General features: G+C 41.7%; 1 protein-coding gene across 1 annotated transcript; it reads left to right on the plus strand.

The window, feature by feature from the left end:
* Positions 1-39,734: 39,734 nt before the first annotated feature.
* xylt1 (xylosyltransferase I) lies at positions 39,735-119,231 on the plus strand. Its single transcript, XM_069530304.1, has 11 exons — positions 39,735-40,110; positions 81,015-81,603; positions 88,760-88,932; positions 89,545-89,747; positions 95,394-95,474; positions 96,991-97,207; positions 97,669-97,845; positions 101,238-101,503; positions 107,081-107,279; positions 113,172-113,505; positions 117,368-119,231. Exons 1-11 carry the CDS (start codon positions 39,829-39,831, stop codon positions 117,688-117,690), a joined length of 2,844 nt encoding a protein of 947 aa, XP_069386405.1. The 5' UTR covers positions 39,735-39,828; the 3' UTR covers positions 117,691-119,231.
* The last annotated feature ends 19,211 nt before the right edge of the window (positions 119,232-138,442 follow it).

Raw genomic sequence — 138,442 nt, forward strand, 5'->3', positions numbered from 1 at the left:
GATTCAGTCGAGATGCAGGACCACACACTAGGTATTTAAACAAAATTTGTGATTCCAGAGACTCAGGCAAGCGTGACTTCAGAATAAAAAACATGGAGGCGGACTGCCATAACAAGCAGCTATTCTGTTTGATTCAAGTTTGTTGTCATCTTCTACTGTCCAGTAAACACTTATGAGCACTTTTAAAAACACTTTTATGAGAATTAGAAAAGAAGATTAATACCACTCTCATGTTTGTTCACTTAGCTTGGCATATAAAACTGGAAATGGAGAAAAACTATAGCCTGCCTATCCAAATGTAACAGTCATTTCCCCCTCTAAAACCCATTAATTGACACAATATGATACTATTTGGTAAAATAAACAAAAGTATAAGAATCACAAGTGTTCATTTTATGTTAGAATCAAGGGCATTCATTTACAATGGAAACAATAAAAATAGCATATCTTACCATCTAAGACACCCTCTGGATCAACATACTGTATGAATCCATAATCTGCACCAAAAATGAAACATTTGTTCCAACGCCAACAGAGTGTTCTACCACATTTCACTAATGCTGTTCAGTTCTTTGTTAACAAGAATAACAGGACTGAAAACATAATGTTTTGTACTTCCTTTCAAGGATTAACAGATAAAGATAAATAAATAAACTAAAGTATTATAACTTAATGCACTGTAAGATTATGCAGGCTGAATACCAACAAAAAGGATAATACAAGTATTAGACAGGATTTAGAAATGTATAATATATACTGTGTATACTGTGTGTATATATATATATATATATCCCAGGCAATGGTTGCCATGTGACATATAAAAGGAGAGAGGAAGGAAGCAAGAAGGAAGAGGGGGAGGAGGAGGAAGAGGACAGGAAGAATGGATTGGGATGGAAAAGAAAGAAGCCAATGTAGTGATCTTTCATCCTAATCCTGTTACTGTTGAATAATTTAAGTATCTCCTTGCAGACATTAATTTCCTATCATCTACTTTGCCACTAATTCACTGGGAAAATTAATGAGGATTGACATGGCCACTCTTTCTTGTGCAGTGAAAGCCAACATGGAGCTGTTGATAAGCGGGACGTGGCGCAGGCAGGAACAATGGGCAGCTGGTTATAGTCTAATCGTTTATTTTACATTTCATCCCAGCTTTCATTAGCTTCCAAGAAAAAGAGGGCATGAAAATATATGAAATAATTAATTAATTAGCTACAGTAATAATAATTATCTGACTTATCAAAGTGCTACAGATATACCGCATTTCCATTTAAAAGAAAAAGTACATTTACTTTAAAGTGAATTAAACGCATACCATCATCTTCAGTGTGCATTATCTTTGAAAGGTCACCTCTACGCAGTATAGTAGATATGTCAAGGACGAAGCCATGCAACTGATGGGCAATCTGTTTCAAAGATTGATAGCTCACTGCTGCTATCAATGATACGCCCATATGCCTCTTAGCATTCTCTAGATCTTCATTGTTTTCCTTCAAGGGCATCAGGGGTACAAAACACCATATAAGATGACTTTTCTGAAAACTAAACGTAGAGATGCAGGAGAAATAAAGTGAGGATAACCCCCCCCCCCACACACACACACACACACACACACACACACACAGCTGTCAACAATACAACAGGTTTGAAATACAGTGTTGTAACATCGCACGGCTCTTAGAGCCTGTCATTTTGAGGCTGCCAGGAGAGGAACATCCCTGGGAAGAGTGGGGGGTGCAGCTTCAAAGATCTGTCATGTTCCAGGCCGACTTTAATGGCTGAGCGTGAGAATGGAGCTGTGGTGACATTCACGTCATAGAAATCTGAAGGAGTTTAAAAAAATATAAACAGCTAAGGGTTTCAATGTGCTGAATACTTATTTTTTGTTTTTCTGTGAATGAAAAGTCACCCGAGCCTTTCATATTTTCTTTTTCCAGTGGGAGACATCTTTTTCAGTCAGTTGAACGGAGACAGTTTCAGGGACTCTCTCTTGTAATTTCACTCTCCTAAGTAATTCAAATCCTTCAGAGTGACAAAAAATATCTCTGCAAGATATGAAGTCAACAATACTCTTGCCACTCGTGATAGTAATTTAATTGAAATGTCAGTCGAGAGACAAGGACTTCAAATCTGCAGAATCTGTTTTTTGTCTCCTCGCTGGCTGCACTTCTCTTCTCTTCGCACTGCTCTGAGTTACAACTTCATCTTTCAGTAATAGCTGAGGACAAGGGGTGAGCCATGCATCAGGTGACGCACTCAATGCCGCACTCATTTGACCCATCACCCCAACAATGGAAGCTGACCCTGAACTGCTCCTCCAATTAATCACCTAACCTTTCCTTCACGGCACCAGCTGCCCTCTCCTGCCCACTCCTCTCCAACCTTCCCTCATATCTGAGTTGACCCAAGGCGGCCAAAAAAGCCTCCACTGCTTCCCCTGCCTACGAGGGTCGGAGACAGGCGTCCACCATTCCGCATGACTGCCAGTATAAATCTGACGGAAGTAATTACCCATCACCCTCTCGGGGCCATGAGCAGGTTTCCCGCCCCCTCTTCAGCTTCAACGCAGTTCAACCTTATTATACTCATCTGGGAGGAGAACTGCGGTGCATGAGCAGGAAGAGTCGTATTTAGAGTTAATTGCCTCTGGCGGGTGAGGACATCAGTTCCACCGTGTGCCCAGGCAGATGGCTCACTGGAGGCAGGTTCAATCAACTAATTGTAGAGTTCTGATAGGGCTTCAGGGAGGTGTTGACCTAGGGGTGAGATTGAGGGACTTGAGACAGACTGAGTGGCCAAAGGTCTGCGCAGACCACTATTTATTTAGCATGCTACCAAATTATCTGTACATGTTACCAGAAGACTTGCAGCCACAAATCCCTCACAGATTGTGAACATTCCAATGCAGAATGTGTTGGTTTTTGGTCTAACTACAAAGAGCAAAACACCTCTGCGACACACACATACTACAGATAGGTGCATAAACGCATGCACATATAAAGCAAGGTCCTGCTCAAGCACATGTCCTTGCAGTTGCCTTGAGCTGTGGCCTTTATTGCTGAGGGAATTTGGGGAGATGTAAATAAAGTTGTAGGCTGACATGAAATCACTCTGCTGGCAAAAACAAAACGTAAGAGAGCCAATACGGAAAGAGGGAAAACAAAGAGAAGCCAGAGGTGATAAACGGGGAAAAATCTACCCCCACAGCTGTGAGACACTTTATACCAACACATAAACACACACTGTATGTGAATAATAAGATATATATGTTACCATTTCCATTTAAGATTGTCGTGTGAGGTCATATTAATGCACAGCTTATCCACTGACTTCAAATGAAATGTCTATATAAAGATAACTGTACGAACGAGAGCAGAATCAGACGTTTGCACAAGACAGAAAAAAGAGTGTTAGCAAGAGATGGAGAGGAGTGAGGTGAGATGGATGGAGCGTACTTCAGAGAGCGGAGGGAGAGTGATGACAGGTCAGGTGTGCCCATGGGGCTTGTGTCAGTGAATAATCTTCAAATTATTGTTGAGTCATTTAAATAAAATGGATCACTCAGCAGGTACAATGTCACTACAAGAATATTCTACTCTCATCTGCCTTTTCAACTGTTTTTTTAAACAAAACCTTTTCTTAACATGTCCTCAAACTCACACTCAGTCTATTGGTGCACACACTTTTAAAGAATCTTTTATTTAAACAGTCTCAAGACATTTCTTACACCTTGATATACTGAACATATTTCTTCTATGATATCAGCATGTCAACAAACAGACTTTGGTAGGAAAAAGGCTTAAAGGTTTGAAAAGCAAAGCTAATACTGTTTACCCAAGTAAAGCATAAAGCTTCACTATCATCTCCTCTTAAAATTGTGTTAGACTATTTTGGACCATTAAATTGCCAAAATGCAAATAATGTTTCATGCTGAGTTACAAGGAAAGGCAGACAATCCTTTAAAAACAATGATTTGGTGATTTGCAGTTTTAAAACAAAAAAGTCCAGACGTCCAACTGGGCTGTTAGGTTCAATGACTTGAAGGGGGGGGTTAATGTCTATATTTTTAGTTTTGAAATGTACTCATTAAAATGTGTAACTGACAGAAGTAAGAAGTCTAGACACATATCCACCTGCAAATCACCACATTGCTACTGGAACACAGAACTGAATACATTTCAAACTCCATAACCCTCAATTCCATTTCATTTGTACAGCACCACATCACGACTTATATTATCTCAAGGCAATTTACATAGCAAGGTCGGGACCTGACAATATTATAGGGAATGGAGAGAAAAGAGGGAGAGAAGAGAGACCAGGACCAGTTGTGTAACTGTTGAACACCAACTTAACACTTTACTGAGAAAATCATTTATAATCCCAAATATAATTTAAATATTATTGGCGCAATTCATGCTCGTATGGCTTTTTCCTCCAGCTGGAGAAATTGTCGAACCAGAAGAATTTGGAGAACAAGTATAATATAATAAAACAGATTTACAGAAAAATTTAACGCCACATCTACATGAGTTGACGCTCCCTCCTGCGTGTAGCAACCAAGACTACCATGTCAAATGTAGGTGACATACTGAAATGTTTACTACTTCGACCAGCTGGAAGTTAGTCTCATCTTATTTTCTAATAATATCAAATAAATAATTAAACCAAACGTATTGGAAACATTTATCAGTGTGAGAAGAACTATACTAAAATGACTGAGACATTCTTTGAGAAAAAATAGTCTGACATGTATTTTGACTTTTTAGTTTGGTCCATATATCCCATCCACTTACACGGAGGAGGTAAGGTTCATCTATCATGTGACACTTTTTCTGAAGAACATAAACGGCATCAGGTTTAACTGCCAGTGGTGAATGCAACTGACTAATTGCAACCTCTGCTGACCCTGATGTTTTTGCAGCAGTCGTTGTGCAATTAGGCTCTGGCTTAGGCAAATCCACATTTATACTTGGCCAGTGAACGTTAATGGTTTTCAGACATGTTGTCATGGATGGAGATGATTTCTCATATGGAGCTAAAACACTGGCCTGGACAGAAATTGTTTTCATTTCAAATGTTTAAAAATTCAAATTAGTCTTAGTGATCCGCTGACATGAACACAGTGTCAGTCTAAATGGATAAATTGAGCAAAATGGGATATTTAATGGCAGTTCATTATCTGACAGTTATTAGCTTCCTCTGATTATTATGACATTTGAATGTTTACCATGGAAGTAGTGAAACTCAGTGAATGACTTTTAAATCTGTTTTCTCTCATGTTTCATTACTTCCAACAATATTACTCATAGGTTACGACGCGATTCCAAATCATCAAACGAGAAAAACCTTTATGGTTGTTTGAGCATGATGCTGACCAGAGCAGTCGGAAGCAGGATGTCGCGGATGGGTTCATCATGTGGTTGTGGTTGCTGCTTTAAAGTAACCATCAACTGCACTAGTGTTTTGGAGACACAGTTTTTAATTGGGTTGCTGCAGCTGTGAAGGAGCATTTTCCCTTTGCTGATGCTGGGATAAACTTTTTAAGTGTTCTTGCAGACTTTTTTTTTATGTCAACACATTCAAAGAAATCATAAAAAATGATGTGTGGAACAGGCACTGGGGGCAACATTGCTTGAGGAAAGTCCTTTTGTTTACTGTGATGTTGATCAGACATCAGTTTAGATGAAACATGTAATGCCTCCAAGCAGCTGGCAGCTCTGCCTCTTTCTGATAGGGTATCAGTCATAAAACGTGATGGTCCCCCATTCCTCACTCAGACACTCACTCAGATTCCTCATACCCCTCAACCCCCCCTCACCCAGCATTCGATCCACTTTGGACCTCTCTATTCGTCACGTGTGAGTTGTTGTGCCTTCAACTCACCTTGGCAAAAACATAAGAGCTAAAAAGAGCCCGACATGAGTGAAACCTCACCTTGACTTTGATGAGTCACTACAGGAGCAAAACAGCAATGAGCTGCTGTGGCTGAGCCAGACAAACAGCAAGTGAGAGTTTGAGGGATGAGTTGAGGTGGTGTTATACTCATCAGGCACAATGACAGCCCTGGTGGATTGGATTTGTCTCCTTATTTCTTTTTTTCTTTTTCCAAGCCACTACTCATTCCGCCCGTGCTGCCACTGAGCTGCAGTAGATGGAGAAAACAGGTGTCGTTTCAGTGGGTTATTGAATTGTTTTTTTGTTCTTTCATTTTAGCGCAAATGAATTCAGTTCATATTTGAGTGCAACGCTTATGGCTCAAGCTGCACCATGAATGTGTCAAATGAAGTGTGTTACACAAGCTCCTTGGAGAACTCTGTGTGTGTGTGTGTGTGTGTGCGTGTGTGTGTGTGTGACTTAACATGGTCTCTGTGTGTTTCCACATATGTGGATGTGTATGTGTATGGACGCTGATGTGCATTAGTAAGCAAGCAATAGGGATCCAAAGTGCTTTCGCAGAGGTGAGAGTACTGAAAGTTGGGTTGCCACAGCAACCATGATGGTGACTATAAATCACGTTAATGGTGCCTCTCATTGTGCCTCCATCTTGATCAAATTCAGGTGCTGGAAAAATGAAGAGGCCCTGCTCGGATTGCAGCATAAGCTGTCAGCCAGAAAACAAATAATTACGGCAAGAGTCAGTGACAAGTTGGTTTCATGTGTTTTTTCAGACAATTCTGTAAAATCTGTCTTTACATACTGGACATCAGTGCAGATTAAGAGGGGAGCCATTAGATAGGACAGTGAATGAGTTTCATAACAAGTTGCAAATTTGCTGAATCAGAGTATGCATGAGATTTTGTCCTGATATTGTTCTGAGACTCAAGGGGAGAAGTGCTTATAACACAAAGACAAATTATATCAAATATATTTAAAAATGTTATGAATGTATTTTACGTTCATGATAAATGAGACTGTGAGTAGCCAGGTAGAATAACCGGTGAAAAACACAAATACAACAATATATGAACAAGCACTGTAACATGTCACTTGCCTAAATATTAGAAATTACGTCAGCATTCCTCTTTCAGAACCCCCAAAACGAAATATAATAATGTTAAACCTGCATTGATAGATCATTTTCAATTTATCCCTCTATTTTTTGGGGTGGAGTTGCAATAGCAGCAAGCTAAGTAGGGTACTCCTGCTGTCCACCTCCTTAGCAATGTTACTCAGGGATCCCGAGGTGTTCCCAGTCCAGATGGGATATGTGATCCTTCTAGCGATTTCCTGGTTTACCCCGAGGACTCCTTCCACATGAATGTGGCAAGAAAAGCTTTACAGGAAGGTACCCAGGAGGCATCCTTATCACATTCCTGAACCACCTTAACTGGCTGCTTTTGATGTGAAGGAGCTCCCTATTCACCAAAACGGTCGAGTACTAAGTTTTAATTATTGCTGACGACACACCAATCACTCTGATGCTCCATCTTCCACTCATAAAGAAGACCCAGAAATACTTAAAATGCCTTGCAGGCTGCACTTCTCCCCCAATCTGGAGAATGCAATCCACAGTTTTCTGGGATAGAGCCATGGCCACAGAGTTGGAAGTGCTGACTCTCATCCCAGCTGCTTAACTCAGATGTAAACCAGTCCAGGTCATTCACGCTGAAGATCACAGTCTGATGAAACCAGTAGAACCATCTGCGAAAAGCAGAGAAGCAAAAATGAGGTGACTAGGAAGGAGCCAAACTAAGAGTGACCATATTGAATCAACACCAACTGAGCTGCACCAAATGCAAATGGGAAATCGAATCACGCTCTTGGAGCCAGATTTGGGGGACGCCTGCCAGTGATTGCCTTGTACTCATTTCTGACTCCTGGGGTTGAGCCTACCACCGTCAGGGAAGGGCATTGGGCTGGGGTGCTTTGTAGCCTGGTGGCATTTAAAGGAAAGAACTTGTGTGTTTTGACTCCTGGTATCACAGACTGGTTCTCTGGACGTCGACTGGCTGGATCCAGATACAACACATATCAGTTTAGTGGATATGGCAAACATGATTGCAAAATTAGCATTCATTTGGCACCGTATTGGTGTCCTCAGCTAAACAGATGAAAACGATGATGGTGAGTTTGGGTTTTATCTGGTTTATCACTCAAAGCAACACCTTCCATATTACAATTAGCCATTTCTTTTTCAAATGTTTATAAGAAATCCATGATCGGTGCAGCTTTAAAGATCTTTCTCCAAAGTCAAAGCACAAATCCTTTTCCATCACTGTCAATTGCTTACCGTTCAGTGGCTGTGGCCTTTGAGTTTAGAGGGGGAGTGGGTTAAAATGAAATTGTCAATTTGAAGCCAGACGAAAAGCCAAAGAAGCATTTGTTCACCTCTACCTCATCCTTCACAATGCTCCGCAGCTGTCTCCACAGAGACAGCAATAAAATCTTCTAAAATACAATCCTCCACACAGCACATCCTGTGTACTACTGCAGTTCACTGTAAAACATCCGACTCTGAATCAGTAAATTGTGCTTTAGGTGGAAATTCTAAGGCAATGTACAGTTAATCTTTAATATGATCAGTAGATATGTTGTATATACTGTATTTTATCTGTATCATTTTTCTGCTGCTGCAGTAATAACTAAATTCCCCCTTGGAGATCAATAGAGTTCATCTCATCTCCTTTCTTTACCTCCTTTCTTTAACTAGACAGGAGTAAAAATGTCGGCTACAAACAATAATGAGGCCCCCATCTTAGCCAATCAGCCACAAATACAGAGCCTTATTTTTTCCCTGTAATTTTTAGTACCTTCTTTCAAAATGTAATTTGTTATGTCTGAGATAGCATCAGCTCATACCGTTTGCAGCCTACTTGGGATAATAAGTATAATTTTGAAAACACCACAACAGTGGTGAGAGGGACAATTTCTTTGAAACAATCTAATCACGGCTGTCTCAAAAAACTAGAAGCAAACACACAGAGAAACAATTCTTTACAGTAGAAAAAGATTTTCATGTATTTGTTGTATGCTGAGCAGTAATTCAGGTGAGACAGGTCAACCACACTGTTGATGTGTTTGTTGTTATTTCCTGTTTTATCCTGAAATATCTGCCATGGCTGGCTCTGATTCGGTTTTCTGAACAATTATCATCGCTGGTGCTCTGCCGGTGACTCTGTTTGAGTAAACACAGGAGGCCTCAGCGAATTATCTCCTTGACTGGGATAAGGATCAGTGACTGTAAAGTGCCCTGTATTCCCAGGGCCTTCATTTTCTCAGAGATATTAGCGCCCTTCCCGGTGAATTGTTTACATACACAGAGCCATGTACCATGATCTCCCTCTGACATGAAGAGGGCAGCCGCACCGAGGCGTGACCGGGGTGGAGGGCATGAATCAAGATCACCATAAACAGAATTAAAAAGAATAAATACTTGGCTATCATAGAGGCCGAGTGATTTATTTTACGCTTTAACAGCACTGGTTGAACAACAGCCCCTGAGAAATCAATATGTAATTATAGACATCCTACCCAGGGCCGTTCCTCTCCTGGCCTCCACCTCACACCGCCTGCCACGCTCCAACACCACCCGCCTCAAAACAAATGTCAGAACAGCAATCGGGCCAACATAAAAACAAGAACAAGAAGTAGAAGACTCGTATACTAGTGTTTACTCTATATACGAGCACAGTAAAGTTTGGTTGCAGCTTTGCATTGGTTTTTCCTTTTTTCCTTTTATTAAACTTTATACACAATTCAATTTTTTATGTGTAGCACCATGTTGATGGTAGAAAAAAAAACTCTCAAAAAGTTGATAAAGTAAGGAACATATACAGAGGCGAGGGAAAAGGGAAAAAACAAAAAGGAGAAAGAAAACACATTTGTTATCGGTCACACGCTGAACTTTCTCACACAATCATACACAATCATAGGTACTGCGTGTAAACGTCACACTATATATAAAGATGGACGATGCCTCTCCACTTCCTCTGACTCCAGAAATGAAGCCAAAACATCTTGCTCATTTGGAGCCAGGGTCTGCGCAGAAGTGATCCAAGAATTAATCCACACTATCGAGGGCCTGTTGATGCACTTGCTCAACCAATCCAGTCAGGCTAAGCACTCAATCGTGTTTTTATAGCATCAAATTACCAAACTTGCATTTGAACATTCATCAGCGTGATAATAACTACCTAAAATGACAGAAACCATATTTGTTGTGGACTTTTTAATTTGGTCCATGTCCCATCTACCAACATGGAGGAGGCAAGGTTTATGACCTATACTGCAACTAGACACCAGATGGCAATCGAGACACTTATTGTTACTGATTTTGACAAATAAAGTCAAATGTTGTCTAATAATAACTATTTTAATTATTCCTTATACCCATTCGTTCTGCTTCATTCCTTCCGTGGCTTTTGAGTGGTCAATGATATAGCAGGTTTTTTCGAGACATGTTTTTGGATATCTGCAGAAATGTACTTTTAATCATATAATCTATCTAGTGCACTTTACAGTGAGTTCAGCATTTTGTAGTGGTGTCCGTATGTTAAGTAAGTTTTTTATACCCTATAAAGTACACCATAATAAGTAGTGCACAACCGATGGTCACTAACTGAGCAATATATACCATCATGCATTGCACTCGTGGTAGAGAGACGAGTGAGTGAGAGAAGCAGGAACAGAACGACCTGTTGTTTAAATAAATAGAAGCAGAGCAGCACATCACAGCACAAAGAGCGGCAAACAAGTTTATTTATTATCCTTCAACAGGATTTTACCCTAAAGTATTAATACTTAGTGCAAAATAAACATATAAAATTTACTTTTCCACTAATAACACCATTACCAGCACAGAGAAATTCACTGAGGAGTGTCCGAAAGCGATTGTTTTATATTCCCGAGGAGCTCACTATGTAGTGCTCTGTATATTCACTATACAGTGACGTAGGGAGTAATGAATGAATGGGCGACTTCAGATACAGCATCTGACACATTGATCAACATCTGTACAGTTCTGCAGTCAGGTCACTCCCAGTTGAATCAATGAGGTAACCAGTCAATCCATGCCCACACTCAAGCTATTGCCAAACCCTTATCTGGCCCAGTCAGTTTAACACTGACCCCCAGCACAGGTAACAGGAGGCACAGTAATCCATCTCTCCCAGCTCAGACAGACTCATCCCATTTCATCCCATCTATCTCCCCCCTCTCTGTCTCTCTCAGCCTCACCCATTCACTTACTCAAACATGATTTCTCTCCTTCAGTCTCTCTCCTCCATGTCTTGCACAGTTTCATTCTCCCATTACTTTTTGCTGTATTCTACTGCTGCAGCATTTCTCTCTGTATCCCGATCCCCGCTCTCACTCTCTGTGGGTGCCTCTTGGTCTAGCCACGGGAGGGGGAGCTCTGGTCAAATTGACACACACATCATTCCCTGTCAATATCTGCTCTCAATAAGGGCTGAAATGATTGGGAATCTGAGCTGTTTTGATTTGTCTCCACCTCTTTCTGCCTCGGGCTCCAGCATTTGATTACAAAGAGCTTTGGTCGTGTTGCACAAGAATGTCTGAAAATATCTCCACTAAGTCATTTAATACAACAAACCTGTCAGATTATTGCAGAGGAACCAGTGTTGGTTACAGATTGAGACGCACAATGTTATCAGAGCTGTAGGAAATGAATGTTGGAAGCACAGAGGGTGTTGCAGTTGTGGTAACAATTAGCTGATGTTATAAAAGCAAAAGACATCCTAACTAAACACGGTTTCTTTTGCTGAATCTGTGGAGAAACACAGCTCAGTGGATGACTTATGTAGTGAATGTGAACATCAACACTTCTCCAGTGTGAGAAAACCCCTGATAAGTGAGCTCTGAAGTCATCAAAAAGATATTTTCGCACAGCTGGAAAGCTGACCTCGAGGCTGCTGGGAATTTTTCCTACAAGTGTCGGTTTCAAAATAATTTTTGACCTTATGATACAACCATGTCTCATAGAGATTGTTTGCTGCAACCATCATGCAAATAGTGTTTTGTAGGAAATGTAATTACTAGCTGGATTATGTTTTTAAACGGATGAAGCACTCCATTCATGAACCAGTAACAGAACGGCCTGAAGGTAGGAGGGGTGAATACTGTCACAACAGAGACTGTGGTTTATATACACAGTCTTTGTGACACAAGCCCTAGGTTAAGTTAAGGGAAAGATTGTGTTTTTATTAAACCTAAATATACTGTCTGAAATCACTGGGAACTTTCTCTATATTTGACCAGACCGTGGTCTGTAGAGAGGGTCTTTTATTTGTTTACATTACCTGAAGGCCACTGTAGGTTCTCACATTGAAGGGGAGCTGTGAGGCGAGGGGGACTCAGGTTGTAGCAATCTGTAACCTCACTGCTAGATAGATAGAGTTCATTCCAGAATTCTGGATGAATTTAATCAGAAATAAAAGCAGCTTGAACAATAGTAACGATTAATTATAATTAATTTATAGTGTGATTTCATTGTTTTATTTAATTTTTTAAAACTTTTTTTGAAATGTGTAAAGGCATTGGTAACATTCAGATGTCACTAATTATTATGGTGTCATTTAGACTGTAGGTGGCATGCTGGAGACTCAGTAATCGTCACTTAGTGTAATCTGGACATGGACTCAGAGCTGGTAGTCTGAGCTCACTAACCATATGAAGCTGCAGTCAGACTCTCTTTGTCTTTGCGGTAATAGACAGGGAGTCATGGAGCTTTCAGAGTCACCACAAGTACATAAATGGTCCTTAGTAGGAGATACTGTGTGGGTGGCATTTTGTGAGAACCCCCTTAAATTCTGTCATCAGCTCTGAACAGATTTCAACAACACCGTGGTGACAAACCAACTCGAAATAATTTAATGTTGGGGCCCTTCAAGCCCCTTCTGCCTTGGGCCCTCAATGGCCCATGAAATGCCCCTAGTGGGTGTTGTACATATGACAACCAATTTAGCCAGAAACCCTCCAGTAGGTGGCAGCGTCAGTACAAGCTGTTTATCGAGGTTAACTTTACTGTTTATCAGGCCTAAACATCTTGTTATTCTGTGTATACAGCACTGTTAAACGTGGGCCATGTTTCCTGCCGCATGCAGAGGAATAGTTCTTGTTTCTCGTTGAAGTACAAACTAGGTCTCTGACTCTTGCCTATGAGTCACAACCAAAGAGGGAATAGAGAATTTAGCTGAACATTCAATTCCGAGCAGACACATCTAAGCTTTACTTTGTGCTGAAAAATAACTTTTTACACACAATATATGTTTTATTGGAAAAATAGCAGACGTTCTGTGATAAAGTGTATGTTGCATGTATTTCCTCTTTAAGGCAGGACCCAGCTTGGCCTCACGTTTGTTATGAAACCTTATTGCTGTAGCTGGATAAGTTGCCCACCACAGTGACTAGATCACACCTAAAGGGGTGTGTCGCAGAGCAATGTTCGATCCTTTTCTTAGAGCTGTCCACAAAAATTGAGTGAAAACCCTCAATACACTGCCAGATACCTTTTGGAGAATTTTGATACTCACTGTTATTTTCACTGACTATTGAGAATTTCAAAACACATCCATTCCATTTTAGATGGAAGCAAAAATATGACAAGAGCACCATGAAAAGAAACCATTTGTTATATCTTTAAATTCTTAAGACCAGAGCGAAAAATATTAAACTGAATCTAGCGGGTAAGGTGAAAGACACGGTGTAAAAAGAAAGTTTGGGACGAGGGGAGACCTTGTTATAAGTGTATCCAGAATTCTTCAGCTCGCTGTCATACAGGATGTCTGACGATAGGGCTATGATACGCTGAATTGATCAGGAATTAAAGGGGGAACGATAGAAATTGAGTGCAGAGAGAAGCGAGACAAGGATGTGAACAAGAGCAAACAAAGAAACAGAGAGGCAGGAAGGAAGAGTGAAGGCCATATCGCCACTAGGCATTGGCATTTAAGATTCATTATGGGCAGCCGCTCCTGTCTCAGCAGGGAAAAACTCAGCCGTCACTCTGATATATGATAGCAGTGTTTCCCCCTAAATTCTGACGGCCCACGGTAATTTGGTATTTAGTAAGTGATGTTTATCTATCCTCTTTCCTCTTTCTCCCCTCCACTCTCCGTAATAGCTGCAGAGTGACAGTCTGGTTGGATTTAAAGAGCTACTGTAAATAAGTGAGAATAAAGTCTCTGTGGATATGTTTGAGAGAAAAACGACAGCGAACCATCGCCTCACTGTTATTTGATCTGAAGTGACATCAGGTCCCAACATCAGGTGAATTACACCATGGCTTCTTGGGACCCAAGAGAACATCTACGACAGACTGGACAATTATTCTGCTGGTTTGGTGCGTGGTCGGACAGGTATGATTTGATCAATCTATGACGCTAGAGCAACACCAGTGTGGGGAAGGTCAGAGTCAGTGAATGTCTCACAGGTGTAGTTAAGTCTCTATTTCAAACTCGTGGGCTTTGAGAATCATCTGAAATCAGGTTAGGGCAGTATTTCTCATAACCATGTATTTATATTGATTGGCTGACCATTTTTCAAAATCCAGACTGGGAGGTTTCAACAAGTTACACTTAAAGACCTTTAAGTCCTACTTGCAGAATTCTTCAAAATTCCCTTATTAAAGATAAGATGAATCAGAATCAGAATCCTTTATCGTCAATGTTCAACATTGTCACCAGCATTAAAACAGGAAAAAATCTAAATGTACTTTTTTATTTTTTATTTTTTTACTACAGACAGAGACAGAAGGTATATGAAGTGTTTCCCACATCGAGCCGAGTGAACTGAAATACGTTCAGGGTGTTAGTACTTAGTTATCAGTCCCATGTTGGTCAGTCTGCTATCTGTATTGTTGAGATACAACACAATGAGACATTACAAATTCTGCAAGACTAAACATTTTGCTTATTTAAAGTGCAACTGAAGTAGCATTTAATGAGCGTAACATAATTAGGCCCTACCTGACCATTTCTAAGAGAGAGAGACATTTTTAAATTAGCTTTTTTTTGAGAAACGACTTGAATGTCATTTGAAAATAATCAAAAGCAAGCCTCACATGCTGCTTCTCACCTTTACATGTGTAATTGTTGGGTAAATGAAATATGAAATATGGTTTGGTTTTTTTAGACACAGAACTTTGACTCTGGGTGTGACTTTGATGTGTGCAAATAATGAGTCACCAGTTTTCCTGCCATCAAGATTGCAATCTTGTCCTAATGTGTTGTTTTGCAGTCAGAACAGTCGATAATCTGAATCTTGATTGCCTGCTATCATCATGTGTGCCCCGATTGCAGTGGCATTATGCCCAACAGGGGGGGAATAGTTTGGTAATCGCTGGGTTAAGGAATTACCACAGTGACATTAGCGCTGGATTGGCTTGATATGCTACAGAGGAAAAGTTGTTTACGATGTAGAACTGAAAACCCAAAGTGGAGAATTTCACTGTCATTTTAATCATTATAGCTAAGATTGCAGGCAGTTTTTTTCTTTCGGGCTTCATGACAATCAGTGCATTCACCTTCATAACGTGATCATGAATACATGTTATTAACATGACAAGTACATGTGTGAGTGTACAGCTGAGATTTACATACATTCACTTGATATGCAAGGACACAGGACAAAGAGTATCTGCAGAGTCATACTATCTAAAAGCACCCCTGTGTCCACTAGAGGCGGATTTGCAAAAATGCCTCATATCAGCAGCTGTATTCTTTGCTTTGGGCTATGTGACATAGATATGAAGGAAACTCCAGTTTTCCTCCATGCAGGCTGTTTTCAGTCACCCCTGAGCCAAGACGCATAGCTCGCAGCCCAGCATGGCAAATCTCTGCTGGTTGCCTTGCTTTTTCTCATCATCATTCCTCACCTGGGGAGCTGATCCAGCCGTGGTTGCATATGTGACAAGAGGCTAAGAGAGAGAGAGGGAGAGAGAGAAAGAGGGAAAGAGGGAGATGAAACTTTCATGAGGCACAGGGCTGGTGTGGGTAGCCACAATGAAAATGCAAAGATTGAACTTTTCTCCAGGACTGAGGGTGGGGTGATGAGAGTAAAGGCAGCCTGGAGCTGTGTGGGCGAGGGAAAAAACAGAGGCAGTGGAGGGGCTGGGGGAGTCGGGGAGTAAAGATAGCCCCTGGATGTGAGGAGGGACGAAGAATAAAGAATTTACTTTGGGGATTCTAATCATACTCTTCCTCTCTTTTCACCCACCCCCTTGGATTGTTTACCCCCTTCAATCTCCTTCTGTATTTATTGCACATCAGCTTCATTTTTCATTTATTTCTTCCACTATCTTATGTGAACCTCCCACTCTATTATATTCTATTTCCACCAAAGCTGCATTATCCTCCCGGATGTGGTGGGCGTAGGAATGAGAACTGTGACCACAGCCTGGAGGAGGCATCAGGAGACCTGGCTGGGAGGTGGCAGATGTCTGGGTGGCACCTCAAAGGAAGTCTCTAATGTCTTCCAGTCCTCTATCATATCTGTATACACACACGCACACAAACACACACGCACACACGCACACACACACACACACACACACACACACACACACACACACACACACACACACACACACACACACACACACTGAGCACTGGCTCCATGGTTCTCCCTCTTCGCATCATCTTGTCTCCCTCTTCCTGGAAATGTGTGGTGCCGTGTTATGATCGATGGGTTGCGTTCAGAGACGGAGCAGCCCCCACTGTTTGTTTGTCTCTGTTACACATGGCTGCAGAATGACAGCTGGAACCAGTGCATGTTTTTGAGTCTGTCTGGCAAGAAAAGTAAGACTGCTTTGGTGAAACTCCATCTTTTATTTCTGGCCATCACAGGCCTCAGATTTGAATACCCTTTGGTACAACATGTTCACTACGGGCACTTGAGGAATCTTGAATATAATATCCTGCTGCTGTGATCTGTCTTGTCGTGGCTTGATTATGCAGCAAACAAATCAGAGCAGGAGATGAGTATTGAACATGTTTAAGGATATGAATTGTTTAATTTATACATACTATATTCACTTCTGTGCATTGTACCTTTACCTGTGTGATTTCTAATTTGTGATGTGTCTGTTTGTATGTGCATGTACTGCCAAGTCATAAAAATGTATTAATCAGCAACCAGACACACATGCAGAGAGATGTGTTTCCAACTCAGGAAATGAGAAGGGTCTTACCTGACTTCATCTGACAATAAATTCCGTTTTTACAGCCCAAAAAATGTAATCCAAGTGTTTCCTCATGACTGACGATGAGTCACTGATTCACTAGTCACTATTATCTTGGCATGGTGCATTGACAAAACTAATCTTATAACAACATTTCCAGTGTAATTGAGTTCCAGAGGCAGTATTGTCCCATGGCAGGGTGATCAAAACGGATATCATACCAGTGACATTTGTGTCACTGGCAAAAAATGGAACAAAGTAGAATCAGAATCACAAATTGTCATGTTTTACTATTAACCAGGACCAAATCTGAAGCTCTGAAGCTTCAGTAGAACAGTGATGAACCACCTCAGTCAACTTGTTTCAATTATGAAACAACAATGCTAGGACTATCATGAGGAGTTTTGCACCTTGAAATGATTTTGAAAAAGCAAAAATAAAAAAAACAATAAAAACTCCATCAGGCAAATGCAGAACAAAAAGATGTACAGCATCCTCGTGTGGTCTCCACTACCACCCGTACCCATGGAGACATCAAACGATTCCTCCCCACAGCAGGGAACATTTTGAAGCTGGTTAAAATTATATAGCTGCAGCTTAGATTTATAATCATATCATCATCCTCATGAAACACACACACACACACACACATACACACACACAAATACACAAATACACACACAAATGCTGACTGGCAAGCTGGCTTCACACTGCTTCCATACATCCTTCTGACAGATCATGTATCAACAGTGCAGCTCTCCACCTAGACGTCCTGTATTGTTGTCTCCTAATGGAGCTCTCCATGAGAGATACTGATACTACAATATGGTGAATTATTAACAATATCTATAATAAACATAAATATATTCATGTATAATACTGTGCATGCAGTGCACACATACAGTATTCACATGTTTACTGCATTAGATACATGTACATTGATAATGCATACTTGTGAATAAAACATGTATTTCATATATTCACATATGCATGTGTAAATGAGCATGTTGCATCTACATGAGAACAGATGAACCAGCACAAATATAATATTCTCACTCTAATATAGATACACAGGAGTGGAGAGAAATTATTGTTGATCATTATCACTGCATGACTTAATGCTCAGCTTGCACACTAATATAAAAATATGAAATATGAAAAATTACGACACGAAAAGGATGCGCTTTAGTGCCAGTACATAAATGTAATATTGTTAATATGCACACACACACACACAGTATGTGAATAAAAAATACTGGCCTTTTCCTCCCTTTACCTTCGCCTGTATATGCAAATAAATCCCTTGTCCCTCGAGACCCTCACACATGAATACTTACACAGGTAGCAGAGTTGCCTGGGGTTTACTGCGCTCCTTTCCTCTTAACCTTGATGTTCTCTTCAATTCCCACACATCTGTTTAACACGTGTAGCCCTGAGCTTTCACTTCCACCTGAAAAAGAGAAGAGAGGGAAGAGAAGAACTGGGGGAACAGGTGTCTCCACAGACTCTGCTTGGCATTCAGAAACACAAAACTTCCATTCCTCGTGCCCGGCATCCCTTAAAGCCTCACCAGGCCATCACCAAGATGAAACAGAGCAGGACTCCTCAGACATATTCACTCATAGATTCTCTCTAAAAACAGAATCCCTGATCAATTATGGTCATTAAGTAGCAATCGATAATTGTTTGGTTTTGTTTGATTTTTTTGTGTTGCAAAACTTGTATTTGGTTGCAGGTGGGAGGTTAAAAAGTATTTTCATTACTCCTTGTCAGTAACAGCCAGTGGTAGGAGGTGTTGTTTTTGAGTTGTCCGTCCGTCCCATTGTTGTGAAAAGGATATCTCAAGAACGCCTTGAGGAAAGTTCTTCAATTTTTTTTACAAACATTGAATTGGATTTCTTTAAATTCATTAAAGCCCTTCAGATGGACTCAAAGATGAACTTTATTTGCCTCATGAGCACATTGTCTTAAGACAACTTGACAGAATCCTTTCAAATTTGGCACAAACTTTTCTCAAAACAGGTTGAATATGTTATCTCAAGTCTGCCTTTTTGGAATTTCCTCAAATTTTGACCAGTTGTCACTTGGACCTCAAAGATGAACTGATTAGATTTCAGTGGTCAAAGGTCACAGTCACCTCGTATGAGTTTGGGGAATGGAATGTTGACTAAAACTGCACTGGTTAACGGAGGCATACATTCTAGTTCAAAATTATTACAGACATAATCCAGATTCTTAAAGAGCAGAAGAGACTTATTGTCTCAGTCTGTTATCCATCGTGATTTTTCTTTTCACTATTTTCCCTTTTTCTTATTAGTTGTCACTCCCTGATTCTGGCATGTTAAGTAACCAAATTGTGCCTTCAGAAGCAAGCAATGGCAAACATATCTATGTCACTGAGAAGAGTGAGGGCCAGACTGTAATATCTTTGGCTACAGGAAGACAAATAGAGGGAATCTCTGCCACAGTGTGTGTGTGTGTGTGTGTGTGTGTGTGTGTGTGTGTGTGTGTGTGTGTGTGTGTGTGTGTGTGTGTGTGTGTGTGTGTGTGTGTGTGTGTTGCTAGGGGCAGAAAATCAAAGAGAAGAGAAAACAATACAGGCTATTCTCTCCATTCTCTCCCTTGGTGGTTCTCAGCAGAGATGCATTGCCCCTCTCTCAATATTTTCTTCCTTATTTTTTTTTTCCACCTTCTATATTGTCTCCAGTTTTTTCCCTATTTAACATGAACCTTTCTCCATCACTGTCTGTTCGCCCCCCACCCTCAGACCCCCTGGAGAAAACAACTGAAGCTGTCACTGCTCACTCAGGGGTCTGCAGCATGTTAAAGAATGCTGCTTGTGCCTGTAACTTAAAACGATGCCTTAAGTGACAGAAATTAATACTGGCATGCCCCCAGCACACACACACACACACACACACACACACACACACACACACACACACACACACACACACACACACCTTCTTCATTTAGATCATCCACAGTCAAGTCATGCTCCTCTTGTAACAACACATTCAGGGATAGATGTTCCTCCTCTCCCACTTCACCCCAACTCCCAGCTCATATAAACTGTGCTTGTCACCTTGTAAAACAGGCTCGATTGTTCTCTGTTTCCTGTCTGACTTTGACTGAGTCCTCACTCCATCATTCTCCCACTCCATCAACGTGATGTGACTTTCAAAAGAAGATGGAGGGATTGGGTGGGGGGGGGGAGGGTTGTCCTCGTGGACAAACTAGTTCGTACAGATCCTGTCCACCCATTTGTGGCTTCCATTAGCCCGGCCCCTGCAGCCTCACTGGTTTCACACTACATTTGCCCTCGTTCACTTTAACACTCCATTGGGTCTCAAAAAGAAAGGGGCGGGTTACAATTGCATTTTGAGTGATGTTTGTGTCTTTACCTTGCTTCAAAGTCAGCGACAACAACAACAACAACTTAGCAACACATGCTCAGCCTTGCTTAAAAGTCACAGCTGGCAGACTGAGGCTTTCAGGAGTTACTTTGACCTAAAATTTGAATTCCCCCTCGTTTTTGGTGCAAAGACATTTAGAGTATAATGACATTGAGAAGATCTGTCCATTTCTCATGAGACTATAAATCCTTTTGGGACATATTTACGGGAACAGCATCCAAGATTAAATTAAATGTGCACCTTTTATATACACAAGAAACCTTCATATCAAGGAAAGAGAAAAACTGAAAAAAACGTAATATGACTTCTTCAATTTCAGTTCAACTCCAAACAAGTTCATGTGAAAATGTTTGGTGTTAGATAGTGAATGAACGAATCATAACTCCTCTTTTTTTTACAGAAATGTCTGTCTCGCTATATATATATACAGTATAGATACTGTATATATACTGTATCTATACTGTATATGGGGAGAGTTTCCCAACAGTTGTTATCAGCAGTGACATGTGGCTGGTTTTCACCTGTGTGTGTCAGTGTGTGTGTGTGTGTGTCATCATTGCAAATTGTGTTCCTGGAGACACCTAATGCAGTGTATGTGTATGTCTGTGTGACTGTGTGTGGACTGTCATCACAATAGTGCCCAATCAAGCAAGATACAGTCAACAACTTGAGCTGGTGTATGAGTACTCATGTTATACTGTTGTAATGACTACAGTACTTGTATTACTATAATGTAATACTGTATTAATTAGTACTGAGTCAACATGTTGCTTGTGTTTGTGCCCCCTACATGCTGCATTATATGTTCATTACATCATGCTTCTAAAGGGACTTCCTTTTGGCCTGACGTGATGCACAACATTTTAATGAGTATGTCATGCAGCCTCCGCAACAGTTGCATAAACACAGCTGCTGCTTGTTTATGTTCATAAAGTCTTGCAAGTGCCAATTGTTCCTCAGTTGCTGATAATAAAATTACGCCCTTGATTTCTACTCCAAACTGCTGCAGAGCGCTGACCAGAAATAGATTGCTGTTTGTCACATTAATGAGGGAGTCTTTGCCAAGGCGAGAGATGCTCAGCTGAACTGACTCATCAAATAACCATATTCCAACCCAAAACACAGCTTTGGTTCAACTTGTCAAAGAGTCAACAATCATTTTCTTCTCTTTGTTTGCTTTATTGCCAAATTGTGGGGACTGGCGTTGTGTGGCGCAATGGTGGCCTGGTACTCACTTTTGATACAGTCCATCTCCAAGTGCTCATATTGTGTCTGCGTACATGTGCTACTCTGCAACATGCATATGCAAACGCATGTGTGTGAGCTTCTACTGTTTGAGCGAAGCTTTGCTGTGCTTTAAATGCTAATCTGCTCAGACAACGGCACCAACCGTGTCCAGCGGCTATGGGCTAAGGACAGAAGGACCTTGACAGCGATGAATGTGTGTGAGTGTAAGGATGCCTCCACTGATGCTGACTGGTCAGGCTCTCTCACCGCGTGACTGTCAAGACGATTTTGATTGCGCCTGTAGCGTAGTATTAGACAAATAAAGCTTGGGGGAGGAGACAACGGACTGAAGTCTAGACAACTGAAACACAGTGGGGATTTCTGCAGCGACTGGAGGTAGATAGACTATTGTCACTGTGCATCAATACATAAAGACATTTCATTTGGCAGCAGTCCACTTATCACCATATATGCATATACCTACTAAAATAGGATAAAGAGACTTAATTTAATGAATTTATTTTTTTTAACAATAGTACAATGAAGTAGAGACAATAATAAAAAATTACACATTGTTAGCAGCAGCATCAAAGTTTTACCTGAAAAGACTCATATAAAATGAAATACAGGCAAGCTTAATTGAGTGACAGGACGCAGAACAAGATAGCAGTATGACAGCAGTACAGAGATAGTAGAGGTGGAGATAAAAGAGGGAGGGAGACGGGGTAAAAGAGAGAGATAAGAGCTGGCCGCCAGTGGTGACTCTGGAGGGAGTCTGGGATTGTTGGCGGTTGAACAGCACGTCAAGCAGCTGGTCAGTCTGCGCTATTTGCTATCTTGGCCTTAAAGCACTGCTGAGATGAAAGCATCCTCAATCCCAAACACTTATACACGAACAGGACACACAAACACACATACACACACACACACACACTCCTCCATATGCCATCCTCTGCACATAACAGACCTCTTGCTGGCACCATGCCACCTGGATATCAGATGAACTAAACTCGTCCTTCTTCCTCAGCTGTGTAACACAGAGAGGGGGAAAAGTCAGAAAGTGAAACAGAACAAAAACAAGTGCAAACACATTTGTGGGGTCAGCCCAATAATAGCAGTCCACATGGTGCAAAAATCATATGCATCAACTATAATAGCTCTCATTCATCACAATGCTCATGGAGGATGATCAGCCTCATGCATACAGTGCTCCCTACCAAAGACATATTGCTCGTTGTCAGCGTGAGGGGCACTTCATAGATTACATTCATCACTGACCTCATCAAAAGCACGCAGAAAACAAATTGGCTGAAAATGTACAATGTTTGTCATTGGTTGACATGTGGCCTATTTTCTCCCCTTTCCGGTCGCTCCCTAATTCGAGGCATTGACGCCGCAGGCCACCGCACAATGCAAAGAAATGTTAGGGCGCTTCTGCGCTGAGAGCGCGCACTGACTTGTATCCAGACAAACAAATCAATAAGCAGTCCACTCTGTTCCATTATCGGGCGGAAAAGTTAACCAGCAGCACCAACAGCGAGAGTACAACAGCCGCTGAGAGTCATGAGGAGGAGGAACAAAACAATATGAATTCCCAATTCATTTGAGAGCAAACACTTACTCTGGCATCTTATTGATTGAGCACAAGTTGGCTGAAAACTATGAGTGTTTTAATGCTGAATTCAGCAACTGCACTGCCACCGGTGCCTCTCCCAAAGTATCAGATGTGGCATTAAAGTCTGACCTTAATCTGAAGTTCACTCCAGACTTCAGATGGAACTTTGAAAATGAATGTGATATTTCTCTCCTGTGTTAACTAAAAGCATCATCTTTCTCCAAGGTTGTACTTACTGTATCTTTCAAGATGCGAGTTGTGCCTTGGGTCCATCTGTTGAGTATTTTGTGTTTTGCGTTAATCATGGAATGAATCCAGACTTTATGAGATTGTTTCCCTACAGAAAGGTAGAATAAGTGCTGGCCATTTCAAGCAGTAAGTGGTACTGAAGTTTCTTACTAATCATTGTAAGAAAAAACCTCACAGTTTGAATAAAGCTTGTGATCCAAGTGTGTAATAGGCTGCAGTTTGTGTTGTCGCAACCTCTGTAGCAGAGGTCATTGCTAATCAGCCAAACCAGCAGGGGAACATAATCTCTCTCACCTACGCAGCTGAAAGTTTGGCTGCTCTGAGGACGTCTGGCATATATTTCCCAGGCTCTGTATCCCTCATTACCTGCCTCCTTTGCCTCCCCCTCCTCTTCTTTCCTTTTTTATAAACACAGTCTCCTACTTTTCTCACATCATAGCTGGTGTTACTATTTTTACCAGTCTAACAAGGTTGCTTGGTCACTGAGGACTGTGGGGAGTGGCGAAGGAGAGAAATGTTCACTGAGATCGAAGATGCAGACACACTACTTCTGTTACGCCTGCCCGCAGAGCAAAGGGCCCTGGGGCTGAAAGTGGAGCCCCCCCGAGATGGGGAGAGATGGGAGTAAAAGAAGACGGAGCAGGTGCAAGAGCTGCTGCTGCTGCTGCAGTCCAGGCGATGGTTAGACAAACTCTTAACCTTGAAGACAGATTAAAAGAATCAGCCTGGAGCTGAGCGAATGTGAAAAAGAAAATCAGGGTTTAAATCAGGGTTGTATGGTGCCTTTTGGGGAGGAAAAGTTAAACCTTTGAAAAGTTAAAGGAAAAAAGACTTTGATGTATCTGCTGAATAAAGAGGAACTATGCAGTACCCTGTTTGAACAAGTCCTACCCTTTCACCATATTAACCTAATGTTAAGTATCAGTTGATCTAATGATTCTTTGGATTTGCGTCTCTCTGGGAATTTTTAGATACTTTTTTACCTGCCGACAAAGCCATCCTAACTGTTTCCCCTTTGATTCCAGGCTTTTTGCAAAGCTATAGCTCCTGGCTCCAGCTTCCTAATCATACATATAATATAATAGTGGTATTAGTATTTCTTATCTACCTTTCTGTAAGAAAGCAGTTATGTGTATGTCAGAAACCTTAAACTATACATTTAAAGATGCTATTTGTTTGCTTTTGCGACACACCAATATTATCAGTAAAAGCTGTTTACTTACCAATCAAGGACAAACATTGTGAGTTCAGCATCAAACTTGATTCCATGAATCAAGTAACAGTGAAGATAAATATGGTTTTGCTTCTTTTTCTTTCATTTCTTTGTTTCTATTGAAATTAGTATATTAACCAGCTAGCTCGGCCCAGTTGGTGCTAATGTTATTTATGAAAAGATTTCGCCACTGAGCTCTCTTCTGCTCAGTGGGTGTATTATTTTAGCCTCGTGCCCTTTGTATGCAACAATGGCTGAAGGTCTTGGAAAGAAATCATGTTTAGCGGCAAAGAAAACTTTTAAATAGCCCAAAGTTTCCTTTACATCCATCCAGTGCAACCTTACTCCAGTGCTGGAACCATGACTAATTGACATTGGGTTAAGGTGATTTGATCAAATCACCATGCAATGAGTGAAAACAGTATTTAAACTAAAACATTAGAGCTCTAAATAGATTTTGACAAAAAGCCCCTCGACAGTCATATAAGTAAAATTAGCTGATAAGAAAACCCAATTGAAATCATATTTTAATTGTGCCATATCCCTGACACACTTAATTAACTTACCAACAGACACACACTAGGCCTGGTGCTGTACCGATCTTGTTCTGTGACCATTTCTTTTTGTTGCGTAAAATTTGGAGTTTTCCTGTATTTATGTCCACTCTAAGCAAACAGTGTATATTGCTTCTACAGTGGTTGGACGGGAGGGAGTTTAACAGTGTGAGAAAATACTTTTGTTGCTTAGAGTTAGATGAGAACATTGACACCACCATCATCTATCAATTATAAATTTGAAGCAGCCAATTAGTCTAGTATGAGCATCAGTGGGAAACAGCTCGCCTTGCATTGAGTCAATAAAATCCATCTAACAGCACATTCAAGGCTCATTAATTAAATCACTTTATATCTTCTTTAATCTGCGCAAAACACTGTGTTAAAATGAGCCATGTCATTTTATGTAGGGTTATATTTCCTGACCAGGTGTCCAAAAATGTCAAATGCCGTTATGATATTTTGATACTCCGCCTTAGTGATATTGACTATATAGACAATGATTTTCACAGCCATGAGACTGAGAAAGAAATTTCTTAATTGCATGTAAAGTATCCACAGCGTATGGTGAAGATTTCCTATCCGTGCTGTGCACAGCTGGGTTCTGAAAGGTCCAGGACATATGAAACCCAATATCTTCCTATTTACATAGAGGCCACACTCAGTCCATTTGATCTAATCCACTGGCTTCCATGTCATATGAATAACTAATGCTCAGAGGAGAAGAGCAAACGTCAATGCACAAAAAGTCCTTTTCTGTCTGTCAGACATGGAGACCCATTCAAACCTATTTAACTGTGCTTTACATTATGTCCCATCAGCAAAAAATAGGACGATCTGGATCTGGCAAGGATAAATTATTCAGTGCTTTAATGAAGGTGCACAGGGCTAAATTTGCTCTGTTGTAACTGGTGCCTCCCTGGAAGAGGAAGTTCACTGAGTGATTCAGGACACACGGAATAGCCGTAAGGTCATAGAATATCAATATTAATAGATGTAAAGCTACAGAGAGCCGTACTAGTCCCCAAAGGTTAATGCTACTGACAGTTTACATGACACGACATCCATACACTCTGGTTTAGGCAGATTGGATTTAAAGGTGGCCTTTTTCTGTTTTATTCCATCACTGTGACATCCAGGGACTATGACTAATTGCATCCCCAGTGGACAACATGAGCATTAAAAGACAAAAGTGCATAGTCCACATTTTTATCAGCATGCTAGAAGCAAGGCTGTGGCTAGGATGACCATGTCGGACAGATAGTCCACCACTTTTGTCCAGACTGAAATATCTCAGCAGTAATGTGACATATTGTAGTGACATTCAAAGTTACCGGAGAATGTGCCTCATTGATTTTTGTGATCTCAAACAATACCCTTAGTGCCACCAATAGTATTGTTGCTGTTTTGTAAAATACTGTTACCACTTTTGGATGCACTGCCTTCATAGTTCATACAGGTATTCAAGGTCCTTACGCCATGAATTGTAATACCTTTGGTGATCTTTTCATTTTGCAACAACAGGCACAATTTGCACATGGATGCAAATATCTTGATCCAATTAATGTAAAAAAAAAAAAAAAAAAAAGCAATAAAGTACTGTGGCATTAAGTTTTGACCAGGTCACTTTCCACTGCCTCATGATAGCAAAGCACCAAAACGCACTTGACAAGTTAATTTGCTATTTAAACAAAGTGTTTAAATGTATGTCCGAAATTAGTGTTGAACCATTTTAAACCAATTGTAGAATTAAGCCCTTTCAACTCATTTTAACTCTGAACAGACGAGTAATAAAGCAATATAACAAAAACAATGGGTGATGGTTGACATGTTGGGAGACCACCAAGCGATTTCTGTGAAACTATCAGGTCCAAGTTGCTGCTGCCGACACTAAAAACACCCCAAGCTGCTCTTTAAAGTGCTTGCTGTTCCACTACGGCAAGAAATAGGAGAAAAAACAAATCAATTATCAGAACAAAAGAAAAATGTGACTCACTTTGAAAATATGTCAGTTTTGCTCAGATCTGCCCCACATTCATCCATCCACTATTTTAAAAGGGCACTATTGATTACTGTTAACAAAGTGTTGATTTCATCAGCATTTAATCTATCTATACTGTATAAGTGTTATAGATATATACTTTTAAAAGGCATTGTTCAAGTCCCATCCATTGAGCATTTCCAAAGGATAATACCAGTGTAATTTCACTTGCTTCCTGTCGGCCTTATTGCATGACAAGTCTAAATCCATGGATGTATTCACAGTCAGACCTCATTACATTTTGTGAAATGAGCACAGATTACATATGATTATGTTGCTCCACTGCTAATTAAATCATGTGAATAGAAAGTGAGCAAGAAACGCCCTTTTCTCTTGCAGGCCATGGTTCTAATTCTTCCCCATTTCATTTTAAAAAAAACACTTCTTTGTGTTTGATATTTATGTGCATTGGCAAGATGCTGCTGTAAATGATATGTCATTTTAAATTACACTTATAGTACTTTGTTGTTTAATCAAGCCACTGAACATTTAGTGGAACTCTAAATTTTAAAAGTAGCTTATTTCTGCAGAGATTGTATCTGCTAACATTTTTTGTGCAAATTTGTGCCCTGATTTTGAATGAGGTTTTGTTTTGCCTCTTTACTGCAACTCTGACAGTGTGACATGACGTCAAACGGGGAAACAGATATGGATAAAAAAAATGAGGAAAAGAGAAAAACAGCACAAACCTTTCTGCTCCCAAGGTGTTATTTATTAACTGTATGATTATTCCATAAAACAGAAATACACATTGACATTTTGCATTTTTGCAGGTATATTTTTTTTTTAACCACAGGCATCTATGACTCTGAGGAGGTAAGATGAACCTGCAGTGGAGCAGACAGCAGTACATATCTTCTGAACACAGCAAATACACTGGTGGGTTGAAGGCATCAATAGGAAACCACCCAAATTAGACTGTGCTGTTTCTTTACTGTGCAGTACACCAGATATAACTCTCGGCATCCGAGCAAGTCAACAAGAAATTTCACCCGACTAAAAAAATGTCTTTCTGCTGGCAAGAGTACACAATCTGCCACTTTTGTTGCCTAGCAACAAAAATTGTTATGGATCTGTAAAAGTGATGAGCTGACCTTCTACTAACTTGACAGTGGTCTTTGAAGAGGACACTGGGATCCAGGCCAGCTGCTATGGTATTTAGATTACCTTCACAAAGGCACATGAAAAATATGAAACTCTGTCCAATTTCAAACAACAGAAAAAATCTCTCCGCTCTGATGTGCAAATATGTTTCTGCGTCTTTTGATGGTTTTCCTCTTTACAGAACATGTGGTGTTAATGCACTGTCTTGTAGAAATGTTTTTCTCAGCTGTCTTATTTTTCCTTATCCGGTTGCCCTTCTGAAGCCATGGTTTGCACTGGATGGTTTGTTTTCCCTGGTGGTGATTCCAGCTTTGTACCTGATAAGAAATGCTGAGTTCCTCCAGGATAAGCTGTCTGATGTGAGAAAAGCTTGGTATCCTGGAATACATCCCTTTCCTCAGGAAACATGCTCACAGTCATACACATGTGCACATGTGCCAGTGGAATCTGACAACCAGCTTCCCGCCCCATGGGATAAGGTAACTGACTTGAGATCAACAGGCTCAGCTATTAAATGAGCCAATGACTGTCACTTGTGGGCTAAATGGAACTGTCACAACGTGTCTGCAAGAGATGGGGATATTGTGGACCTCTCGGTAAGTTTGCAGTGACCTTTCTGAGTCCTGGCTGTTGTGGTATGTGCTCTGCTTCACTGAACAGTGATAATTACTAATCTTAGTTGGTCTAGGTGTCAACACCTCCCCTTATTGGCTGCTTGCTCAGCCCCCCTAAGTTACTGTTGTTATGCATTTTATTATTTCAGTTTTGGCAAATGTATCCACATAAACTAACTAAATATCTGTAGCCGAAGACTGAGGCTTTTGTAAGCTGAAATGACACCTGCTAGTATATCAATCTCTCCATCCAATATCTAAACCGCTTATGCTTTAGAGGGGCACTGGAGCCAATCTCAGCTGACATTGGGTGGAAGGTCGGGTAAACTACAGGTTGCCAACATATTGCAGGACTGACATATAAGGCAAACAACAATTCATACTCCAACAATTTAGAGTCTGCATGACTTTGGACTGTGGAAGGAAGTACCCGCAGAAACCCACGCAGACACAGGGAGAACACGAAAGACAAAAAAAGGACCCGGAACTCTCTTGCTGTGTTAACCACTGCACGACTGCCTGCTACTATATGCTAATGCTAAATTTTCATGACTTGGTTTAAAAACTCTTTATCTAGCTGGTATCTTTGTTTTAACACAAGAACCCAGTCAAATTGTCTGAAGATGGACGAATACATCTCCAAATCCAAAAATTAATGAATGACAGTACAAGATAGCTCATATTTGGGGGCCACCATCTTGCACTGGTGATATCAGAAGCTAGGATCCGCACAGTAGTGATGGATGGATATGATGTGGAGTAAGCCAAGATATCGAGGCAGAATGTGCTTGACCAATCGTGATCAATCACATATAAAGTGTATCAAATAAATAATTAAAACCAGGCTTTTTTTTATAAACATGTACACAAACATCAAGAAGTACTACATAATATAACTGTAACCATCTTTGAGGAAATTTTAATGTGTACTATGACTTTTTACTTTGGCCCATGTCCCATTCGCTAACACGGATGGGGCAGGGGTTTATGACTTATACTATCAAATCTAGTAATACTAATATTTACTATTATATTTTTTACCTTACTAATATTTGGCTCCACTTTTAGGTGAGCTGTCATATCATCCATCTTTATATAGATTCTTAAAATATAAATGAGTTTGACCAACATAACACAATCTGGCAAGTCAAACATAAATATTAAGACATAGCTACTCACACTGATCTAAACTCCAATATAGAACTGACTTGAAAATACAGTAATGCTGTAATAAGCCAGTTTATCACGCATGCTAATGAGATGAATGACGGTTTACTTCATCCTCAAACTTTTGCTCTCCTGCCTTTGGATTTGAGAGGTTTAAAACTCATGAGATCGTCTTAGTGTCCACTGCACATTCTTTTGATGAGGTAAAATCATATACGGTTGCTTAACTGTGATTGGGCAATCACTGTCCAGGGGAGGGGCTCAGATCCAGCTGCTAATTGAAAAAGAACCAACATAACTGTTTTAAATTGTGACATTTTCAATTGTGACAGAGGGAGTACAGATTAGTTAGTGCCCGCGGTTGTCTTATAAATATATATACAAACTTTTTAGCAGCTCTTTACAGTAACATGAAAAAGTCAACAAATGGTTCTTCCCTTTCCTGCACGTACAGTAGAATCTGCCGTGCACAAACCCTGCTACAGTCTCGTTGATCGCAGTGGGAGAAAAAAGGCTCCCTCTGGTCTCCTGGGGCATCGCTGTCAAGGACACCTGTCTGCTGCTGTGTTTCTCTGTGTTCCGCTGCACTCCAGTCAGCACGCTGCCAGATTATATAAAACACTGAATGCATGAGAGTGTCCTACAGCAGGATGCCTAAGGCTTCACCAGTCATGCTGTGCAGCGCCCACCCGAGTTTTTCTCCCTCCTGTCCCAGACTCACTCCACCAGCTGGCTGCTCATCTGTCTCCTGCTCTCCTCCTCCCTGTCTCCCTGTTATGTGAACGTCAGAAGACTACAGGGTGTGTGAGGACGGGATGCATGCTTGCTTATCTCCCAGCGAGTTACTCTGGTCAGTCGATGTGTGTATGTGTGTTTGTGTGTGTGTCTGTCTCTCTGAGTGACAAAGAGGTCGGTTATAATTAAAATCAGCATTTGTTGCTGCAGGGAATGGTAACCATCGTCTTGGCGACAGTCGGCCCACTCGGTCCCCTAAGCAACAGAGCTCCAGCTAATGAGAGGGGAAGACATGGCTCTGCTGAGAAAGGAGCATGAGCTGTTCTCTCTCTCATTTTATTTTTCCTTTTCTCTGTCTTTTAATCTCTTTAGATTGTGCTCATAAATGCTTTTGTTTTTCTGCTCCCAGTCTTCCCCACTCATCTATCTCTCTTTGTGCTCTTTACTAATTTAGCAGACCTATAGGCACACTTGCCATGCTTTGGTTATGTTTTCTATTTTCTCTCCCATTTTCCAACTTCACACCGTCTTTCCAATTACATCTATTTTTGTCCTTTAACCGTTCTTCATCTCACTCTTCTTTAATTTTGCTCTCATCTATGGCAGTGAGTGCATCTCCTCCTCCCCGGATTCCTCTCTTCCTCTTTCTCGTCTCTGTCATGATTAACAACTTTATACTTATTCTATTTGCACCCTCTCGCTCCTCTCCTCTCCCTCATTCTTAACTGAGATGCTCAAAGATTTTTGGACAGTATGTGAGCACATAAAAACATTTTGAAATTCAACACAACGTTTATCTGGCTCTGGTCTGCAGCCTTATCTCTGTGGCATTGGCAGTTTGCCTGCAGAAATACCACCAAGTTCATCATTTCTGCTGCAATTCAAATGCTAAAATACTTTGAGGGAGCTATATGATGAGAATACCGATTAAACACTTGATCGTGGATGACAGAATACTTAAGCGGCTCTTCTTTGTGACAAGTGCTGCAATCCGACAGCATTATGTTCCTCCCTACCTAGATGGATGACGGCCTGCAGTTTAGATGTACAAAATACTGCTCCTCATTGTGCCGAAGTTTCGATGTACGTGTTCAATTGCTACTTTGTTCCAGCTCTGTGCCACGACAGAGGTGGACAGGGGTAACCGTAACAAACCGTTGGGCTGAAAATGAACATCTATTGTAAGAGAACCACATACAATCCTGAAAATGGCAGGAATGTCTAATTGCCTTGTCGATTCAAGAACCACAAGGTCAGCAGCTGGCTCTCTGAGAGAACTATCTTCCTGTGGCTCCTTTAGAGTTGTTATTTTGGGCTTTGCATAATATGCTTTGTCTGCGTGTCAGTCGAGGCATTCCTGAAGATGAAAACCACAGTGTGGTGCTCAAAATAATAACTTCTTTTTTTGGGTTTCAGCAGCCATGCAGTGTGTAAATTCACCTCCCTATCCCAGGCTTCACAGATGCAAAACTTGTCTGGTGTTTAAAATTAGCATCTAGCAATTTTCTTGTTTTCCTCCCTCAATTATCTCATGTTGCCCTTCATTCAACATCCAACCAACTATCAATTTGTCATGAAGCGGCAGCTTTTGTCTGTGTCAGGTCTACAGTCTTATTTATTCACCTCAGTGGTTTGTTGCTCTGAAACAAAGACAGAAAGACCAACATGACTTTGACCGTGAATAGCTTTCATGAGTGTCCTCAACATTATTAAATAAAGTGTTCTTACATTCTCTTTCTTTAGTATTTAATAACATCCTGAGCGCCAAAGCTTTCTGAGCCTTGGTTTGATAGAAGCAGGGAACTGAGGTCGCCAAGGTTGAAAATAAGTGAAGTAAAGAAAGAATTGTGACAAAGGAAATGTTAACTTTTATTCTGGAGTAAATTCAGACCTGTTAAAACTTTATGGGGCCATTAATTTTTCATTATTATTTGGAGTGTATAGTATTATGTTTTTATCTCAATCTGCATGTCTGTAAAATAATTTACAAATGTGTATTTAGAATCTTTGCATAAGGAATCAGATGGTTACCGGTAAACAAAATCTGTAAATATGCGATTTGTACATGTGTAGACAAATCTGCAAATGTATTTGTGGATCTGTGAATGATTAGACAGTTTTTAAGTAAGTAGTGTTTCACTCCAAGAGCTGTAAATACAGACAAGTCATCAGGTACATCTCAGACAGGTCTTGTCTATTGGCTGCTGAGATTTTTGCTGACATGGCAGATCTGCAAATGCGTGTGTGGAGTTGTCTGCATCCACAATGTTCTAACCCTAACTCTGAGCTGAGGTATGAAAAGCAAAGCGGCCGTCTAAAAGATAATTTCACTTAACGATGGACATTGTTTTTTTACAAATCTGATTATGAACACAGATTCTAAATGCATATTTGCTGTATACACATCTGCAAATCTCAGCACACATTTGCAGATTATCTTACATGTTTTGTAAATCTGACTACTACACACCCACACATATAAACATTTACACGACTCTCCACACACACATAGACAAATATTGCTGCAATATTGTAGCCCCATAAAACAAAGACTTGCTAATACTAGTTCATCCCATGTGCAGCCTTAAGTAGCCCAAAGCTCAATCAGTTATTCAGCAGCACAGAGTAAACATGATAAATGCTTGGAGTAGGCAGTTTCCTCTTTCATTCACCAGTACACTGAATGTGTTGTGACTGTCCCCTGTGTGTCGGATCTTGGTAAATGGAAAACAATCCCTGCACCGTACAGCTGCTTTAAAAGCTGCAGTTCTCATTTGAATATACAGCCAATGAAGCTGTAACCTCAGTATCAAACAGAGTTGTCTGTTTTCAAGGATTAGGTGAACCAATGTTACAGCTTTAACATCAGCAGGCTCAAACCTTTTACAACAATGGCTCTTGTTTGTCACTGTGACACACTTGTCACTCAGAGTAGGGAGGATGGTCAGGCTTCCTCATCAGATTCTGGAGTAGTGTGTCTACTCTTTAAAGCTGCACTAATCAATATTTTTATGCCAGAGGCTTGATGTTTTCCGGTTGTCCGACATTTGTCCGTGCATACATCTGTCCATCCCATTCTTCTGAGCACAATCTCTCATGATTGAGATGCCTTGAGGGAATTTCTTGAAATTTCACTTCACTTTGACTCAGCCTGGAATTGATTATGATTTGGTCAAAGGTTAAAAGGGTCAAAAAACCTCACTAAACATGTTGCTGACCATAACTCAGGTATTCAAACTAGAATGGCATTCGGTGGAGCGCATATCTCCTCCAAGACCCAACAGTCCCCAAAATTCAAACATCACACTATGAGTCCACTACACTGGATTTTCTTTCATCAAGATCTGCATTATTCTCTGGGATATTTGATGATGATTTTAAATCAAATTAAGCCCTATCTCACATAATTAAAAACGTAAAGGAAAATTCCTGGATTCGCCCATTCGTCCAGATCTGCCAACTAACAATAAAATACTCGATTGATTTAATACCTTCAGAGTCATTCTTACATACACATACATGTATGAATGTATGCATGTGTGAATGTTTGCTACCAAAATTTGCCAAACTTCTTTTTTGATCCAGGCATGTGTCAAAGTTCAGCATTGAAGTTTTTAATAAGGGATATATGAATACCAAATATAGTTAAATTAAGAGCAATTCTATTGTTCTCCAGTATCTACTGTCCTGAAGTGTAGCTAAAAGTAACTTTAGCAGAAGCTGCAGAGTTTCTTAAATTCTGAGTCACACATCAGTGCAGTTGTCAGCCTGGCATGGGCCGCAGCCTCCTCTCCGGGTGGGCTTTTGTTTTGTGGGTCACAATGTTTACAAGTAAATTATAGTCTTTAGTGCATGAAATTTGCATGATTTTACATTTTTTTCAAATTAAGAAACCGATATACATAATCATTTCTAAATGTTGAAACTTGTTCTCAGTCTCTACATTATTTACCCAAAGAACTGCCAGTGTAAAACAGATGTTTGGGAAATGTGTGAGGATCTAAGGTTGAGAAAAGATAGAGGCTCTGACTGAATATCATCACCTGTGGTCTTTATATAATACATATTCAAAGCTGTCTTTAGAGCTGCATATATCTATCTATAATTATTCTTTATGAACTGTGTTCCAACAGTCCGGAGTTACTTGCAGATTTGTGATATAATATTTAAGCCAAAGAAAGGAATTCTTTAAGCTTACATAATGTTGGCTTGAATGACACACATATGTACACAGATAAAAACTAGAATAATTTGGTTTGTGCTCCTGCATGCCAACCAATACCATTTCAGTGTACATAAATGGAATTTTTCAGACTCATGACCTTTGGCCACTGAAATCTAATCATTGAGTCCACGTGCCAACTGACCAAAGTCTAAAGACATTTCCTGAAATCAGACTTGAAATATCATGTTCAAGAGGCTAAAAACATGTTGTTCAGGCTATAAGGAACTTGACATTTGACACTAACCACCCAAATCATTTAATCCATGGGTCTAAGTGAATAAATGCCAAATTCAAAATGATTCTCTTTATCTTAAAGGTACAGTGTGTAGAATTTTGTGATATCTAGTGTTGAAATTGCATGTTTCAGCTGAACACCCCTCACCTCACCCTCCCCTCTCAAAAGTGAAAAAGAAACTGTAACAGCCTTCTTTGTCATAAAAACTCAAAAGGTGTTTAGTCTGTTCAGTCTGGACTAGTTAGATGAAACGAACTAGTGAAAACATCATGAGGATTATTCTACATTAAATTCCTGCAAATAGTTCCCTTTCACCTAATTCTTACAAACTGGACCTTTAATATAACAATCTCATAAGGCAAAAAGGGCTGTGTAGGCTCACAGTGACCTTGACCTTTAACCAGAAAAATATAATTAGGTCATCCTTGAGTCTAAGTGAATATTTCTGCCAGATGGGTGTTCCGGATATATTACCAAAATCTAATCAGTTCATATTTCAATCCATGTGAACGTTTGTACCAGATTGAAGAAATCCCCCCAAGGTGTTCCTGAGATGTTGCAGTCATAAGACCAAAAACAGGACTTGAAAGTTCACATTGTCCTTTGTGCACCAAATTCTAATCACTCCATCTGTGAGTCCAAATTAATATTTTTATAAAATCTGAAGAAATTCCATCAAGGTGTTCCTCAGATATCATGTTCAAGACAACGAGACGGATGGTTGGACATCCCACAGCTACTGGCCGTGTCCAGTGCGCCAGCAGAGTATAATGATTATTGGCAGTTTGATTAGCAGTGAAAAAAGAGAACATGCACACTCATTTTGGCAGGACTCCCACTGTTCACATTTGAAAACGTTCTTATTTAACTAATTTAATTAATATGAATATCATTTCAAATGGATAATTCTGTCAGCATGAATATTCTCATGCCCAAATACCTCATTATACAGTTCAAGCTCTTTGATAGCTCAGTACATTGAAGCATATGTACCACTGAGTGATGAGTGGTCTTTTGGAGATGTGCACTCCACCATGATAAACAGTATGATGCAGCCTGGATGTGGCCATGACGCATAACCTTTTTAAGGCCCATGATTTGCTGATTCAATGTTTGAGGCAGACCATTCTGGGTAGACATCATATTAGTCCTAATTTTACAACTCTCTGGAGTCACTGGCCTTTGTGCTTAAGTCACAGATTACATTTTCTGTATATAAAGAAGATTTTTTACAAATAGAAGTATAAGATTATTCTTATGGAGTATTTTTCATTAATTTAATGAAAGGGCCATGGTCTTTGGTTGGCACCATGAATGCATCCTGCTAACACGCACCAAGCAAAATTACCTTTGTAAGTGTCGGTGCAGTATTGGGCTGTGTATCTGCCAGAGGAGTTTTTCTGTCTATGTTACTGGTGGTGTTGGCACGTATGCTCAGGAAGCTTATTTAACAAGCATCTCTGAATCACTCCATAGAACTGAGCTGAAAGTTTGATTGAACTAAAAATATTCCCAGCTCAGAGTTGGACTTGACAGTTGTTTATGAAGCTTCATACACAGTGTCTCAGGAAATGGCAGACAGTATCTTGTGAGTCAGAGTGATATCATCATTTTAACACATACTGTGTTTTTTCTTCGTAATTACCATACACAGTCAGGACTAACAATCAGATCTACATATTGTACATAGACACGGTGCTGGATTTCTTTTCTGTGGTTCTGCCTATGCCTATGAGTAATTAATGTGAAAGTGCACCGTGGATTCATTACAAGGTGTATCCTCCGCACTACAGAAAGGATTTTATGTGAGCTGTTCAGTGACAAATCCAAGGAGACCACCAGTTTGAGAAGCATCTTTTTAAATCATGTTAAGAGGCAGAGAAATGATTGAATAGGAATAGTGCTGATGGAGCTCCAAGGTGCAATAAACCCAATCACAGCTGTGAGGGAGCCAAAAATATCACTGCTGTAGATCTCACCAACAATTCAATGCAAAACTGCAGGATTGAGTTTTCTGTGGAGCAAAAATAGAATTATGTGTTCAGTGTTTGTTTTTGAAAAGAAGTCATGATACAATCAGTCATTTTAAAGACGTTTTATATATGTTTATACATATGTCCCTCTTGTCTTGATTCTGTCTCTTACAATTAGATCTTGATCTGAAATAGACTAATCAAGTAAACATTACATAGGTATTGCTTAGTTATTGTTGAGCATTTTTGCCACCTGATGGAACAACATTGCTTTTTTAACAGAGGACTTTTTGTCATGTGCAATGACTCTTCTGTGTGTTAATCATAGTGGCTCTCTGTCACACTGCCATGACTTACTGGGACACTTGAACAACTATGGTTTTCATACAATGACAAAAAGTCTGCAGTGAAAGGGCTTATTGAAGGAGATATTAAATATTGATTGCAGCCCTTGTATCCTATGGAGGTTGTGGCTCCAGTTAGAACCTTAAATCCATAGCAGTCAGGTATTTTCTTTATAAATAAATGAAGTAAATGGTTTTAATTTCCGGGGCCTATACTGAACAGTGTCCCTCTCTGATTGATTAGACTGATTTTAGATTTTTGATAAATGATTAGTCTGAGCAACAGGGTGGCATTTTGGGGAAATATGAAAAAAGTCAATCAGATGACGAACTCACATTTTGGCAATTATCGGCCATGTCTTTGGGCAAATCACTTAATTCTTACCAGATCTGCTGCACAGCTGTAACATACCTCCTGGAAAGCAGAGAATATTTATTTTTAATTTACCTCTTGGATTCCAGCTGGGATCTAGCAAGTGGGGTGTAAATGGAGGTAATGTTTCCAAAAACTTATGGAGGAGAAGACAGAAATTCCACAGGGATGCATAGTTTAAAGGGGGCCTGAGGAAATAAAATATCGGGGGACCCAGAGTTCCTGTAGCTACACCCCTGTACGGACCAGTTAATTGTCTGTCAAGAAGCCCTAGAGGCCCAGTGATAGTCTGTAATAGTAATATTGTAACAGGGACAGATCCAGGGGTAGAGGGGGGTGGCACAGGCTCCAGCTGTATTCTGATTGGCCCCTGCAGTGCCCCTGTCCTGTCCTTTTTTTAAATAAACTAGTGATTTACTACCAATTCTACATAAATAATAAATAAAGGACAATTTATTCAGAATTCTTTTTTCTAAGCTTTTTTGGAGTACACAATGTGCTTCACAAAGCCTTAATTTTAATTGCTCAAAGCTATAGATCCACATTATGTTTTCATTTGAAAATGCTTTAACTCTGTTACAGATACCGCTGGCGTCCACTCTACTTCTCACTTTTAAAGCCACTTAAACTGAAAGGTTTGAAAATGCTGCTGACCCTGTTTTAATTTGAAAACTCCAAAGCTGCGTTTCAGACAGGACAGGCAGAAACGGAGATGTTTGGAAACTATGATGTAGACACAACCACTTGCAGATTGGATCTATTCGTCATGAAATAACATTCGCTGATACGTTGGGCTCCTATCACACGACCCTCTTAGGGAAGAAAACAACCAACATTAGCTGCCAGTGTAATACACAGTGAGGATAATCAATCTCAAGCGTTGCTGACCCTGTTGTCTTTGCTTACAGCTGTTGTACAGTTTAATTCTGCATTTTACAGTGATAGAACTATTTACACGAGTAGAACACAAGCTGTTATTCAAGCAATCTGTGACAATTCTGCAACTAAAAACCAAATGCCCAGTGCACATGAGTGGTCAGATGACATGCGTCTGCAGGCGTGTTAGTATGGACGGGGATAAGAACTGATCATCAGTATGAAAACACTGTTTTCAAATGAAATGGTAGTAGTATGAATGTAGTCTTAACTGAGCATCTTACTGAATCACTAATTGTACATAGATGTTGCACATGTAATTGGCCCCTCTGTGTGGTTTGTGGCCCCTTATTCAGAAAAATCCTAGATCCGTCACTGTAGCGACATGGAACATGCCAGCATGTTCACGTGTTGGAGTCACGATTAGAATATCTTTAAAGATGAACATTCAGACCAGCGTGAGTGTCATTCTCTCACACAGAGAGGGGACATCGTGTCTGTCTCTGAACACCCTCTCACCCAGCTTCACCACACGGTGGCGCTGTGCCTCTCCTTCCCCACGCTTCTCCTCGCCTCCGCCGCCATAAAGCTCAGTCTCCCTCCCTCCTGCTCTTCCTCCTCCTCCTCCTCCTCCTCCTCCTCCCTCTACTTCCACCGCTTCCTCCCGTCGCGCTGCGCACAGCCACAGACGGGTCCTCCAGCTCCGTGCAGCCCCGGTACGAAGAAGATGGTCGGCGGCTTGTGCGCTCGCAGGTTGGCCCGCCGGTCGCGGTCCGCGCTGATCGCAGCCCTCACGGTGCTGCTGGTGCAGACGCTGATCGTGTGGAACTTCAGCAGCCTCGACTCTGGCGAGGACGGAGGCTCCAGCGTGCGGGAGAAGAGGGACCGGGTCGCGGGCAACAAAGCCGCGGGCAGCGACTATTTCCAGCAGCGGGTCCAGCAGCGGCAGCAGCAGCATCTTCCTCCTGCGCCGCCAGGGAGGGGGGCGTCTCGCCACATACAGCAGCCGGTAAGACAGACCGAGCCTCTGCCGATGTGATCATGTCATGTAGAAATAAAAGATTGTGTTCATCATCGCCGGGGATGGAGCCCGGAGCGGTCGGCACTGGCAGGCGGGTCAAAACATTCCCAGTTGCGCTTTTTGGGAGACGAGCACACGGCCTCCGCTCTGAATGAACGAGTGCTCGGTTGTTGTCAGCCTCGCAGGGTCATGATAGCATGTGTGAGGAGGCGGACGAGCCCCCTCATTCCCCCACTGATGATGCTGAGGAGACGGGCATCCTCAGCTGAACGCTCGCTGGGGACAGGAGCCACATTTCGCCGCGGGTTATGAGCGCACCTCAGCCCGGACTCCAGCTTCAAAATTCCAAGGCTTAAAATGAAATGTTAAGTCAGCGTGTAGTTCACTCCAGGACAGCACGGCACGGCAAATCCCCTTCATGAGATAGTAGCTGTGGAGGTGTGTGGATAGTCTGAGTCTCTGACTGGGGCAGTAGCTTCTACCTGTCACGGTCTATTTGGTGTTTAAAGTCAAACACAGGAGCTGCACGGCTCAGCAGCTCTGTGAGAGCAAGGCCAAACTGAAACATAATCTCATTTGCAGGGGTTGCTTTTGATGAGTGCTCAAAGATTAGGGTCGTCTGTTCTTTGTGGAAATGCAAACAGTTTTATTGGTAGTGGCAACATAAAACACAAAAGGTCAAGATAGATATGATTGCGGAGCCAGAGCACACATGCACCCCTGCATAATGAACATCTTGCACACAGAATGAATAAATTAAATTACACATAGCCTGTGGAGCTGTGTCCATTCTCAAGCGGAGCAGCTAATGCACAGTGGAAATTTGAAAAAAATAGCTTCCCCCCAAATCTCAAATGTTTATTTGCAGACTCCGCTGACTGACTGCTCCCTGCGCCCTGGAGGCTTACTCACCGAGAAGGTTTTTGTATTTGTACGGTGCTTCTGCGGAGCATGTGATTAATATCCCCCACCTGATGTCTGAAATTAAATTCCCCCAAAATTGATCGAATGATCTCTCAAGCAGTCAGGCCACCCCGCAAAATGAAAAAGAAAGAAATTGGACGCATTTACTCCTGGCAAGCTTTCTGCATTTTTTCCCTTCATAGAGCTGCCAGCCATTCAAGTATAGCCCATACTCCTCTTCAGCCACCATGCAACCAGCAGATAACCGGCTGCGATGTAGTGTGATACACTGTGGCCTCCGCAGACAGTCACTCACTCTGAGCCCTGCACTGTATCATCTGTCTCCTCCGCAGATTTTACAGTGACTCACTCACTTCATCTGCTAGGACCCACTCGTCCCACCTGCCGGCATCTCCACAGCACAAAGTCACAGCAAGGACGGGCTAGATTTGTGCCATTTGTTCTGTACTTTGACAGACGGACAATCCCTCAATGAAATATCAGTGTAATATCCCTGGAAATGGTCCTGCAGGGACTGAAGACTGTGAGGTTTGTTAGTGAGTTTGCATTAGAGCCCTTTAGGATATCAGTAGTTCTCCTTGTGAGGAATATTTGTAATTTTACTAGAAGAACTCATAAAGCATAAAGGACACAACAGCAGCTGTGGAACGGTTGTGTCACAACCTGCTCACGCTGCGTCAACATCCATTTGTGCAAATGTGTGGTGCTATTAAAGCACACAGTGGATCTGCACCCTTGAGCTTTTAAAGAAGGGCTTTCCTCCCCACAGGCCCAAAGCACTTCACACTGCCTGTATATGCCAGTCAGTCCACCGGCCTGTCAGTCAGTCCACCCGCTCTCTCTCTCCAGTTCTGTGGGCCCCCCCCCCAACTCTTAACATTCAACTAGTCGCCCTCAGCCACATTCATTCCCTCAACTGGTTAATCACTGCATTTTCATTCTTTCTCCCCTTGTGGGTGGTGTGTGTGTATGTTTGTGTGGCTTGGCATGGCAGAGTGGTCCAGCCTGAGGGTGACGCATAAGCGCCAACTGATTCTATATACGAGGCACCACGCCTGACAGAGAGGAGCTCGGCACTTCCAGAATAGAATGAACCAGAAGCTACAGTGTGACAATAGCTGCGTCTCTACATGATAACTTGTGTTGGACGGAAACGTTATGCACAGCCCAGGATGTGTCATCCTAGCAGGCAGGAGCTGCGGTCGTCATTAGTGGTTGTCTCCTGTTGCGTCTTTTGAGGAAATAGTGATGCCGAGCGTGGATGTTTTTGTTTTTGTCATCCAACAGCCACCACAGCTTGTTGTTCACATCTCAGTACACTATCTATAGTGTCTGTAATCACATGAAGAACATGAAGTTAGCTGTGAGTTACAACCTGTTGCAGATGCCGTGTCAAACAAAATTCCTACTTATTAATTAGTCTGTCTTGTTTTGCCTGACATTACATGGTCTTTAAATAATAATTAATAAGTGCTTATTAAGGTGGCCCTGGAAATGGATGAGAAAAACTGCTAATGTGCTGAAATGAAGTTATACCTTCAGCAGGAGACTGAGTTAAAGCTTTAAAAGGCATCTGACTCCGAGCTTCACATCTGGTCGTCAGCATTTTCTTTCCATCTGCCACGGTAGTCATATACTGTCATGATCCCCATGTGCCCAGCGGGTGTCCGACTCACACGTGTTGTAAAGAGTTTTCCTGTTAGTCATGGTAATACATGTAACATTACCTCTGATGTCCACTTTTCCAGTGTTTTCCTAAACGGTTTCCTACGGCGTAGACGACATTTCAAATGGTCTGAAAATGCACGTTCACCTCAGGTTTTTTTTCTGCATTCCACAGCATGACGATAATACTTATACTACATGACAAGCTTAACCACAAAATATCATACATCATCTCATTATAAAAACACCGTCACTGAAGTAATTTTCCCACAGTGGTACACTTGGCTCAGGTCTAATTTATACAAAGAAATATGAGCCAGCGGATATTTTACTTCAATAGTTTGTGAGTATTCAAATATTTTGTTCCTCTTTTCTGTGAGAGGAAATTACAGTGCAGCATGTAAAAAAAAATCTCAGATTCTTGTCCTGTCGGCGGTGTGGGGCTGACCATATTTAGTATGATATTAATTATCTCATGTTATTTAAAGAAAATACTTCTTGTTTTCACATAGTTGGTAACTTTTGTTGCAAAGTCTGTTTTTTTGGAACTTGACAAGGAAAAGCAGAATCTTTTGAAAGACTGTCAGAATTAACACTAAAGGGCTTGAAAAGGATTTGGAAAACACTCATGATACTTGCATGCGACCATATAACAATGCGCTTCACATGTGCTTTTCATTTGGGAGCTTCATCGGAATCCGTCGCTGCTACCAGCCTGTTCTCCAACCACCAGCACAACCACAACATGATTCATCCCACTTTGTCCATGATCACAGTGCTGACTCACACACGCACACACACACACACACACACACACACACACACTAAAACTCACACAAACATCCAACATTATGTCCCTATGTAGATGCAGAGAAGCAGCTACACGCTGACACACCCACGTACACTTACATATTTATAGCAACACATACAGTCACATATACACAATGTAAAAGTAGTTTTTAGGAATAGCCAGACAGTGTAGTGCCATGACACAGACAAGGGGGCATGTATATACATGACACAGCTCCATGGCTGCAAGGTCTCTGAGTGTATGAGTGTGAGTGTGTAATTAGGTCTATGTGTGTAGCATCTTATTTACATATTTATTCCGCTGAGTTGAATGTGTCTTCTCCCACGTCCTCGGATAAACTAAAGCTGTGGTCAGCAACTGGGTCAAACCGCAGGTCAAAATCGTCGCCACATCATTTTGTCGATTTGAACATTTTGATTTCACCATATCGGACTGACTTCATGTCACAACATTTATAGAATCACTTCCTCTTCAGCAAATCTTCAAAGTTAATGCAAAACATTCATTTTGTTGTAGCAATGCTTTATTTTGAGCAGAATTACAGATCTTTTATTTTTAAAAGTTTTGAACTTGACTGTGTTGATTGATTGATTGTACCAAACCTCTGAAATAGCTTAGATGCAATGTAGAAAAAAAAAAAAAACAGAAGTTAACTAAATTCTCAAACTTACATATAAACCATATACATGAACAGCAATATTACAAATTAAGTATAATTTTATGAAAAACATTGACTATAAAAATCCTGATTGTAGATTAGGTATGGATGAATTTAAAGCTTTCTAATTTCACCCTGCACCATTGACTATTTATAAAAAGCTCTGCACACAACGTCTATTATAAAGAGTAATTAAAAGTGAAGTCTGTTGTAGAACCAAGGACATTGCCAGAGCTTATATTACAGAGGTGGATCACAGAATGATGCTATTTTGTGGTGTGGTATTTTTTTGGTGTAACTTTTTGTACACTACTTTTCTCATATTTAATTTCCTGAAAATCTTTTCATTCCGTTTGCAACAGATTGGCCCTTCTCACCTTTCCCATGCTCTTCTCTCATGTAGCAGGTTCCTGTGCCACTCACTGTCAGCGCTTTTGTATTGTAAGCAAGCCACTCCAGCAGTGGTAATTTGTTGTAAAATTGCCACTCCCTGAAAGTAAATCACATCGTGAGTGTGAGCTTTTTTGCTTTAAACAGACGTTTGAACATACATAATTACAGTCCAGAGACACCCAGGAGATGCGCTACTGTGTGATTTAAAATTTCAAATGTCCCGATCATTACGCCAATAAAGTGTTACTCTGTAAAACCTGTAATGAGGGAAAAGTAAAGTACAGCCTGCATATCAGTCCGTCCATCTGTCGTTACCATTTCACGTACGGCGAGCTTCTTTTTCAAGTGCTGCTAGTCTCTGAGAGAGTTGGAAACATATTCACATCTGAGGGAAGAAGTACGCACCTCAGACTTGAAAGAGATGCATCGAAAAAACCCAAGACACTTTGATGTTGGAGGGTAATTTGTATACATGACACCATCTGTCTCGAAAACCTGCAATGGAGAAAACCCCCCAAAACATTTCATTATTGTGGTAATGCAGTGTGCTGCTAAAACCCTGTCATGATGTTTCACAAAGCTAATCCCACTCATATGCAAAATATCTGTGTCAGTGTGGAATCCAAAAACTTCAGACTGTGTGTAGTTTGCAGACTGAAAGTTTGGGTATCCATAGCAGCGCAAACATCACGCGTCCCTGCTGAACGCTCCTTCGAGAGCAGGTGCGAGATGTACTGCCGGCCTCTTCAGTGCGGTATCCATGTCGTCTGTTTGCAGCAGAGGCCCCAACCCTTTCTCTGTCTCTTTGCTGACTGTGTGTAAAGGAGGAATATCTATTTGACAGGTGTCATGATGTTAGAAATACTACACGCACACACACACACACACACACACACACACTAGTGTCTCTATGATTCCAGAGGACATTGACTCACAAAGATTTCCTGGAGACTCCAATCTTAATCATAGTTAATACTTTAACCTTAGCCTAAACATATCCTTAACCTAAACATAACCTCAACCTAAACCTAACCTTAAGCTAAACTTAAACCTAGACCTAACTTTAAAATTCATCTTCACCTTAAAATTCATTGATGTACATTATGGGGACTTGCTCGTTGCCCCCATAAAGAAGACCCCATAATGTGATTGTGTGAACAGATCCCCACAACATGAGTATTACCTGCACCACACACACACACACACACACACACAGAGGTTTGCGCATCTGTCTCTTACTAGGATTTTGCATTGACATCAATTGTAGATAGCCATAAACAAACATCTTATATCTCAACAGGTCATGCAGATGTAGGGTCTGAAATTTGATTCAAAGAACTCTTCTTCTACCAAATCTGATGTTTTTAGCCACGGATGCAATTTAATCAGCCTCCAAAAGAAGCTAATGAGCCTCAGCAGAGGAGGCTTCAATGAGACTGGAATCTACACTCATTCAACAGCCACATGTTTTAATTTAAGCATTTCAAATAGTGAATAGCCCTGATGGAGGAGAAAGTAATTTTCTCTCAAAGATGCAGCATCTCAAATGTGACAATTTGCTTCTTTTTTTAATGCTTTGTGTATTTATAAATTAAATATTTTCAGCTTTTGCTTTTGTGACAAGCACATTTTCACTATTTTATTTGGTCCTATTGATGAAATGATTAATGGAAAAAGTAAATCAAATTTTAATTAGAAAAACGTTACTTGCTGCTCCCTCTTTGAGGATGCTGTCCTGTTTGAGTTCCCCAAATGAAAGAAAAAATTTCCAAAAACATCTTATCGTCTCTTGTATGTTGCTCATCCCTGTAGCATTCATCCAAAATGCTAAAACTCTTTGTTGGCTGGTTTGATGATCGTGGTCTCGTCTCGCATGTAGGTCTTCAGTTGGGATGAGATCAGGCGACTTATTTCCATTTTCCACTAAGGCAGTTCTATGGCCAGTTCAAAACCAGTGCCTAATCTTGAACCAGTTGTTTTTGTTTCCATAGCCAAAGAACTGGCTCCGAGAAAGAAAGTCAGGTTCAAGCCGCTTAAGTAAAGGGCTGGGGGCAAAATTATTGTGACGAACAAGACAAATAAGATGATCCAAAACATTTATGATGACCATTTACAAAAAACAGAGGATGTGTCATGTGTAGTCTGCAAAGAAGATTGAATTTGTTTTGAAGCCAAAGTGAAGCAGCAGTGCTCAGTGGAAGGGACAAACCCCCTCCTTGTTCTGTGGTCATCAGCTGAACTAGAGGGAGCTTCATGAGCAAAGCCTGTGCTGGAAAATCAGAGACATAAAGTGTGGAATATGCAGTTATGTAATGGCGTCACTCTATGGTGGCCCGTGAAAAAGCAAACGTTTTTTCTGAAACCCTTTTTATCTCATTTGTTGAAATTCTCTCGACCAACCATTTCATTTGGTCTGAATAAAAATGATTGGTCCGTGTACCTGTCTGTCACTAACCCCCCCTCTGAAGCAGCCCAACAGCACCAACCCCATAGCACTGGCACCAGGTTCATCTTGTAAAGGGCTATATGAAGGCATCACAGATGCAGAAGATGCCTTGTGTCTTAATGGAAAGTGTATGCTGTATGTTTTAAAGTCCAAACTCATAATGTTCACAGCTATACTGTACGAACATGGAAACTTTGTCTGTAAAGGGAAATGTGGTGACATTTTAAGAGAGACCTTCACAGAAAATCACCTCTAAGGCTTTTGTAACAGTACATTTACAGAGTGACTGTCCTTCGTTAGACTGTGTAAATGCCTGTGTGTCTGTGTGTCTGGGTGTCTGGGTGTCTGGGTGTGTGCGCGCACTTTGTACTCAGCATGACGTCTCTGTGTGCCTCATCTGCAAAACTGCAAAATCAAAGATTATAACTACTGTACATCTCTCCCCTGTCAAGTCTATCATACTACCACCAATTAGAGCTGCATCAGTCACACGCACACACACATACATATACATAAACACACACCCCAATCCCAACATCATCCACGGCTGCTGTTGCAGATGGTTTCATTCCCCAACACATTAATAACGCATCATCCAGATGAATGAAGCTATATAATACCTAGCGTTGCCAATAATCCCAAAGGTAAGAGGCTTAGCAGGCAGCCCTGCGAGAAAGACATGGGAGAGAGACATAGAGAGAGAGCTGGCAAGACGAGGCAGGGGCCGAATTTGTTTTATCTGAAGTTGGGTGCATGTGGATATTAAGTGCAGGGCTAAAAGGCTATGCGCGTGCGCACGCACACACACACACACACACACACACACACACTTTGGACCAGACCATCACCATATGGAAGGGTTATTAGACCAATTGCTCAACTCCCCTGCTGTTTTGTAATTTCAGGATTATCCCTTTAAAAAGGTCTGCTGTATGTTATAAAAGAGATTAATGCCAAGTACTGAGAGCCACATAGTACTTGAATTACATAAGGTTGCATAGATCGGGTGCATAGTGGGTTGTGCCAGCACCCCATGTGTAGAGGCTGCAGTCCTCGCTGCAGTGGGCCCCGGTTCGAATCCCGCATCGGCCGGCCCTTTACTGCATGTCATTCCCCTCTCTCTGCTCCCTGCTTACTGTCTCTCCTTCACTCTACTGTCATTAAAGGCACAAACCCCCCCCCCAAAAAGGTTGCATAGATCATGATTGATGATGATCGCATGAAACAGCTCAATAAAAAGATATGTAAAAATTGACCAAAAAAAACATGAGTTGCAGATTCCAGGAGTCTCTGGGGTTAGTGTAAGATACAACATGATGTAACATGATTCCTGGTTGATTTGGAGACACCAGTTGTCTCTGCTGGTGACACTGAATTTCATTTAATCCGACAGGTCACAGAATTTGGGGCCATCATAACAAACTATTGTTGTTGGACTAAAAAAAGTCTGGCATTCGTTGACCATTTTCCATCATCCTGCGAGCATATGATCTGATTTCATGCTGCACATGGCGTCAGTCTGCGATCAGCAGGGCACAGTGTGCTGAGTTGGTTACCTCGCTGAGAGGATGGAGGTGTGAAGCCTGTCGCCTGCAGCTCTTCATCTTAACAGCTCACTATGGCTGCTCCTTCTCCTTCCAATACTCCCTGCAATCTTTCAATCTGATCCTCAGTCAAAAACGGCCAAATACAACCCCTGCGTGGTGTCGATGCATTTTTGATGAACAAAAGCACTAAGAGCAAATAATAACACAGCCCAACCCACTTTTTTTAAACTAATATTGTACATAGATGCCAGTGTAAACAGGAAGCAGAGCATCTGCTCTGCAGTTGGTTGCTTAGTTGCAAAAATACTACAAACAAAGAAGAGCAATGGCAAAAAGTAAGAGCAGGGATGTCTTTGCGTTGACCTAGAATAAAGTGGCACTATTAGCAACAAGAGTTAAGAACACTTGTAATTCGCTCTATGTTGCCTTCATCAATGGATGTTGAGTCGTGACTGATGAGACCTAATCAGGGAGAATCAGTGACACAAAAAGGACTTTTTGAAACAAAAGTCCTTTTTTTGTCCAGACTGAAACGCAACTTGGAAGTCTCTGTTTAAGGGGCATGAAAACTCCACACACCAGTAAATTAATGAAATAATTTTTTAATGAATTTTAAAACTATAACAGTGTTTGTCAGTGTTGATGAGATTTGGCGATAGATGACTTAACAGACATTTATTTAATTACAAATCTTGGAAACAGCCAACTGCACCAATTTTCCACATGGTTAGTTTGTCAAGGCAAAATGACCCTGATGTCATCAGGATAGTCTCAGCTAGAGCTTGGTGATGTTAAATGTACAACAGGAAACTTGCCTTGCAAACTGGTGCGGAGTTTGAAATACATCTTGACCAAACAGTTTCACTGAAAGGCTATTCAGCTGCATCATGGGGAATATAGGATCCAGATTTTGGGGATGTTGACCTATACAAAGACCAAACCATCTTAATGTCTTTACTGTTTGCAGTGAAAGGTTAATTTGCAGTTACAACCAAAGTTGGGCACAGATTCATATTTTGAGATGATATATTCAACAAATATACTTGTGTGTGAATTCAGTTGCTTGTGATGTGATTCCCAAATGACGTGGAGAGTTGTATTCAAGGGAAGAGTGTTTATTTTCTCTATAATGGATCATGAGTGGATGTTGCCTTCATGGTGTCGCTGCACTGCTGGGCAATGGGACATGATGAGAAGCTGCACGAGCACATTCCCATCAGGTCAGATTGTATGCAGCGACAGTCGTTGTCTTTTTTGTTGCTGATTTCCCAGTCTTCACAGTGGGTACTATAGCCTCTATATAGTTCCTCCTGCAACATTCACTATGAATAGCCTCGTGTAGGGGATCATCAGACAGCATGGAGTGTGTTTGTCTCTCAACCGTAATGGTCACATCGCATCGAAAAAACACTTGACAGCCCTGTCGTCGGGGAAGCACGCGGCAGATTGCCCACTTCTGTGAAATCGCTGCAGTGCTTCTACATTGACATGCACCACGCTGATCCACATGTAACACACAAATGCGCATGAACATGTAATCACACCCACACAGACTAATGACACTGAGCATGAGCCACTGCCTTGCTATCTCCTCAACGCACCATACACTAATCCCCATGTATTGTGTTACTCTAATAAGACAGAGTTAGTGACAGGAAGAAAAGAGAGTACGTGGCAGTTATGGTGAAGACACAGGGTGATGACACGTCGGTTGGGTAGAGATAGGGCCTGTCAGGGAAAGCTTTTGTCCTTCCAGTCCTGTGGAGGAGCAAGAGCAGAGGAACTGACAGTGGTGCTTTTTTCTTCCTCCTCCTCCTTCTCCTCCTCCTTTTTTCTTCTACTCACTACTGGAGCTGAATGCCAACAGCCCAGAAGACTTGTCTCTATCTGTGAGACAGGCAGAGAAAGCGAGACAGATATGCAAGACGAAAAAAGAAGAAAGCTGCATCAAGGAATGTTGGGGGGGGAAAAAAGAAAGATAAACGTCTCATCCCTTCTACAAATCCGACGTCGACTCAAATCCTGGCGTAATCCTTAGGGGAACCTGGTTTGGTTTGAAGGCTTGTTATAGTAGCTAGGCCCTGGCTGGCAGAGACTGCGTGGTTACAGACCATTTCTCGGAACTAGTCTGAGTCCAAATGGCCTCCACGCATGCAGGGAATCAGGTCTGTGATTTTTCCCTCTGTTGGTGTAGTTTAGGATTTAAACGTAAGCTGATGTGAAGACGCCGATCAACTGGCTTTATCAAGCATCTTTAAATTGGAGCCTCACGTTCAGGATTATACTGAGGAGGTTTAGCAAGTCTGCCCAATAATCCCAGTTCTCCTTTGTCCTCTTAAACAATGTTGTGATTGCAGTGGTTAATTTATACACCCTGGACATTTGTACCTGACACATACAGTGTTTCTTTGTAATATTCACATCTGGATAGCGTATTGACGTGGCTGTTGCTTTTAAACAAGGAGAACTTTTCTTTTGATTCATGATTCCATTCAACACACACACAAATATGTCATCCACAAATGAAGAAAAATATGTGTAAAATTAAGCAAGAGAAATTTTCCATTTGATTTAATATCATTTAATGTTAGATGCAGAACTGCTGGTGTGGTATTGACTGAAATGGGCCAACATCACTTTAAATCAAAAAACTGTCTTGTTCCTTTGAGAAGGCTTTGAACTTTTTTTTCTTACTTACTCTAACGTAACAACATCAGTTCTCCCCAGGTAGTCCGGCTTCCTCCCAGTCCAAAGACCTGTCAGTTTACCCACCTCTTGCCCAATGTCAGCTTGGATTGGCTCCACCCCTATCTCTTAAATGATGAGCAGTATAAATAATGGATAGATGTTAAATGGATAATGAATAAATTATTTTGCATAGAGTCCTGGTGTACCTGGGGATTAAAAAAGTATGATGGAGTATGATGGAGCCTTTAAAATGGTGTTTTGAAATGTAAATATTTTACTCACAACATGGAACAAACAGATAAGAAACATATACATGACATCAAAATATGAGGGAAGTTTAAATATTCAAAATTTAAAGATAATTGATTTTTCCTACGCTTCCTATCTCTGAAAAAGGTTAATGAGAGCAGTGAAACTGAATGACAGTAAACAGTAAAGTTGCTTGACTGAAACAATAAGCTGAAAGATGATAAAATGCTCTGCAGAGCTGAGGGGAACTGAGTGGAGATAATTCTCTGTGGGTTCATCATTACAGGGATTTGATCCACCGACTGTATAAAAATATTGATGAGTGCAGCTTTAAAGCGACATCAAAGGAAACATTAGTATTCATGTGGTAGATGTTGTGGTAAATAAAGTAGTAAGCTGGTGTTTGACACAGCAGGTGAAAGCTACAGCATTATATCATATTCCACCCCTTACATAATCATACCAGTATGTAGTATGTGACAGTATCAGGGTTTGGGTTTATGGTCAAGGTCACGTTGATGAATCCCTTTCCTTGAGGTCAGTGAAGCGGTTCAGCTGAGGCTGCTTTTGCCTCGGGGCAGCCACCGTACGGGACGTTTCAGGGTACGCCGGAGACAGCCGGGATGTACCAGTTAAATTGTACAAGCTCATACACACCTGCAAACATCCATACGAAAGCCGACACGTCCATGCACACTCCCACACACTCTTCAGAGGCCCCTCTGTGCTGAAGGCGCACACCTACAGAATGCATTAAATCACTCTCCTTCCTGCATCACAAAAAACACTCACCCACACAATCTTCCTCTCACACACACACACACACACACACACACACACACACACACACACACACACTCACACACACATAAAAGCTTGCGGATACACAAAGGCCACTCTCTGCTCCTTCCCCCATTGCTCATGCACCGCATTCACATACTTTGAGGGTAAATAAACTTCTGAAACATTGTGGACCACAGGAATAGCTGCTCTTCAGTATTCATGCCAACCCATCAGGACCAGCTCGCACTCATTACTGAACAGGTGTTTGCTCCATCACCAGCGCATCTAGACGCTGTCTGTCCTTCCTGCCTGACACCACTTTTGCCGATCCTTTGCATGCGTCTCCTCGACTATTTCCTCACCCTCTTCATCACTGCGGGCTCCCTCTCCTCCTCGCTCCCGGTCCCCCTCTTCCTTCTGAAGTGGGGTTGTCTCACCGCACCGCTGAGTCGTTGACTGGTCCTCCAAGACGCCGCAGGCCTCCCAAATCAGCTTCAATGAGGAGCCCTGCAGAGGCTGTCGCTGCCGGGGAGAAATTGCGTTGTAATTGAGCTGCGTGATAATAATATGTTCTTCTCACTGATTTCTTACCAGCGGTGAATCATCAACACCATCATCATTGTGCCATCACATCAGCAACGCTCCGCAGACGCTTCCACGCCGCTGCCGCCGGAGTTGCCCTGCTCTTTCACTTGGTTCTCTCTCGTCCTCGCTCTCTTTGTCAATTGCTGTCGTTCCACTTATTTTATTCCCATTTCCTCTTGTTTTTTTTTTTCTCTCGCTCTGTCCTCACCACTATTCGCTCCTCTCATCCGTCTCCAGCCGTCCTTCCTGTTTCTGTTCCATTCCATTGAACATCAAGCCTCAGAGGTATACAGAAATTACAATGTATGAGAAAAACGTTTCTGTGCGTGGAGGGTGTGTGGGAAGCAGAGGAGAAGATAATTAGGGCGGATGATTGTGTGAGCACAATGTCAAATTCTTTTGCAACGTACTTAATGTAAGCTTTGCAAGAAAGCTTTGCAAGCTTGATCATTTTTCTGCAATAGTTTAATTGTTTTTTTTAAACAATTAATTTCAAGCATTTTAAACATTTGACCTATACGTCCTCTCTTTTTTGAATTCTGTGGATTTGACTATAATAAAACACATATTTCTGCAATCCCACATTCACAGGCACATACAACTTTCATGAAGGCCTCGATGACAGCTGTTGGAAGTTTTGTTAAAAGTGAGAGAATTGGTAAAACTATGGCCGAGTGATGTTGGAAATGTTATTAAAATATGGGCAGAAATAATTATAATTTTGGAAGAAAAAACATTTTGGATAAAGTGAAAAGCATGATAAACATTGTTAATCAACTTGGATACTCACAAACACACACACACGCACACACACACACTCTAAAACCTTTGTTGGCAACCTGTCTTGCTTTCCATTAAACTAGTTTTGTCTTTACACCTGTTTGTGTGCGTGTGTGTGTGTGTGTGTGTGTGTGTGTGAGAGAGAGAGAAAGAGAGAGAAAGTGAAAGCTACCATCAGGGGGGACTTTACACATGGCTTTCAGTACTTTAAACATCCTCATGAGAATTGCCTTTCCATAGAAGAGAACCATTAGGAAAATCATTGACTGCTTATTGGTGTCAGCACTCTATGTGTGTGTATGTGCATCTGTGTGTGTGTGTGTGTGTGTGTGTGTGTGTGTGTGTGTGTGTGTGTGTGTGTGTGTGTGTGTGTGTGTGTGTGTGTGTGTGTGTGTGTGTCTGAGCTCAAACAAAGAACAATACCGCTTTTTTTTTTCTCTCCGTCTATTTCTCTCTCTCCAGAAAGGCTGGTCTGGTTTCTTTTTTGGGAGGTGGTGGTTAAGGCTTGTTAAGGTTTTTTTTACTCTCTCTTTGTCCTAAACTTACCCCAGTAACTGCTGTGAGTAAATACATTTTACATTTTACTCCATTATTATGATAACCATGTCAGAAAATAACATGGTTTTAAAGTATACAGTATATTGTTATTATTATTATTAGTAGTAGTAGTGGTAGTGGTAAAAGCAGTAGTAATAGTAGTACTTTGTGCTTTCCTGCATAAGATATAGGTCCTGCATAGAAAACTATAAGTAGGCTTTTATAATGCAAATTCCAATCAAAAGGAGATGTAGAAAACAAAAGCACATTTTAGGGTCAAAGCTTAAATGTTCCCAAGTGTTTTTGTTTGGGATTAAATTTGTTTAAGTTCTCCTATTGCAGCTCCTTTGCATTATCATTCATTTTGAGAATATTTGAAGTAATGCCACGCTGCTGATTTCGTGCTCACGCTGCTGGAGGATGGAGATTATCAGTCTCACCATTTTCTCATATAACTGCTTTCAGACATGCACTGAAGTCTGGACATTTTCCTGCCAGCCCCCTGGTAGAGTGTCCAGAAAATGTCCGATTGAGCCCTTTTGTGAGAATACAGCATGAAAATGCAGTAAATACACAGATATCGAGTTGGCGTGTTGAGGACTTTTTAACAAGTGTCGGAGATTAAACTGGAAAAAAACATAATGCAGTTATATCTCAGGTTGAAAAAGAGGTGTCATACATGTAGAAGACGCAGAAAAAAAACTGTGAACTGTGAAAGACAACGGGATTTAAGAGGTTTTGGAGATCAGGGCTGACGCCGGTGTCAATGTGCTGTAGACAAAAACAACAGAACTTATATGCCTCCTTCCTTCTGCATCCTCTACCCAGACAGAACAGGTACCCTGAAATATTTCGAAAATGTTCCTGTTGTTGATCTCCTGCTGCGTTCTCCAGATTTCATGTCTGACAATAGCTTCGATGCCTGTGGTGTTTTAGCACTTTTACTGGTAGCAATTTGTCAGGTAGATTTTACTGGTAGTCTGGAGAGGAGAGACATGCATGTATTGCACAGGTGAGACTCTCTATTAGTTTGCATTTCTTTTAAATACCAGTATAAAGTAAGTGTACATGGTATGATAACCTTTTTCATAGTGTGAAAAAAGGATGTTGGGGTTGAAATGTGAGTACACCGGATAGGCTACCGTACTGTACCTATACCTGCAAAACTAGCTGCTGTATAAACTGTAACTTCAGCATGAGAGCAAGCTTGCCTGTTTATTAATATTAGCCTCCTGTACATTAATATTAACCTATTGCACATACAGTTCACATGTCTTCCAGAGGCACACAGACACAATTGTCTTAACTGCTGAGAAAGAGATTTGGTCAAGACAATTATAATTGAGCCGGGGCACGTCTGCAGGCTGAGCACTCAGTCCATTTGCCTAAGAGACACAAATGACTGCAATTTAACAGCAATAGAGGAGGACTGTAATGAGTTGGTAACCGTTTGCCTGATGTGAGTGTGTTGCTCTAAGGTGGGAAGAAATAATCAAAGGACTAGGACTATATTTTCTCTGGCATTATGTCCAGTGGCAGCAGTGGAGATTAATGAGTAGGAGGCGTATTAGCATCTCAGAATTATTCTTCTACCTTTTTTTAAATTCTTCTTCTCCTTTCTTTTTCTTACTTAATAGAGTCTGAATATAGCCTTTGTATATTACATCTGCTGCAATTATTCCATTTAATTGGGAGGTTGGTGGTTGTGCTGGTGCGTGGTACCAGTAGCAGTGAATATGAACCTCCACGTTTATATGCAGGGACAATTAGTACATTTACATTCAAATTAGCACATTTTCTTTTTGGGAAATATAGGTTATTTGGTAGTGTTGTGCAATGGTTTTATCCAGGGTTTGATCATAATTTTGAATTTATTATTTTCATAGTAGAAAACCTGATTTTTTGATCATCTAAGTCTCAGACTCTTTGTCATCTCTGTACTGTCTGAGTTACTTCTGCACTTGAGGTTAAACCCCCTTTGGTTCTGGTTGCCTGGACATTGCAGCTTTCACCGCTCGGCTGGATTTGGCTGCTCTATCTTATCACAGGCTATTTGAGATGAGAGCCACATGTGATAAAACTTATCCCCGTTATTACCAGTGTGAGACCTTCACTTTGGTGTACATCATCATTACACCATGTATCAGCCTAGTTCTTTGGCGTACCGAGTATGTGACTCGAGTTGAGCATTAACCTGCGCTTGTGAAGGACAATTAGAAATATGTGTTTTCCCACCCCACTGTGGTTTTATCCACGCTTTGAGCTTGACGGTTCCTTGACCTTGGTGGTAGAACTTGTCAAAACAGTCTCAGCACAAGGTTCGCTGACTTTCTGACATCGACCACATGTGCTCATTTCAGTCTTGTTCTCAACTCCCCCACTGCCTGTAAGTTTTTTTTGTCACGAATGTAGTTGAATACATCTGTACTTGTCTTCATGTGAACATACTTGGTAAGGAGTCTCTCCCTGTATATCTCCTCAATCTCCTGTTGGTGGGTGGTTTAGTCCGAACATTTCTGTAACATTTCAAAAACCCACCTCACGCCATGAATTGGCCAGCTGTGCGGGCGTGAGAAGCATCACATGGGCTTCACCAACAATCGTATGATGTTGTCAAAAGCTCCAGAATCAGTAAGTAAGGTGACCTTGAGCGATATATTTACTCAGCCTAACACATAGCCTGCTAGTAGTTTTCCAGTGGTTTCAAAGCATTAATAAAATGTTTTCTGCATTTTTCTCTTTCATAGTAAAGATTCACTGCACTGGTAGGTGCACAGTACGTCCTCTCTCTCATGAAGTCTTGTTAAGCACATTGTCGTATCAATCCTATTTTACCTACACCATGTATGTAAGTATACACCAGTGACACCGGGTGTACTCTAATTCGCTTACATTTATTTGACTTGAAAGAAATTAAGTAAGGACATAACCCCCAGTGTGCTGTAGCGTATATGCTGAATTATAGATGCAGTGCCTGGTTTGAGTGACAGAGATGCCAGAGATCAAACAGTTTGATCTCAGAAAAATCCAGAACAATGTATTACTTATATTTAATGTATGAAGCCAATGTGAGTTTATGATAGCCCGTGGCTGTACGCACTATTCATGTGTGTGTGTGTGTGTGTGTGCCTGTGTTGGGTGTAGGTATTACTTGTGACATGGGGACCTTTGTGTATTTATACAGTCACCTGGGGACTTGTCTGCACATTAAAATTTAATGGTATGGGGCTTAGTTTTTCGTCCCCACACGGAAAACATGTTTTAAGGTTAGGGTAAGAGTTAGACATGACTGTACAGCCAGGTAAAATCCAGAGAACTGGCTATGGAGTTTACCCGCAGTTTGCCTTTCACACATGCACAACACGCGAGAGGTTTTCTGCACAGACAACAGCAACATATCCTCCGTATTATTCAGGCAAGAGGTGGAGCAGCCGGGTGCAGCAGGCAGAGGCAGGAAGTGATGTATTCACTCCGCTGTGGAGATAACATGATTTTCTTGAAAACACACCAGTGTGAGCTCTTATCACCAAAAACTCTCTAAAAATGTTCGTCTGTGTCTTCTACGTGTTTGAAAATATTTGTTTTCTTTTCATTTTTTAAATTTTTGCATCTGTCACGAATTAGAAGCGCCAACTCCCCCACTCACTTGCGGTGAATCCAGTGAAGGATCCCCTGCTGTGTTCTCGCATAGAATCCTCCTGGATTTCTACAGACTTAATACTAGGAGGCCAGACGGAAAAAGTTCACAGAAACTGCGAAGCGTCTCACTCAGACATTTGCGTTCACACGTGCACCACCTCTAGAGTAAATATGGAGGAACTGTGGAGTTCAGTACATGTCTGAAAGAAGCTTAAGACTGTGAGTGTGTGTGTGTGTGTGTGCACACGTGTGCGTATTAGTGGGGTAGGATGAGGATATATGTGCATGCTGCATTGAACATCAAAGGTCAGGAAAGGTGTTAGCTCTCCCCATCTCGTGTGTGTGTGTATGCGTGGTGCTCCACATGGCATGTCAGCCTGCAGCGGGCCCGATGATTCAGAGGACACAGGCTGCATGACGTTCACTGTCTTTGACCCTTCTCTACTGCAGCTGTTAATACAACACTGCAGCTGTGTGTTCCTTTATGTCGTAGTGTGGTGCTGATGAGGGGAGCAATGGAACTAAATGTGAATATCCGTCATACACGTGTCAATATTAGTATGCAGTCATTGTGAAGGATACCCACATTTTTGTGTGTTTTTCACATCGGTGCACAGCTGTGTGTATTTAGCGCATGCTGGGTCACTCCAGGCCCTCTGCACTCCTGCTTTGGCTCCCAGGGGCCCCAAAGGATTTTTTGCTCGGATATGCTGACAAATTAATGCTGCCGGACTGGCTAACTGCTCCTTCTGTGGCACTGTCCGCAACATACTCTGAATACCAAGCGATGGCCGTGAGCACTTTCTCTGTTTCTTTGTTTCCCACGCACACACACACCCTCACAAACGCACCGAGAAAGAGAGGGAGGGAGAAAGAATATGACTGACATCACTGAGCAAACCCAGAATTTCAGAGGGGGCCAGCTTGAGCAAAAAGCCCCAAATCCAGCCTAAAATCTGGATCAGAATCCTAATCCTTACCTCTGGGGGATCTGATCTGAGTCGCTGCAGGGTCTGGCTATTGGCCATCGCTCCATTCCTCATTGCCTTCTCTTGCGCTTTCTCTTCCTCATCTTTTCTCTCTCTCCCTGGTTTGCTCTCAAATTTTGGACAGCTGTTTCACACTGTTAAAATGGAGGAAAGTAGCTTTAATTTTGCCAATAATGCCTCAGTCTGTGCATCTGCTATGTCAAAGTGATTAGTGCAGCAGAAGCTGTCTCTACTATGGTGACATGCCCATATGGTTTGCTTATGTAGCCTTCTAGTAAGCATTAGGTTTGATCTGTCACTTTGTATTAGAATTAGTTTTGCATGGTAATATAATTGTTGAATCTTCCCCACAATACAGTGAGAGTAGGGAGGGTTTGTGATCTGATTTAGTAACAAATGCTCACATATGACCATCCAAGAAGAGTTTAACATACACCAAGGTGATGGTTTACAAAAAGACATTTTGTCTAGAGCTTATTTTAGTGTGACAGTGACGCTCTTTGGTGTTTTAGGTCCAGACGAGTTTTTGGCTTATCTCTAACAACAGTTATCTGGATATGAATGCAGATAAATTAAAAATATGTTAGCCGATGCATTTCGGTTAATATCTTCTGCCTGCTTGCTCTCCATACAGACTGTTTTTTTTACCTGCAGGCAACCAAACCTGCTCAAACGGGATCAAACTAGAAATGGAAGCTAGGAGGCCTCCGGCCCCAAAATCCTGTCCCTTGCCAACAGATTATTTTGCATATTCACATGAATCTGGCTATAGAGGTGAATGATCTGGTAACATGAGACACATTTTTTGCCACATTACAGTGCTGCACAATCCCAAACAATGTACACACAAAGCAATCTTTGCATTCACAGTGTGACTGAACCCAGCGAACCTCAGCTATCCCTACAGAGCTCAGGAAAGGTACTCCTCCTGGCTGCATCGGTCACACAGACACACACACACACACACACACACACACACACAGAGGAGGCTCTGTGTGGCTCTTTAACAGTTTCCTCTCAGACAGAGCAAGTTTAGCCCCAGCCTGGTTTCTGTTTGCCACACAGTGCACCGCTGTAGCCGGCTATCCATGCCTCCATCTTCCAGGCCTTCAGCTATACCAATAATCAGCTACCCTCCACCACTTGCCAAGGCTAACCACATAATTGCTGCACTCATTTGGCCGGGTCTGCTCTCGATGCAGAGCTGAGGCATGATCCTGCAGTCGCAGAGAGCCGCTTTAGCCAAACCCTCGAGCATATGAGACTACAAAGCTCGAGCTCAGCCCTTATAACCCTCACTGCAGTGTGGTGAAGATAGAGCCGACATTCTCAGCTTATCTTCCTCAGAAGGTCATGGATTAGCAATCCTTGGGCCTCGTAGAGATGTAGCCTAGCTCTGACTCATTCTTGTGGATCGGCATCCAGAGCACAGTCCACACACCAGTATCGCAGGATGAACTGCTCAGAGTTGTGGTAGGAAAGTCTGATCGGAGGTGGTCGGACTGTGGTGGAACAGGATCTTGCCGGCGTTCATCTGGAGAACTGAGTCACTCTTGTCTCTAAAGCAGAGCAGGAGAGGAGAGTGGACCGACTGAGGAAGATGATGAACATGTTTTGGTGTGTGTGGGAGTGACAGATGTGTGTGTGTGTGTGTGTGTCTTTTCATATCTAAACTGTGTACAGAGCATGTAAATGAGAGTGGACAATGATGACATGAGTTTCCCCTCCCTACTTCCCGTCCCCATAACAGGAAAAGAAGAAGTATAGACAAAACCCAGACAGGAAATACTTTAATTGACCAGTGCACTTATTCTTGAAACATGGGGACTTCCTTGTGCATATCAGAGAGCACAGTGGGACTGTACAGACTTTCAGATCTAAAATAACTTGATTAGTGTGTCATTTTAATAAAAAAAAAAAAAAAATTCTGTTATTTCAGTTGGCTTTTTCTTCTCCATCTCTAATTATCTCAGTTTCTTATCATCAGGAAGACAAACCCTAAACATATCAGAACATTAAAATTACAAACTTTTTCACTGATGCCAAATTATCCTCCATATGCTGAACACAGGTTGTAGTCTGATTGGGATTAATTGTCATAATATGCTTGGAGATGAGATTAAATTGTCTTTAGCAACATAATTAGTATGTGTTATTGGAATATTATTGGATCATTTATCCATATAGTTGATATATAACCCTATAATCTTTATTTTCGTCATTTTTATTGTGTCATAGCTACTTAACTTGTCGCTTTGCCTTTCTATGTTTGAACTTCTGCAGCAAACAACATGACAAAGGAAAAACACTGGTTGATAGCTAGTTGACAGTTTTTTCCTACACTGTTTGTATTTGTCATAATTCATGGCCGTTTGCTGCGTAACGTGAATAAAACTTTAATTGATGCGTTATTTGTGTAGATGATTTGCATCTGAGTCATGGCAGGTAGACAACTCCCATGATCCTACACTGCTTCATGACATCAGCAAAAAAAGCTTTCGTTATTGTTTTGATTAAGAGACCCCTAGTAAAGCATACTTACCAGATACTGTTTTTAAAAGCGTAAGTGAAAGTGAGTGTATTGCTGTGATGGTACCACTCACTTACTTTCCTTTTAGCTTCTCATTACATGACTGACATTTACATCTCTTACGTCTCTTAAAGTTGCTATTGAAGGCACAACAAAGACTGATTTATATGTAGCAGTAGACTGTTCCTCAATCCAATCCAAGAAAAACATCATCATCTTCATCATGGATAATAAGGTCAAACTAGAGCCAATGGTGCCACACCACAATCCAAAGGCGCCTGAGAGCTGACAGCTCAGCTCAGTGTGTCAGGGCCTTACACCTACGATCGTAAAAGAGAATTGCAACCAGAAAGGTAGTTGTGTGTTAGACCCCTTCAGCAAAACAAGTAGTCATAGTAAATGTCCTGCTGTGCCGATGGAAAAACGTGTAAAGGATTTTTGCCTTGTCAGACGCTTTGTAGAAAAGTAATTACCTCTAGTTTCCATTGAGGCTGGAGATAAGCCAAGACTGCTGGCATACTGAGGTCCAACTCACAGAATATACGCTCTTCTCTTATAGGAGAGAGCAAACAAGCTCACATACACAGGCATAGTATCATAAAGTCTAAAGAACAAACTAATGCAAAATGTGTTAAGTTATACATATTCCTGTGCATACAGTACAGACACTGTCAGACGGCATCAGTTGGAACAACTTTATTTCTAAAAGTTTGCCTCACAGTTTTTGATTTTTCTTTTTCACAAATCTCGTCATTGTCCTCAACCACAGGGACACTGAAAAAGAGATTTCTTTATTTAAAGCTAGTCACTTATTTAAATCTAGATTCAATTATGTATTTACCTCTGCAGTATTTACTTTTGGCAGCAGCAGGATTTAGTCAGAAAAACCAGCGCACATCATTAGGAAGATAACCCGCTGAGCAAAACTGTCAAGTGCGAGAAAGGAAAGAAAGGAAGAGAGAGAATGAGAGACGGAAGAGTCAAATGACAAACACGATGAAATAAAAAAGTTTTTTCGGAATAACACTGCGTGGGAGGAGATTTGGAGTGACCTAATTAAAATGCTGGAATCCTGAGAGGAATAAATTAAGAAAACGTCAGTTAGGCTGAGCCGGAGGAGGGGAGATTAAGAGGCGCAAGCTCCAATACTGTCTGATTTCTGCTCTTCTTCTCCTTTATCGCTGGTGGATGGGAACATTGGCCGTTAACAACAACAGAGCGAGTTGGTGCCCTTGTATTAACCATCTGAGTACATGCAGAACTTTTGGAGACATGTGAAAAGAGAAAAGGAACGGTGCTGCAGGTTGAAAGTTTGAGAAACTTCCTGGTGAAACTGTGAAATGAAAATGGAATATGAGAAAAAAGGAAGATAGAGAGAGCCAGGAAGCTACAGAGCTTCATCAAAATAGTACCACCCTGCGGTTTAAGCTGCTTAAGGTTCCCACATCATTACTGCACAGGTGCATTATGAAAGTCTATTATCATCATCCACCTAACATCCTCATTGGCTCCCACAGCCATCCCAGATATATTCCCTTTGTGCGGAAGCTCCATATGGGGCCAACATGTTTCTGCTGTGCTGGGCAGGACGGGACCATACGGACGCTGTCAGCCTCGATGTGTAGCGTGTATTAGAGCAGATGACGGCAATGGCAAAGTGTCGATTGTCAGCACAGGGGAGGAAGGAGATGGGCTGAACAATGAGGGAGAGTGCATTGGGAGGAGGAGGAAGGGAGGACAGCTGGTAACCAAGATTGGTGTTAGTTAAGGATGACTAAGTGACATGTTGACAAAAGTCAGATAAGAGGACTCTGTAAAACAAAGATGAGAAAGGCAAGCATCAGGGAGCCTCTGATGCCAGTGTGCTTCAGTAAAGTACAAAATCTTTGATTCCACTTCCCTTTAAAGTGATCTATGGAAATAACATCATGTGGCATGCATGAATTTAAGCAATGGATGGAGAAAAAAAATAGTCTGGTGCAGCATCCCTAATGTTGCGGCTTCACAGCCTTCATTGTCTTGCACAGCTGCAGAATGTTCCTTGTGCTTTGACAATGGCACACCAGTGTGCACCCTCACATTGTTTGTGCAGTGAGCTCTCACTTTAATTTCAATCTCCATCAATTCACAAAGTTGGATTTCATCAGAGTTTTGACAATGAAAAACGTCTGCTCTGAAATGGATGATATATCTAATCTATTGGATAATAACTGCTTGCAAATGAACAACGGTTTCAGTTTGCGTTTCAAGTGAGCAGAGATGAAAGACAATTGCCCCCCAATGCATTTTAGTGCCACATTCCAGCACTCAGAACCACACTGTGCAATCCAGACTTGTAGTGTTGGTTCAGAATTTTTAAGCTGAACTCCACAACAACAACAGGTCATTTGTTTCAATCTAACAATAGATGGTGGTATCAAAAGAGGATTTTCCCCCCCACTCAAAAACCTTGCGTCAGCTGGGGAAGGCTTTACATAATTTCTGTCATCATTCCTCACACCTTAAAAATCCTGTAGGCTGTTTTAGGTGTGTGGTTCTCAGCTCTCCTGAGCAGCACCAGCAAGTCTGTGTTGGTGGCTATTGGTGATAGTGTTACAATAGCTGTGGGGCTACACTCTACTTAAGTTGTCACGCTTGTAAAGACCAGCAAATTTCAGAGTGGAGATTGCTGATGTGTGCGAGTTTGAAATAGAGAAAAGAAAGAGGGGACTAAAGTATAAGATGGCAAACATGGTACCTCAGGGGAGGAGGTCTGACTGACTGCTGCGGCCAAGGTTGGTTTTTATCCACCAACCTGTTGTTATACACTTCTGTTTGCCCATTAAAATAGATAATATCTTTTTTAGCCATACTAGTGGTGGTTGGAGAGGATGTCAGTCAGTCCACCTCTACATCTAAACCATTGGATGAAAATGTTGTGCAGAATTATGGTTGAGGATGGGGCATATCGGGCCAGTGGTGAACCATTAAATTTGGAGAGAGAGATCCAGAAATGTTTGTTTCCTTAGTATTGACAGATTTTTCAACATTTTTGTCAATACCTCGTGAAATATTATGTCAGCATCTCTCACAGGAGTCATTCAATCTATGGCGGTAGAGGGGGGTCCCTCTCATGTGCAACAGAATCCTAGTGACAGGTACACTGACATGAAATTAAGACATGTTCTCACGTAAGGGAGAGAACTGAATCGCATGCCACTTGAGGTGTCTGCATGGACAGTAACAACTTTATAGATAATAGCATGTGTAGTTGATCTATCAAGATTTTGTTAAGATTCAGAAAATGTGACAGACAAGAACACCTTGGTTTCACAGAATATGCTTCTACTTCTACTAAAAACAAAGCAAAACTAAATAACGAAATTAAATATAAATAAATAAAGGCCAAAGAGTGAAGACGGAAGGTTATGGGGTATTGAGTCAGGAGTGTGTAACTGCAACTTCACTTCAGCTGGAGTTGAAAGAAACACACTCGTGTTTTTATTTAGCTGAAATGGTATTCTAAAGAGGCTCAGTGGTGTTTGAAATGCTGTTGTCTGGCAGAGCTCAGAAAGCTTCTCTCTCTCTCCAGTTTCGCTTTTCTCACTTGTGTTTTTTAATCATCGTTTCTCATTTGCGCAGTTCTCTGCATCTTTTCTTCTGCTGCTGTAAGTCTGTGTCTCGTACGTCTCTCTTTGCCTCTTTCTCCTTTTTTCTGCTTCCACTTCCTTTCACACAGTAGCTCTGTTTGCCTCTTCACTTCTCCCACTGTGCGTGTGTGAGTGTGTGTGTGTCTTAGTGTGTGTGTGGGGGTCTGTGTGTGTGTGGGTCTGTGTGTCTTTTCCCAGTGACATTTCCGTGCCAGGTGTGACAAATGGCAGGCAGAGAGGAAACATTTATTCCCTGTGGTGAGCTTAATTAGCCTATCAGCTAAGCCTTGGCAGCAGCTTGTTTTGAAAACCACACACACACACACACACACACACACACACACACACTTGCATGCTCACAGATTTATCCTCAAGTAAGAATCCAACAACAAGTGCACATTCAGACACAAACACACACATAGACATACACACATTCAAAAAGGCAAATCACGTCAGTACACGAACCGCACAGATAATTGGACAGTACAATTAAACGTTGTCTAAATCACAGCTCCAATCCTTATTTTTCTTCTCTGGCTTCACATCCACAGGGATTCAACTGTAGCCAACCTCATCTTTTCTCTATTAAAAGGTTAAATCATTTACAAATTACAGCTCTCTTCCAGCAGTTAGCATATGGTGGGTGTGGAGAGGCCATGCAGGGCCAGCAGGCAAGACTGGAGGAGAGGCGGCAAGGAGATACCGTGTATCTCCATGTGTGTGAGTGTGTGTGATATTATGAGCATGGTATCGCATTCACTGCAGTTTTACATCAAGTGCCCACCTGTGTGTATCAATGTGAGCATATGTGTGTGTGGAAACATCTGTCCACTTGTGTGTCTGTCCATTGTCGTGCCAAACCACACACGTGCTGCTGAGGGTGGGAAGTTTGGACGGTGGGGGTGGGGTGGGGTGGGGGGATTCCTGTTGTCCAGCAATCTTGCAGCCAATCAAGATGGCTGTAACACACTGCTGCTAATTACACAAATGCAAACACACACAGGCGCAAAAAGGTGCTTTCAGTTGAATGAGTGGTGCACCAGGTCCTTTCGTTGTCTCTTGCTCCTCAATCCTTGGACAAATTACAGACATTATTGGCTGCAAAAGAGACTCCCTGTCTACCTCCTGTCTTTTTCTCTCTCACACTGAGCCCAGGCCACGGCATGTCTCCTGCGCACCCCCGCTGCGTAGAAGGAAATGAAAGCCCAAAATTGTTGCTGATGTGTCTCCCTGTTAAGCACTGGGTTTCTGGGCTTTGATGCCAGCCAGGTGGTGGAGGGGATATTAAGGTGCCCTTTAAGGGTAGAAATGGGGGAGGTGAACATTGTAATTTGACCAGACTGTGTTATGACTTGTTTTGGGTGTGGCCTGGTCCGGCATCCCTGCTGCCAACAAATGGCTTTTGATGTCAGGGTAAAAAGGTTTGCCTGGATTGCTTGGAGAGACTGCGTGCTGTTCTGAGGTGGGATTAGTATTGGAAAGTCAACAATGAGAAGAGAAGCACAGCACATGTTGTTCTCCAGCACCCTTAGCAGTTTTGCTGATTAGACAGAGTTGCTGCAAAATTGCATGTGTGCTTGTAAATAATTGTTTAAAGGTGTTAATATGTTATGTTCACAAACTTGAGATGACGTCTGGGTTCGTCATATAAAAATCACAGGCTATAGTGGGAACATGCATACGTTGTGCTTTTCCAGACAAAAACTAATTTCCTCTGTCAATATATCAATATATCTGCCTTTCATTATCTTTACTACTGCAAGTTGGTACATTCAGTTTGAGTGTGCTTGTATTTAACTTACCTAGTCAAATAAGTGATAAAAAATAATATGTGACCCACTGGCCAAGGAAGACATTCCATTTTTTCTAGACAGGGTTTGGCATTAGATTAAGATTTAAGATTGCTTTTATCATCGTCCTGCATCAATCATGCACACACAATCATGCTACATACAATCTGGAAATTGAACCTTTGCTTTAAACCCATCTGTAGGTGGACACAGCACACGGAACTCAACACACAGAAGGGCAGTGACCACTGGGCATTAGCAAAAATTACAAGGCCCATAGAGATATCAGAAATCATAAGCAATGTATTCCTATACCACCACTATTTGCACCAGTATGAGGTTAACATTTATAAATTGGATTGAAATATCTCAAGAATCATTGGATTGAGTGTCCTGAAATTTAGTATAGAGAGGAATTGTAATAACTTTAGTTGGGTGAAAATTACAACTTGTCATATGCTTATATATTTATGCCCAAAAACCTGCAAAACTAATGATGTCTCCATCAGCCTCAGATTTAATACTCACTAACTTGGTATACATTTTATTTCTAACAATAAAAGAATAATATATTAAGAGCTTCAGCCAGACTCTTTTATACTAAAATGTAAGGACTGCGTTATAAACTAACTGTTTCTCCAGTCATCTTTTACAAGTGACTTGAGCTAGTCTATTGCTTTAAAAGGACAATGCTGATCAGAGGGAAATGATGCCAGGATAAAAACCTTGGCTGGTTAGGAAAATCAGTTAGAGCCGTTGCATTCCATACAGGATTATAATTAATCATTAGCTCCTTTGATAAATACTGTTACTGTAATTGTTGCAAGAAGGGAAACTAATTCTGCCACAAAGGGACTAAAGACTCATTTTGTGTATTAGCAGAGCCAGTGTACAAAATGTTCTCCGGGTAAACATTTATCAGTAGGCCGTAGATTTTTTTTCCTTTGATCCTTAAAATAACTCTGAAAACAGCCTAAAGTCTTAAATCTCCTTCCTGCTTCAGGGTGTGCTGTGCTGGACAGTGGAGCCTTCAATCATTTAGAGGTTTTAATGATCTGGGTGTCAGACGAGAAGATCGTATCAGCCGTCTCTCTGCTCATTATTGCTAGCTTAGGTGCTTAACTCCTCACCTTCACTCTCTCCACCTCCCCCCACTCTCCCTGTATCCCAATGATCGTTATCTCACACAGATAAGTCAGACAGACATTTGTGACTTTAGAAAGTTATCAGCCACATTCCTCTCAAACTGTAGATTGTTATTGGACTCTCTTTTTTTCCTTCATTTTGTGGTGACCAAGCATGACTGTACAAACCAATGAGGGTAAGACAGCTGCTCACATAACTGTCATTAGTTGGTTGTATTTGTTGTTTGCATGCAAATCTGTCCTCATGATGTGACTTCCAAATGAATGATTTATAATCGTTTGGAAATTTACATTCATGACAAAATGTTTAACTGCTTAATATGCAAAAGGAATCAAGCAAATGTGAATGCAACAACTGGGCCATTTACCCTTTTGGAAAAACATTTGTTCTGCATCCTGACAGATGATTTTCACCCCAGCTGTCTTGACAAGTACCAGACCAACAACTTGCACACTACTCCAAAGTTTTCAAATTCATTCTAAATTGGAGTTTTAACCTTACCTTTGCCCACCCAGGCACTTTAGTTCTCTATCAGTTATAATCCCCATCCACACTAACTTTAAAACACATATCACATGAGCAGTCATGTACACAGGCAGATCATCCACTCTGCAACTGGTTAATACTACGAATGAACAACAACAATGGTAAAAATTAAAGGTTCAGTGTGTAAGATTAAGGTGAAGTTAAGTAGTTAATTAAGTGATGTTTTCACTTGTGTGTTTCATCTAAATTGTATTGTTTTGTTTTCTTCACCCTAGAATGGACCCTTTATATTCCAATTCTTCATATTTACATTGGGAAAGAGTCTTCACCATGTTTTTCACAGTAGTCTAAATTGGACAAACTAAACTAAACCCTTTTTAGTTTTTATGCCAATTGAAGGCTACCACAGGTTCTCTTTCATGTTTGGAATAGGGGGGTGAGGTGAGGGGTATTCATCTGCAACATGAAACATAACCACTAGTCACCTAGTGGTCACTGGTGACCAAAATACAAGTTCCTCTCAGTAACAGGTTCCAAGAAATTCTGGGACATCTGCTACCAAGGAACCAACTTTAGACTTGCCTGCTTCCTGTTTTCACCAGTTTGCACATACCCAGTGTATTTTAAAAATGCAATTTTAAAATGAAAACATAATGATGTGGAGGCAGCCTTACTTTTTGCCACTGTTGCTCCTCATTCATAGCATTTTCACCTACTAACCGACCAATGGTTGAGTACACAATCTGCTTCCTGTTGCATGAATTGTCATGTGTTTTCAGAGAATGGAGATTATTGCCTTTATGATGCTGATTTAAAACAGGCTGCCAGGCGACCACAGTGTCACCATCACATTTAATCATAGGCAAAAGTTTTTTCTCTCCTGTTTACCCTTAACTTTTACTTTCTCTAGTCTGTAGCTTTCTAAATAACCTTCTGCTGTCGATGCAGTTTGGCTGATAGGACAATTAAGCTCGTAGAAATAAACCTCAGGTGATTAAAATTGTGTCTCTCTTCCATCTTTTCATCTTGTTTTTCATTCCATCATCAGTCTGTGCACAGAAATTAGTTTCCTCTGCGGGTGTTAAGAAAGAAGAGCTCTAACCTCTGTGCATAGTACATATTCTCTTTGTATTTTGAGGTCACTGGCGGTTTATGTCATTTGCAAAATTGTGTTCCCAGAAATATGCCTCTTAATGATAGTCTGGTCCTGATGTAGCCATATTGCGTTCTTCTCCAGAGCTGTAGAGCTTCATCTTGACAATTGTATACAAATGGGACAGAGAGAGATGACATGTGACAAGACGTGAGCCCCATTTGAATCCACGTTAAGACTCTTTCAGAGAGGTATGTTGTGCATCTGAGTCATCAGACGTACTTGGAAATCAAAACATAATTAATAAATGTAATTAACAAGTGCCTAAGTTTCCAATGAAAGCAGATGTGTAATTGGAAATATATCAAAACAATTTAAAGCAATCCCCAGGACTGTTATTACCTTTGATAAGAAGGTAATGTTTCCTTCTGACAATCCCAGAAACCTTGAGCTTGACATTTAATTTTTAACTTTGGAAATAGTTGACAAAACAATTTATAACTCTCAGCCACGTTAGCATACTTCATCAGCAGGATAGAGAACTGTTCAATGTGCTTGAAAGCTCAGTCACAAGGCAGCATTGGATATTGAGTTGGGTTTGTTTCGACTACTTTGGATGTGAGAACTCAAATGTCAGTTGCTACAGACTTTCTGCAGAGTTTCTCTTGCTCGTAAAAACTATGGAATAATGGCTGAATGAGCTCATGCGAGAAAGCAGCAGGAGATCCTCAGAAAAAATCTACTAACATGTGACAGACGCAAGCAGATAACAAAGGTTTCATACACATAGAAGAAACAGACTTAGAAAGACAACAAGATTCGAGACTTTTTGGTGATAATTGCTGACACTGGTCTCAATGGGCTGTAAACAAAGACATGTGATCACAGCAGAATTTATACGTTATGTCCTGCCTCCTGCATGCTGCGCCACCCCTCCCATCGATGATGTGGACATTCCCCTTCTACGTTCTTCATATGCGAAAGGACAAAGGCAGATTGAACCCCATTTTCCGGAGTGCATCTCTGAAAACGGCTCGTGTGATTGCCTGCTAATTTCTATGGTTAACATAACTGAATATTGATCTGATGATGTCACAAGAAAAAAAGTGATGTATGAATGTCTTAGTAGTTACTGAGATATTTTAGTCCAAAAAACTGATGGTGGGGCTAGAAACAAGAAAGATTGTGCCGCCTCGGTTGATTTTAGGATTCTTTTTTTGTCCCTTTGAGTCATATTTTATGTTAATAGTTAATCATTTGGGGAAAAAAGTAATGTAGTATTATTTCTCTCAGTCAGTTGTGTCACATAATTAAGTGCTTCTGGAATCTTGTGCTACAGACACAATTTCTGGTTGCATTGTGAAAGTGCAACCAAAAGCTCCCACCATTGCGATATATTTGAACATCATTAGCATGCTGTACTCATATTTCCGAACACAGGAGTGACACACACACACACACACAAGGACATGCAACCTCATTCAATAAAATGGATGATACAGCATTTGAATGGATCTTGGATAAAACACGGAGCTTGTCATTTCTGTCCCACTGTGGCTTAAAGGACCTGACCCACCCAGCGTGACCCCGCTGACCACTGCATCAGGGTCACTCTGGGGTCATGCCGTGTCACAGCTATGTCACACGGATGCCTGGAATCTCAGCTATGTTCCCTGACACTCTCACCACAGACCTTACATCATACATTGACTTGTCATTCCCACAGTCCATTCATCCGAAAGAAAGAAAGGGGATGGGGGTCTTTCTAATCAGTGGTCTCTTCCCCCTTCCTCCTCTCTCTCTCTGTTGATCTCCTACTCATCTTTTCACTTGTTCTTCTTTGTCTCGCTATATCCCCTCCACCCCCATCTACTTGTAATCTCTCTGATACCCCTTTTTTCTTCTGCATCGCTGCTATTCTTAACCACCAGTATTTTTGGGGCCTCAGTAAAAACTTTGTGAAGGGCTTTTCATCTATGGCACATACACACTCACTCTCTCCCTCTCTCACCCACACACACAAACACACACACACGCACACCCACACACCCACACACACACCCCTCCTTCGCACCCCTATAGATCAGCTGTAGGATCCCACTGTGCCGTCCGACCACGTGGACTCAATTCACAGAAGGGACCCTCTGTTGCGGTGCCATTCAGCAGAGGCCCATGATGTCACAGGGAAATCGCCTTCATCTCCCACACACACATACACATGGACTCTGCATAGAGACGCGGCTCCTCCCCCACTCCCCTTTCTTCTCATCGCCGTGGTGAATGGAATTGCATGGCTGTGCAGTTCAATCACTGTCAAGTGTAAAGAAAAGGAGTCTCTTGTGCAAAATTTCATGATTCACAATTGATTAAATAGGGGTGTCATTTCATGGCTGAACAGGGAGGTGTGCAGAGACGAGGGGAGGGAAGGGAGGGTAAGACTTTTTCATGCCCTTGTGAGAGATATGGCTCAGAAATGGCTTGATGGGCCCCATTCAGAGCTGGAGATGTAAAGTTGTGGGGTTTATTCACAGTGGAAAATAAGAGGACGATATAAGATGGAGGAGGGGGGAAAGGGACACAGCAGGGGAATTGCCGGTATCTTCTCGCCTCGTCTTGCTAACAGGCTTTCATGCCCCTGAGATATAGACCTAATACACTGTACATATGATTTAGATTCCTGTTGTCATCTGGAAACTCCCTGGGTTCACCCATGGAGGGAGGACAGGAAGTGGGTTTGAGAAGAAAAGAAGACATTTGAGTGGGCATATATAATTTCATTGTATTCAACAATAGGACATTGACTACAATGAGGTTAGAGATAAATATTTCAGCACTGTATTGGGTTGCAAACCTCTGATTGTGACCAACGAGGTTTCTCGATTGCAGTGCAGCCATTCTGAAGTCAGAACTTATTTAAACTTGGTAGAAAGTAGTATTGCAAAACATTTGGCTTGAGGGTGCTATATCAATTCAAGCTATTGTTATTATAATCTTTAGACCTCAGCCAGATGTAGACTTATTACAGTTTAACTTTCTTATGTTGATAGTCATTCTAATAGATTGCTCTCATAAAAGAAAGTATTTTATTTGTGAACTTCCCTGAATCTTTCTATAAGTCTTGTCAGATAATCCACTCATCAGAACATTAAAAACAATATCACAAGCCGACTACAATTTTGTTTTTGATGAAAATACATAGTTTCAGTATATATATGTTCTTGTAAATTGTACTAAAATACAGTGTACTCGGGTGGATTTGCAGCTTTAGCAGATGTTAGCAAGACTAGCTGCAAGGAAGATGTTTTATGCCAGAAGTTGTAAATTCCGAGCTGGTAAGTCACAAATGTGTCACATTAGGAAAGCCTGTTTATCACTAGTTTATAACTACAGATGATAGTTTTGTATTCATCTAGACAAGTTATCTAATGCTGGGGGTCCAGACTTTCTCCACAGTTTGCCAGTCACACATGCACAATGCAGTTGGAGGTTCTCTGCCTATACACACTCATAACAACACGGATATCTCCAGGTTGCTATGGTAATGGTCTGTATAGCACTTTTCTTTTGCCACTCACCCATTCAAACATGCATTCATATAGGGCATCTGTGCAAATTTTGGGGTTCAGTATCTTGCTCAAGGACACTTTGGTATGCAGGAAGGGGGAAATTGGGATCGAACCACCACTTGGAGGACGACCACTCTACCCCCCCTCAGTCACAGCTGCCATAAGTGTTCAGGTGAGGGGTGGTGCAGCAGACAGACATATTATTATTTTGATATAGAAATGAACATTGATGGAAATAGAAATCATCTTATTCTATTCGTATATTTTGTTCTGCGATGGATTGGTTAAGCACATACAATATCTTGTGAAAGAAGTGTGGTGTAAATTGCTGACTTGGCAGATTTTTCTTTAACTTCCAGTATATACTGAGGCTCTCACACCACCAGACTTTATACCTGGTCTGGTCTCTGGCCGCTGCTGCCTACACAGCAGACAAACACACACACACACACTTGTAATAAATGAGTGACAAGTGTGTGAGTCTGCAGATTTGTGTTTTTACCAATTGTATGTGTATTTAAAATAGTACACAGAACAAGTTAGCAAAGAGAGACGTTTGTGTGTGTGTTGAGTAATCCTCCTACAGTAAGTAAGCTGCTGGGTTTCCGAGTAACGATTTTTAAGGGGAGAACCAGACCTCGTGAGACTCAGGCAGACCGGCTTCACTTTTGCCACATGCTTTGGGGATTTTAGCTCAGATGTTGTTCACAGTGTGAGCCTCCTTGTTGTTGGTACACACTCAGAGTAAGTCTTTGAGGTTATTTGAGGTCGTCTCTCAACCCCATTCCTCTTTAATCTAATTTAGGTAAAAAGCTCCAGAAGAGAATAATCTTGATTTCAACACTTTATTGTAGTTTCAATTTTTATTCTACTGTAGCATTTTCACAGCTAAATTAAATTATGCCCATTAGTTGACATAATTTATCTTTCAAGCAGTTATCCAATGCTTTTATCCAGAGTGACTTGTAGTAAGTGCGAAAGATGAATAAGCTGGAATTCTCTGATTCTAAGTACTCAAAACAGCCTGGAGAAAGAACTTTTAAATGGCCAAGACTGAGTGTAGATCATGTGTGATCATGCTACATGAAGTATTAGTGACCAGGAAAAGTAAAGTGTATTCCACTACAGGAGGAAGCTAATTAAACATATAAGTGACTGTATTAAACGTGTAGTGAGGTGGTACTGAATCAACACTTGGCACATAGGAGGCTAACTGCAGTAAAGTATTTCTGAAACTCATAATTAACCTCTTTTATTATCTTTAACCTAACTTTCATTGTATTTTATTCATACTCACAAACTACCTTAGCTGCTTTGTGACATGCACTGGACACCAGATAATCTCCTGTTATTCTCCAGAGCTGTATGTGACAATGCAAATGTTGAATTTATCCTGACAGACAGAAAATGAAATTAGCCCATGTGAAAGCAAGAGATTCCGGAGGATTCATTTGGTGCAGGGAAGTGAAAGGGGTGAAAAAGTGGTGCCACATGTGTAGAAGAAAATTACCAAGATGTCAAGAGAGTTTTTGGTGATAAAGATGGACCCCGCAGTAGAATGAATATGTTACGTTCTGTCTCCGCCTGCTACCACCCCTGACCTGAACCCTGAGGACATGTCCCAGCTCACGATCTCCTGCTGCGTTGTTCATGTGTGAAAGGCAAACTCCAGGGAAAGTCCTGACCCAATTTTACGGAAATTCTCTGGAGTTCATGTCTGAAAACGGCTCTGGTTATGTGTTTTTCTTCTTGCATAATACTTGCACGATGATGATATAATCCATAAATCCAGCCACAGCACATATCCTCTTTATACGAATGGTTTGTCACTAGGGAAATACTCTTATTTACTCTCTTGCCAAGAGTTAGATGAGAAGATTGATACCACTTGATTAGTTTAGCTTAGCACAAGCTTTCTTACTGTGATGGGCTTAATCCTCCTTTATGAGAAAGGCGTACTGGCACTACAGCAAACTGCATTCACTTTGTGCTAACCGTCAGCAACTACAAATATAAATAGATGATTCTGGGTTATGCTCACATATCAACAGGCCATCAGAGTGGGCTGAGCGTTATGTGTACACGAGTAGAGCTCTGGGGGGGAAACTATTATGAGAGATCACAGACAATACTTCTGTGGAATGGAAATATATTGTGAGGGAAGCAAAAGTATTTTTTTAATTCCACTCTGGCCTTGAGGAAACTCATCACAGAACCACAGTTAATATATTTCTTCATATGTATCTTTGTGGGTTTCGTGCAGAGTTTTGCTGTATTTGGAAAAGAAATTGTTTTGAGGAAGAGAAACTCATGTCTTCCTCGTGTCTGTGCAGAAGTCTGGGCTTTTTGAGTTCCTGCCCAGTTCAAATCCATGTGTGCAAATATAGTCAGTGAAACCATATAATTACAGCACAAGACTATCCAAAAGAAAGAAGAGGGATTCCACAGCAGTTTGTGAGATCACCTCTGCCCTCTGGTCCTGGTGAATACCCACCGGTCTCAACCCTTGGATCTTTGTATCTGGAAGACGCTGATCTTTTGTTCTGTGGTTCAACCGATTGCAATAATTTGTCTGATTAGGAAGATTCCCAGAAGAGAAGCCCTTTTCCTTATTTTACCTTTTTAGCTTTCTTTTCAGACAATGCCCCCTTTCTCCAGATCTAAATTTTTCAACTAAAAAGTCAATTTCTGCTCTTCTCACTGTCTTTTCTAGGTATTGGTCCACAATTGCACACACACACACACACAAAGGCACCCTCCCTTTTCACCACTTTGCCTCGGGGCTTGTCACAGGGCACACAATAAGAGGCTTCTGTGCATACCAAACCCATACTGTTCATTCAGAGTCGCGGCTAATCATGCATTTGCATGCACGCATACACGCACACACAAACATGTACACAATTACATTACATGTGACTAGCATTCCTGTGGTTTTGGCCTCTGGAGATTGAAAGCGATTGAACATTGAAGGGATTGGCTGTAAGGAGGAAAAGAAAGAGAGGTTGCAGCGACAAAGGAAATAACTAGAGGACAAAATACAATGAAACCCCCAGATAGTGGAACCAAGCATAATAACTTTTATGAAATCCAATTGACTGAAGGATGAAAAAAAACTCTCCATGACTCATCTATATATGTCTTTACCCTGTTTCCAGCATGATTCTTTCTCATTGTCAGTTTCAACACTTTAGATCCTTTGAAAAACTCTGGGCTTTGATACCTAAACCGTGAATCTACAGACATAGAAAGGAACAGCTGTTCTCGCCCCCAAACTTGCAGCTGATAAGCTACGATAAGTAAGACTTTCTAAGACGTCACTAAGCATTTAGGTCAACCCCGCTCTACCCCGGCTCATCTCTCCTATGCTGTGTCCTGGGGTGCCAGAGCAGCTGTGAACTAAAGTCTGTCAGCGTATCAGTCTCCCGTGTCATGATGCCAGATGCCACGTCTTGCTCAGAGTAACACAGGGATTCAATCCAGGTAATTAATCTGAGCTTGTTAGCCACATGGCGGGCAGGTCGTAGCGGAAGCTGCCCCACGCACTGCTGAAGTTACCCAACAGCCTGCTACTCTCCCAGTGAGTGGACGGTCTGCTCTTGCCTATTTGTTTATGTACATTGTAGTGTGGTCTGCATGCAACAGTTTATGTGATGCGAAGTGGTGTGATGATTCTGAAACCGAGACCAAAAACCCAATACAGCCACAACCTTATATTTAAAGAAGACTGAACCAAGACACCGCAATTTACGACTGCAGGTGCACAACAGTATTGATTTTTTTTAAAAGAATAATAATTCACAATTATCGCAGTTACACAAAATCTGTATTCTAATTAAAAAGAGGGCAAAGTAGAAACTTCATAAATATTCCACACTACAGTTATTTGATTGTTTGTAGCTTTGTGTGTTGCATGACAATCACGATCACGGCTGTAGTAAAAGTTAGGCTGGTTTAATGAGCTCATGATGGAGAGAGAAAAAAAGAATTTGAACCAATCTGTGGATTTGGAGAGCCGTTACACTCGTACGCACTGCTGACACACGCAGTAGCTTATCTCAGCTCGCCTCCCCATAGGAATGATGTCTTTTAAAGCAAGGGTGCCGAGAGGATGGGGTGAAACTGATATGTGCTGCTACCTTGCACTCCCTCGCCCAGCAACGGTAAATGATGGCATCAGGGAGGAGGTGAGGGGGCAGAGTAGATGAACTGCTTTCCTTCCTAGAACGAGGGATGATGCGTGGGTCGGGGGGGAGGAGGTGGAGGAGGAGTAAGTCGAAGCTGGACATGTGCTGAGAGAGAGATATGTGGCCCTTTCTCTCTCTTTTCCTCTCTCTCTCTCTCTCTCTCTCTCTCCCTCTCTATCTCTCTGGTGCACAGGAGATCGGGAGAAGGGGAGAGGAAAAGGACAGGTGAAATATTTCCCCCTGTGGCAGAGGAAATGAGGGAAAGTGGAAAGGGCCAGCTCTGTGTTGAGAAATGGACTGAACCATTCCCAATAGGGGGCTGGTGGGGGTGCTGAAACTCCCAGCCCTACAGGCCTTTCTTTCCCTCTATATGTACCTACCAGTGATGGATGATATTAGCACGTACCTCTGCCTTTTTCTCACCTCACAGCAGTGCTCGGAGAGACTAGTGTGTGTGTGTGTGTGTGTGTGTGTGTGTGTGTGTGTGTGTGTGCAGCCAGCACAACACATGCCAGGCAATCCTGGTTTGGCCTCCCAAGCACTCCCAGAGAGTAGAAAACATATCCCCTGCAACAATCGATAGCTACCCCCAGCTTCCACCTGCGTCTGCAGTCCAGTACGCATGCAGGCCCTATCTCCAGTTGCTGCCCCTACTATTAATTCTGTGCCCCCCCACTTCCTGCTTTAGGGCCTGGTCCCCAAGATTAAAGAGCAACACGGCCACTGGAGTCCTTTGCTCACGGGAGGAGGGGGAGGAGTGGGAGGGAAGAAGGGGGCACAAGATTGTTAATCCAGAGAAAAATCTCCTCACCGCAAATACTACTCATACTACTCATTTCCACTCCAGGGCCACATGGGGCTAACCTCCTCTGATTCTTATCTGAGTCAATTCATTTAAAGCAAATCAACATCTTCGTGATGCTTTTTGCTTCTCTTTTCCTCCCCTAAATAAAACAATTACGACCCGCTGGGATGCATTTGAATAGGTGATTCTAAATGCAGTCAGGTCACTCTACAATGATGAGATGATCAATTAGTCAGTTAGATATTGTTATGTTTGGGCAGAGCAAAGCTACATGTACCCAGGTTACAGTCTTTCTAGACCCTCATCATCTAACTCTCATCATTAAATATCAAAGTAGATTGTCACTCAGTTGAGTGGATACCTCCAACATTCTCCTTCTGAAACCACATTTAAATCCATTAGATCGATTTTTATTTGGATATGCACCAAACTGCACAAACTCAAGACTATGGCATAATAATGAGCTGTATATTAGCTGTATAGCCCAATGGTAACCCATATGCTTTGCTATACAGTACAGAGAGATATGCCTCTGGTCGTAAAGACGTTTTTCGCACATTTAAATTTTAATAGTTAGTGAGAAAGCAGTGATAAGAGAATGTGCAGAGAGCTAGAGTTTACTTATTTCTTTGAGTCTTCCTGTTCCTTGTAATTTAATATTAGAAATAGCACTGCAATATACAGTAGCCTAAGTTTACAAATATTTAAATGTTACATCCGACCAGCAGCAAAATCAAAACCTAGTATTTATCTTAATATGATAAAAGACCAAAAAAGAGGAACAGGAACCAATAAATATTTGGTAATTGTCAAAAAATAGTCTGAAAAAGACATAAATGATTTATCACTCATCAAAAAGCTCTGTGATAAAATAATTGTGGTATTATATTTGCTTGCTTTGACATTTTTCCAGTTTAGTTGTCTCTCCCTTATCTTCTCATGTCTCTTGCCGTGGGACTCAAAGTGGGAGTATCCATTTCACCAGGGCAAACACATGGCACCTCTACCTTACTCACTGTCTCTCTCTCTCCCCCTTAAACACATACACTCAAGTGAAAATCCACGAGAAGCATGCACTGTACACACATAATCGTGAATGCACACAGACTCATTTCACCTCTGCAAACATCCAGCGACTTGCACTGCATGGATTAGCCTCCTAAAGCATTCCCTTTGAAAGTCGGCAAGTGGAGATTTCTTTTTAGGTGATCACTGCCCTAAGCAGCTGTTACACGCAGGATTAGCAGGTTCTGCCATTCAGACAACACGGTCTGTTTAAACTGGCTCGCTGAAGAAAGTAGAGAAAGGCAAGGAGGGCAGGGGAGGACGTGAGATGGGGTTATGACAGGCAGGAGCTGAGATGAAGCCAAGAATGAAGGGGAAAAAGAGAGAGAGGGGAGAAAAGAAGGTGCGAGAGACGAGAATTGCGGAACAGGCGATGAGAGAAGGGGAACAGGATGTGGAGCAGAAGGGATGAGAGGTGAAAGGAGCGGAGCAGAGGGGTGGAATCGGGATGTGTGAAGAGAAGTGTGAAGGAAAGTGGAGGCAAAGAGTCAAGAAAAGTCAGGAGAGGAGAGGATAAGAGAGGAGGGGAGAGGGGAGGGGAGAGGAGGAGGAGAGAGGAGGAGGAGAGGGGAAAAAAGGTATACACTCAAAAAAAATAAAAAATAAAAACCCTCTCCCAAGCAAGCTTAAAAAATGAGCTGACATTAGAATGTTGTTCTCCTTGTTCTTCATCCAGTTTTTATTGTTTCTCCTTTACCACCTCCCTGTTTTTTCAGTGTGTGAAAATGTGTCATCCAGCCACCTTTGTGTAATTGTGCTGGTACAAGGTGTTTGCAGAGAGAAAGACGGTTGATGGGCTGATAACAGACCTGGCTTTAGGGGTTGGAAAAACATTTCCATGCAGAGAACCTGGCTCACAGGCACATCTCACCCTGTGTCTCCTCTATCTCCTGCTGGTCTGTGTCACATGCCTCATATTGCATTTAGCACCCACCCCCTATCTCTTGCTCTCTTTTCTCTCCACTTTTTCTGTGTCTCGTAAATGGACAAACACATCAGGGATCCCTGTAATGAGCTCTATCTTTCTCCGGCTGCCGTTTGTGTCTAGCAAGTTGTGGCGGCCGGGAATCTACCTTACTTTTCCGTTTGATGCATTGTGGCACATCTCTCCGGAACATGCCAGCGCTTCCTGGGAGCAGAACTCATGTCTCGTGTCAGCGCTCCTTTGCCATGCGCTCCCCCACTTTAGCTCAGCGCCCTTTTTTTCCCCTCCTCTTTTCTGCCAGCCCCTGTTCCGCTCCTTCGCTTTTAGCCCATTCTGCTGGAAAGATAGGGAAATTGTACATTCAGACGTTCGCACACACTATCTCATATATGCAGACACACAACGCTGACAAGTGCAGCCTTTCCAGTCACACGCCACACCACGACGATTTCTTCACATTTCTCTCGTGGCACCAGTAAAAAAGGAATGCACACACACACACACACACACACACACACACACAGACACAGACACACACACACACACACACACACACACACACACAGACATACATAAACACACTTAACAACCTCACAAACTCACAGTCAAATTTTGTCCCTTTATCCCTCCTTGGTAATCTGTTTACGGAGTGCTGGGCCCATTTGAGGGAGAATTTAATTGAAACGGGGGCTAATCTGATCGCAGTGAAGCCCTCAGCCCCTGCATCACCTCCTGTTAAGTTGCACCTTGTAGTCCTCACACTCGGTAGCTTGCTACTTAATTTCATGCCTCACGGTCCAACACAGCGCTGACCACTCAAACATGCTCCATTGATTGTTAATCAATTTGATATGCACCACGCTCACTCATTTCTGATCTTGTTTTTGTTGTTTGTGTCCCCCCTCTGACTCCTTTCTCTCTCCCCCTCCCAATGCATCCCTTGTCTTTCTCCCCTTCTTCTTTCTCTTCATACCAGGATGGATATTACTCCCACCGGCCGAAGGAGAAAAGTAGAGTCGACAGCAACAACGAGAACTCTGTGCCAAAAGACTTTGACAACATAGACAATAGTAACTTTGGTGCTCGCTCGCAGCCACACCGGCAGTCTGTTGGGGCCACGAGCAGCAAGCAGCAGCGGGAGCACCTGCAGGAGAAAGCCCATGCGCAGCAGCAGGCCTGGCGGGACAACTCCCCCGGGCTGAGCCGCAGCTCAAATGAAGTACTGCCCGTCGGCCACCAGCCACTAGCGGTAGGCAACAACTCCTCCTACCTAGTTGGTCAGGGCGTCGCGGAAGTTCAGCGGCAACAGCACCGTGCCTCACAGGCCCAGCAGGCCCAGTCGCAGCACAGACATCAGCACCCCCACTGGAGGCAGGCGACTGCATCGCCGCTGGAGGTGACCTACGACCAGCCACCCAGGTGCGAGATCAGTGGGAAGGAAGCCATTTCAGCTCTGTCCAGAGCCAAGAGCAAGGAGTGTCGGCAACAGATCGCCGAGGTGTACTGCAGACACAAGGAAGGGCAGTTAATGCCTGAGAAGGTCACTCGTTACTGCCACCTTGAGGGTGAGTCCATAGCTATAATTAAAATGATTGATTATTTGATTTTAGTTCATTCAAATTGTTATTCCTGGGGAGGTAGAACAGTCACTTTGTATTCTGCACAAAAATCCTCTCACTGAATGGGTCGATATCTATCAAGCTTGACTACGAGGGCACATCTGATTCAAGAGTATTGAGTCCAAATTAGTTGGGTGTTGTACAGTGTCTGATGCCGCACAGATACCTCAAGCTCCTGAAAACATGGTGTCAATTCTTCCAAAGTACAGGAGCAAATGTCCAATAATGAATATTTATTGATAGTGTAACCTCCATCTGGTCTGTGTGCGTTTGATTGACAAATGTCTCCACATTTTGATCGATTGGAGCATGGAAGCATGAGGCGTCATGTTTTTCCAGCTCAGTCCTGTTCACTTAACACCAGTAAGAAAAGTATGGACTATCAGTCAACAAAATCTACTGACTCGGTTCAATGGATGAAGAGGGACAATAATATGGGGTTAGAGGATGTAACACAACAAGGTACGTGCTCATAGTACAGTAAAATATTTAACCTCTTAAAACCAAAGGTACAGAACAGAAACGCACTGCAAACCTATTTGATGTTTGAAAACCAACAGAATTGCCAATGTTTATAAAAACGTTTAGTTCTCTGCATCTGAAGCAGAAAGAAACATGAAATAAAAACACTAAAAGCTCATACAATTAGCTTTTATTGTAAACGACTGCCTTTCCCCTAAAGCTCATGAACTTCTTCCTGCTCCAACATGTCTCTAACTGCCTGAGCCTTGGAGCCTGTAATCTGCTTTAATATGGCTCCCATCGCTTAAAGCGCCAGCCATCATCTGAAACGCTACCTCCATCAATCAATCAATCGAATTTCATTATCATTGCCCATGTTCACAAATCACAAATTTTCTCATAGGGCTTAACATGGTGCAACATTCTCTGCCCTCAAACCTCAACAACATTAAGGAAAAGCTACCAGAAAAGAAACCTCAGAGAGAGCCACATGTGAGGGATCCCTCTCCAAGGACAGACAGAAGAGCAACAGATGCCGTGTATAGATAACGATCCACCACCACAATATGCAATTAGCTGCCACCACAATCACCATCCATGATAACGATTACAAACATGATCCACCATCATGATCCACGATCCACCAACACGGTCACGATCCATGAACACGAACCTACGTGATGGTGGTGATGCTAATAAAAAAAACAACATACTACTAAAAAACATACTACATCCCATAATGCATTTGCACATGTGTTATCCTGCTCTGAGGGGAGAAACGTTGTATCTCCCAAAAGCAAAAGGGAAAACGGGGAGAGCAGCCAGAGGCAGCAGTGCCCTTTAAATATTTCAAGTCAATTTGAAAGCAAAAACCTCCCAAAAGAATCTAAAATCAGGATGTCAATGAGCTAATTAAGATTTTTTGTTTGAGTTGATTTTTCTGTCAGGCTCACAGAAAGTACAAAGCATAAAGTAAAACTTCTTTGAAACAATGCTGACAGGTTGTCAATGTCCTTTCTTGGTATTCTTTGACATTTAATGTTTTTCCACTTTATTTCCTCCAACTCTCTGCTGCTGTGCAATTTTTTTTACGGCAGAAAAAGAAAAAACAATATCTGCAAAGCTAAGTACAAAGCGTCTACTCTGACCAGCCAGGCTTCAGTACATGGTAAAAGATTTCCGGCTCCTGCAATTGCAGTACTCGTCAAAGGCAAAAAAGCGTCTTTTTTGCTGATGTGTAATTGGTGAAGTAAATTGTTAGGGAAAACATGGATTCTGTTTGTATTCTCTGCAAATTGGTTTCCAATATTCATTTGTTTTTTCAAGCTGGCCGCAGAACACAGGTTCTCACACACACACTCTTTTTATATACATCTGCAGTCTGGTTGTGGATGCTGTAAACAAAATCTGTTGCGGCTGCAGCCATTTGTGAGCCGCACGCATCAGCAACCGTGTTTAAGTGAACGGTGCATACACACAGATACATTTCCACTCATGGGAGTGGACTGAATGCAGAATGGACAGCAGGGGAGAAGGAGAAAACTATTATACATCCCACCTGTTCTACTCAGATATATTCCTTGGCTCATGTTATTAGAACTGGAGGAGGCACGGTGACTTAGCAACTTTTGTACATTTCCCTCTCCCAGGAGCAGGGGTATCGTTTGTCTGTGCCTAAGCTCCTGTCATCTCACACAGCAACTCGCCGTCCCACTCAAACTGACAGTTTGATCAAAAGAGACAAAGAAATTGAAAAGGGCTTTCCCCTGGTGGTTGGGCTGTAACAACACGACAGCTAAATTAAATCACTTTTCTTTCTTATTCTCCGTCTGCCCGCCTGCCAATGTGTTATCTCTCTCCATCTTTCTCTCTTCCCTCCCTCTGTTCCCCTGCCCAATTCAAGCCCTAACCTTGTTAGCAGAGAATTGTCCAATTTGATTTGATCAGTATTCTGTCCTTGAGGCCTTGCTTAGATTAGCAATTGTATTAGCTCTGGTAGCATCAATGAATAGCCAGGGAATGTGTTCAGCGTCTTTGCCTCCCATATGATAACTTTGCTAATCATGAAACGACTGGGCTGTGTGGCTCCAGCAGGGGCATTAGCTGGCAGACAGCGACCTTGATACCATGTAGCATTCACCTAATGGTCGTTAGAGGATTGATACTGTACCTCTGCCCTGCAGGTTCTGATGGCTGGGCTGGATTTGAAGAAAAGTTTTGAGTTTAAGTTCACCTGAACATTAGTCAGCAAATATTTGACTTTTGAACTGTTCATTAAAAGGAACCAGACAACTTGATGTGGTGCATCAAGTGTCACTGTTTAGTGATAATATACAGTAAAAATATATCAACTTGATGGACCTACTGTCTTTGTTGTGCTACTCCCTGTTCAGTGCTACATGGCTATTACAGGTGGGAAATATTTATACTTGTATTTATGTCAGGAATCAATCAACCGTTAATTAACACAAGGCCCTTTAATGTTAATTTACATAGTGCCCACACATGGTTACCAAGGTAAATTGTGACCATGGTAACATCAACTGCATGACAGGAAACACACTATATATTAATTATCTTAGATCAGGTTCAGAAATGAACTAGAATGACACTCATGCAGCAAATACATACACCAAGACCCAACAGTCTCCTTATGAAACCACGTTTCATTTCTCGAGATCCAGATCTTTCTTTGGATCTGCACCAAATTGCACACCCTCATAAATGTCAGCCCCCTAAACATGCCTGGTTTATTTCATCTAGATCCAAGAATCATCGTTTAAAATGTTGAAAAATCCAATTAATTGCAATAAAGTTCTTCAATCTGCCCCCTGATCAGGATCCACACCACAATTGAATGGGTCCAGCAGTATATGTGTAATCCTGATAACTAACAGACAAACACACACATGAAAAGGTTAAACACTGCACTCTGAAGGCCTTGTTCTAGAAATTATCTGATTACAAATCTTGCTGTGAGCTGCCATAATCAATATTAATCCGTGCAAGAGGTCTGTCACACAACTATACTTTTGGTCTCACCTCTATCATGCTTCATAGCCTCTCTTAGCTCATTACTTTGGTTTCCATGCCTGTAACTCCTGATTTCAGTCTCTCTTTCACCAGCTCTGATTTGCTCCCTGACATCTTCCATTTGGGACAGTGATTCCCCTGTGGTACCAAACTCAGCAGAGATCCCATAAAAAAAAAGTGTAGTTGGGCTGTATTTGTATTTGCCTGTTGTTTTATTGGTGGTCCGAAAGAAAAACTGAAAAATTGTTTGTGGTGTTTTTTTATTCAGTATCTTCAGTAATATCAGTAATCTGCTCTGTGATGGTTCTTCGAGAGGAACTGACACTTTGGAACAGTTCTACTTTTTCTGGTTCCAGCGGCTCTGCAGCAGCAACAACCTTCACTAATTCTCCTTCTGACTGAGGTTACAGCATCTTAGCTGTTCGGTCACCACAACACTCGCCTGTGTAACACTGTCTGTCAGAATGCGGTCTTGTAAAAGCTGCTTGTTGAGCACACTAACTCCACAGAAGAGCGTTAACTTTATCCAAAAGCTTTTGTCATTACAACTCATCCAGTGCTGTAATGACACTGAGACATTTTCCAGCACTGCAATTGTGTCCCTGCAAAATATACACTGGCTTTTTTTTTTTCCAAGAAAGATTTGTCACATTTGTCCCAGGCCTCACACACACACACACACACACCAATACAGACACTGTGTTGTCATCAGACCCATCTGTAAACTCAGACTGGGTAAAAGCATCACAATTTTTAAACTTAAATGCATGGAGAGCCAGACAAGATGGTGGGGCGTGCTCGGCTTGGCTCGATTCGGTTGGCAGTATGCAGCGTGAATGATTGAGACACAGAGAGGAGCAGTAAATTACTGACAGCCGGTATAAAACTGTAAAGCAAATTCCTTTTTTACGGTCCAAACATGTAAGAAAAGATCCAAAATGAACATTGTAAGGGGATAACCTGATCACTATACCCAAATCATATAGACGGAATTTGTATAGGAACGATTAATTCCCGAGCTTTTTGATCCAACAGTTCATCACTATATATACACCGTATTTGTTTCTCTTTTAAAGTGCAACATTCTACAGCTACTTTTGTTGACAGTCGCCATGATGCTTGTCAATGCTGACACGTAACAACTACATGTTTTGTTCACCCTGACTGTGACCTGACATGCGTACAGCCAGAAGGACATGCTATTTTAGTTATTTTGTTTTATTTTGTTATTTGTCGCTGAAAAAAATTAACTGCTGTCATAGGGTTTTAATTAGTATTTCTCAGTAGCTTTCCTGTAAACCATCTCTTGGCCTGGAGGCCAGACGCTTTCCTGCCCCTGATTTACACTCTTTGTTTGCCAACCTGTCTTTGTGGATGGTTTTGAGGAGCACACACCCTCCTCACCATGTTTAAAAATGCAATTTGGCCCAAGTCCTTCGGGATATATCTCAGCTCTTGTTTAAACCACTCACATGAGCAGTTAAGATGGAGGGCGGGTAAGAGCCTGAAGTTACACGGGACGATAGAGGAAGAGAGTGAAGTGATAGCAGATGAGGGAGAGGCAGTTTAAAAGATTGATGACGAGGGGAAGCATGATGAAGAGTGATGAGTTCAAGTCGAGGGCTTCAGGTTTTTTTTCTTTTGTAATACGCCTGTGGTGTCTTCAGGTGCAAGTCAAAAAATACTACAAGTGAAGCTCCTCTGCAGATAAAAACACATGCTTGACAGTAAAATCTGACAGAAAAATGTAAGTTCACTCTCACTCATGCACGCACACACACACACACACACACAGAGCAGTGCTCATTAGTTCGGCTAGCTAGCATAGCACACACTCTCAAAGTGCTTTGTGAAGCGACTGGCCAATTATCTGTGTGCAAAGCAAACCAGTGAACCTTCTTAGCTGGCCACCAATTACGGTTCAATCTGATATGGCCCACAGCAGCTCCCCTCTCTGAGCTGTCAGACACACACACACACACAAAGAGAGAGAGAGAGAGAGAGAGAGAGGGGTTGAGTGACTGACAAGAGCCACGGCCAATTAGAGCCAAGGGAGCGTGTCATTAACCTCACCCTGGTGGTCAAACCTTTAAACAAAGCCTTGTTGGACACCTGGCCTTAAATTTGAATCAATGAGATTAGTTGGGCGGGAGGGGCTGTCTTATACCCACCCTGGCAACTCATAAAGACGAGACATGTTGGACACTTGCCCTTAAATTTTGAGTAATTACAAGACCCTGGGCCAGACACTCAGTGGAGCCGGGAGGGTCTTTTTTTTTCTTTAAAATTTTTGGGAAGAACCATCACCTCGGGAGTAAACACCCCCCGCACTTCAGTATTCCCTCAGCTTCCTCTACTCTATCAGAGACAGGCTCTTGGGAACTGAAGTCCCAAATTACAGTCATTAATCTCCTTAAGGCACATCCTGTGAACAAACATATCTCATAAGCTGCGAGTGCACATTTGCTGTAATAACTGCAGATTCAAAAGAAACAAACAATGTCTTTGGTAATGTTTAGGACACTTGTCAGTGAAGCAGAGCCTCAAGAAATGTTTTTTTTTAGGTTTAAAGTGCAAAGTGGGTTTTTTTAGCAGTTAAGGCTGGTACGAAGTTATGTGAGGTCAGCAGTGGCTCTCCGGGGGTTGGATTATAGTTCGATAGTGGCTTGGCAGGCCCTGACCAGGGTCGGCGCGCGCTCGTTTTCATTTGTGTGAAATCCAAGACATCTTGGGAGTTTTGCCGAAGAGGAATGATAGCACACTGTCAATCTGTGCTCCACCCTGGAAGCCCCCCAGAGAAAACACTTACAGGATTCCTGTGTGACAGAGGATAGTAGTCACAGTGCGTGTAGTGTTTGGTAGAAATTGTCATAGTTCCAATTCAATCATGTAAGAAAAGGGACGAGTGAGCCGGGGTTTTGTGGTGCTGGTTTTTGGTTCCACAGCGAGGCTGAAATAGATGTATGACTGTGTTCTCATTTATTCATGTATTTATTAATATTGCAGTTGCAGCATGGCTTCGGTTCCCTCTGCATAATTGTGACCAGTTTGGCCTCCTGAGAACGACTGATGTATTTAAATGAGGCAGAAGAGAGCAACACCTACACTTAATATCATTAAATCATAGTCTCAACATATAAGAAAGCCTCTTGATTGGTCGTTATAAAACAGGTACTTCTTCAGATCACATTCACAGAGAATATATAATTATCCACTGAATTTTGACATAGCAGTTAATTATTATAAATATGCTAATCACCTCTCAAACCGATACTTACTGTGTTGCTTAGCAACCTTGTTGTTTAGCTATCTCCTTTTATTGTTTGATTAAACAATAACATTTAATTATCATTTATGACTGTATTCATTAGGCTTTCAAATTAGCTTTCTTTGTCCCTTGAATTTATTTCTAAGTGCTCACCATCCTGTAATGACTAATAGCACAACCTCTCATAACGTATCAAATAAATAACAGATGTGATTTTATAATCATCAGCCATTGGTTATGTTGCAGATTGAGAATCCAAGCAAATGTGTGAACGAAATGCAGATGAGTGAATGAATGAAGCACATTAATATTGACTGTGTTGTCTTTATACCTGCACAGGGAAGGCCAATGTGAATGTCCAGTGGGACGAGGACTCTGCTGAGAGTTTCCCATTAAAACCAGTGAGAATAGGGTTCGTCTTGGTGGTCCACGGACGAGCTGCTCGCCAGTTTCAACGCCTCTTCAAAGCCATCTACCACACCTCGCACTACTACTACATACACGTTGATCAGGTGAGACACAGTGAACCAACGTGGCCTGCTTCTAGAATGCACTGATCTCCAGTTTATCTCCTGAAATGATCCATCACGAGTTTTTCCTTTGTTTATAATTTATATTTCAGGTGTAGATTTTTATATATTTTGTTTTAGTACTTTAGTTATATTTTATTTTATATATTTTATTTAATTTCTTATATTCTATTTTTTATTTATATTTTTTGCTTGTGTGGAATATTTTGGAGCATAGCTAGAAGGGAGCCTGTGATGCAAGTATGTCATTGCCATCGACTGCTGTATTTAATTGCACATGATGAATAAAGTCTTGAATCTTGCCAGCCCCAGTAAAAACTAGTGAAAAGGCCAGAATGAGTTCCTCGTAACATTCCTCATATGTGGGAGGCAAACTCTGGAGAAAGTCAAGGCCCCAATGTGTGAACATTCAGAGTTCATGTTGAAAACAGCTATGAGGTCCTCACTCATACGAAGCCAGTCAGGCTCTTTAAAATGTGGTCTTTGATTTAAAGTAATTACATTTATTTGTTTTTCAATCACATTCACTTTTGAAATATAATCTCTTGATGTCCCACAGAATATGAATGTTTGGTCACTTCCTTTTCATTTCAGCGCTCCAACTACTTGCACAGGCAGGTGCAGGCCTTGGCCGCACAATATGCCAATGTGAGGGTGACACCGTGGCGCATGTCCACCATCTGGGGCGGTGCCAGCCTGCTGACCATGTATCTCCGCAGCATGGCTGACCTGCTGGCCATGAGGGACTGGAGCTGGGATTTCTTCATCAACCTCAGTGCTGCTGATTATCCCATCAGGTAACAGAGCAGCATGTTACACCACAGTGTAGAGTAGAGGGGAAAGCAGAATTTCTCCAAGAATTGACATTAGTTGACGTAAGCGTCCGTGAGATGTAACAAATCTTTGGACAGGACGTGGTTTTCTCTTTAAAAATGCAGCCGGTCATGTATAACAGTAGTGGACAGCTCTCAGCCAATAAGGGAGAAACTCAATACACACAGGTCCAAGCTCCTGTGGTTAACTGTGAGCTTTAAATACAGAGTCACTCCAAACCAAACAGATCAATGAAGTAGAATCTCGGCTTTTCTCAATCGCTATTTGTTCACGTCTTCTCTTCCAAGCCCCTGCTTCCTTCCTTGCTTGCACTGCATTGAATGGGTTACATGATGAACTGATTACAGTTTAATTGCCCTGGGTCAATACCTATTGACTTTCCAGGTCTGTTGTGTACTGTACGGTCCGAAAGTCATCTCTCCTTTTCCAAAACATCCCTTTTAAGAGTCTGTAAAAGTTAATTAAAAGCCACAAAGTCTACTTGAACTGGACATGTAGCATGGAAACAGGAGGAGAAATTTCATGAGTTGAACTGTTTTTTTTTTTTTTTTCTATGTGAGTTTATAGTCCTCAGGGAGTTCAGGGTCTGCTGGGTTTTTGATGTAGCTCTGCAGCAGCCAATTAAAATCCCCCTATTAAGGAGAGAGTTATCTCTTTTGCACAGCCAGATGTCCACCAGTTGAATTTAGACAAGCTGTAATAGCCACTGGGTAAAAGGAAGCTGGATCTCATGTCTCCACAGCTGGAGCTAGGATGCAGGGCCAAATGCGGATGTCGTGCGTGGACGGGTTCAGTCTTGTTGTGTTTAGCCGTTTTCAACATTTCGATAAATGCTGCAGACATGTCTGCGCATGTGCCCGCTTTCCTGCACCCGTGTGTGCACGGCTGAGTTGAGTGTGTCTCAGCACTTGTGCATATTTATCCTGTTTGTGTGTCTGTCAGCGTATGATTAAGGGTATTTGCGAGTGCATGCGCCAAGACACTGTTTCCTTCCCATCTTTTGCCTTCTCATTTGCATGAGGGCGATGTTGAGAAAAGGGCTGACAGTGGAGGTTTTAAGCCCCATCTGTTGGGAAACGAAACGATTGATGGAGCGAAGGAGGGAGCCGAGAGGCAGAAATGACAGGGAGAGAGACGTGGCAGTGAGAATAAACAGTTAGGGAAGGGGAACGACAGGGAACTGCATGTTTTGGATCCATGCAATATGAAAATATGTAAATTGCACACTTGTATCTTTGCTTAGCAAGTGCACAGTTTGGATTTGACCAAGTCTGCACGCTGCATATTTTACTGAAGTGAACTTGAGAATCTGGTGGGCGCAGGTTCAAGCCCTTGTGAGAGTGTCCTCGAACAAGAGACTGAAACCCAATCAGCTGACAGTCCTCTCTGATGTCTTTGGAAAGAGGATCAAGTGAAAAGACACATTCTCCCCCGAACAAATAAACACATCGGCATTACATCATCATTATGAAGTCACTACCGCGCAGTTAAACTTGTTGGCATAAGTACGAGCCTCACTTTGTAAAAAACTTTTAAATTACGAGTATTACTTATACTGATCCTATTACATTTATCCAACTGAAACTGTCCAACCTGCTCTGGTATTTCCTTACATTACAGGCTTGGCCCAAATGGCACTCGTCATGGCACAGTCAGGAATGCGGGGGGCTCCCCTGCCCCGCGCTGCCCTGACTACTGCTGTTGTTATCAGTGGGACTGGAGACGAGCATTATTTCCCCTCTAATTCCCTGATAATGTCTGTCCTGCCGCATGGGTGCCTCTCAAAGGCAAATCCAGAGCCCCTCACACCAGCAGAGGGGCTGTGTGTCCACGGGGAGATATACTGTGTGTGTGTCCAGAGAGAGGCCAGGGGATGAGTTACGTGCTTGCTTTGTCAGAGGGTACAACGCTCTTTCCCAGCTTTTATCTACAGTCTCCTTGCTTTTACTTCTTTTTTTTCTTTAAAGCCCCTTTCATAGACTTTATAGTAGCTTTTAAGAAGTCTACGCTCTGTGAGACAATGAGTGGCTGCAGGCGCCATATCTCCTAATCTCTTCCACTTTGTCATCTACATCAGGGGAAAGTGTTCTTTTTTTATTCTAGCTCTGTTCCATAACTGATAGGTGCCATTTCCTGCAGGAAAAAAAATCTTTATAGCACTTTAGAATCGAGCCAGACCACTTGAAAATGTAAAAAAAAGAAATTCCAAAGTTACTAAACTTTTTGAAGGTTTTTCCAGGACCAATATAACAAGTGCACAATCCATCTCTCATCTGTTTGAGTGTGAGTTCATAACCTGACAGCCAGAGTGTTCAGCTATTCCCCTCTGGGATGGTATATTAAAAGTCCTCGTTATAAAAAGGGCAGATTATGAATTTAACAGTAAGACCATGGAAGTGTAACAGTGGTATAATGATGATGTTTAATTGGCTATGATATTGAAAGGGTGCACATTTTGGTATGAGAGGCGGAGTGGAGACTCACAGCAGTGTGTGTGTGTGTGTGTGTGTGTTAGTGTGTGTGAGTGAGTGTGACTGTGAGACAGAGCAGCCACAGGGCTGACAGTAAGCAAATTAGACCCAGTGGATGGGGTGACCACTCAGGTGGCAAATGTGGAGCTTGACATGAATTCCCTTTGCGCTATGTGTGTGTGCGTATGAGTGTGCGTGCCTGTCTCTGTGCATGTAGCGTATATTGTATTGTCAGTGTGCGTACTAGCAGATACACAGCATGCGAGCGTGTGTGTGGGAAGAAGAGACAGAGAGGGCTGTGATGTGTCTGTACAGCACATCATCAGTTAGGCTTTATGGCTCAGGACCTCCTAAGATAAGCCCCCCAGGCTGTGAAATTGCTCCTTCAAGAGAAAATGACATTAATATGCGCTTGTCCCTCCCCCCACTGATCCTTGAGCTTTTTACCAGAGCCTCGCTGCTCTTTCAGAAAGCCAAGCCAAGCCGTCATGAAAAGCTCCACCACAGATGAAATGTTAGAGCCATTGACTGGGGCAGAGCCTGCAGAGCAAAGCTTTTAGCCTGTCTGGCCTGCATGTAAGGAAGTAGACTGCTCCACAATGTAAGAGCAGCGTGAAGTCATTCATCAAATTCACAGATAGCACGATCTTTTGAATGATCCTAAATAGTTTGAACAGTCTGCAGGGGCTAAGAGGCTGACACCGAGAGCAGCCAGGGTTTGGAAATGACCCCAAAAACTTTGATGTTGGAGCTTGACTGTGTCACATGATGCATATGCAGCCGATAATAGGCAGTTTTCTCACTTATCTGAAGGATAGTTTCTCCCCTTCAGTGTGACTTTTACACTTATGTATAAGCAGGATTTTGTCACACCACAGCTTGTTTGGAAGGAAATTAACAGGCAACTAACACAAGTATGATGTGATAATGTGAAACCTCCAGCCCAGTGTCTGAAATTAGTAGATTTAATTTTAAGAATGTTTTATAACTTTTGCATTTTGAACATTGAATTGAGAAACTATATTCAAAAGAAAATGTTAGATTTTGTGTCTTGGATGGAGTGTTTGAAAGTTCATGACTGAACAACCAACAATAAAAGTTCAAAGTTGAAATGACTGCAGGATCAAATCCATAATTGTTGTTTATCATTTATTAAAATTAACTTTAAAAAAACATAACTAATCTGCTTCATTAGACCATCATGTGGGTGTGGATTGATTGACAGTGAATGAGTGATTCTCATTGGTGCACAGAGACAAGTACTGAGTCCACTGAGGAGATCACAGACCAAAAAAAACAAAAGTGCTTGAACTTTGTTAGGAAGTCTGTTGTTCATGTCGGACCCATCACTCAACTTGTGCCCTGCATGTCATCAAAGTAAAAGTCACTTTCTGATTAAATCTGGATGAAAGATTCATAAACCAAGAGTAAAAACAACCTTGTTTACAGTTCTGGGGGTGTAAGAGTGCTGCAGTCATTTATAATGGTGGTCAACAGGGAAAAAGCTTTTTGTGCCGGGGGGAATTTTTCATAGCACAACCAGGTGAACACTGAGGGAAAACAGCAGCAAGTCTGAGTGGTGGTGCCGTATCCAGCTCTCTTATATCCACAGTGTTGCTGGGGAAGGTATTTCTATCAAATCATTACAATGTCGCTTGGGAGACCAAAATGATTTATATGGAATTATTATTATTATTTACATTTGTTGAATTAAAATCTCACATGGCAGCAAATTAACATAAATATGATAAAATGATAAAAGATGAAACCAATTCAGTGACATAAGATAAAAGAAATCATAAAACTGTATAAAAAGGCAAATAAGATAAAGCAGACACTGTAAAAAAGTTTTCAGAGGGCATTGAAGGGATCTCAGTGACTCAGTCAGACACATTTCCTCAGGCAGGTCGTTCCAGAGCCTCGGGGCCCTGACTGAAAACTCTCTGTCCCCGTATTCAACCGGGTCCCTGCAAGAGATGAGAGACCTCTGCCTGAGGTTCCCCAACCATGCCCTGGTTCATATGGTACTGAAAGGTCATAGATGTAACTGGGTGGAAATGTCATGTGAAACTTAAACGTTAACAGTGAAATCTAAAACATTGAGCATGGGAGTCAGTGAAGCTAAACCAGGAGTGATGTGGACATGTGTCTATAGGTTCTGCTGAGCTCTGCACAGTCTGGGCAATTTTTGTCTAATATTACCTCCACCAAGGCCCAGCAGTCCCATTATTAAAATTCACCAGGTCCCGATTTTTTATTGGATTTTTACCAAATTTCACACACTCATAGATATCCATTCTCTGAAAAACGAACCTATCTTGCCAAGTTTTAGAAGGCGAGAAAAAATCCTGGATCCCCCCCTCCTGATCCTGAAGTCACACAATTTTTATTGGTTCAGCTCTTAGTCATGCCCCACCCCCCCAAAGACTTTCACAGAAATCAGCTGAGTAGATTTTGCTTAATCCTGTTAAATAACAGATGAAACATAACCTCCTTGGCAGAGGTTATAATCAAGGCATGACTAAATAAAAGCATGCAACCTGGCCTCTGTGTCTTTATGAGTAAGAGAATATAGGATTTGTAATATTATTTTTAAAATATATATATCTAAGATGATGAAAACCAGATTGGATCAGCTTTGTGATAAGATGTTCAAAACTTAGATGACTATGAGGAAGACAAGGAAGGACAATAATGAATTTTAATTTACTCCCTTTTCTTGGAAACAAAACACCAGCTATGCTAGCTGGGCCAAAGATCGGGGTTGGATTTATATGATGGTTGATGGACATGATGCTACACTTAGCTGCTAAAATCCCAGATATTTCCCTGTGGAGTTGGTAGAGATCAAAAAGGGAGATAAAACAGTTAATATTGTCGGCCAGAGACAAAACTCCAGATTAATGATGATGTTAAATGGTGATGATATATCATTGTCCCCTGGTTTCACTGCCCCCTCGTGGCAGAGAAGATCATTATTGAATGTTTAAGGATTTTTTTCCACAGTAACATTTTAATTAATTCCATAAAAGTCACATTGTTTCCTTAAGCACGGCCAGAAAATATCAAGGTTGTGCCTCTAGCTTATTCTAACCCTGTGTGTCCCTGTCAAAGCTAAGTCTATCTTTTCCATTTCAGGACCAATAACCAGCTGGTGGCCTTCCTGTCCAAATACAGAGACATGAACTTCATCAAGTCACATGGCCGGGACAACGCCAGGTAAGATGCAACTATTTCGTACCTCGCCCTTTAGTTTTGATTGAGGTTCCTCTTCTTGGAAATTCAGGAAATACATTTTAAATGCAGTGCTGGGAGGCGGGGTTAAGACACGCCTATCCCCCACCCACTTTTCCCACACAGACATCGTGAATGCCCCCCAAGCCATGTTCAACCCATGAATGTAGATCTTTTATAAATGTAATATCAGCATTGTGTTTAATCAAAGAACAGTCATATAATTTAGTTTACAGCTCAAAACATGTTTGTTGTGCATTATCACTTTAATCTCCCCACAACCTCACTGCCTTATTGTTTCTCTATGATAAATTGTCTTTTTCTGACACTCGCACACACACGGAGCACACTCCCGCCAGCATGGCGTGGTTAACGAATCATGATACAATTAGCTGCCATCTGTGGCTTCATTAATTCACCTTCTTGGTGGGGTTAGTTTGCAAGGTCACAGCCAGAGCGTCCATCTCTGCTGCCCACCTCTGCTTCCTGCCTCGTCACGCCACCGGTGGCAAACCAGTCACCGCCGCCACCAACTCTGAGAGCAAAAATACACAAGAACACGTGAAGAGGAGGGGAAAAAAATCCAGCATGGATGCATGAGTCAGCGTGACTCAGCTTTGTGTTTGCAGTCACAGTTTTTATTCAGTGCTGTATGATGGAGTGGGTTTCTTTCCTGATTTAATTTAATATTAACAGCAGCAATGAACTTGATAATCGACTAGTATATGCTTATGTTTGATTAAAACAAATACAAATGCTTGAAAATGCGTAAGAGTATAAATATCCTCTGTGTATGTGTGTGAGCTCCTGTGAAGCACAAGGTCAGTGCATCAACAGTGTTTGTCACCCGTCGGAGGAACAGAGGGAACATTTTGACCTGGGTGACCTGAATTTGACTCCCAGTCTCTAACACTCGATATGTTCACAGGATAACACTATCCATTATGTATGCAGGGTGTCGCTCCTCTTACTGTGGATAAAACTGTGAGCAACGTATTTGTCAAGTCATTTAAAAGTTCAGTGTGTAAGATTTGGGTGAAAGGGATTTTTGGCAGAAATTGAATATAAAATAATCCTAGTGATGTTTTCACTGGTGTGTTTCATCTAAATAATATGAGTTGTTACTTTCTTTACCACAGAATAGATCTTTATATTTAAAAACTTAAAAATTACTGAAGTTCACCACAGGTTCTCTCTCATGTTGGGAAGGAGAGGGTATTCTGCTGCAACATGCAATTTCACCTCTAGATGTCACTAAATTCTGCACACTGAACCTTTAAGGCCAAGGAAAGTTGTCTTTGGATACACACGAAACAGCTGATTCTCAACATCCACAAAAAAATCTTCCATTTAGGGAAAGTAACGAAAAAAATGCAAAAGAAACCTGCTGATACAGACCACTCTTCTCTTAGATTTTGTTAATTTTTTTCCGATTAATTATTAGCTATGTGTATATTTATTCTCAGACGCTGATATAACTCTACGTTTGTGTGTTTCTTAGGTTTATCCGTAAGCAGGGTCTGGATCGTCTGTTCTTCGAGTGCGACACCCACATGTGGCGGCTGGGCGATCGTAAAATCCCAGACGGCATCTCGGTGGACGGCGGGTCCGACTGGTTCCTGCTTAACCGCATGTTCGTGGAATATGTCATGAACTCCAAGGATGACCTGGTCACCAACATGAAACGATTCTACGCCTACACCCTGCTGCCTGCTGAGGTAAGACAGGAGAACCCAGGTGGACTGAACAAAGGTTCCTCCTTCTCGTTTTTCTCCCTAAAACAGATGCACAGTTGTCTGTGTGTGTATCTGTGTGTGTATGTCAAGTGTTTCTTAACCTGTGACAATTGAGCACTGTCCTGTTATAGAAACCGTAGACACTGGTCTCTTTTCAGTGTCTGTGTTAGATGTTCAAGGGAAGAGGAGGAAGTCGGAGGCCAACATTAATCATGAAGTGAGCTGAAGGTGTAAAGGCTGACTTGGAAAATTGGATGTTTATCATAAACTTCTGTGAAACGCCATCCTCTGCTTCAATTCTATTTTCATTTGTGGGTACTGGCGGCGTAAAGAAAAAAAAAGGAATACAATTTTCTAAATTTTTTAATCTTCACTCTGTCTCTGCTTCGTCTCTCCCGGTTTCACCTCTCTCTCCCAATCCCATTCTGTGTCCCGCTTCCCAGTCGTTTTTCCACACGGTGCTGGAGAACAGCGCCCACTGTGACAGCATGGTGGATAACAACCTGCGCATCACCAACTGGAATCGTAAACTGGGCTGTAAGTGCCAGTACAAGCACATCGTGGACTGGTGTGGATGCTCCCCGAATGATTTTAAGCCTGCAGACTTCCACCGCTTCCAGGTAATGATAACACACAACTGTAACGTGGACACTTTCACTTCATCAATATTGATTTATAGCTGTTACAGATGTTCATAGCTAATGATACTTTCGTCCATTACGGTTTTTTAGTACAGTAATGGAGTATTTCTACTTTGTGGCTCTAGTATTTCTTCTTTCACCTCTGCATGTCATGATTTTAACAAACTACTATAAAAATTACATTTGGTGATAACAGTAAAGCAGCATCTTAAACTACTCATACAGCAGATAACATAATATTATGTTTACCATAATATGGTACAGCCATTCTAAATGTTAGAATGGTTGTACAATTAGTAACTATGAATGACCAATGTGCATGTCCACAGAGACAGGTTTTAGATTGTGGACATGCACTCTCTTCTGTCTCTGTGTCACAGCTTTGACCAAAAGCTTTGACCTCTGTCTCACTTACGTCCGAAATGTCACTTTTAGCAGTTTGATAAAAACAGGCCCTGGGCTTTAAAGCTACTCTGGATTAAAGGTCTTAACTTCAAGTAGATGTCCATCAGAGACACATCCAGTAAACCTGATATCAAAATGAAAAGTATAAATCGCTTTGGAGGAGGTTTGCTGCACGCACACCTCAGTGCATCATGGGAAATCTTCAGCACTAATCTCTAAATTCTCTGCCCTCAAGATTTGTCCTCTCACCCTCAGCACCCAGCATGTTCCCACAGCTTTCACAATCACTACACACAAAACGATGTCTCTATTAGTGCGACCCTGAACGGGAAAAATAAAATTAATAGTAATTAGATCCTGCCTGCCTTGGGTATAAAGGGGAGAAGAGGGTTAGTTAGCTTTTCAAAATGAAACTGAGTGATTGGCAGTGACTCTGAGACCCCGAGAGAATGTCGGTATCGCTGTTTGACTTTTAATGGGCTCCCTCAAAGTAAAAGCTACAAGAAAAATCGAAAACATTCTGCCACAGTTAAAGACCCTCTTAGTACTTTGACTCACTTGGTCTCTCCTGTCCCTCACATACCAGTCAAACCCGCTACGCTGACCTCAGTCCTCTCTCCGCCAGACCTGTCTGCCATCTGTCTTGCCTCGGTCTCTTGTAAATCAGCGCCAACACATTACCACAAGTCCTTGGCAGGGCTGCGTGGTCTGGCTGGCACCCTGGTACCAGTGAAGGCCGACCCTGGGAACAAAGCAGCCTTTCCAGAAAGCAGCCAGGCCCCCGGTATTTATAGGATTTAATATCCCATTGAGAGCGCCATCTAAGTTTCTCTTTGAACATTCGCAGAGGGGGAGATACTGACAATTACAGTGGGCTGGGATTTGGTTTGCAGATGAGAGGAATAATTCAAGGTACAACTGTTGAGTTGCCCCCACGTGGTGAAGTGCGCTCCTTCTGGATAGAGAGAGAGAGAAAGAGAGAGAGTGGTGATGTGCTTTTGTCTTAGTGCATCATTGTTCAGTAATGTGTTTCAGGATGAGGTGCATTTGGGAAGTCTGTCGGAAAGACAGGCTGTGACGAATCGGTGCTTGCATACGACAGATCAGAACAAACAGGATCTGGGAGGGTGTGTACACTTAAACCCCCTCCTCCTTGTTTCATTTAATAATTCGGGCCAATCGCGGCAGACTGGTGCATATTCTGGTGCCGTGGGAATGAGCATCAACATCCCACCGTTGCCAGATTCAGCCTGAGAAAACGGCAAAGTCTCAGAAATGTGCCACAGCTTAGTTTTTTTTTAGTAAATAGCACCAAGGCGTTGGGTAACTATCTGTAAACAGTGTTGTCACTGTGACTGAGAAGATGTCTTTGTGTTTAAGCCAAGCTGCGGAGGCGGCAGATTTCATGATGCACCATCAACCACACGCGCAACAGTGTGGCGGGGTGAGAGAGGTTGAGAGACAAGGCTTAGATGGAGATGGAGAGGTGGAGGATGACACACACGTACACACACACTGTACAAAGAACTGTGAGGAGAGAAATGATGAATGGAGGGGAAAATTCAGAAAAGGACCGTTGTCAGAATCAGCCTCTGATGTGAGGCATCTTCTGTCTTCGTCAGTTCCCTCTAACTGTGTCTATAATTCCTGTGATCAAACAGTTTTTCCTGATCAACTGCAGCCAATAGCCCTTCGTCATGCTTGCATTGATAAAGCAATAACCTTTAAAGACCTCTCCTGCTACATTAATTGTTTTCTCCACAAATGTTCCTCTGCAGCTTCTTGTGTCTTCCTTTGACTGTCTGCTCTGCGTCTGAAAGAGAAATGGATAAATAAGAAATTTAACTCAGAAAAGAAACCGTGTCTTTTCTCCCTCCCATGAGACAGGGTATTTAAGTTGCGTGGTTTCCTTGTTAATTTTAAATTAATGATCAATTACTGTCAGTGCATTGTGTTCACTGGAATAATGTTTAATTGAACCACAAAGAGCAGTGGTTTTCAGGCTTGTGAAACCTTGAAATAAAGCAATGATTAATTGTGACTTCTAGCATACAAAGGTTTGCACATCCAGACTTGATAAACACAAGGTGCTGAACAGAAGTGACGAAAATCAAGAAGACGAGTGTCTGCACACCAGCGGATGCTCCCGTTAATGCATAGGTCACGTTCCTGAAGAAGGGCCTTCATGAAATGATACTTAACTGGGAGGTTAAATAAAAAGTTTTATGTGACTTCTTGTCATAGATTGCATATGTCATATGTGGGATCATTTTACGCCCTTGTTTTATAAAATAATAATTTTAATGTATGCAGGCAATTAAAGAAAATAGATATTAGAGTCTGAAAAGAAAAGCAACTTGTAAAAGATAAAAAAAAAAAAAATAACTTATAGCTGCTACAAACACACAAACACATCTGAAACTCCAATAGATTGTCATGCACTTTGGTATAATTTCAGCACCATGTATGGTTCTGTTGCCACTGGAATCTTTTTTGTGCAGTGGTTTTGCAGAGTTTAAACCTGTTGGTCGACCAGGGCCTTTCTTTGTAGAGGTTGCATGTTCTTTGTTAGGTTCTCTCTGGGTACTCCAGCTTCTTGAAACCTGGGTGTACCCTGCCTCTCGTCCAATGCCAGCTGGCGCTCAGCGACCCTGCAGGGATAAGTGGTATAGATACTAGATAACACAGGTCCTTTTTTTTTTATTACCTAGCAACACATACAAATGTATCTCACGACCCCTTGTGGGCTTCCTCACTATTTGAATTTAAAGAGCATAACAATGAATTCACCTTATCTGCTACCTTCTCTCGTCACACTCTCTCTTCTCTGCCTCACACGTCACTTTCACACACATCTCACACACCACATGTTTCCCCCCTGTCTTCCTGGCACAAAACCATGTCTCAGTCTTCTCCTTTTTTCTTCTTTTTTATCTCACCCCCCCCCCCCCTCCCCCTCTCTGCAGCAAACTGTGCGACCCACCTTCTTTGCCAGGAAGTTTGAAGCCAGTGTGAACCAGGAGATAGTGAACCAGCTGGACACCTACCTGTTTGGACCATTTCCCCAGGGAACACCAGCGCTAAACTCGTACTGGGAGAATGTGTACGACGAGCCAGACGGCGTGGCCAGCCTGTCGGACACGCAGCTTACGTACTTCCACTCCTTCTCGCGCCTGGGCCTGGCCAGGGCTGCTGCCTCGCTACAGGGTAACCCAAAGGATCACAGCTGCAGGTAACCACATGCAGAATCACCTGTGCAAATACTCTTTGTCCTCTTTTCTACATCGCTCACATCACCAGACACCTACATGTACCTACATGCTCAGGCGCACCTCACTTTGATTTTACTCTCAAAAGCTGCACACGCCCATGTTTGAACATGAAACCACAACATGTATTAAAGCCTTTTGAATCTCTGTTGATGTCTATGTCTGGGATCACATATCAAGGAAATAGGATAACAATGAATAGTGCCTAATGGCAGCAGAGAACTCTGGGTAATGCTTTTCATTTTGTAACGTGATATCTTCCTCTGTCAGTTTATCCCTGAGATAATGAGGCTATATAGGTCATAGCACTGAAAGCTGTCCCTTCATGCCAGTGTATTAGTGGCGATGAATTCCTGAGTGCTGTTAACATGTGTGGTTAAAATGAAAAGGGAACACCACGCTATGGCCCAATGCAACATTTCAGCTCGATGTACTTCAGTAGGGGTGCTCGTCAACATATGTTTCCAGTAGCATCTGGTGCAGGGGCATTTTAGGTTCGCTTCCCATTAGTTTATTTGCACGGTGATGAAGCTCAGTGATTAAAAAACTGTGACAAATTAAATCTGCTGATTCAAAACAGAGAGCATGAGATTCAGACTGCTTGTTAGTGTGACACGACTCTCCATGCATCTAAAAAAAAAGGATAAAGCAGAGAAACACAACAGGAGAGAATAAAAACATTAAGATGACATTATTCTTAATGATGGCAACAATTAAGACTTTTACCCTCTTGAGAAAGGATATGACAATTCAAATAAAACAAAAAAATGAAGGAAAACACTTTGAACGCTATATGAAGACATGCTGTGTTCTAAGCTGCTTTACATTTTGTTGGTGGGTTGTTATCTTAGCTGACAATTCCTATTGGTCTACTCAGGAAATTTTCACAAATTCTCAGATTGACCGATTTAAACTCCAGATGTTCTCCTGAAATTATCTTGGGTGGCTATATCTGAAAATGCAAATATTTGAGTCAGTTTCTCCAGAGCTTTTCTTACCCACCACCAGTGAAATGTCCGGAGAATTTCCGAGTGAGCTCATGGGAGAAAACAGCAAGAAAATCACAAAGATTCACAGCGAGTGAGTGGCTGTTTAGATGAAGTTTTTTTATCACTCGACGAACGCAAAACAAAAAAAAACTAAAAGAATATATATATATATATCAAGATGAAAAAGAGAAGAGGCTAAAGAAGATAGTCGACTTAGCTTTTGGTGATAAGCGCCATGGATTTGTTATAAGCAAAAATGTTCCGCCTCCTGCTTGCTCGCCTGAACGCTCTGGACGTTTTCCTGTTGTTATGAACATGTGTGACTTGGACAATCTCCTGCTGCATTCTTCATGTGTCAAACTCCAGGAAAATGTCGTACCAATTTTCCAGAGTTCATGTCTGAAAACAGCTTCACAGTTGTAGAGGAGGAGGCGACATAAAGCTATCATCAAGTGTCATCTGAGATGGTTTTCTCCCTGTAAGTGTAGTAGCTGAGTGATTAGTGCTCCACCCCCCCCCCCCCCCCCCCCCCCCCCCCCCCCCGCTGCACTGTGGGTGTTCTGTCCTGTAGCCAAGCACAGAAAGGAAACATGTTTCCATCTGTCAAACCTCAAAACCATCTCTCCACTACAGCTGTTCCTACTCATACACTGCATCTGTTAAAAAACAGAGCGAGAGCAGACCATGGGAAAGGTGGTTACATACAGTAAATGTCCGTTTGTGAATATGAGTGTATTTGTGTATTTGACATAACGTGGGGGTCTCCACATTTCTGCCATTGCCAGGAAATGAGCCAGTGAGAAAAAGTATTTCCAAACAAACCTTACAAACAAGCCAGTCTTTTAACGTTTACGTGTAACTGTTTTAAATTAGCTCAGAGGTCAAAGGTCACTGAGCAAGGAAATTGAAAATGTGTGTGTCTGTATGTATATAGTCTAAGTTTTGTATGTGTAAGTGTTTATGCAGTTGACTCAAGAATGAACCTGTTGATGTGTCTGTGTATTCGACATTAGTTGGTGTGTGTGTGTGTGTAAAATATAGACAACTGAAGTGTGGCCTCATGGGTGAATTTCAGGGCATTTTAGAAGTTTTCCTTGCAAACTGCAAATTGAAAATGCTGTCTGTGAGGTGTGTGAATTTTGCATTACAGTCTTTCCCTTGAAAACCGCTTGATAGTACTTTCATTGCATTTTAATCATGGTGGAGTCAATTGAACACAAACTTTGTGAAAAATTTCAAATCACAGGAAATGTGAAAAGAAGATATTGCGTGATGGTACATGGTGCTAGGACTAAACTTCAAATTTCAATTCATAAATCTTAACAATAAATGACTCAGGGAAGAATAAACATGTAAACTTACTCAACATTGGCAGATTTTACCTCCTGTGTAACATTAGATAAAAAAAGGTTTCAAGCAAATTGGCTAAGTTTAATGTCTGAGTTCCCGGATATGGGGTTTAATGTTTGTATTATATTTTGAAATTTATAATGTTGGTCAGACAAAATAAGACATTTGAAAATTGTTGTCTTTTACTGTATTCTGGAATTTCGCAGGTAAAAATGAAAAAGCAGCTAATTGGCAGATTACCCAATAATGACAGTAATAATCAGTGGCAAACCTAACTACCATTACATCTGAGTCCCACAAAGGTGCCCTTATTTCAACAATGATTACCTGTGGATCTTTGAAAACCAGGTTTTTGTCCCATTACTTATTGCTGCTCTGAAGTTATTACAACACACAGAATCAGAGAGGGTACTAGTACTACTTGGTCTATGATGTGTTCTGTCATGAAATGGATTATTGTAGCATTACTGGATGGAGGCCATGAATAATAATAATAATTCTCTTCTGTTTCTCTTCTGTTTCTCTTCTGTTTCTCTATATTAAATAATCTTTAATGTGCAATAGGACAAGTATATGATTTGGTCACAGAGCTGCAGTGAGACATTGTTCAGAACAAAGAGGAGAAATAAAAGTTAAAATGAGTCTGGTGAGTTTCTATTAAATCAGCCACAGTCTGGTTTATAGGCCTAATAATTAAATATACGAGGTGTGTGGTGCGACTGCACAAGGCCTGTCTGCCCGGAGCCTTCTTATTTTTGTTTTATTGATCTGGAATTTCACTGATGAAGCCGAGTAATTAAATCCAATCAAGTGTTTGCTTTTAAGACCAAAGTGTTTCACAGCACATGAGTCCTCATTTGGCAAAATGCAAATGTGTCCCTTTTGTTGTATCTCAAGCCTGTATGTGTTTGTGTGTCGTGTGTGTGTCTGTGGGTGTGGCCACTGGCCACATACACTCAGTTGTCGGTTTAGCTAAAACTAATGCAGTCCTGCAATAAATCCTTCTTTTTAACAGTGGTAGATAAAGTGCTGAAATATTTTACGTAAGTAAAAGTACAAATAAATAGGCAAAATATACTCAAGTAAAAGAACCATATTACCTTTCCTGCTTAAGTAAAAGTAGTATTTGTTTTTAAAGCATTAAAAGTAAAATTATGGGCTGCCTACTATATATCAAGTTTAATATTGAGAATAATACCCTCTTGTCATGTTAATTACTAATGCTGCAGATGATAAGACCAAAAACACTTTAAATGATACAGCAGTGGCCTCTTCCAAATCCATTTCAGGTGTTTCTTCACCAGTGTTGCTGCTGCAGAAGGCAGGGTCTACTGTTACTAGTATTATTCCTCAAAAATAATAATTGGAAACGTAATGCAGTATAAAATCAAGTTGAGTGGAAAGTACAGATATTTGCTGATATATATAGTGGAGTAAAAGTGAAAAATACCTGAAAATAAATCAATTAAGTAAAGTACAGATACACCTAAAATATATTTAAGTACAGTAACTAAGTAAATGCACTTTCTTACCACCACTGCTTTTTGTGAAAGAGGTGTTAGTTCAACAAGATGATCACTTTGGAGGGCATGTTCTGTGTAGACTGTGTTAGTTTTAGCTCGGTGCTGTAAATAAACTAACTAGTGTGGCTAAGTGTATTTTGCATGCCTGTAGCATTCAGATGTGCTCCCAACAGATGGATGGATCAGCCTGGGAGTGAGATGGGAGTCAAAGAGAGGGAAAGGCCATAGAGAGGGATTTGGCTCTTTAAGAAATCCTCTGTGACTGGACTGGAAGAGACTGTGGAGTAAAAGCTTGAATGGAGCTTCTGTGTCGGCTACGCCTTGGCCCCCTTTTCACTGCGTCTCACACTGGCATCAACACCACATCTCTTTTGGGAAAGACAGGGCAGCGGGGGAAGGAGAGCCGAGGGACGAGGCACAGAAAGCAGGATGAAAGGAGGAGAGGGGTAAAGAGGGGGAGGCAGATGGGGGAACAGAGAGGAGAAAGAGAAAGAGGCATCAGGGGAGGAGTGAGTGTGCACCGCTATCCTTTTGGGTGTAAATATTTGCTGTTCTGCTTGTCAGGGTAGCATTTACTGGGACGGGTTGACTCTTGGTCCTGTAGTAGAATACTGATGAGGGCATGAGCACTAGGGAGGCAGTGTGTTTGTGTGTGTGTGTGTGAGTAAATAGGAGGAATGAAGACGAGTGTAAGGAAGCATAAGAGACGGAGGATGAGAAATCTGGGTGAGGCGGGGTGTGTGCAGAGAGCAGCTGTGCAGTGTTCCCCAGCAGTGCCCACCCTCCACTCTTTTTTGTTTTTCCAGAAGTCACTCTGGCCGGCCGCCCCGAGGGCCGGCTCTCTGCCACGTACGAGTCAACACACAAACAGAACAACAGACTAATCAGAGGGGCAAGACCTTCATTTGGCTTCAGCTGACTGGATGACCCAGTTCAACTTTGTTCAGCAGACTTATAACACACAGTGTGTGTGTGTGTGTGTGTGTGTGTGTGTGTGTGTGTGTGTGTGTGTGTGTGTGTGTGTGTGTGTGTGTGTGTGTGTGTGTGTGTGTGTTCAGAGCTCTGACTAATCTGAATCTGCTGCCAATGCAGCCCATGACTGTTCTGTAATTTTCTGTCGCTCGCAGATTGCTGCGGTCTCGACCGTCTCGTGTCATCCTCTCCGCTTCACAACCACAGCAACTGCTGCGGCAACCGTCACATTGTACGGCATTCACTAGTGTGGAAGAAGTTTGTTATTTACTTACTCAGACGAATTCAAAGGTACCTCAGCTTTAATTAAGTATTCACTAGCCCCTTACTTTTTTATCTACTGTAAGAGTGTGTACAAGCATAAAAATAATTAAAATCACCAGGAGTACATGGAAGTAACGTTTAAAGGGAATCATCAGTATGGTCAACGCGCGTCTTTGACAATTGGTTTTCTGTTAAAGGTCACTGAATTAATGTCCAGCGTGTCACACACAGAACACATCGACTCCCCACTAACCTTCACTGCGAGCATAAATTAGCATCCAGCCACATTAGCATGTCCAAGGCCGCCCCCTCCAGGCAGTATCCAGATGAATCTCGATATTCTTCTCCTCTTACAGCGTTGGCCCTGTAAAAGTGGCACAGCAGGTAGATGGGCCGATATCAGGCTTGCTAATAGATTCCCACTCTCTCCATGCTCTGCCAGGTACTTCCCCATGGGCCACCCGGTGTCGGTGCATCTCTACTTTCAGTCGGACCAGTTTCAGGGCTACCTGGTCAAGCATCACGCCACCAACCTGGCCACGAGCAAGCTGGAGACCATGGAGACGTGGGTGGCACCCAAGAAGAACTTCAAGCTGAGCAGCCCTGCAAGCAGCACGTTCAGCAGGTTGCAGTTTGCGGCGGTGAGTCAGTGTATTTGCTCGTCTGGCATCACATGTATTTTTCATTACCATTTAAGTCACTGGTTTGGCATGAGTCACAAAACAATCAGTCAGCAGTTGCCAGTGTCAGGAAATGAGCTCAATTAAAACCCGAAGCACCACACAGGAAAAACACCGCTATTCAGCATGTAATTAGAGGTGAGATATACAGCTCATTGCCATGGTGACCTCATATTCATTGCTATGGCGACCTTGTCAAGACTCACAGCGCTGCATCTCCACACATTTAAAATGGTGCCTGTAATGGCCTTGTAAAATGTAAATTGATTGAATTCATCTAAGTTTATAGGGATGAGCGCGTCCTGTGCTGCTTATTTGTTGTTTCCTAATAGAACGTCTTCTCACCTTCACACTGGAATGCTTCCCTTGATTGTCTTGTTATGTTAATCTGTGTTTCTGTTTACCACAAGGCCTGTTTAGGATACAGCCACTCGGCTGTGATGTGACAGCAACTGAGTGTCTTCTTAAAAAGGACAAAATTAACTGAGTGAATGTAAATTGACCTTTTTCTCTGGTTTATCATGCAAGGCTTTGTCAGAGGCAGAAATGCCAAACGATCTGTGAATGGATTTGTTTGCATTGTTTGCGTGTTTGGATCACAGTCACACACCTTAACCCTGGTCCAACTTTTCCAACAGCCTCAGAATAAACTCAAAGGGATCCAGATTCCATGTAGAGGCTACATCCATACTATTGGTTTTTGTTTGAAAACACATCAACTCTGCAACCGACTCTAGTTTGCAAACTTTGGTGCTGCAACATGGATAATCATTTACAAGCACTGTTCATCCAGTTCTTTGCCAACAACTGTTGTGCAGTAGAATTTTGCATTTTACAATGATACAACTGCTTACATGTGTAGTAGACTGTTATTGTATCATGTCCAGCTGTGTTTTCAGCTGTATGGCACGCACATGCCTTCCTGTTTACACTGGCACACGCAAACCCAGTGCACATGAGTGGTCATTTGGTATGCAGTTTCAGGCATGTTGTTATGGACAGGATTAAAACTGATACGGTGACAAAATGCTTGTGTGGACAGGGATCGTTTTAGTTTAATAACGCTGCTTTCAAACGAAAAGGTAGTAGTATGGATGAAGCCGCAGCTCTGCGTCAAGACTATGAAACCATGAGTGACAGAAGAAACGATGTGAGCTTTATCTGGATGCTCAGCCCAAGGAGACGTTGGCAGTGTAGAACTGTGTAATGGCTGTCAGTCAGACAGTCTGTCCATCCGTCAGTCCAAACGAGAGCAGAAAGAGCTTAAGTTAGGCAGCGCGGCATAGCTGTAACAGCTCCGTGCTTTTTGTCAACTTAGCAGATATGACCCGTTACATTTAAGCTATATGCTGGAGTTTGGAACATAAACCATATGGTCGGCTTTACAATGTGTTTCCTGTCCTCCTTGAGATATAAAGGAAGACAGATATGTCTTTCTCTTCACTCCACTGCTGCCTCCCAGCTGCCTTTATAGACCCTTTTACAGCATGATTTAGTGTAGGACCACTTACAGCCGGCACTGTTAAAATTAGTATTTCACCTCAAGTCAGATTTGACATTGAGAAGTATATTATGCTGCATTGGATAAATCTTAAACAGTAGAATGACTGGCTTTGACTGATGGTTTAGTCCTTGCTCTACCACATATACACAAGGATATCATGGTAGATGATGTATAGAGGGAGACAACAACAGCTGACATGATGATTTAATCCAATAAAACAACTTCACAAATTAAAACCTGAAAAATTACAGAAGAGTCAAATCCACATTTGTCTAAAAATGTAGCATGAGACTGTTTTATATTTAAAACTTAAAGATGTTCTATAATTGTGTCAAGCCTTTAAAATGTGACTGTGAAATGTACACAGAAGTCATCAACTGTATATATATCATCTTGGAGATCCAACTGGTGAGATAATTTCTTAATATTCCCCCATGTTTAGATTTAATTTTTAACATTCTTTATGGGATCTGTATTTCCCCTCCTCTTATATAAACCACAAATTATTTCCCCTTTCTAAAAAATCAGGAGCCAAAAATTGATAGTTGATAAAACATTTGACATATTTTATCAACTCACTTAAAACACACTGACACCTACGTGTTTTCTTACGGACTTAAAAAGAGGGGTTGACCTAGAGCATGGACAGTTTTTCTTTGGTGTGTGGCTGGGACTACTTCCTGTTTCATCTGCATTCAGAAAGTTCCTGTTTAGAATACATTTTTAAAGCAAAGACACTTTTTTGCTCAGAGTTGAAATGAACGTAGTCTAAATGTATTTCTGGGATAAAAAGACACAGGAGTTTTTATGTGTTAGGTAGCATCCATCCGTCTTACCCATAATCCCTCAGTAGTGTAAATGATGCCCTGGGGGAGTCTTCTGCTGCTTCTGGTGAACACCTGGGTTTTATTACCCCCTCACAAAAAGTGCCACTAATAAGTCTCTGTACAGAGCTTCAAGGGACATTTGTGCCCTGTGGTTTTAATCAGGGTCAGATGCAGACTGGGACTGTCCACGCCACTGCCTGATCAAACTGACCTGTCTTATTGGACGTGTCAGACTTTGGGCGCCGGCAAGCCTATGACGTAGAGTAATGAAAGGTTTGCAAGGTCGCAGTGTCAGAAGGAAGAAAAGGAAAAGAGATGGGTTATGAGATGGGATCATTTTATGTTCTCTATAATGTCAGACAGGGAATTGAGCAGTGGATGAAACAAGGAATATGAGTAAACTACATGATGAGGCAGTGGTGAAGAAAAATAAAATATGCAGAAACTAACAAGAGCTGTTAGTAACTGTTGGTAAAGAACAGAAAACCTGTTAAATCTATCAGAGCAAAAAAAAAAGTAAACTGAAAAAGGGAGGTAGGGTAGAGGTCACGATGACGTTAGCAGATCAGCATAAGTTCCACAAAAGCGTAGTATAGCTATAAGCGAAAGAAGGTCATGAGCTACAGACTTGGTGAGCAGCTGTAAGGCTTGATTGAGTATTGGTCTTAAGCTAAAGCTTATTGGGTAGTGGCGGAAAGGGACAGGTTAAGTGTGGAGGTCATCTTAAGCTATAGGCAGAGGCTGAAATGGGCCAGAAGTTAATCCCTGTTTGACCCACTTTCATACTGGAAGAAAAAATGTCTTGCTTCTCTTTGCTTCCATTGTCACCCATACATATACCTCAGATTTAATCACCAAGAAAGTGTTAAACTTTTGGAATGTAGTTAAAATGTTCCAGCAAACTTTTAGCCAACATAGTAACAATGCTGTGGACAATCTTTGAGTGGGCATTTGCACCCCAAGCTCTGCATAGAAATAGAATAGGTCAATGTAAAGCATTTGAAACTTTTTGGCCGGAATAATGTCTCGTATTTCCATAGGCACAAGGGTCTGGATTGAGCATCGGTGAACAAATTGTGCGTGAACTTTATTAACCTGGGTGTTCATAGCATATGTGTGTGTTGGGGCAGACAGAGAATAGCCTATGGACGTTGCCCAAACGTGTTTGAAAAAGTGAAACTTGGACTCCTGCACTGAGTTGTGCATAATTTATGCTGCTTTTTGTGGGTGCATCTTGCCAAATAATCTTCAGGCAAGACCAAGAAGCCGGTCTCAGGGGGTCCTCTCCTACCCACAGCATGTGAACACAGTAAAAATCTCTCTCTCACAACTTTAACTTAAATCTGCAGACTCTCTTCCAGTGGATTACAGTGAGAATCATCTGTCAATACTCCCTCCATTTATTTCTGGGCCTTAGAACAAGAGTGCTGCCAATCAATTGGGGATGTAATGTGGTGCCAGCGAGTTAGCCTTGAATAAAGTAATGAGCTCCAGAGGTGCCAGACAAGAGAGTTGATTAGTAATTTAAAGAGAAGAGAACCAAGGTCCACGGGGTAGAAATGGCAGGGGTCAGTCCAATAATTGAGATGAGAGTGAGGTGTCTTTTACGGAAGGCCTAGACATGTACACCCTTTCTCTGTGTGGCTCATTTATTCAACTTGTGTCTATTTATACTGTACATTGCAATCTCAATTCTCATAGGATGTAATACAGAATCAGTTCCAGTCAGTCATTGATCGTCCTGCGGGATGAGGCTGTGTTAATCAGCCACCATTGTAAGGAAGAGCGCTTCCTAAAGCCGCCGTTCCTCTCACATTTCTGCCAACACGCCAGCCATCTTTCACTGTCAGTACGTGTGTGTGTGTGTGTGTGTGTGTGCTGCCTCCTTCTTTATCACCCTGTCTCCGCCATCAATCGCGTTCACATTTCTCATTTTGCATACCACACAGTTTTGCAATCCTTGCAATACTACACACACACACAGAGATCACACCTCTTCAGTTACAGTACATGACGACATTAAATTACGCTTTTGTTCCTTTCCTGTTCTTGCAATGTACTCTCTCTCTCTCTCTTTAATTGCCATACATGTTTGTAGAAGGATATAATCAGTTTTCTTTTATTAAATCATATAGGTTCAATAGATTAAATTCAAAATACCCAGCCTGTTATTCTCGGTTCAGTCTAACAAACAAACCAGCAAACTTGTGAACACTTACTGTTAATTTTTAAAGCTCACAAGATGTATTATCTTAATGGCTCATTGGTCCATTGGCAGTCCTCCAATGTGTTAAAGGCTTTCAGCTATCCCCACATTCTGTAGCCAGAGGCACCGTAATGTATCTTCCTACTAACTCCACAAACGTCTGTGTGTCTGTATGTGGAACGCATATCTTGGGAATTGTTCTCCGTATCGGCTTCACACTTGGCAATCAGAAGATTGTGTTGATTGATTAACAGACCTCTGAAATAGCACGTATGATAAAAAATAACACAAGTTCAGTATATCATTTAAACCTACACATGCACATTGACTATAAAATCCACATTGCAGATAAACCATGTAGGATGAACACAAAGTTTTCTAACTTATGCAATATACTATAAAAGACTAAATAAAAGACTGACGGTAACTTGTAGCACTGCTTGAGGAGGACTCAATAATGACACGAACAAGGACAAGAGAACAGCCCATTCCAAACAGGCAGTTTAGAATAGGCACTGCAGTATCTCATTATTCACCAAAGTAATATTCTACATTGATATTATATGAAACTTCATATAAGCTGTTTGTTTGTGTGAAAGTTGTTGCAGAGACTAAATCATTCTCAGGTTTTATGGAAACTTCGAAACCAGATTTTTTTCTGCCAAAAAGGCTGCGGTCAGATATCATCACTGCCTTCCTCTGTTTGGATATATTTTTTTCATTGGTTACTGTCATTACTCATCCTCACCATATACTAGATATGTGTTACACTAATGCTATTCACACTGGATACTGGTGGGCATTGCCTTCCATCTCTCTTTTTATTGCACTTAGATGAGTTCAGAGAGAGCACAGGGATGTGTTTGATCTACACCTCACAGGGATAGACTCTGGTTCTACTCACAGAGCTTCCTCAGCCTCTGTCTCGTCACAGATCTTCCAGTAACTATGGACAAATTGACTCAAATGTGCAGGATGAAACAAGCAGGCCTGTCAGCTTGTGCATGTTAAGAGATTATATAACGTCAGAATGGAGGGCTGGGATGCAGCGTGGTGCTGTTTGATGAAAAATGCATGCTGGAGATTATTTCCCGGGATGATTCAGTGTAGATATTGGTTATCTTAATAGTATGGTGGTGCATGCACAGAGAGGGTTACTTACTTATGATCACTGTGCACTATATCCAGTCAGTAGTAGGAGTGAATTTATAGATATTAATCTTGTGTGCTTTTTCTTGCTTCTTGTCATGTCTCTGTTCTTACCCCATTCTGTCACTCACTCTTTTTCTCCCTGTTCTTTCTCTCCACGCTGTCAGATCGGCGCAGAGTGGGATGCCAAAGAGCGTATGTTCAGAAACTTTGGCGGCTTAATGGGGCCCATGGATGAGACGGTGGGCATGCAGAAGTGGAGCAAAGGACCCAATGTCACCGTCACGGTCGTGTGGATCGACCCCACCAATGTCATCGCCGCCACCTACGACATTCTGATCGACACCAGTGCCGAGTTCACCCACTACCGCCCGCCACTGAACCAGCCCCTGCGACCGGGAGTGTGGAGCGTCCGCATCCTGCACCACTGGAGCCCCGTGGCTGAGATGAAATTCCTCATCGCCCCGCTGTCCCATCACAAACACCAGCCCATACGACAAGGTGAGAGAGTTAAATAGCGCCTGCGGTTGCCATGAGGCTTATTTGTACCTCACACTTGCCATTTGTCTCATCTTAAGCATAATACAAAATGACTATTGATTGTGTAATTTGTATGAACAGCCCAGCGGAGATATTGCTCTGCGATAACAAGTACCTAAGGTGTCTCCTTAAATGACAAACACTTCACCACACATCTAACTTCAGTTGAGACTCCGTACTACACGTAGATCTGAACTGTGCAATTTAACTGCTTTAAATCCAATATTTGTGAAGCTTGTAGTTACTTGTAGTTACTTGTGGTTGACAGAGGAGTTGATCATATGAGGCTGGCTTTTCTTGCTTCTCTTAGTTTAGCAGTGGAAGAACATTTACTTCAGGACTGTACAGGTTTTGAGGTACTTTCATTTGAGATATTTTTTTATTTGTGCTTCCAGTTAGTGGTAATTATTACATATGTTCCTCTACATGTCAGAAAGTGATTAATGTCTATAAACGGATCGTGTGAATATGCAGAATCTGTAGAGGAGGGACCAATCACGTCTGAGCATGCTTTGGTTGTCCGCAGGTAAACCGTTGATGGGGAGAGCATAAGGTGGAACGCATTGACTGAAATACATCACTACCGTTCTTTTCATTTTACTTTTATTTCTAAAAATAAGTTGACTTAAAACTAGCCTTTCAGAAAAAGAATGCTTCTGAACCCAATAATTACAAAACAATACGTTTATACTGTGTGGATTTTTGCAATTTTAAAACATTATCTCATCATCATATATCATATAAATCATATGACCTTCCACTTACCATCAAATTACATCTGATAAATTGTGGTCATTAGTCTTGTTTACTTTTATTTAAAATATTACTCCACCCTTACATTTTGGCTGAAGTGCGTCTCCCTGGAAATTCAAAAAATGCCTTGGAGGCGGGGCTTAGCCTACTTAATTGTGAGCACGGCGCTGCAGAAATCACAAACCGTTGACCCTATGTAAGCATCGGCCCTGCAAGACAGTTTGAAACATTAGGTGGCGTTATAATTCACGTTCAACCTATAAATGTAGATATTTTATAAATTTGGTGTTAAATGTGATATAAAACCAGCATTAATGCATATCATTGAAAAACATATAACTTTGTTTGCAGCGTGTGCACTGCAGCATCTCTTTAAGTAACATTTTTACTATTTGTAAAGGAGTATTTTTATAATCTACTACAGTTGTGTTGTCTTCCACCACTGTGTGTACACAACATGTTGGCATTTAAAGCAAAGTGCGATTTGAATCGACACCCTTCTAAATTTCAGCCAAAAATGGAAAATTACAAGCTTTTATAGGATCATATTTGTTGTTCATTATTGCTGAATGGAGGCCTTTACGCGGCCACTTAATAAATCCATGATGGACGGCCTCAATTTAGCTCTGAATCACAGTAACTGCCTCCCTTAGATCAGTGGTTTATGTTCACGATGTCGAAATTGAAAACACTGACTCCACACAGTGGCTTGTGTTGAGTGAGAGAAAGTTTATATTCAGTTTCCATTCTAAGTATTTATTGTGCAGCCAGAGAAACATTGCATTCACTGCGAAGTAACAATTTCCAGTTTAGGTAGACGACACACACACACACACACGCACACACGCACACACACACACCAGAGCCTTGTGTTTGCAGTGATGCCCTTTCTAATCAAGCCTCTGGGCCTCTGCAGACCCGGGTTGTTTGTCATAAAGTCACCCCTAATAACCCAGCGAGCTGCTCATACATACTAAACAGAGTGTTAAACAACAGAGCACTTAGCCCTCCAAAAACAATGACACAATTAAGTCAATCAGGCAGCATGGATAAGGGGCAGGATTGCATTGTTCTAGTCCATAAGCAGCCAGTTTGCTCTGAACGTCACATGAGAGTTGAGACGCTGGCTCCAGCATAATTACGTCTTTCTCTCTTTAATAATCTCCGTGAGCCATTTTAATGTTGATGAGAGGCAACAAATAAAGTTACGTCTTTTTGTCTAACCTGAGTCTCAGTGGGGCTGTGAGGGGGGTCTTCTGTGAAACACTTTGACTTAAATATTCATCATACTTTATGGTGTTTAGTTACATTTGCATTACAGTTATGCTTTGGCTTCTCATTAAAGTATGGTTGTTAAGATTTGCTTCTAATGTATGTGTGTGTCGCCACAACACATTTCCAGCAGCATTGTAGCTCAGTTATTAGATTAGCTGTGTCTCATGCACTCAGCCACCTGTTTTACTGGTGCCTCTGTCTAAAAGTACTGCAGCAGCTCAGTCATAAATCTTACGTCTATGAATGTTATAATGTTTTTAAGTTTCTCTCGAAAAAGAGGTGGAGTCAATGGAGTGGACGAAATACAAAACAAAACAGCAAAAACCTGAATGTTATGAACAAATGAAAGAGGAAGATTGTTTTGGTAGAAGTGGAGTTATTTTACTTGAGTAAAAGTACCACAATGTAAAACTTACTTCCTTTAAAATTCAATTGTAAACATTATCAGCTTCCTTGACCTGCATTGTCAAAAGCACTCTGTATATATAGAGATGCTGCGGTATAAGTCGGTCAGTGACATATACCTCAGCAGAAAATTACCACTTACACTCATGACCACTTGTGACCACAGTGACCACAGCTCTTTTGATTGGTGTTGGGGTTTACATGTTGTCATCTTGTTGGTTTACATTTGGATTCATTTTCTTAATTCAAGGTCTGTATATTTTGCTGGAGTTGTCTTTTTCTGGCTTCAATATTTATAGTAATTTAATCACTTTAAGTAATAGAACAAATTAGTAATAGATTACCAAAATGTTATATTATTTGTTAAATAGCATCGTCAACCTCTTTGTGCAGTTAATAGTCATTGTGTAATCATTTTGTGAGATTGGTGCGTGTGTGTTTGTGTGTGTGTGTGTGTGTGTGTGTGTGTGTGTGTGTGTGTGTGTGTGTGCATGTGTGTGCATGTGTGTGCATGTGTGTGCATGTGTGTGGCTTAGGTCTTAGCGGTTCTATCCACCCGCCTGTAATTTACTGGCAGGTCTGGCACCAGGTTTCCCTCCTACATGCAGTGCAAGTAAAACTTTATGGCATGGCCTTCCACCAGCTTTGGCAGCAGCAGACACGTGCACACTCACACATGCACACACACTCATTTTCGTACATAAATTGTACAGAAATGACGCCACAGAAATGACTTCATGACACACACTTCTCCCACAAAGCTAGCTTTGGCATGAGTTGAACATCACCGTGCGATGGCGGAGCACCTCACGTCTGACGGCATCTTTCTGTCACTAGAGCATGAAAAGCGCTGATGTCTGCAAACATGTGGGTGTGAGGGGGTTTGTGTTCCACTGCCACACTTAGAAGGCATGGCTGGAGCCCCAGTTAGAGGAGCTGTGAGGAATTTACAGCTCCGCTGGAGCTCAGGGTGGAGAAGGTGTTTCAGTGAGAAGTTATGTCTACATTTTCTGTCTTCCTGCACAGCTTGACCGTCACGGGAAGAAAGAATGAGTGTGTGTCTGGGTATTTCTAACTGTTTCCAAAAAGTCAGCATTGCAGTGACTTGTCAAACCACATCAAAGACTGCGCTTTAGGGAGTCCAGTCAAACAAAAAAAAATCAATCCAAGCAAATTAGCTTCCAGTAAAAGCTTCTCAGATAATAATCAAGCAAATCACGTTTCCTGCTTTGTTATCTCATGATTCCTTTTTTTCTCTTTTCTCCCTTTCTCTGCAACCTTTTCCCACTCTGCAATCCCCTTTCTCTGTCTGACCACTGATCGTCAACTCTTTACACATCATCCATCTCCTCTCTGCTCTTTTTCATTCTTCCTTCCCACGTTTCCCCAGAGGAAACTGTGAAGCTCCACAACGGGCCAGCGAAGAACAGCTACATGGAGCAGAGTTTCCACGGCCTCAACCCGGTGCTCAACATCCCTGTCAGCCTGGGCTACATGGAGCAGGCCAAGAGGAACGCGGCACTGACCGGGCCAGAGCTCGAGCATTGGTTGGACAGCCTGGTGGGCGAGCTGTGGGAGGCGGCCGACGTCTGTGCCGTGGGCCCTACGGCCTGTCCTGTCATGCAGACCTGCTCCAAGATCCCCTGGAGCTCCCTGAGTCCGGACCCCAAGTCCCAGCTCGGAGCACCGCGCGCAGACGGGCGCATCAGGTAGCAGTGAGGCCTCCAGCTGGACGGGAGGCCACGGCACAGGAGTTTCACTGTTGATTTTTATTTATTTAAGGAGTTTTTTGCAAGCCAGAGAAGGAAAATTGCTCTTCCTCTGTCTTGGGGGGGAGAAGAAAACTAAAGAAATAGTGCATGTTTATGTGGGGGAGGTTGGTGAGGGTGTCTGGACAGAAGGGAAAGAGAATGATTTTCAGATCCTCCCGTGGGGTTGCTCCTTTTAGGGGATTATGCTGGCTTTGCTATTTCAGTTTCTCAGTGTATTTATTTTTCTTCTCATGGCTGAGTTTTACTGTGATCAAACGTTGCAATTTCCGAGCGTCTATTCTGCTGCTGAATGAATTATGAAGTCAGCTTTTAAAGCCCTGCACGGGGCACAGCGGTCATGTGAGTGTGGATTGTCGACACTGGTAGCAGACTAAGATCTGCTGCAATAAGGCCTTAGCTGTAAAACATGTTTGAGGAGGACGCCTGGTACTGGATTAAACGTGCCTCCTCCAGGTTCAGGTCAGCAAAAACAAATCTGAGCGTTCAGACGAACCAAACAAGTTGAAACGTTTATTTTGATACGACTCAAACGCAGCACCATTGGAGAAACTTTGAACAACAAATATTTTAGCGTAATTAAAGCTACTTACTTTCGAACCTCTGAGTTTCTGACAGTCAAGTTTACTCGGTTTGAAAATCAGTCGAATAAATTGGCAACAGCAGCAAAACTTCAGTGCCTGATCAGGATATGGAACTGTTGTGGCTGATTTCCCACATGTGGAATCAAAAAAAGAGAAATGCAAATACAGAGGCCTTCATAGCATAATTACAACTATTTGGATTATAATAGAAATGTAATGTAGGTCTAAATTCATAAATGCTTAATTTGTGGCTGTTGTACATTAGTATATTAAGACGGGACATTGCCATAGTGTAGTTTTCTTTAATAAAACCCAGATGTTGTGACAGGCAGAGGATAAAGAGATAATTATTTAGTCTGTTTTTGAATTTTTTTTGTTACCAAACTGCCTCAAACTTGAAACACATTAATCTCAAGCTGACCTTAAAATTCTCATCCTTATATTCATTTTTTTTTTTTTACTTTTTTTCCAGTCATTTCAATGATACTTTATGTTGTACATAGTTATACAAGAAGTCTCAAAAATTGTGTGTGAGTGGGGGGGGGGGTGAGTCCATGAGTCATGAGTCACTATTTATTTATAAGTTTATATTAATACTGATATTTTTAGTCAGTGACTAAATAACTGCGACGCTGCCTTGGCAGCATGATAAATATTTTTTTGTAAAGAAAAGCCGCCTTTATTTACAAAGGCCAACACCCCAAACTTATACTGTACCTTTATATGGCCCGCACCTGTGTGTCAGTCAGTGTTGTCCTGTCTAAATAGATCTGTTCGTCTTGGTTTCTTACAAGGCTGTTCGCCAAGTGCATCACAAGAGAAAGCCACCCTGACCTCTGGGGTCAGAGGTCATCTGCCTAACAACCTCACCAAACAGCGAAGGTGAAAAAAAATAAGAAAACACTCCTCACGAGCGAACACATCGGACAACGTCTGCATTGAAGGAGAAACTGCTGTTTTTCAGTGTTTTATGGTTCAGTTTGAGAATAATAGTGAGTGGTAGTGATCTTCATGCTGTGACAATAATGTACAAAGCAAGTGAGTATTATTGTGTCTTGATTGCAAAATGCATAATTTATCAAATCGGGTCTACGGCAACTTTACACCTACATTCTAAGAACCTTTCTGCCATCAAGACAATCTCTGGACACGAGACAGTTGACTCTGAGGGAGCCACTGTACCACAACACATCATGAACGTGAGATACGGTCTCACATTTGTCTTACTTTGAAATAAGTTTAGTCTGAAGCCAATTTGGAGTTCAATCTGTGATTGTCAATATTGTTTAGCCACCACACAAGCTAAGTGAGTGTTTCTGCTGCGGCTAATTAGGAGACATTACTGTTCATTAATGTCAAGTTCACCTTGCCTCAGTGTCGGATGTGTCTATTAAAATCGCCGTCACTCCTTCCCTCACCAATTGACACTGTTTCTGGGCTTTAGTTGTAAAGGACTATTCTTATTTTCCACAGGCCGGCTGCTGCTGCCATCTTTTAACTTAAAGTGCCACCGTGCTCCGAGTAATTACTTCACACAATACATATGACTATGTAAGTTCAATGACAGTTTTGGAAAAAAGGTGAAATAAATAAATGTTACTCAATGTGAAAGTCCTATTTTGTAACAAAATGAATAACAAATGAAGAAGATGTACATAGGTATTTTGTATTGAAATATTGTTTAAAGCCGTATTGTACATGTAAATACAGATGTGGTAAAAATGACATTGAATTATTAAAGACTTTTTAAAATGTCGATAATTGGGCACAAATGAATTGATGGTGTTTATTGATCAAAGTACATAACCTGTTTCAGTGTTTTTTGGACAACAGCCTTGTCCTGTTTGCCTCTCAGAGAAAATCACATGCCAGATTGTTGTTGTTCTTGCTGGAATGTATTGTTGAGCAACTGTTGCACAAATTTCTCTGACTGATGTTCCCCCCCCCACCCCCCCTGCTTTTATCTTTATTTTATTTTTTCTGGGGAGGCTCTGTGTGCCTTAGCTGACTTTTAGAACCTTCTCTGCCCATTAAAAGAAAAAACCCTGATTTTGTTATTTGTTTTTGACGTTATGTGAAGAATACCACGAGTCTGTCAAGTGATTCACTGGTACTGCAACACCAAAAAGATGTCTGCTGTTGTATAAATATCATCAGGCCTTCTGTCTTTATCAGCTTTTTTATTTTTCTTTCTTTTCTCATCCCTCTGTGGGATTTGTTTTGTTGTACTTGACTGGCTTGTTTTACTTTTCTCTGACTGCTTTTTGGAAATAAAATTCTATGGAAAATCTACACATGTGAACTACTCATGTGCTACAGCTTTGCAAATATAGCCCACGTCTATTTAACTAGGAAAAATAATGCAAAAAATAATGAAGTAGTATATTAATTAATTATAAAGTATATTTTCATCCATTCGCCTCATTTTCATCCAGTGATATTTACATAATATGTTGTGGAGGGATAATAAGTTTGCTTGTGCTTTGATTTGCTCTGCTTGTGCTCAAACTTCAGCTCTTTTCCTCAAGCTCATGCTGCTTCTGTGCGCACATGAAACGTCTGCTCACTGATTTCTCTTCTGCTCTTGGATCGTTCCAAGCAATAGAATTTCAGGTATAGTGTTGATGAATAAAATGGTCCTGCCCTCGTTAGCAGAGTGTGTGAATATAAATAAAAAATATTTGAGTAACTGCCCCTACAGGACTTTTTAAGAAGTAAAGCTTACACACTCACAGTGAGGGGAGGAACATTTTTCAGAACGGCAGAGCCAGGATTTTTTAAACTTTCTTTAATATTGCACGTTTTTGAAAATGTTATCTTGAAGAAAATCAGACACACTCAGGGAATTGATAGCTATCAGTGTGTGAAGTTTGGTGCAGCTCGTAGATCTAAGGAGACTGTTGGGCCTTGGCGGTGGTACGCGCTCTACTGAGTGCTATTCTATTAAAGCTGCACCAATGGAAAAGTTTACATGAACAATCTTAATCCCTGTGTAAAACCTGAATTTGGCCACATGGAGTGATGAATCCACAGAGAATTATGACCACTCAGCCTTACAGAGATGTTCTCCACTGTAAACTCTGTTCGCCTCACAGTTGGAAATCATTTTGGGGCTTTAACCGTCACTTCATGCCTTTAATATTTTCTCAGCCGAACTGAGGTATAGTTGAATCCTTAACTGTGGGTACAGCTAGTTGCTCCCATATGTTTTCCACCAAATTAGCTAGAACAAACTCGCAGAGATTCTCACCCCACACCCACATCCTGACAGAGCTTCTCAGTGTGCAGCTACAGGGAAAGTTACAATATTTCTCACAAATGACGGCATCCCATAAAGTCCTTTCTGATGAGGAGTTACACTCATTCTGCTGCAGCATCTGATAACAAGAGCAAAGAACTGCCAGTAGATGCATGTGCTTGTGTGTGTGAGGGTGTGTGTTTCCAAGTAAGCGTGTAAGTCACTATACCAGAAAGCAGGAAAACATGAACACACAGGTTTACATCCTTACACACACACACACACACACACACATAGGTGTGTCTGTTTAGGCGGATGAGGGGGGCAGTGTATACAGCCTTGTGCTACTGAATTTGTGAGCAGGATAATTGGCACAGTGTTTGTTCAGTTACGAAGTGAAACGCTGAAAGCGATCCTGCTGATGCTGGGATTAATGGCAGGTAAACACTCTGATGATTATTTTCAGCTTTTAACTCTCACTCACCGACACACATGCAGCTTCATAAATTAGCACATGGAGAGCTGGGAAATGCATATTTGTCACCACTGAATGCATTTACTGTCACATGATACTTAACCAAATGACTTCCTGTTTTACGACCTGCCCATACACCTAAGAAATCACAGTCGCTTAAGATAAAAGCATCAGCTACATGATATGTAATGAATAATAATAATGATACTGTGTGACTGTTGGAGAACCTCCTGAGCCTCTGAAAATTTCACTTCAATGAGAATTGTGTTTGATGATATTGTCATGAGCATGTTTTAGTATATAATGTGGTTTGAGTATGAAGAGGGAAGGTACAGAAATAACATTAAAATATAAAAGTTTAATTTAACATGTAAAGGGCATGAAATAGTCTTTTACAATACGATGCTGTCCTCTTCCTTTCTTTTCTCTCTTTGTCTAACACGTCATCTCCCTGTTTTGCTGTGTAACTGCAATATGTGAAGATGTATAAATCTGATAAATAGAATCATAATACAGTATGAGCACATGCCTTGTCTCCCCTTTAATAATATTTAATATACTTAAATCCAATGTAGTATGTGATTGGTTTTACTTAAAGTCACCAGCTCACCATCTAACAGTGAAATGATGATTGATCTCACCTCTCATCCCTCCTCCTCTGTGCAGCCTGCACGTCCGAGATACTGAGCATCAAGATTTCATATTTCCGGCAGGCAAAACTGTTCAGCAGCCAAACTTATCTTAAAACCAAGTCAGCATCCTCGGGGTAAACAGAGCACAAAATATCCAAAAACTCACGGCAATTACAAAAATTTACTTTCAAGCTCCAAGCAAATGACAAATACAACATGTAGAGAAATATTTGTTGTACCCATATTGGAAAAATAAGCCGCTGCTAAAATGAAAAAAAGGATGTTGTTGAAGAGATATGGTGTCTAACACAGGAGACTATTTATGTGAGGTATATTGTATTATACTGTCTGTACAAACAGCTGAATGTATCAGCAGATACTTCAGTCTTACAGTATGATTTGGATTTGGAGGAAGACTTCTGCTCTGACCATGATTGACTATGAAAAGCCACTTTGCGTTTGGAAACGATGAAGACTTTATCAGTGAAGCTTGTGCCCATTTAACCGAGAAGCTCACAGTCAAGTCTTAATCCAAAAAAACATCAAGTGTCCATCTGGCCACAGCACCAGGCAGCGTGCCAACACACAGACGGCAGATTTTTTTAATGCTTTTCCATGTTTGAAGAGTCAGTCACTCGTTAATACAAACCAGATGCATTCAAATCAGGCATTTCTCTTTTTGATTTTTGTATACTGGAACCATGCTTAAAATTAAAACTAGTTGTTTGCCAATGTTATGTTTGGTCTTTATTGATTTCTGACTTAGGCCACATCAAACACATCGTCCTTTATTTACTTTCTGACAACAACTTGCAGAGGCTCCCTTCTATACACACACATGCAGTCCCAGCCTGAGATTTTCATTACGGAATTAAAACCTTGCTCTAATCAAAAAACATTTTAAAAATTAAGAGGTGACTAAGAAATGTATCATCACTCTTGTTCATGGTGCCTCCCACTGTCTGTCTGTCTGATGCTACTGTAGAAATTGTAAAAAATTAAACAGAAATTGAGTTCACGGCATTTAAAACTTGAAATTTCATCTCACTCTGGTTCATGGTGACCCCACTGTCTTCAAGTTTCATAATGTTTTACTGTAGAATGTGTTGGCTACTTTTTCATAATGCTCCTTAAAAATAGCTCATTTTAAATATCAATCAAAAAGAATCTTTTTGAAGTGGCACAGATATTTCACCTTACTCTTGTTCATGGTGACCCCAACTGTAAGTATGTCAAGTTTCAGAAGGTTTTACTTTAGAATGTTTGAGAAAACACAGATATATAACCTCACTCTTGTTCATGGTGACCCCCTTGTGTCAGTATGTCAAGTGTTTCCAGATAAATGGATTTCAAAGGTCTGTCACCTCATTCCTGCTTGTTACATTACAGCTGGTGAAGTTCAGGCCAGAAAGATCATCAGGCCAGCGGGAAAGGTCCCGGTCCTCCCGTTGTGCAGTCTGCCACTGGGTGCTGTATCGATCCTGGAAAATGACTTTGCCGCAGCAGCCACACATGTACTGTATCACACATCACAGGCACTGTATAGAAACAAGTAGCATTAGACCAGAGTACAAGTCAGTGATTAATAGTTTACAATGCGTGCTGAAACCTGCTATTTGACAAAACGGGTGGCTGAGCCTGAGACCTTCTCAGCGAGGGACAAATGCCTGTTCAGTGATTTTCTTTCCCCTGAATGTGATCAGTGAACGAGAGAACTGAGTGACACTCTCAAGCCCGCCCCTCTCCCTGCTGCTCATGTCTTTATGCTTCAAAGTAAGAAGTAGTATCCAATAATTATTTTAATAATTGGTAAAAAAACATATGTACCGTAATGATAAGGTGATGACTTTGTTGTTTGCAAGCCTGATCTTTTTATCTTTATCTGACTTAATTCTATTCTCACTGGCGTATTAGCCAAAATGATCAAAAGGCTGAACCTCATTCATCTGGTGTAGTCAGTAAAAACCTGTATTTTTTTAAAGGTCCCCTGGATCACTAGTGCAGAGTATACCTACCACCTCTGAGCTAAACAGAAAGACGAGTAAAAACCACACTCGACACATCACTCACTCTGGGTTACTGCTGACCACACAATTCAATCTATCTGCACAAATACAGAAGATAAATGCATAGGTAAAAGTAAATGTAAACCAATGCAGCACAAAACACCCATTCTCTGTCCCCTTGAGTCTGCCCAGCCCCTCCTTTCTCAGAGACCTAATTGTGCAAACATGTTGTCTCTCTCCCTGATTGACCTCCTGATGTGAGGTAAAACAATACAACACACAACTCATTATTAGATTATCAATATAATCTAATTCAAATAATAATCAAATGATCGAATGTTTGATGTAAGGAGATAGGGCCTATAGTGAAAAAGGGGGAGAAAGCATCATTTTTCACAATGACTGCAGATTGTGTATAAAGATGGACACCATGTCACTTCCTCCCACTAACCAGAAATGAAGCCAAAATATACCAGATACGACCGCTGCCCTCTTGAGAAGTCATGTCCATCTTCATATACAGTCTATGCTCTGCAGTCAAATTTATTCTGTCATTAATGGAATGTGCTGGATTTCTGTTCCTGGTCGTATCTGCTCATTTCAACTGCTGCTTTGCATCACATACTAAATACTAAAGCTTTTCAGACACTGGATTTTTCACCAAACTCCTTCAAATTCCAATTCCTTTTCCCAGGACACTATTGATGAGCCTGAGGGCCTGAAATGAATGCAGTTTGAGGACTTGGTGATAGCTCAGAGGTATGCATGTTTTCTTCCATTAACAACACTGAATATGCCATGGGTTTCATTGACTTTATGAACTTGTCCTCTCAATGTGCGGCAACAACATTGCCAATGTTATTTGCGCCTGAGTTTTAAGTATCTACACTGCGGCCTGCAAAACACTACAGCTGAGATGAGAATCGATCTGGTTGGGGAAACTACCATTTGAAGCCACTATCACCAGCCACTAACAGATTTAAGCGAAATGTAAATGGTTGGACTTTCATCACCTGCTGGCTGGTAATGACACTTATTTCTCCTGTTTTCTATCCACTGGACAGAATAATGACATCATCTTTCAGGGCCAGCATGCTCCCGTTACTCTGTGGAGAGCAGCATGTCCGCTGAACACAAGAAAAAGATCCTTAACAGTCAAATCCGATTTGAAGCACATCCACGCTGCTCAGCTCCAACTTACACTGCCAGGCTGATATATTTCCAGCCAGGCAGAAGATGCTTGAGAGCTGGAGTGGGTGCTAAATATTTCAATAACAGCACACAGACAGTGAGAAAGAGAGCAGGAGATGCGGCAGGGGCCTGGTGCTAGACATCGTGGGAGCAGCGGTGAGGGGTGACAGGTTGGTGCCGATGTTACATGAGGCAGTGTCTGAAAACATGAGCGGTCGGACGATAAGAGCTCTACGAACGCTAAGAGCGAGAAGTGGGCCAAGGCCACACGACACATTGATCAGAGAGGGTGGTGAAAACGTCCGTCGAGCTTCCACTTATACACCTGCTGGTACAAGGTGCATGTGAGCGGTGGAGAGGCAGAGAGAGACAAGCTTTCACTCTCAGAGACAACCTGACCACAGGCAGGGAAGCCCAGCTGAGAGTAGGTTCATACACAGACATCATACATTTATGTATGGAGAAGACAAATGGGAAGTGTCTGCAGAGATCTGCTGTACATCACGCAGATACCAAATAAAAAAAGTAAAAATGGGTTTATGAATGTTGGATGAAGATCTCGTTTTCTTTGAATTAATACGAGCAACTGTTATATTATTATCATGCAGGCAGGTTCAATGCATGCATTTTAGCATCTGTACTAAAACCAGTGTGGAAACCAGCAGAGTAATACGACACAGGCAGAACCCCCCTGCCTCGTTCACTCATCACTAGAAATTTGTCCCACTCACGAGTTAAGATTACATATTGTCACTTGGATTGTACAATTTCAACCCATATTTATGGCATCAAATAACTAATTAAAACTACATTTACTGGAAAAATTAACACAGTTGAACAAAAATCAGTGTAATAAGAATTACCTAAAATGACAGAAACTATCATTAATTTTACCTTGACTATTTGGTTCGGCCCCTTTTCTATTGGCTAACATGGAACCAGCCAGCAGGGGGGGATGGAGAGGCTTGGCTTAACTTTTTGGGAGCAGTCATGTCGTCCATCTTTGCATCGTCTGGTTGTGCAACATCAGAGTTTATCAGGAATTACTTATTACACTGTCTTTAATGGAAAACACGTCATCATCATTCTTCTGTTAACAAGTTTCTCTAAACTAAGAATGCAACCATGTGAAACCTGGTCTGAATGACCAGTAGCTTATTATAGCTAATATGAGCTAATATTAAAGTGTAGAATTTAGCGGCATCAAGTGCTGAAGTTTCATGTTGCAGCTAAATACCCCTCACCTCACCCTCCTCTTCCAAACATGAAACAGGAAACTGTGGTAGCCTTCAGTTGTCATAAAAATTCAAAAGATGTTTAGTTTGTCCAGTCTGGCATTACTGTAAAAAACATGGCAGCCTCTGTAGAGAGGACCCGCTCCCATTAATAAAGTATTTCAATATAAAGAGCCCATTCTAGGGTAACGAAACCCACAATTCACAAAGTTATAGAGGCCCAGTTCCACAGCAAAGGGATTCTTCTCTCTCACAGAAAACACTGCTCCTGAAAGACCTCGTTTTCATTCCTGGCTTTTGCTTTCCATTCAGCATACATGTAAAATGCCTGGTTACCAGATAGTTTGGTTCAAATTAATGTGGCAGAACCACGGCCACTGTTACTGTGGCTATGACAGTGTTTACAGCTGATCAGAAAGCCTCTGGGTAAGAGTTGGAACATTTCCAACACTCGCTCTGGACCAATCACAAGAAAAATAGGAACCTGTAAATGAGCACTTTAAACTGAAACATCTGTTCAGGAGACAGACAAGAGGATGTTGTTTTAACAGATTTTATCCCAAAACAAAACAGCTTTTCCCCCAAACCCACTCTGTTGAATTAACATATTAGGATTATTCAGTCTCAGCCTAACACAGTCATTGATTCCCTCCAAGCAAAGAGCCTGAGGTCGATTTTAAAATGCTGATCAGCTCGCTGTGTATTTGAGTTGAGATGTGCAGTGGAAATAAGTCAGGGGACAAGAGAAGGAGGCATAGGGATGGAGACAGAGAGAGACAAAGGACGGTGTGTGTGTGTGTGTGTGTGTGTGTGTGTGTGTGTGTGTGTGTGTGTGTGTGAGTGTGTGTGTGTGTGTGTGTGAGAGTGTGTGTGTGTGTGTGTGTGTGTGTGTGAGTGTGTGTGTGTGTGTGAGCGGAGCAACTGAGAAAGAGACAGAGACAAGGAGACAGCTCCCAGCAGAACTCTAAAACAACAGCGTGTCTTGCTGACGGATGATACGCAGAGGCCGGCTGACCAGCCATGCGAGCAGCCCATTCCCTCCTGAACAGCCCGTCACCGAATAGGATCCCCATCAGCAGTGCAAGGGAGAGGAGAGGAGAGGAGAGGAAAGAGAGATGAGGGAGAGAAAAGGAGGGGAGGGGAAGGTCAGGGGAGGAGATAAAATGGTACAAGAAGAAGAGGTGAGAAGGGAGGAGATGGCACGACATATAAGGGGAAGATGTAGATTGGTGGGGGAAGAAAGACGAGAGGGAGGGGAGGCGAGGTGAACCAGAGAGGAGGCTAGGGAGATTTGAAAAGGGCAGTTAGGCTGACTTCCTCAATTATTCATTTAGAAATCAATACAAGCCCCATGCAGCAGCGAGGGAGGCAGAGGGAAGAACATGAGAGGAGGAGAAGGTGGAGGATAGAGGTGATTTTAATTTGTGATCAGTTATTTAGCTTTGGGATGTGTGTGATGTGTGTGACAGTCTTACTGTCTTAAAGCTGGCTGTGGAAAAAATGGATGTGAATGTTGTGTCCTGGAGGTCACACTGTCCTCAGTGCTGCTGCAGAGATACAAGCTGTTTCCAGACATCAACTCTGGAGAACGTCCTTTCAATTGGACCTGGACTCTATCCAGAGTTTGCCTTTCACACATGAAGAAAACAGCGGGAGATTCTCCGCTCAGACGTGTTCACATCATTGAAACATCTCTAGAGTGTTAAGATGAGGGGTGGTGCAACAGGCAGAAGCCAGGACTTAACGTAGCTGCACAAATCATGTGTTGTTGTTTGCAGCACATCGACACTGGTGTCTACTCTTACCCTAAGGCTCTATTGACATCTTCATTGGTCTCTTCTACCTGAACGGCACAGCTTTTTCATCCTGACATATTTGTATTCATTTTCTTCTTTGCATCTGTTGTGTGTTAGAAACACCATCACCATGCCCACTCACTTATGGTGAAGAATCTCACATTGGCTTATTATTCAGAGTTTTCACTCAGGAGAAACCTCACTCAGACATTTCCATTCACACACACACATATTCACACACTCTGGATAATGTCAGGAGATTATCTGGAGTTCAGTGCATGTCTGAAAGCAGCGAAAGAGAGTAGACAATTGATGATAAAGAGAAAACAGCATATAGGTCTGTGGAGCAGGTGCACCGGGATGAAGGAGAAGGAAACAGCTGCAAAATTAGAATAAAACTACGTCATGGATTTCTCTTCCAGACTGAGCGCTCCCTCTTGTTTTAATTCGTGTCTGTTCAGTTGTAAAGCTTCTGACTGGCACTAGAAGTAAAATGCATCTAAGTGAGGCCAAGAGTCGTCCGTATGTGATCAGATCTGCCTATTAAACCCCCCCTGACTCATTCTCTCATCGCAGCCTCATCTCCAAGCTTTCCCTTTGTGGCCACTGGGACCCAGGGATAGATCTCTTAAATGTCATGAAGACTGACGGCGAGTGTGTCAAAGTGTGGTGACATTACTGCCTCTACTCTCCCTCTCCCTACGTCAGGCTTGTCTGCCTCCCGCGCTGACATTTCGCCGGCCGTGTTTACGCGGAACTCACCGGCCAAAATGTCACTCCAAGATTTATAGCTGTGAACACTGACTGCTGGAGCGGAGAGAAGCTGTGTGCAACCAGGTAAAGAAAAGCATCGTACAAATGAATTTGAGCATTCATCGGCTTTCTGTCTTCTCACTTTTCTTTTCATTTTTTTTACTTTCATCTTCTCCTCTTTCCCTTGATATCCACTGTCATCTTCTCTTTGTTGTGAAATCTTTTTTTTTCTGTTGTCCAAAAAACAGTTTCCTCTCATCTTTCAGTTTCATTTTCTTCTTTACTTCTTCACATTTCTCTTGTCACCAATTTATTTTATTATTTAATCTTAATGAGAGAAAATGTGCATTTTACGTTCTCTCTCCTCACTTGCTGTTTAAAGAATAAGGCTGCTGATATATTTTTGTTATTACCATAAAATCCCATAAACTGTGCTCTCAGACTCAAACATTTAAACACTGTTTTACATTTTTGTGGTTTCATTTTCAAAAAAGGCTGAGAGCTGGAAATTACGGAGGATTATATTTGTATTCTAAATTGTACTAAATGTTGTTTTCTTTACTCTAGTATTTAAATACTTTATATTTACATTGGGAGAGGACCCTCTTTACAGTCGTCCAAAATGAACAAACTAAACACCTTTTGAGTTTTATGATAACTGAACGCTTCCACAGGTTCTCGGTCATGTTTGGGGGTGTTCAGCTGCAACATGTAACTTCACCACTAGATGTCACTTAATTCTACACACTGAACCTGTTATATTAGAACTTGTTAAAGTTTACTTTCACTAATTATATAATATAATGTTGACCAGTAGTAGGCTGCTTTATCAGAATCCTTCACACCCAGTTCAAAGCTGAGTTCGGCCAAGATTTTAAATGATTGTCAGGTTTCAGTCGGTCATGTTAGCTGGGCGGATTTTGTTTTGTCTGTGAGAGAAAGGTAACACAAACTATCACCTACTAACACAAACAAACTATTGGGTTCAGTCAGAAAAATTTGAGTTTAGCCGCACTCTACTACAAATGGCTCAGAGGGAATAGAGGAAGAAAAGTATTGTGCAGTAACGCCAAAGTGTTATGAAACAAAGTAAAAATATTGCGACGTAACACAACATGTATTTTTAGGCAACATTACAAGGTAATGCCAAAACGTCCCAGGTGGCTCTGTAGGAAACTGTAGTTTTCAGCAAACATTCGACATGGTGTCAGATACTTGTATTTTTCTGCAGTCGACTCTGCTCCTAAGAGTGAGAGAGCAATGGAGCAGATTTTCAATGAGCGGGTCCCAGATCTGTTTATCTCTTTCACATGCAGTTAACAGTCAGTGAGACAGGTCAGCCACTAACATGACAATAAGTTCTCACAGTTTATTCAAATGACTCCTGTGTGTCCTGAAATCTGGATCTTTATGTGGTTTTTACTGTGGCAGAGGAGGGTTAAATAAAAATAGTGACATTCAACAAATAAGCTACTTTCCTTGACTTGGGATTCTTCAGTGCTTGCAGTGAAATTTCTACTGATATATATCTTCATATATAATCCTGGTGTGACCATACATTTATTCTTGAAATTCATTTTTTAGTCTTCTAAAAACTTTTTAACTTATTCCTTATTTTTCAGCTTCTCTTCTTTTCTCTTGAAAACTTGAGAACAAAGGTCGGACAATGGCAATGTTAAATATTTTCTCCTTTATGGCTTGGAATGCTGGCTCATAGTAAAAGGCGACATAACCAAGATCAATGCCTTTCACAATGAATGCCTCATGGAAATATGTAGCATCTCCTGGCTTAAAAAGATCTCAAATGAAAAAAAAGACTAAGAGCCAGAGATCAGATGTCTTCAGAATGGACGAGAACCACATAACAAAGACAGCCCTAAGAGAGACACCATCTAGAAAAAACACGATCAGACCGAAACAACATGGCAGCGAACTGTGGCAGCTGAGCTGAAAGCGATGGGTAGAGGCCTAACAGTCTAGGACAGGCTCAGACGGGCAGATCATCAATGACTTCAAGAGACCACGAAGACTTAGATAAGACTCTCTTCTCTTCTCTTAAAAAACTTTCACTTATAAATCACCAACACCATTCTCCTGGCCATTTGAAATGGTCTCACTTTGAGTAATGAAAGTGAATTTGTGACAACAGCAAATCTGATATCACAGTTTCTCATGGGCCTGATTTATTCTCTGGGGAGAAACAAGAACTATACGACAGAAAAACCTAAAACTCACACTTTCTCACACACGCACATAATTTTTCTCCTCTTTTAACATTCCTGGTTAGAAAAATGAGCAGTCAGAGGGGAAAATGTGACCGAATGCAGGAAAGGTTGCGAAACCTTTCCGGTGGTCGCGGATATGTACCACATAACAAGTCACGTCTCAAGGGCATTGTTCTTTCCCTCCTTTATGGGCTCCATGAAAAACGTCCTCTCTGCCCCGCCGTGCCCCGGCATGTCGTGTGTGACCCATATAAGAGTTAAGAGGAACAACAGCCGCAGCCTATGTGCTTACTGTTTGAACACACATCATATGTCATGACACACTGAGTGTCATCATGGCGAAGTGGGGACATCAACTTCGTCTCTGGGAGCAGCTCGGCAGTATAATGTGTGGGATGCATCATTCCTCAGCCGCTGCGCCAACCTCCAACCAGAACAATCTCTCAGTGTGAGGAGGTGATCTGTCATGCTGGCAAGGCGGTGCACCGAGTCCCACTAAAATGAACAGTGACTTATTTCTTTATGTAATTGACTAAATCTCAGTGATGCCATGTGTGACTGTTTGCTCTGGGTATGTAACAGCACTTGGAATATCAGTGAAACAGCCACCTTTCAGCAACTATGAATCAACCTGGATGTCAGTTGGATGAAAGTGAATGTTTGATGTTATACAACTGACTCTGGAAAGGTTTTATGAGTCCATGAGGGCCAAATCAGTTTTTAACACATAATCCTCTAATAGCAGAAGCAGAAAACGATTACAACAACTGGAAGGACCTGGTTTTCAGCTGAGTTCTTTGAGGCGTTCTGTAAAATGAAAACTGTTTATCTGCTTTTCCTCTAAATCTGCTGCACCTCTGCTGGCTGTGGTTTTTGCACCTGTTACCACACCCAGTCGTGATGTCACAGCGTACAGACCACACCCTACAATACACTCCATCACTTTTTTAGTTGCTATTAAATATTTATCAAACCAAAATATACACTGTATGAAGCTTTATCGAGTAGTAAACACTGGATCCCTTTCAACCTGCTACAACAGTGAAATGTGTTTGTTAGATAAAACATTCTTCTGCCGAAGTTGCTGTAATTTTTTTTTATTTTTTGTTTTTAATTTTGAATGGTGGATATTCCTCATGATCTCCAAACCACCCAAACCTGAGGAGCTGCTGCTGCTGTAACAAATAGAGCACACTCAGTTCAGAAGTTTTCATATTTGAAAAGTTTTCTCAATGAATATTAAAGATAAAGTGCTGGTTTTTTACAATTTCATCATCTTTTCAACTGATCTACTGTTGGAATTTACTGATACAGAGGCTAAACATCAGCTATGTCAGAGTTCTATTTATTGACTTTAGTACAGCTTTTAATACAATTAAGAAACATATCACACAGGCATCTGGATCAAGGGTTGGACAGTGGTTTTATTTTTTCGATGAGATTGCCTCACTCCTCACAAAGTGTGTCAGAATTGACTATTTTAAACACAAGCACACCCTAAAGTACCATTCTGTTACCTTTATTATTTCCAGTATGCACCAATGAATTCAGAACCAACACTCAAAATTGAGTTTATTTAAATACGTGAACAATATGGCTCTAGTCAATCTCTTACATGAAGGGTTCAGTGCAGGAGTAAGTCTTTACTTTATTCATATAACATCTCTAACGCTCTGGAGATAATTATCTAAAAAAACTAAAGAAATGGTTATATCCAGTTAACACTACATCTCACTGTCAACCTCTGACACCCTGTTGAAAAGGTCAGATGTTTTAAATACTAGACACTTGAATTTGACTGACTGTGTTTTTAAGTGGCTATGCAGACGTTATATCAACTAATCTACTCACGTGAGAAGGATTTGAATGCATTAAGATTGAGTATTGTTTAGTTTGTTGTATTGTGACTTTTATTCAATACAATCATATGAGTACTTTCACTTCTACAGTTTAGTCAGTTTATCAGGGATACATTTTCAGTGTCCCAAGGTGATGATAAGAGTGGGTTGTATTAATCCTGTAAAGCCAGACTGTTTAAACTTTATCTACCTCACAGTATTTCTTATTTTTCTTGTAAGCTGTTTTAGCAGGTCATCTCTTGACCCTGCTGCACCAACAACACAGCTCAGTGCAGAAACCTTGTAAGACAGACAAACATCCTATCCACATCCGGCCCTGTGAGGTTTCTGCTCCCTCCTGACTTCCCTCCCCGCAGCCTGGCTCTACCGGTGTTTAAGTCCTGCCTGATCTCCAGACGCACAGGCCCAGTCAGTGGTGATGAATGTGGAACAGGGCCCAGCCCAGGCTCCTGCCATTACCCTGTGACAATTTATTACCCTTTATCTGTGGGCACAATTAACCCCGGCCCAGGAAATAGGGACTTATCAGTCCTTCATTACCAGGACCTGCCCATGTCCCCATCCCTCTCTGTCACCTGGCAGACACACACACACACGAACACACACATATTTTGACTTCTATCTTTGTGAGGACACTCATTGACATTGTGCATTCCTGAGCCCTCACCTTAATACCTAATTCTAACCTGAACCCTAAAACCAAGACATCTCAACAAATCTAGTCTAAAATGTCCTCACAGATTCTTTTTCTATTATTATTTCCATTTCTTACTACATTTTCCTTTGTGCTTCTACTTCCTTGCGTTGTTTTGTCAATTATAAATGTTATCTTATCTTATCTTCCCCACATATAGCATCATCAAGACATTTAAAGACACCCACCTCTAATTGCAAGTATGGTCAAATCTTAGTGTTTGAATTTAGAGGTTTTATAATTGCAAAACTTTCACAGAGCATAGGGAATCTATTTTTAAATGTGTGACATGATTCCAATGTAAATTATTCACTCACAAAGTGACACCCATTGAAATGAAAATGTGCCATCTGCTCTGGTATCCAGTTCTTAAAGTACATCCTGACGGTTGGGTGACTGATACAGGGTGACTTTTAATAGAATAAAATAAAAGATCCTCTTTTTATCCCAGCCCTACCCTTCCTAAAACCAGTAAAAAGAGCAAAAGCACAAATAGACCAATCCCTCATATGACATAATGAAAACAGTTCAAACTAAAAAATGTTCATGTAGGAAGCCATCGCCCATTGAGAGACGCCAATTGAAAACATATTAAATGCAAGCTTCATCACAATAATACAATAATGAGAAATCTTTATTCTATGCAGTCTCCTACCCCAGTGTCCACTATCAGTGTATTGCTCTCAGCTCTTCAAGGCACTAACATAATCTGTAGGAGTAGCTTTGTGTGCATAATAGGACTAATCTGTCAACATTATCCAAGCATGTCTGGGGTATATCCTCCTGGTGTGCATCCAGTCTTCACACAAAAGCCCACTATGTACCCCACAGGCCAGGTTGCTATTCAGGCTGATTCAAAGCTAATCAGTGCCAGCCTATGAGCAATCGTCGCTGGCACCAACAACTGGCGACTGCTGACATTTTAGGCTGCACCGATCGCACTGCAAAATGGAGGAGCGGCACACAGAGCTACGGTCAATCAGGTCTGAGGTGAGCCAGCTCTCCTGCAGCTAGGGCCCTGTCCAGGCTTCTCTGGAGGCACCAGGTCTCTGCAGTCACATAAACTGCTGCTTGTAAATATTATATAAGAGCGTGGAGTTGACTAATGAATGCAGGCCCTGTCCTGTTGGCCAGGAGCAGGAGGAACGATGACAGCCAGGCTTAACAGCACAGACATTTAGGAGAGCTGTTATGTATTTGTATGTGTGTGTGGGTGTGAGTTTGGGAAGTGTTTTTTATTTCGCAGCCTTGCAGGCTTATAAAGTCAGCAAAACTAACTTTATGCGTTATATAAACAAGATTTTTTTAAATCCATCTGCCCTTTGCTCTTAGTCTTTTATTCATTTGACATCAGCCAAAAAATGTCTCGCAATCCATCTTGAAAACGAACAGCTCTTCCTCCTATAGAAGACACCCCTTAGTGTGTGTACATGTGTGTATTTGTCGACATACAGTACATTACAGTCGCAGACAATATCTGAACTGTTAAGCTTGGGGGTTGGGGGGGGCGCTGAATGAAAAGCCGGGGCCCGTGTGGGAGCTGTCTCCAGAGATGCAGTCGCTGGAAGCAAAGAAGAACCAGGGAAGCCAAGACTCCTGCTGCGAACTGATAACAACATAGACAAATAGTCCCAGTTATACATCCCTCTTACCTTTCTCTCTGCATCATGGATTCAACTGTATGGTGTTTATGAAATGATTGAATTAGAGGACACATATTTCAAACTGTGCAGAGTCTTCACGTGATAAAACGTGTGTACCTGTAGCCTGAACAGATTTCTGGCCTTGAAAGAATCTCTCAGATGAAGAGTATTACCTCCTCCTCCTCCTCCTCTCTGTGGGCTGCAGACAGAGACAGACAAGAATCTAAGAGAGCAGGCAGGCAGTCATTTTGGATAAAAAGATAAATTCAGCGAGGAGCACATTCAAGCCCAAAAGGACCTGCAGCAGCAGCTTGTTATTCTAACACAGATGTTTCCTCAAAGATGCAGTTTTGCGAGATGTTAAGTTCAGGAAAAACATCTCAAATGTCATTGTGAAATGAGCGTGATCGACACACGGTGCTCCTCCGTGGAAACAGCCTTCTTAGTAGAACACTATTCCCATCGACGGAGCTTTGAAAATCTGTGACTTGACAAATACAAAAGCAGCATCTTACAGCTCATAACTCTTTCTCCCAGAGGCGCCACCGCTAAAACTGCAACAGCTTGTGTGTTGCCTGGTTCTCTTGCGAGGAGATGGGAAGGTAGCAGGCATCAAGGCGCGCTGGAGGCACCGTGCCCGAACAAACGTCCACTGGCAGGCGGCGCTTTCTTTACAACCTACAAACTGCATCTTTAAGCAAAGATTAGTTTAAGGATTACAGGGCTGGATACTTTTAGCTCCTTGAGAGTGCTCAATCTCTTTCCTCTGAGAGTCTTCCTCCCTCCCGTTTCACTCATCCTTTATACTCATTAAACAGAATGGAGATGTGTGATAGAGCAGGATGTGAGTGAGGGAGAGAGAGAGAGGGTGACAGAGAGAGAATTAGATTCTCTGACACCCTGCTAATTGAGCGATCTCCTTTGTGCCCGGCCCAGCCTGCCAAGTTTTAATTAGCAACTAATCAAATCAATATGGAGGCTGCCAAGCGGAGAGCAAGGCACCTAGATTGTGGGATGGCTGCCTGGTTCACAGCCGCCTCTGCCCTTTTGCACCTGGACGTGGTTTTTCATGGCTGTAAGTGATGAGGGCCAGTAGTGCCAATGGTGGCAAGATCTTTTTTTAGTGAGCGAAGGATGGAGCGATTGTGAGACAGGTAATGATATCTGGCATCACCCAGTGGCCTAAACAGAGGGAAAACCTGTGACCTGACAAAGGCTGTCTCTTAAAATGTGTATTTGCATGAGAGGAATCTGTGCAGTCAAAGTGATTTTTTATTTTTATACATAGCAGCTGTGTCCACCTGCTAACATCCACCTGTGAGCGTAAACACCAAGAGTATCCATCTACTACTCTATCTGTGTGACTCATATATCTTGAGAACCCTCCATCATATCAGCTTCCCACCGGGGCATGTGTATTATTAAGGGTCCAAAGAAGTGCAGTTTCGGATTAGGTCCGATTTGGACAAACAGTACATTCATATAAATAACATTTGAATAAAGGGTGACCTGCGCTCTGTAGCAGCAGGGGTCAGGACGCATCAACATAAGTGATATTGTCGATCTCGACAACAGTGTGTTCACCACAACTGCAAAAACAGCTGATTCTACAGTTTGGGGTTCTGCGTATTGAATCGAGCTTCACTGAACTTTGAATAAACAAGTGAACAGTTCTTTGTGCAGCAGCTGTGGTGAGGCTTTAGGATTCTGCAGACCGAGTCCTGAAGTTGGACTTTACTTGACATTGTCAGGATGAAAGATGCAACCGGCATCACCACAGACCAGGTAAACAGCCCATTCCAAACAGACACGTTTAGAGCAGGCACTGCACTTGTTCTCATAAGAATGATGTGTCAGTGAGGAGGGTGCAAAGATGCACATCTTCTTCTGGATTCACACACTTTTTGCAAATAAATGATTTTTACTTGAATTGATGACACACACACACACACACCTTTCGTCATCCCACCGACACACCTACCCTCCAGCATCCCCTTGAATCGTGTTAATTACAGAGAAATCTGATGTGATGTGTTTTGCCATCTTCACAGGCACCCACATACACTGGAGATGAAAGGCTGAGCCACTTCTGCTCTCTCATCTGCCTCAAGAATCTGTCAACACATCCTGACCTCCCCTGGAGGCGTCCAGCTGAGCCTGACGTCTTCCAGAGCCCGAGGGCCCCCCGACTCCTACAGCTGCTACGTCTCTCTCTCTCTGACAAACACACACAAATACATGAACACTCAAACGCACATTCAATTAAATAAGTACACACACATAAAAGCACAAACATTCACATTCGCCCCAGAACATTAATATCCTTTCTTTTCCAGTCATGTGCACATGTCACACAGGCCCCCGG

The sequence above is a fragment of the Paralichthys olivaceus genome, chromosome 8 (assembly GCF_024713975.1).
Source record: "Paralichthys olivaceus isolate ysfri-2021 chromosome 8, ASM2471397v2, whole genome shotgun sequence".
Classification (NCBI taxonomy): Eukaryota; Metazoa; Chordata; class Actinopteri; order Pleuronectiformes; family Paralichthyidae; genus Paralichthys; species Paralichthys olivaceus.

What these genes read in the sequence shown, in the direction of transcription:
- xylt1 (XM_069530304.1), top strand. Translation starts at nt 39,829, where the DNA reads ATGGTCGGCGGCTTGTGCGCTCGCAGGTTGGCCCGCCGGTCGCGGTCC. An exon ending in GCTGCTGATTATCCCATCAG is followed by an intron (nt 89,748 to 95,393) that starts GTAACAGAGCAG and finishes TTTCCATTTCAG; the next exon opens with GACCAATAACCAGCTGGTGG. An exon ending in CCAAAGGATCACAGCTGCAG is followed by an intron (nt 101,504 to 107,080) that starts GTAACCACATGC and finishes ATGCTCTGCCAG; the next exon opens with GTACTTCCCCATGGGCCACC.